Source organism: Gordionus sp. m RMFG-2023, chromosome 2 (assembly GCF_954871325.1).
Source record: "Gordionus sp. m RMFG-2023 chromosome 2, tfGorSpeb1-WG-v2, whole genome shotgun sequence".
Taxonomy (NCBI): Eukaryota; Metazoa; Nematomorpha; class Gordioida; order Chordodea; family Parachordodidae; genus Gordionus; species Gordionus sp. m RMFG-2023.
In genome coordinates this window covers 8,471,962-8,616,140 of record NC_088776.1, presented here as the reverse complement: position 1 = coordinate 8,616,140, position 144,179 = coordinate 8,471,962, and the positions used below count along the sequence as shown (strand labels likewise).

General features: G+C 26.4%; 3 protein-coding genes and 1 long non-coding RNA gene across 7 annotated transcripts; 2 read left to right on the top strand and 2 right to left on the bottom strand.

The window, feature by feature from the left end:
* Nucleotides 1-9,973: 9,973 nt before the first annotated feature.
* On the bottom strand, nucleotides 9,974-27,563 carry LOC135924051 (uncharacterized). The gene is made up of 17 exons (XM_065459099.1): nucleotides 27,450-27,563; nucleotides 23,508-23,570; nucleotides 23,044-23,141; nucleotides 21,285-21,470; nucleotides 20,941-21,025; nucleotides 19,410-19,489; nucleotides 19,104-19,175; nucleotides 18,355-18,420; nucleotides 18,013-18,070; nucleotides 17,497-17,660; nucleotides 16,674-16,824; nucleotides 16,271-16,427; nucleotides 15,498-15,592; nucleotides 14,337-14,804; nucleotides 12,844-14,177; nucleotides 10,653-11,303; nucleotides 9,974-10,253 (listed from the first exon to the last, which is right to left on the bottom strand). Exons 1-17 carry the CDS (start codon nucleotides 27,474-27,476, stop codon nucleotides 10,172-10,174), a joined length of 3,837 nt encoding a protein of 1,278 aa, XP_065315171.1. The 5' UTR covers nucleotides 27,477-27,563; the 3' UTR covers nucleotides 9,974-10,171.
* Nucleotides 27,564-74,851: 47,288 nt separating this feature from the next.
* On the top strand, nucleotides 74,852-83,298 carry LOC135924050 (carboxypeptidase B-like). Its single transcript, XM_065459098.1, has 11 exons — nucleotides 74,852-74,965; nucleotides 76,566-76,644; nucleotides 76,749-76,885; nucleotides 78,394-78,502; nucleotides 78,989-79,090; nucleotides 80,062-80,166; nucleotides 80,377-80,505; nucleotides 80,587-80,680; nucleotides 80,862-81,064; nucleotides 81,743-81,827; nucleotides 83,087-83,298. The coding sequence occupies exons 1-11, from the start codon at nucleotides 74,868-74,870 to the stop codon at nucleotides 83,296-83,298; spliced, it is 1,353 nt and encodes a 450-aa protein (XP_065315170.1). The 5' UTR covers nucleotides 74,852-74,867.
* Nucleotides 83,299-85,889: 2,591 nt separating this feature from the next.
* Nucleotides 85,890-131,713, bottom strand: LOC135925091 (uncharacterized). Of its 4 annotated transcripts, none has more exons than XM_065460266.1 (27): nucleotides 131,676-131,713; nucleotides 101,139-101,253; nucleotides 97,498-99,405; nucleotides 97,173-97,405; nucleotides 96,392-96,500; nucleotides 95,708-96,040; nucleotides 95,465-95,617; nucleotides 94,750-95,399; nucleotides 94,195-94,671; nucleotides 93,856-94,095; nucleotides 93,610-93,816; nucleotides 93,387-93,498; nucleotides 92,992-93,272; nucleotides 92,805-92,930; nucleotides 92,560-92,744; nucleotides 92,043-92,481; nucleotides 89,371-90,901; nucleotides 89,087-89,257; nucleotides 88,782-88,963; nucleotides 88,251-88,675; nucleotides 87,727-88,141; nucleotides 87,520-87,609; nucleotides 87,417-87,473; nucleotides 87,237-87,349; nucleotides 86,680-87,036; nucleotides 86,444-86,587; nucleotides 85,890-86,327 (listed from the first exon to the last, which is right to left on the bottom strand). In XM_065460266.1, exons 2-27 carry the CDS (start codon nucleotides 101,239-101,241, stop codon nucleotides 86,171-86,173), a joined length of 9,198 nt encoding a protein of 3,065 aa, XP_065316338.1. In that variant the 5' UTR covers nucleotides 101,242-101,253; nucleotides 131,676-131,713; the 3' UTR covers nucleotides 85,890-86,170. The 4 variants fall into 4 exon arrangements, with proteins under 4 accessions (XP_065316338.1, XP_065316337.1, XP_065316340.1 ...); XM_065460265.1 differs by lacking the exon at nucleotides 131,676-131,713 and adding an exon at nucleotides 106,866-107,049; XM_065460268.1 differs by lacking the exon at nucleotides 131,676-131,713 and adding an exon at nucleotides 106,866-107,049 and having other exon boundaries at nucleotides 93,868-94,095.
* A 10,300-nt stretch (nucleotides 131,714-142,013) lies between these two features.
* Nucleotides 142,014-142,605, top strand: LOC135925232 (uncharacterized). Its single transcript, XR_010571588.1, has 4 exons — nucleotides 142,014-142,132; nucleotides 142,171-142,266; nucleotides 142,314-142,425; nucleotides 142,469-142,605. It is a non-coding gene; the product is annotated as an uncharacterized LOC135925232 (long non-coding RNA).
* The last annotated feature ends 1,574 nt before the right edge of the window (nucleotides 142,606-144,179 follow it).

Sequence of the window (144,179 nt, the reverse complement as noted above, 5' to 3'; positions counted from 1 at the left end):
CATTTTTAGCCGAGCTTTCAAAACTCTTTATATAATTATCATTGTTGTTGCATAAAAGTTTCAGCAATTCCTTAAAATTCCCTTCATTATGAGAAGATGAAAGTGTTAAGGGGCCAGCTGATACTCTATGAGATCTTAATGCTAAGCCCTGCCTCCCTAGCCAAATGATTGCATCAATTATTATAATTATTCTGGCTCTGTTGGTTGTAACAATATCAAATTTTTTTTTATTCAATATATTAGATATTGATATTTTGATTCATAGAGATGGCTTTTAAAGCATCAGATATCTCACAAGAATTGAGATGATATTTATTTTGTTGATGATAATTAAAATTTTCAAGAGCATCTTTCCATCTTGTATATACTTGACTTCCCAATGTTTTGAGTTTTTGTAACCAAGGTCCAGCATATCTTGGTGAAAAAATGATGCACACTTTACAAAAAGCTCCCTTTTCATTAGCTGAATAAGCAAGCCACTTATATTTGTTAAGCCACGATGTTTGAAATGTTAAATTTCTTTTATCCAAAGACAATGGAAATTTATAGCATTTGTCAGGTGCCCAAATATTTTCCACAGCCAACAATTTTTCATTAACATTTTTAAACTGAAATTTTAAGTATAATGAAATATCTTTTTGAGGACATTGATTTTCTATATTTTTTTTTAAATTTTAAAATATATATTTCAATGTGAATTGTAGAGTTCAGACCTGAGCAGCACAACAAGAAAAGAATATAGTTTATTTAAAATATATCTTAAATAAAGATTCAAGTTATCTATTACAAATTTAAAAGACAGGGTAAGACATAGAAGGAAATTATTTGTTTTTATCTAAGATACAAATTTTCACAATACTGCCCAACTCTGCTTGTGAATGTTGTAATATCTAAAGATTATTTGGGAATTTACAATAATCAAAATGATGAGCTTTTCATATAAAAAAGGGTTATAATTTTAATAACTCAAATGAAAATATAATTTGCAAATAAAAAAATAGAACTCAATTATATTATAAAATACCATACCATCATTTGATGATTTTCCAGCTAAATCAACTGAGAGCTCAGATTCTTTAATAATACATAATTTTTCTAATTATAAAAAATTAAGAGAACTTATAAATAATAATTTAGAATTATACCATTATCATTTGATGATTTTATTTTAGCTAACTCATTTGTTTTCCCTGAGTATGTTGGTTGTATTTCTAATTGCAAGATTTAAATAAAAGATATTAGGGTGGGTCTATTTATCGCTCGGCTGAAAATATCGCTCAGCTAGAAAATATCGCTCGGCTAACCACATAATAAATCATTTATTACTAAATATCGCTCGATTGGGAAATGTGGCTCGGTTAACCACATAATAAATCATTTATTATTTAAATTACGCTCAGCTAATTACATAATTTTTTTTTTCTTTTTTATTATTATATTTATTTATTTCACATAACACCTAATTAAAAATATTATAATTTATAAATTATAATTATATAATTAAAAATAAAATTCTATAATTGAGTCCCCAAAAAGGAACCATAATTGTGTCTAAAAATTTCTATTTGAATTTTTTGTCGAATAAAAAGGAATTCTCTTGGTTCATTTGTGAAAAGTCGTATTTTATTAGCAAGATTTTTTAAAAACAAAAATGTTGAAGGCGAAAAATGCCCTTTAGTAGAAGTCACAACTGGAGTGAATAAAAAGTTTTTAAAATTTTTGTATTTGTTTATCTTTTTAATTTCAGCCTGTGTTATTAAATTGAAATTTATGTTTGAAGGGAATGATGAAACACACGTGTAGTCCCATATGAGTGATTTGCCGAGGGCCCAAGGTATGGTTGTCATACCATCAGGTCTTAAACCATCTACTTAAGATAAATTTGATGGTTCGAGATTGTTAGGAATGTGTGCAGCTATTAAGCTTCTATTTATTATATGGTTTACAGCTGAGTGGCGTTGATGTCGCCCTTGACTAAAAATGCAATTTAAGCCATGTCTACCCTTTGAATCAACGGGTGATTTGCATTTGACGCAGGCATGAGGCTGTATTATATCGCAACCTAGACGTAGACCAATGGTTACTCTCAGTTGTTCATCTGATATGAGATTACCAAAGTTGCGACTAGGGAGTGATTCTAACCATTCATGACCACCAAGTCTGTCAGATAATTGAAGGAGTTGAATGCAATCTAAAGGTGAATTGACTGATATATCTGTCTGGTATTTAGAGATTAAAGGTATGAAAAAATTTTTGTGTGTGATGATTGATGGTAATACGGTGTTAATGGGTGTGTTTGCCTTCCATTTGTCAATAGCGTCGTCTAATAAACGATCGGTAGGGCATATGAAGCCAGAAATAATAGAATTGTTAGATAATCTAGATGATACGAATGATGATAAGGATAAAAGATTGAGCGGAAAAAAATCTAAACCTCCTAGTTTAGAAGGTAGCTGAGCAAGTGACCAATTGAATGAGTTTAAATTTATGTTTAAAATTTTTTCCAGAAATATTTTAAATTTATCCTGAATTTTAGATATGAATTCATTGTTTTTGAAAAAAGATGATGATCGGAAAATATGCATAAATTTAGGTATGTACAGGCATTTGCGAATTAAAAATAAAGATTGATGAGCTGGTAGGAGACTAAGAATGTGCCCTGCGTTAGAGGATTTCAAGTACCCAATTCCACGCATCAATGACCTTATGGCAAAGTTATCGAAAGGCAAGAAATTTAAAAAGATCGACTTTAAAAATGCATTTCTTCAAGTTCCAATACACAAAGAATCAAGAGATTTTCTCACTATTTCAACTCATAAAGGCTATTTCAGGTTTACAAGACTTCCGTTTGGATTAAAAACTTCGTCAGCAATATTCCAACAAACCATGGATAATATTTTTGGGAACATGAAAGACGTCGTGTTTTATATTGATGACTTATTGATTACTGGGGAGGATGATGAAGCTCACGTGAACAACATAAAAATGGTATTTGACAAAATATCAAAGTATGGGCTTACACCAAACTTCACAAAGAGTATATTTTTTAAAAATAAACTACGGTTTCTAGGTCACGATATAGACGACAATGGAATCCATCCGAACGCAGATAAAATAAAGGCTATTTCTAATATGCCAGAACCTAAGACAAAAGAAGAGTTGGCAACTTTTTTGGGGATGGCGAGCTATTATCGAAAATTTTTGTGCAATTTTGCTGACATCGCCGATCCCTTATACAAAATAGTAAATAAAGACAAGTGGTCATGGGATAGTACACATCAAGAAAGCTTTGATTACCTAAAAATCATAAGCACTCCGACTACGTTAAATTTTTATAACCCGGATCTACCAGTGGGCATTGCAACTGATGCTTCAAAGAAAGGTTTAGGCGCAGTCTTATTTCATATTGAGGGTGATGGCAAAGAAAAACCCATCGCTTTCGCGTCAAGAGCACTATTGAAATCAGAGTTAAATTATACCAATATCGAAAGAGAAGCTTTGTCGGTAATTTACGCGGTTAAAAAATTCCAGGAGTATTTAATAGGCACAAGATTTGTAATAATTACCGACCACAAGCCACTCGTGTATATATTTACGAAGGGACTCAAGGACAATTCTTCCATATCAATGCGACTCCAAAAATGGAACTTGGCTATGGGAGCGCATGACTTTACGATAGTTCACAGACCCGGGAAACGAAATATTGTACCAGACTGTTTGTCCATATTACCACTAATGAATACAGAAGAGATGGTACAAAAGTTAGATGACGAAATAATTGATGACAATTTTTGGGACACACCAATAAATTTTAAAAGAATAGTTAAAGAAACTAATATTGATCAAGAACTAATGGAAGTAATCAACGATATAAGGAATCATGAGCAGATAAAGAACAAAACCTATAAAAATATGGTATTGGAATTGAGTTTAATCAAAGGTTGCCTTTTTAAAGAGAATAGGATCATAATACCGAAAGGTATGAGAAAAGAGATTTTGCAAGAGTTGCATAATGGGCATCTCGGTGCTGGAAAAACAAAATCATTAGCGAGAGAGTATCTGTGGTGGCCTGGTTTAAATGCAGAAATAGATCAGGAGGTAAAGAATTGCGATGCTTGCAATAAATACGCAGACAATCCTCATAATATTCAAAACCCATGGGAAACAGCAACGAAAGTATTCGAGCGCGTACACATAGACTTTGCAAAGTTCAAAGATAATAATTTTATGGTATGTGTTGACGCCTTCAGCAAATTTCCTATTATTAGGAGAATGAGAAACACAACTACGGAATCAACGATTAAAGAATTGATGAAAATAATAAGTTTATTTGGTATACCTAATAGAATAGTCAGTGATAATGGAACTAACTTTACCAGTAAATTATTTAAGAAATTTTGCGAAGATCACGAAATCGAACACTTGCTCACCGCACCTCACCACCAACAGTCCAATGGCCAATGTGAGCGTATGATTAGATCAATGAAAATGAATATGAAAAGGAATATGGAAAATAATAATAAAATAGACGTAGACATAGCTCTAGAAAAGTTTCTTTTTAATTATCGTAATACACCCAACGCAACGACCAACAAAATACCAAGCGAAGTAATGTTCTCCAGAATGATTAGGACAAAATGGGAGTTGATAAAACCGAGGGATGAAAGAGATCATATACTAAATCGCAAGATATCAATAGAGAGGGATATAGAAATTGGAGACAGCATATGGTATGAAACTTTTAAGGATAATAATTGGGAAAAAGGTACAATAATGCGCAAAAACGGAAATTTGTTGTATGAGATAGATACTGGGAACAAAATTATAAAAAGACACTTGGACCAAATAAAAAAAAGATCAACTAATGTTGAACCTTCTTCTAATGGTGCAACAGTTTTTAAAGCGAATGTTAATAATAATGCATCACCTTATACATTGAATTTTAGAAGGGGAGGTGATGAACCAAGAAACCAAAATGTACAAGTAAATGATCAGAATCGCAACGTTCAAAGACCAGTTAGAAATAGTGTGTTGCCTAGAAAATTTGAAAATTTTATAATGAATTAAATTTGATAATAAATTTTTTTTTTCCTCTTCCTTATATTACAAAATTAGTTTTTTGTGTGTGGAACTAAATTGATAAAACGTACAACAAAAAAAAAAGATCAACGAAGAGGTGAACGAGTAAGAATGACAAACGACAAAAATTAAAAAAAAAAAAAAGGGTGAAATGTTAAACAGTATTAACTTTAAAAAATTGTTTTTTTTTACATCCTTAAGCCATTTATGGCGTAACTTAAAATATTTCAAATGTAATAAGAATTGTTTCTTTCTTTTTGTTAAAAAACAACTTTTATATTTTAAATCAATTTGTTTATAAACTAATATTAAATTTTATATTTTATAAATCAGTTTCTTTCTTTTTGTTAAAAAACAACTTTTATATTTTAAATCAATTTGTTTATAAACTAATATTAAATTTTATATTTTATAAATCAGTTTCTTTCTTTTTGTTAAAAACAACTTTTATATTTTAAATCAATTTGTTTATAAACTAATGTTAAATTTTATATTTTATAAATCAATTTACTTAATAAACTAATGTTCAAATTTTTATTTTTAACTTTTAAAAAAAAGATCAATTTATTATAAATTACATTAAATTAAATTGTCAATATATATAGGAAACTTGAATAATCTCCTATGTCTATGCTCTCTCTCTCCCTTCTCTTTCCTAGTTTCCATTCTTTTATCCCTTACCCTTTCGCAAATTATATTTATATATTTTTTTTACCTTTATTAATTTTACCATATAAAAAAATTTATTATTTGCTATAAACTTTTGATAACATATTATATCAGCAACTATTGAAATAAAGAGAGAATTTACCCGTCAAAAAAAAAAAAAAAATTTTGAATATGTGATCATTATATTTTTTAAATTTAAATATCAATAAATTTACGTAATATACGTCTTTAACATTTATTTTCTGCCTTTATTACTAAATATCGCTCGGCTTATATTTATGTATTAAATTTCCAAACATTTTCCAGTGGGTTTTCACTTTCCTAATATTAATTAAGAATTAATTAGTTTATAAATAAGATAAAGGTTTGGATGGACAGGTGTAAAAAATTATCTATTAGATATTTTAGCTTCAATACTTTTATAAAATTAAAATTGCCCATAACATTTTTTATTTATTAAAGTAAAAGAAATAATATTCTATCCGCTAGATGGCGTCTTTATATTTTTATTATAAAATTTAAAAATAATATTTTTGAATGTGTTTTAATATATGAATGTGTTTAATAAATTTCGCCATATTCTATTATATATTTTTAATTTTTTTATTATAAAATATAAAAATAATATTTTTGAATGCGTTTAATAAATTTTGCCTTATTGTATTAAGAAATTATATAGGATAATCATAATTATCCAATATTTCTAGAATATCGAATATATTTCATCAATATATATCAGTGTTGTAAACCCCCCTTCTAAAAAATGGGTTCGGGTGAGAGTTCAGTGAAAAATCTCTGAATCCAGTTCAGGATAGTATAGTTAAATAGTGGAATTTTATTGACCCTGAACTCGAGCCGTAGTCGTAAAAAACGGCTCAGACTAGTGCGGCTCAATAAGCCGTTTGAGCCGATTCTATATTAAAATATTTTATATATCATCAAATTTATAAAGAATTATACAAACTATTATTTTATATATATGATCCCCAGAGTTGTTAAAATACACTTTTTAAATGGATCTAGATGCAAATACACCCATTTTTTAAGTTTTAAATTAAATATAGGGGAAAATAATCCTTGAAAAAAAACCGGAAAAAAATTCCCAAATAATTTTTGTTTAAATTTTCAAATATAACCCTGCCGCTAAAATAACGGAAATATTTCTAAAAAATTATATTCAGTATTTTCTGAAAGTTGTATTTTTATCTCGACGTTTGAGGATTTTTATTTCTGTTTTAATTCTAAGCGATATAGGGCAATCTCAAAATATGAGAATTGATAAATCGGTTGGTAGCTTTGATACTTTATAATTTAGTAGATAGCATAAAAATTATAGATTTGTGACATCTTGGAAAGAAAACATGATAGATTTTTATAGAAATAGATGAAAATTATGATTTCAACTTTTGAAAAAAAAGATGGAAACAAATAATATTTTTATTATTTAATTTCTTTTGGAGAAAAAAAGGAAAGGGAGGGAAATACAATTGAAAGTTATGCTATTATGAAAAAAAAAATATGTAAAAAACGGAAGTTATTAATATTAAAAAAAATATAACTCAAATTTTAAGATGCCAGCCAGGCGGCAAAAGGATTCAAAAAGTATTAATAGTTAAAAATTAAAATAACATAATATCAATCACAATTCACTTCAAAATAATCATTTATTACACATCATAAATTTTTTTTTCGAATTCATATTCACAATGGAGGATGCTATATTAAGGTTAATATTCATTTACTCTTCATATTTTCTTTACCTATGAAATGATTCACAAAATAGTCAATTATTTTATTATGGTTTTTACTTTTTATTCAAATAAAGATACATAGGTTGTTACATGCTGTGACCCTATTAAAAAAGGGTTCAAGTTTATTTAATAATTTACTTAAAAGCAAAGATAAATTACATTCATTAGATAAAACTTTATCTGTTTTAAAACCAAAAGGCTCAAAAAAACCACATCAGCGACGTAGAATTAAAGCAGAAAGGACTCGATAAAATATTTTTTATAAATTTTAATTCCTTATTTTTCCCCAATTTTCCCCTGCTCATAATCTATTTCATCAATATATATAATTTTATTATCCTAAATGTATATTTAAATCTTCTTTGCCGAACAAATTATATTTTATGAATGTAATAATTATATTATCCTAAATGTATATTTAAATCTTCTTTGCCGAACAAATTATATTTTATGAATGTAATAATTATATTATAATAACATTATATATCAATTTGGTAAAAATAATTATGATTTATATATGAATGAATAAAATGAATTACCATCGTTATTAATTTATCTGATTAATAAAAATTGCAAAATTTAAAAAAGACTACTAATTTTTTACCAAAATATAGATAATGCTATAAAAAAAATCATAAATATTTTAGTCATCATGATAGAATATGGCGAAATTTATTAAACACATTCAAAAATATTATTTTTAAATTTTATAATAAAAAATTTAAAGACGCCATCTAGCGGATAGAATATTATTTCTTTTACTTTAATAAATAAAAAATGTTATGAGCAATTTTAATTTTATAAAAGTATTGAAGCTAAAATATCTAATAGATAATTTTTTACACCTGTCCAAACCTTTATCTTATTTATAAACTAATTAATTCTCAATTAATATTAGGAAAGTGAAAACCCACTGGAAAATGTTTGGAAATTTAATACATAAATATAAGCCTAGCGATATTTAGAAATAAAAAATTTATTATGTAATTAGCCGAGCGTAATTTAAATAATAAATGATTTATTATGTGGTTATCCGAGCCACATTTCCCAATCGAGCGATATTTAGTAATAAATGATTTATTATGTGGTTAGCCGAGCGATAAATAGACCCACCGAAGATATTATAAAAGTGAATACCATTACCATCGTCATTTGAGGATTTTGTTATTTCTAAATCAATTTAAATATACCTTTATTTAGTAAAAAATTTTTTATATCCATGTGGGAATTAAATAAAAATTTTAAAAACTATCTAAATTCAGTTTAACAATTTAAATTTTATTATTAAATTTAAAATATCTAATTAAACAATAAAAATATATTTACAATATATATTTAATTGTTATTTAATATTTTATTAGTTCATAAAAATATATTTCATTTTTTTATCGTATATATTATTTATTTTATTTCTAATTGAAACAGTAAATAAAAAAAATTTTTTTTGAGGGGTGTTGGGGGGTTTCAACCCCAAACCCCCTCCCCCTTGTCTACGCCACTGTTCTAGTTGGCGCCTTTATAAATCCCTGAAATAAAGAAAAATACGAGCCTTGATCGTTCACTTAGAAAAACATTCCTTTTACTGATGACAATATGAAAAAATTAAAAATAATTAATCTAATGATAGAACAAAAATATAAATTATATTGATGAATTAAATATTTTTTAAAATATATATATTTTGTAGCAAGCGGGATTTGAATCTAAATTTATTTGAATCTTACTTAAATTGAGGCAATCGGCAAAAACTCGGTCTCAATTAGATTACCCGCAAGACCCGATAAGAAGCTAAAAAAACTGACTAGTGGACGGGTGAAAAAAATTCTGACTGAATAACTTAAGTCTTTTTCCGTCATAAAATTTTTTTTATAGATCGGACCACCGGACAGCTTGTACAAAAATATTCTACTAATTATTTTATGAGCCGGAAAATAAAAATTTCCAGGTCGGGCCCAAAAACTTACATCTTGATTTGATCCTATTAAAAAAAATACGATAACCAGCCTTGCTTATTTCTGTTTAGCCTAGGCTATTCAGCCTTTGAGCTATGAAACCCTATTCTTGTTTGTTTTAAATTTGTACATTAAATTATACAAAACCGAGGCCTTATCAATTAATTAGTTGAAAAATTATTTAATGAATTATTTAGCATTCATTTAGAGCTCCATTTTCAATTTCCCCTTCGAAAAGATCTATGAAATATAATCAAAATTATTTATATTTTAACGAAATTTTAAAAAATCTAAGTCAGGCCAAGCCCTAAAATAATTATTTAAAAATCTGACGCTATAATTATTATAATAAATTTGTTTAATTCTAAATTCCATCAAAAAAAAATATTTATATACAAAATATTGAATTAAAAATAACGACAGATAATTTTACAATATAAATTAAATATATATTTTTATACATTTTTAAAAAAAAAAAATTTTATAGCCTTACAACACATAATATAAATTAATTAGTTTTTTTTTAAAAAAAATTCCTATACAAATTGATTAGGCTTAAAATTATTATATAGCTATAGTATATTTTAATATAAAAAATATATAATCTGATTGATTTGTATTAAATTTTGATAAATAAATTGATCTAAGGATATAAAATGATTTTCTTGTATTTATCGTATAAATGCATAAGCTTGTAGTTTAATTTTAAATGTTTCTTTCTTAGCATCCTCGAGGTACATCCATTAAAGAACCCCCAATACCAGAATCTTTGGATATCGACTGCTTAAGAAGCAATAATTTCCTTGTATAAATAAATTACGAATAATGTTATCATTTTTTCTTTCAATGAATATTTATCAATCGGGAAAATATAATATTCTAAAATATAAGTCCAGTTTAAAGAACCAATCAACATTATAGAGTAAAAATTCATAGCATAAAACTAAAATCGTAAAAATTTCCAAATTTTCACATTATAATGCTAGATTAGATACCTCAGAACAAACTGCGCATTTATAGGAAATGTTAAATAATTTTAAAAACGCTAAATACTTTAATCATTTCCTGTCCTAATTAAATCCATTTCTGCTTTAAAAATGAAAATGTTTAAATAAAATATTATTCCGGGGGTATAATCTCAACTTCAATGATTCGGAAAGATAAATTTTGTTTTTGATATAGAAAACTAAAAAATTCATACTTTTTATGCATCGAGTCAACGGTATCAAATTTATTTTTAACTCCGTCCATCGTATTTTTCCGAAAAATAGTATTCGTTTCGATAGGAACACAAGATCCGAATAGTGTTGGAGCGAGATGTTGAGCGGTCGTTGATACGACGTTGCAGGTATTTTTACCGTCTTGAGCGTCAAAAAGGAGGCAAATATTATCGACAGGTTTGGTTTTGCATATGTAAGCGACGTTATTAGAATTCGTTTCGAAAGGGTATTCGGGGGAAAGGGGAGGAGTTGATGTATCACAGTTTTTGCGGAAGTTAGCGTAGGATTTATTGGGACTTTTCGAGTACCTGACAAAATCGGAAAATTCGTAAGGCTTTATAGTTTCCGTAAAAGTTTGGCATATGGCGCCCAGGGCTTGAAAATCTTGATTTCCATTTCGAGCATCCGATGAATGGGCCCCTGAAAAGAGAGGGGAAATTTTTTCTATTTCCTTATCCTGGGCTAAAGTTGGATAATTTTTGGACCGATAACTGCATTTGGTGTTGTAAACTTCGCTGGGGAAGTAACCGGATTTAGCGGAATTCGAAAAATGTGGATAATTCGCGGGATCTGAGTTACTATCGCATAGGAATTTGTCGCTAGCGCGGGAAGCGTCGATGTCATTTTGGGGGCTTTATTTTTTAAAAATAAAATTAAATTTCAAATCTCTAATAAATTCTAGTTTTGATTTACATGATGGATATCGTTTTATAAACCAAATGAATTGTTATTCCAAATATAAATTGGGAGGGGAAAATATATCCTCTACAAAATAACAAAAGCCGTGTCACAGAAAAATTGTCACGTTTTGTAAAAAGGTGCAACAAGCCATGAGGTGGAATCGAACTCGCAACTAAATACGATATGTGTCACAGCTGCTTACTGCTTGGTTATCACAAACTCTTATGGGATAAGTAATTTTAATCTATGTATTCCCAGATTATTAACCCCTTAATGGTCAAGATTTTTCTAATGGATAAAAATGCTCATCAAATTATATTGATTAATGCTCATATATGATATTCTAAAAAAAAATCAGCAGAAAAAAATAATCCTAAATAGAAAATCTAGCCTGGTGCATATCTGTACCGTTGACCATTAAGAGGATACCATTTTAAAAATTTTAGATTATACCATACCAGAATCTAACGGCCATATTTTCTATTTTCAAATTTAAGATGGATCTAAATATTGGAAATAATCAGGCACATTGTAGTAACAAAGTATATCTTATATTATTTTTAATTTTTATAATTATAAATTAACTTTATTTTCATGGTCAGTAAATTAATTTTAATCAAACTGGGTAGCCTCAACAGTAAATTTTATTCTTAATTTTTATCAATAGTATCGAATTTTTTAATCAAAATAGATCTAATTATAAGAGACCTGTATCGCGAAAGAAAAAACAACATGAAATAAAAGGCAACATCTTCATCATCCATAAGATTAAATATTCTATTTTATTATTTTTACACTTATTAAATTTCAGGAACATATTTTGGGTAAAGAGAAGGCAAAATCATCATCAAATAAAAGGCAACATCTTCATCATCCATATAACAGTAAATTCTATTTTATGTTTTCAAGTTTTACCCTTATTAAAATTTCAGATGATTTATGATATATCTTGGGCCAAGAAAATACAACATTTTCATCATCAAATAAAATGCAATATGTTAATATAATTTTGAAAATATTTGAACAGGTTAATTTTTCAATATTATAAATTTTTATTATAATATTTTTCTCTTTTTATATTGGCTACAAATGCATTTTTGTTGAAACCCTAAATTCTTAAGTCTTAAAGTATAAACAATTATTATAATTTCTTATATTTCATATCTTTGTCTCTTTCTATTTCTTCATTTTTCTTTTCTCTTATCCCCTAAAATCCGTCTCCCACCTTCACGCTGTGGGGAGCGATCAGCAATAACTAACGGGAGCTCTGGTGTTAATGATGGGGAATCATTTTTTCTTACTCCTTTATTTGATGATGGATAAATCAAAAATTTCCTTATGCTTTAGGCTGATTTATCCATCATCAAATAAAGGGGATATTTGGATTCAACCATCATCAAATTAAGGACAAAATTCTAATTCACCATAATTCTTGACGGACTTTCTACTCGTATATATATTAATATATCCAAAAATGGTAAAATAAGTTACCATTGAATTTCTCCATTCAAACATCCACCCAAAATTGGTTGTATACCATTTTCATGAACCGTATTCTGGAATGCTCCCCACTCGTCCAGGGTGCAACAGGAATCGTAATAGGTATCATTATCATAATGAACAAAGTTGTTGTTATTCGTCGATGAAAAATTGGCCTCTGTTAGAGGACATATGCCTGTATTTTTAACGTGGTCTAAAACATTCTCAACTCGATTCCATCTTAAAGCGGCGAGGTTTTCATCTTCAATAAGATTACCGATTTCATCAATATCATTGCAAAATTTCTGGTTTGCATCTTTACTGCGGCCGGAATTCTCCAAACTGGATGAAAAATCTACAGAACTCTCCGGTAGTTTTAAAGATGTGGTAAAACTGTGAGATCTAAGACTCGAATACGAATCGTAGTTTATTGAGCCGTCGTCGCTCATATCGTTGATATCAGAAAAAATTTTGATCTTATTAATATTTTTGGTCGCGAGGACCCGATTTCCGCCGGAAGTGGCGGCGTATAATTCCAAATCCTCGTACGATATTTGGTTGATTCGATCTCTTTCGTCATTTTTAGGTCCGTAAAAAGAAGAGCGGGAGGGTTTGTAAGGTGGTAGAGAAACGGTTGAAAGAAGCTTCTTAGCCTTGGAGGGACACTCGTTGGAAGATGATAGATTTAAGGATATGGTGTCAGTGCTATTTATGCTGTTATTATCGCTTTGGGATGCTAGGCGGCTATATGAGGAAATGGTAAGATAATTGTCCATTTCTGACTCGTTGGTCGCTACGTGGTCAATATTGTGGGTGTTATGTGGATTCCAGGAAGGGTCGTTGATAAACTTTGATGTTGTGATGGGGTGGAGAGACGTTCGGGAAATATCAAGATTGTAATCATAATTAATTTGATTTGCCCCATTGAAACAAGGCGCGTCGTTGTTATCGTTGACAGGTATATAAGGTGAATCGTATAATTGTTTATGACCGACTAAATCGTTCAAAGATTTAGTGACCAGCAGGCTAGGCCTACGTCTGGCTGCTATTTTATTATTTTCATAATTAAAAACTAGCCTAGAGTCCGGTTTCATTTTGTGGGAAGATGGGGAGGAAGGGGGAATGGATTTTTTACTTCCCACCCTTTTGAGGGTGGAAAATAAAGAGGTGGAATAGTTAAGCGCTGCATTAACTATACGATTATGGTTTGGGGATAGGTCGGATTTCCTTGTAAGTAGCTTGGGGTTGTGAGTGTTTGGAAGATTGTTGGAATCGGCATTTATCAAGGTTTTGTCTAGGGCCAGTATAGAGGAAAGCTTGTCGAGCCTTTCTTCGATTCCTTTCAGCTATTATATTTCACAATGTTAAAATTAAGCATAAATTTGTAAGTAATCACGTCAATATATTATTTTTTTAAATTATTTTATACTCTTAATTTAATAATATTATTTTGAAATTATAAATTTAAACAAAAAGGCAAATTTTAAATAAATTTATTTACAAACCTTAGTGAAGGATTTTTCATAAGCAACCTTCCTGGCCCTTTTAGCGTTCCTGTTGAGAGAAGGTTCTCGAGTGAGCCTTAAAGCTGCGCTACATATTTTGTTCTGGACCTCCCGATCCATCTTTAATTCTTGTATCCGTCGGCACAATTTGCCTATGACCGCGATTTCGGTATCACGCTCATTTCCGCTTAAGTTAGAGCCGTTAAAGTGATTTTTTGTGGCGTCGTCTAATTGACTAGACGTCAATGATAGAAAATCTAATGGGATCTTGAAAGTGGTCTCTTTAATGGTGCTTCTTTTCGTATCTGAATCGCGGAAATGCGTCGCTTTTGGAGTAGGATTGAGCAAATTGGAAAATTTATATTTAGAATTTTCGCGAGGAACTATTTCATTGCATAGAGATAACAAGAGTGAAGAGGAATATTCTTGGGTTTGATCTGGAGTCAGAGTAACGAGACTTAAAATTTCCTATAAATATTTTTGGTTTAAATAACTATAAGAATAAATTTTCTATTGTAAAATTAAATTCAAGTGTTTTAACATGTTAAGATATTTTTCGATGATTATTAATAAAATTGAGGGAAAAGTGTGTGTGTGTGGGAGGGGGGGGGGGGTTATATTTTAACTTTTGAGTTATTATCAAAAAATTATAATTTTCTTAAACTCCTATTTTAGCTACAAAATATTAATTAATATAAAGTATATTTTTTTATTGTTTCCTTATCAATGAATAAATAATTACAAAATATAAATTAATATAAACTATATTTTTTTATTGTTTCCTTATCAATGAATAAATAATTACAATAGGTAAATCTCACTTTATCTAAAATTATCTTACGATTTTGTATCATATACTTTTATAAATATCATAGACCTGCAGAGGTACCATTTGCTTAGCCCACCTCGGATTTCTTTAAAAAAAAAAATTTCGGCCCGGCCCGGATTTTTTAAAATATATTATATTCATTTTTAATTTTTATAGCTAATAATGAAGATTTAAAATATTCAAAATATAAAGACCGGTCTGGGTATTTTTTGTAATAAATTTTGGGCTTAGCCCGGGTATATTTAAAAAAATTAAATCTGGATCTGCAGGTCTCTAATAAATATTATTTGTAAGTAAATTAAATATTTATTATATATATGGAAAAAAATTACCGTTTCCTCGTCGTATAGTTGACATAAGAGAGCTTTCTTTTCTTCCAATTCTGCCAGTAAAACATCTCTTTTATTTAGTAATTTTTCTCTTTTCACTGTTATTTTTTTCATATAATATGATTAAATTTTAATGTAATGCTAAAATTAATCCAGATTTAAACCTAAGAAATTTGTCTTTATTATAACTTTATTTATTTTTAATTCCCTATTAGATTTTTATTCAAATTTAACCAAACCGTACCGAATATCGGTTCAGTTCGAGCCTTTAAAAACCGATTAAGACCTTTTTGCGGAAAAACACATTAAAATTATGTTTAAAAAAAGATATTTTTTCAAAAATTTATCACTAAATAATATCGGCCCGTTATACAATTATTCGTAAGATTCTCTTTTGTCAAATAATATGTATAAGGGGGAAGAATAAATTTTAAAGATGAGAACACTTTTTATATGCTAACTTGGGTAACGTCAAATAGCGATATAAAAAATATCTAAAAAAAATTATTGATACTTTTGAGTCTAAACTGATTATTAGTTATCTTTAAAAGATAGGGTCAAAGCGATTCACATGCATTTTTAAAGGCTCGGTTCAGGTTCGGCTTACAAATTTTTTTTAATAATAGCGGTTTAACAATTAGGCCTAGATTTGGTTTTGATCCCTAAACAATCCTAAAAATACATTCACAAAATTATAAATGTTTAAACAAATGTAGTCCCAAGTAGGAAAAATTCCTATATTAATAAGTAATTGTTTTTAAAAAAATGATTATAACCAAAATTCATCTCAGAGTTTTCTTCCTCAGATTTGGTAAATTTCTCGTTTTTAGGGAATGGCTGTTTTAAACCGTTAGGCACATTGATCTCGTAATTGTATACATTTTTATTCAATTCCGCAATAACATTATTCGCTGTTTCTGTATCAATTAATTGCTAAAAAAAGGTGGGAAGAGAAAAAAAAAATATTATTTTAAATTTGAAGATTTCGTTTTAATTTAATATTATATTAGGCTGAAGATTTTGCTCAAAGATGGTAGAATGATTTTGGACTTGTATTTGTCAAATCTAGGAGGCTTACATAATATTATTTTGGCTAAAATCTTAATCGGGTACCAATAGAGTAAATGTAATAGATGAGCTTGCACATCACTAAAAATAGTTTAAAAAAATATATATTACAGTTGAATGTTGATGCTCCAGATAAAATTGGTGCTGAAGAACAGATAGGGCCCATATACTCCTTGCAAGATTGTTTGTTTCGGCGTACCAATTGTAAACGGATATGTTGGAAGAAGATGAGGAAGAAAAAGGATTCCCACTGTTTTGACTTCTATCATTTTTATTCGTAAGAAGTATGAATTAGTAAATTTTTTAAATACGTTTCAAAATTTCCAAATTTTTCAAATCCATCTTCTTTGAGAAATTAAAAATATTTTTAAACGTGTCTTATATAAATCTTTTAAAAAGGAAGATATAATTGTTATCACGCCATTAATTCATTCAAATATCGTATTTTGCATGTGGAATAAAGTTTTCGAATAAAACTAGCATTCTGAAACTTTTAATATTTATGCTAACCCTACACTCGTAAAATTATTGCAATGTATGTCATAGGTTTTTATCTCATTATCAAAATATAACTCTCTTTTCGCTTTACCATAGGAATTCAGCAAGAATTCAGTCTTTTCAAAAGTTTCATATAATATGGCAATCTATAGGTAATTGCTTTAGTAGAACCGTCTAAATAAATTACAAAACAATCCCTCTTTTTTAAGCCAAGAGTTAATAAACCCGATAAATCACATTACGAGCTTTTTAAAATATTGAAGCTTTTTTTATTACTGAACAATAGAGCTAAGACCAAACAAAAACGTGTAAGCCACAAATAAAATCTATTGTAATAAAAAAAAACTGGTTTTTTTAGTATAAAATAATGGAAAAAGAAACAAGAGCCCGTTAGTAAATTATGGTCAAAGATTTTTGACAAAAAAATATAATATACCTTTTATTTTCGTGTATCTCGATAGAAAACTTTCGGTCCCTATAATACAAATTTTCGAGATCCTGCCAATGGAAAGTGGAGAGAATATTGAGTTTGCTATCCAAGTGGCTTTGCGTTATACCGTTGTTACTGATACCCAACCAATACGATAAATTATGTTTGTCCTTATTTTAGCGATATTTTTTGAATTGTAAGGTTATTTGGATTCGAATCAAAATATTACTATGTAAGGGTACAACTAAGCCCGAACCGGGCCCGAAGTTTTTAATATTCAAAAGAAGAAGAAAAATTTCCTTCCACTATGTATATGTAATATATTATATCAAAACAAATGAGAAGATAATAAAGTATTCTTTTTGCCAAGAAGTAAAAGAGAAGCTGAGAGAGATAGTCGAGGTGAAAAGGGTAAAAGTTATGAAAAATGAAGAGGTAATAATTTATAATTGGTTAATTCTCGTTATGCTTGCCATAATAATATTAAAATATAAATCAAATAATCAATAATCTTTCAAATACTTTGACTCGATAATAATGAACTCCGAATGTGGGACTTTGTTGAATGTCTTGCATGAATCTTAAATATAAATAAAATATAAAAAAAATTATTATGAAATATTAATTATAAATTTTGTAAAAATCGATTTGAAATGTTAATCAATGAGTTTATAAAATAAACGCCCTTTTTAATATATTTTTGTTTTGCCAAAATTGAAAAACCCTAAAATTGAGGATACTTTTTTAAAAATAACCTATCAAGGTTGATTCTCATTATCATCAAAAATGTGATTACTTCATATATGTTTTTTATTGTATATTTTGAAATAAAAGTACTATAATATAGCAGAAAAATAAGTTTACTTAATAATGGCTTCACCCCGGGACATACCAATTAATTTTTCATGATTTCGACATATTTCATCGAGACTTAAATGAAACAAAAAAATAATATAATAAATATTGAAAAGGAATTACAATGAAAGGGAAATTTCAAAAAAAAATATCATTAATTATTGTATAATCTAGTTCAGAGACCTTCATGGGCTGGAACAGCCGGCCCATGAACTTTATTATATTTTCTAACGGGTCTGGGCTTTTTAAATATATTTTAATTAAAATGTAGCTTATTAAAAAGTATAAAACAGTTGCTTACTCAAAAAAATATTGCAATTTATTTCCTCTAATAATAATAAATTCTGAGTATTGCAAACGAAATTATTTCCTAAATACATAGATATATTGTATTTTCATTGGATACAATAAATTAAATTTTTGGATATGGGCTTGAAAAATATTTTTTTAATATTAAATATAGGCCTGGCTTATAATTTTTTCTTTACTGCGAACCTGGGCCAGAACGATAAAAAAATAATCCAGGTCCATGAAGGTCTCTGATCTAGCTAGTCCAGTTTTCGCTTATTTAATATAAAGCTCGAGATCCTAAATTGGATAATGATATTTTATCCCAAAATTTGATAAAAACAGAGCATTTTGGCATATAAATTTTTTTAAATGACAAATTACATTTAAATTATAAAAGAAAAAAAAAATTTGTAGAATTTTAAATTTTATTTTATAAAATATTTTTAAAAAAAAATGCTTAGCTAAACCTAGTTTGTAAAATTTCGCGAATATCCGAAGCGCCATACATGAATTGAAGCATGGATTTAGAGGTTTCATAGCTAATAAAATAAAAATAATTTCTTCAAAATTTGAAACATTCTTTCCCCTTTGAATATTATCGCTAAATTAATTCTTTCCCTCTCTTCCTTTCATATTGGTTCAAAATTATTTATCTTTCCTTTACTTATGTTATCACTACCCTAGAAGAATATTTTTTATTTTGCTGGAGAAAAATAATGAAGCATTTAAAATAGCGCGCGAACTTAAGAGATAATAAATAATGTATAATTTACCTTTGAAAATCGCCGTATGGTTGCAGGGATAAAGCTAGGAGTTCGCAGTTTTGACCCGTATTGCAAAATAATATTTCGTTCTATATTATATAATAAATAATAATATAATGTTATAAATAAATGCAATTTATTAATAAGGAGCGTTATGATAAAGGCTATGATAAAATTTGATAAAACAATTGTGACGTATTTTTCAAAAATTATTAACGCTACGAAGAATCAGCCGTGATTTGGTTGGCGTTAAATAACGCAACGCTTGAACAACACGCTTTTACTATATAAATTATGCCTAATTTCGTGCCTTTTTGCACGTTAAAAATTTGTCTGTTTACTAAATTGTATGAATTCCTAATAATGTTAATATGTTAAATGACTACCAGCTGTATAAAACGCTAGAACGTCCTAGTTATGGTCATTCATAGTCCTTACAATAATTAATTCATTTTTTAAGAAAATTCATAAGAATAGGTAGTCTTTAACCAAAGTAGCTTTCTTTTGGCAATATCCTAAGAATACTTGTATACAAAGACCACGATTACGGTTCGATTATGGTCCGGTTGATAAAATTTATATCGGTAACCGTTCGGTTTACGCTCCGGATGCTAATTATAAAGGCGGCTGGGTTATATGTTACTATATAAGTTGAAAGCTGACTTGAATTTTAATAGGCAATAACAAATAAAAAATTTAATTTATAAGAATAATGTTGACGAGCGAGAATTATGGTTAATACATAAAACAATTCATTTATTTTTATTTTAAAAAGCATAAATGGCGGATTAATCTCCAGAAAATATGATTGGCTAAAGAATAAAGAAAACAATTATTTATTTTATTTTTTTTAAAAAAAGGGATAAATGGAGGATTAATCTAGCCATTAAAAATGGTTTGAACTGGTTCACGAATTTATAACGATATGGTGCATCACTTCCTTTTCCAATTTTGGAATAATGGTTCAGAAAGATATAACGGATCGTTTACTGGTTTAATTAAATCGGGTCATACTCCGGTTTAATGAGTCGATCGGTTCGTTCCAAATCATCTCTCGTATCTAACGTTAAAACTATTTATAAAGGTTAGGAAGAAATATATTCGATATGGGTGCAATATGTTTTCCCCATTTTTTTTAATTGTATTATATAAAAATTAACAATTCCCTTTAATTTTAAAGATATTAAAAATTTGGTGTTTTCTTCAATTATCATTGGCTTGTTTAAAGTTTTGACAAGCACTTTTTTCATATTCCTTCCTTTCCTTCTTACTTACCTTCCTATCTTCTCTGCATAAAAAAAGAAAGATTAATTTTAAATCCCCAATAATAATTCTCCGGAATTGATTTTCTCAAAATTTTTAAAATATATTATTTGAGGATTTTTATTCCATGGATATATATATAGGGAATTTCCTATTTTATTAATTTTGTAATTTTTAATATCTTAAAAAACGGGGATTTTATTTTTCCGGGGAATTATTTTCTTAAGATCAAATTTTAAAATAAATTGTATCATAATTTTAATATAATTTATCTTACGTTGCTTAAAGAGGATTTGCATTGAATGAAAAGCAATTGTAGTAGGCGTGGATCAGAGATAGATCCAACTGAATCGGGATAAAACCTTCAAAAATTATAGGAAAAAAATTGTCAATTTCCCGTCAAAAAAAATAATGTAATAATGTATAAATTTAATTTTAAAAAAACGAGAATGTTTTTTTTCCGCAAAGATAAAAAAAATATTTTTTTATACTTATATTTTCTCTATTGCAAACATATAAATAAACCAAACCCTATAAAAAAAAGGTATAATAGTAAAATTAGATAATTGTATTTATTTTACAACCTTTAAAAAAATCAATATTATAAAGATCGTTAATAACTTCATTTTAAAATGTAGACGCAAGAGTGGTTCTTGGTATTTGCGTTTCCCACAATTATTGAAACGCGTGCTATTACTATGTTTATCGTCATTCGTGTTTTCAATCGATGTATTGCGACAAGGGTTTTCAAAAAATTCGTGCTCCAAAACGTACTTGTCCATTTGTAGCCAGTGGGTCTTGTTGACACTTTAAAAATCAAATCGAATGATTATGGTATATTTCTAATAATAATGAAAATTTAATCTCGATAAATATAATCGATTATAAATAGGTGATTCTGTATCAAATAGAACAGTGTTTTAACAATACGATGTTTATATAATGTTCGCGTATTAGGGTCAAAAATTCAATAACGTTCCAGCTCAAATAGATTCGAGGAGATGGTCATGCAAGAAGAATAAGCTGCCGATCAGAAGGGAATGGGAATTAAAAATATTTATATCTAGTCACGCATCTTCCCCTGATGAGAAGATGAATATAACAGGAAATGCATGTCAATGCCATATTTCCGGTATAAATTGCATCTCTAGATCCATGATTCTGCGAAAACGTAACAACCATAAGATTTTTACCATTTAAGTTTCGGCCCATCCAAAAGAATGTCAAAATATGTTCGGTAAAACGGCATCAAAATAATTATCTAATTTTTATAAAGACAACAGGCGTGAAAGCCTGTGGTGCCCCGGTGGTAAAATGAGAGCAAATCAACAACCCAAATCTAAGTTCGAAGAAATATATTCCCAAGTTAATTATAAAGATGATCGACAACATTTCTTAAGTCAACCAATCAGGTGTTTGTAATCGTTTTATCTTCTTGCAAGATTGAAGAGTGTCAGGCAATATTTTCTGTGAGATAAATAAATTATCTTTGTCATGCATGCTGAGTATGTATGCATGTGTTGTATAGCGGCCAACAAAATAAATAATTTAATTCACTCCCTGAAAAAATTATTGGAGGCCGTTAACGTCCTGACACTGATTATGTTTTTTTAAATTTTTTAATCAATAAAGGAAAAATTTCTAGAATTACAAAACGATAATCTGTGACTTTGAAATAAATATTTACCAAGTAATTTAGTTGTTGTCCAAATTGGACTTTGAAGGTCACCATATCTTCGAATCTATTTCACAGCTAGAGCTTTAAAATATAAATTGCGACTAAAACATTTTTCATTCAATTTTAAAAAGAAACTCGTGTCAGAACCGCGTTTTTTTAGTAGATTTGTCGCAATTGATCCCATATAAGGAAAAAAAAAGTTTAATAATTTATATTATTTTCAATTTTATGTGCCATAATAAAATTCGCTATTTTATTTTTAAAGGATAATGCTAATTCATTTATAATTTTGGCTGATATTGTATATTCTAATCACGGTAAATGAGTATACTGAAGATGAAACAAAATTTAACCTTAAGACAATATAATATGAGATGGTCACTCACATTTAAAATAAAAATCTTTCATTATAAGTTTCTTTTTTTTTAAAAAAATGCCTTATTTTCCTTAACGAGAGAATGATTTAAATGCAGGTAAGAAAGATCTAGAATAATGAAATTAAACGACATTTCAATTTGTAAGATCGCAAAAAATATGATTTCTAATTAATTTAATAATTACAATAGTGTTAATTAACGTGTTGATAAATTACATATAACAAATTATGATACTAATTAGTAATTATATAATTTACCTATCAAAAAAAATATACATATATATATTATAATGATTAATAAAAATTTATAAAATTGATTCAATTACTCGTTATCTTGAACGTAACAGAGCCCAAAGTATTCTTTGGATTTTAAGTTGAAATGAGAACACACTATGTCCAGTAACTCCCCTGCGTATAATCTAGGCTAAAAATATAAAATATAATGAGTTGGATATAACTCCCACTTAAAAGAGTTTTCTTTCAGTTCATTAAACATGGACCATAATTTTAGGAACGTTCCGAGAATTCTTAATGTTGAAGCTTCCCATTCCGATCTCGTTAATGGCTATAAAGCGCGGATAAAACGGGAAAATTAAACGGGTACTTTAGTAATTACATTTGGATTATAAAATATTTTTAAATAAAATCCGAAAAAATCATTACTATATTTATTTGAAATTTTTTTTTAAGGAAGTGGATTGTTTTTAATCCTTAATTTTAGTGAATCTAGATGTTGGAGATGTAGCTAGAACTCATAAAATGATAATGGTAAATATTTTTTCTTTGATACCTGAACGATAATGTCCAATTTGGTGTCGTTGAAGTGAACGACTGTTTTACGGGCTTCGATCATCTATTTTTTAAAAAAAATAATATAATCATAATTGAAAGATAACTTTGTGGTCATGGGCCAACCAGCCCCATATAATAGCTAAAAAATCAAGACTCTGCCCTGAACTCTAAAATAAGTACTCTCCAGATTTAAAAAAAGCCTTTAGGCCGTGTCCTTAGCAAAAGAAAGATTTTTTTTTAAAAGAACAAACAAAAAAACGAGAATAAAATATGAAAAATAACAATGCTTACCAAATACTTAAAACAAGCTAAAATAGGGTTTCCTAGTTCCAAAGCTTTTTAGGTATACTAAAAAGCAAACATTAAGCATCAAATTTCATATCTAAAAACAAAAGAAAACCCTCGAATCACGAGAATTATATGGAAGTGGTATAATTTGAAAATTTATTTTTGAAGAAGATTTGAAACCCTTCAGGAAATCAATAAAGATATTTTTTTCCCCCCTTTTTCGAGCTTTAATATTTTAAGTAAGTAAAACGTATAATTAGCTTTCAAAGTGAAAGAGGAGTTTTAAACAAAAAAAAGGTAAGTTTCGCAAACTCCAGTTATTTTAATAATCTAAACTTCTATTGACTGCTCTAACAAGTACAGTTTCTAAGCTTATTAATCTTTACCGATTGCCAAACCCCAATTATAATAATAAAATAAATATTTATACAAAAGATAAAGTTTAGTATATTTTGTTTCATAATTTAAGAAAAAGAAAGGATAAAAAATTAATTTAAGGCGGTAATAAAACCATATTCAAACTATTTACATTTATTTTTGTAATATTATTCTCTTTTGAGATAAAAATAAAAATTAATAATTTTTCTAATCTTGATATATATATATAATTTTTTTTACAAAACCTTATTTATAAAGGAATTACCCCAATTCAAATATTTGATACTCTTATTTCTCTTTCAACAAAAACATTCTTTCTTTCTTTCTTTCATTTTTTAAATTCAATTCTTTTTTTATTTAAAAATTTTAAAAAAAAAAGTTTAAGTAAATAAAAATATTATATTTATAAAAATATTATATTTTTTTTTACCTGAGAAAAAAATAAAGAAATGGACATTTAAAAAGTAAGAATTTTTCGTTTAAATCACTTTTTTATGTAAAAATAAAAATGTGAAAAGAAAAAAGAATGTGGAATTGCACACTACCATTATGAAAAACTTTTCCTAATCCATAATTGACTTTGAGCGCTTAATAAAAATTTTCCCATGATACAAAGAAAAAGAATAATTTTTTTTCGACCCATACCCCTTCCTTTTGAAATCTTTTGAATGTTTTTTGAGGGAGCTAAGAACTCTCAGAAATGGTGAATCATCTAAGAACCGGAACTAGATCTCCGGAACCAACATTTTATTCGACAATTTTTTAAGTCCAGGTTCATCTGATTTTTTGGCATTCCATGGACCAATGAACGATCATATTTAGATATGATCTACAAGGTATGCTAATTTTTATAATTTTGGTAGCAGCCCTAATCCCACAGGAGGATCCAAACCAAATATTAACAGATAATAGGAAGAACTTTTGTTTTGAGGAGGAGGGGGAGGGGTAAAAATCTTCGTGATTAACATCTGTTTTGGCAGTCAAAGTATTTTGTGTCCTAAACAATTTTTAGTGTAACGAGATCGGTGACAAAATGTAGATTAATAAAATAACCTATTTATATATTTTAAAGGACCAATTCAGTTGTTTATATATTTCATTATTTTTTTTCATCGTAAATGTGGGGGGAAAAAAATAATTTTTCTCTTTTATCTTTTTTATTGCTTCCTGCTGCCCTGACTCTTCTATAAATGATTTCGAGGAACGAAATCAAAAATTATTATTTTTTAAAAAATATATATGTATAAACTAAAATCTTGTCAGTTGTCAGAAATTAATTATTGTAAGATCTTATCTTATCGCCATATATATTATATATTGTATATAAAATATTATACTAATTACACCCCTTTTAAAAGAAATCATGAGATATGAGAGTTTGTAAAAGTTTTATGGTAAATATTTTAAAAAAAGGAATAGAATAGATCATCCGGAAAATAAAATACCGATATTAGTTTAAGTCGTTTTTTTTAAACTTAACTAAATATTATTTATGGAGTAGCATCTTGAACAAAGCGGGGCTTTGAACCCGTAAAATATTTAAGCCGAGTACGGTAGGCCGGTTTGACGAAACCGGCGCCGGTTTAAACCAATTTATTTTTTAAAAAAAATCAAAATTAAAGCACTTAAATAATAAAAATTTGTGCAAGTCAAACAAATTTTAAACCACATGGAATATCAAATAAATTCGATGAATTTATTAAATTCTATATTCCACCCTCCCCCTCCCCTCATAAAATAAATTCATTTTTAAAAAAATTCATATAAGAATCAGAAAATTTAATCTTGCTGAACCGGGTTCAGAGCTCGGGTTTTGAATGCAATACATTTAAATATGTTAAACTATGATTTTTTTACCCATTATTCATTTATAATTGATTCATTCGTGTATAGATTTATCTAGATTTATTAGAAACCATCTTAGCTCATTTTTAATCGCAGCTTTTTCAAATGTCGTAATATAGATTACTGTTTTTTTAACGCTGCGAGAATAACGCTAAGGGAAAAGCTATATTGTTTTATATCAGCTGATTCAAAATGAAATTTGATCAAAATTTAGTAAACCTATATCTAGAGAAAAAAGTGGAGTGGGGGGGGGGGAAGTCTAGCTAGGATGATTTTCTTTGTGAAATTTAAACCAGCAAGGCGTATCTTAGGTAATTAAATTCAAAAATTAAGTTATTTTTCCGCATCCTTTAAAAAAAATTTTGTTTCCCTTTAAATTTAAATATAAAAATCTTGGGAGAAAATTTAATAGTAGAAGAGAGAAAAAATTACATTCTCGTATCTTTCAGATTGAAGTCCCCCAAAAATGAGTACAATCCTAAAAAAAGTAGAAATCACAATATAAATGAAAACAAGAGTTCTAAAACTTTGAAGATTTTTTTTAAAAATAAGGTGAAGATTTTTGATCAAATTTTGCCTAGAGTACGAAATTGTAATTTTCACTGTATAAAAAAAACTTCAAAAATCAAAAAAAAAATCTTTTTTTTTCAAATTCTATTTTTATTACGTGCATCCATCTAATAAGGTAACTTTGTAACCACCCCCCCTCCTTCCCCCAAAAAACCTAAATTAACATCAATAGAAGGGCTGCTATTTGGCGAAGTTATTAAATATCTCGATAAAATAATAATCATTATATATGCACTGGCTTTCAGCGATTATATTTTTTTTGCGATAACGACTTTGGCGATAGAACAGTCAGTTTACAGAGGACGGGGGGTTGGGGTGCCCTCATCTATATTTAATTAGAGCGAGACCTATTTTATCAAGAGTAAACATGGTTATATAAAGCTTGGGCACCGTAGTTAAATGATTTGAGTCGACTTATACAAACGGCCCAATTAATATTTTAGCCAAAATAATATTATGTAGATTTCGCTAATATTTCCAAGCCTTTCTGTTGTCTACGAGTAAAATCTCCAGACTTGCATAAAAAAATTTTGGCTAAAATCTTGAGCTGACCGTTTTTAAAAATCGACCAAAATATTGCCGAGTCGTTTAACATCACTAGGTTTTGGGCATTCGTGCTGCCATAATCCTAGATGGAAATATTTTTCAACTTTAAAAAAAAGCAATTTTTCGGGTGTAAACCTGATTAAAGGGTTTAGGTTAAAAAAGGGATCGATTTACCTTAAATAAATGGAATGATATTAAAATTATGCCATATTAAAAGCATAAAAATCTTAAATATATGGTTTTTTAAAAAAATCTATATTAATTTAAATTCTCTCAATGTTGTTTTAATTTTTTTTTTTCAACTCTTATTTACCCCGTAAATTCGCTTCAGAATGTGCATTCTTCTTCTTCTTCTTTAAGGAAAAGAAAATGAAGGGTATATGACTGATAAATAACCAAAATTTAGTAGGTGGTGAAAAAAAATTTGGAATATTTAGATTGATAAGTCAGCAAAATTCAGGAAAAGTATGGCATCACTATCATTAGGCGAAAAACTAAGACGATTTTTTTATAGCAAGGACATTGTGGTTTTAAATGAATCCAAGTCAAAATTTTTTTAAAAAAATTAAATTTTATTTTAATATTTATTATATTTAATTATTTTTAAACAAATAAATTTTTACATTTTATTAAAAAATATTATTTATTCTTATAAATAATGATCAAATTGTAACATAAAATTTTAATAATAAATAAATAATAAGAGATCTTCTTATACAAACATTAAATTTTTTTATTATAGAACTTTTAAAAAAAACCAATAAAATAAAGATATACAATTGTCAATTGTCTCTCTATTATATTATTTTGTGTATCATTAATAATGTTTGATTAAATCAAAATCTTATTTAAATGATTTTTTTTAAAACATTAGATATTCCGGGGCATATTCCCTGGAAAATTGCGTAAATTCCCGAGATAATTCCTGCACATCGCTTATATAAATATTTGAAGAAATTATAGCACATTATACTGGTATGACCACTCAAGGTCAAAGGGGAGCTGTCTATCAAAAAATATATTCGTCATTCGATACGAAATTTACGCATATGAAATTATTCGATTCAAAAATTTTGAGTCGAATTGTAGATAATAAATAAATTTAAGTTATTCGTTAATTTTGTGATTATTTGCAAATATTCGTAATTTAATTTTCTAAACGACTGTAAAATCAGAAACAGGAAAATTTTATGCCTGAAAAATAAGTTATTATTTTTATACATATTTAAATATTATTAAATTAAATATTTATTTTTTTAATCGTATCTTTTACCTCTTTATTAATTTGTGCGATAAAATGGTTTGAATTTTATCAATAATTTTTTAATTCACATACCAGTATTGGCCCATGAAGATGATGAAATTATTATATAAAATAAATTTCGACAAAGCGAAAGTTAAATAATTTGAAATATATAAAATTTCTTTTTCGCTAATATATTTGTTTTGGTCTGACAAAACTGCAAATGCCTAGGTAAGCTACAAAGTAATGTTATTAAGCGGCTCTTTTGAGCCGGTTTTTAAAAAACGACTAACTCAATATTTTATCCAGATTACGCAAGCCTTCAGATTTTGTTCAAAGATGGCACAAAGGTTTGTTGAACATCTATTAACGAAATCTCTAAACTTGGGCTCAAATCGAGCCTTTTAACAACACTACAAAGGCTAAGGAATGAATTATTTATATACCTTATTGTAAATGAAGAATTGTCTTAAATTATATTGATGGTCAATCATCAAAAAATAGTTTTCGAGATGAAGATAAAGAAAATAATCATAGTAAATTCTTCATTCTTGCTGTGTGACAATCAATTTTTCAATAATCATTAGTGGTGCCTTAAAATCAGTTCCATACTCTCCCAAACGATAGGGTCACAACAAAATTAAAGTTTCCCAATCAAGGGAGTTATAATAATATAGGCATAAGATAGGTCAAAAACCTGAATGTTGAAGGAGAAAAGTGAGATAAAGGATAATTAAGGATACACATGCTGTAGCAAATTTTAAGAACAACAAATTTTAGAAAACATTAGTAAAGTAAGAACAAGGTGATTTTGGATTAATTAATCATATTTAAATTTATTCATGAAAAATTGCTAATGAATTGAATCTACGAACAAAAGATCAAATGACCGAATTGATGGTCAATCTTAAGGTTTGGAGAATTATCTTGGCCGCAAGCCACCTACCAAAGCAGGTGAAATAGACGATTACCTATTAGTGCCATCATATCTTCGGGTTTTATCATGTGATATAATCATCATCGTGTCCTCTACTCTTTTAGGCCATCGATCTTTGGAAGCCCGATTCACTTCGTCAGACTCCTTTTGACTCAAAAGGTCCGCCATTTCTTGAATTGCAAACGATGTACATGCAGTAAGTTAAGATTTTTAAATTTCAAAAAACGGGCTCAAAAAATATTTTAAAGTTAAAATAACATATTGCTGAAAGAATCACATTTTGCCGTTAACATATATAATAAAATAATACAGTATATAGCTATTTTAGAGTTAAAAAATTTACATTTATAAATTTTTATTAAAAGCCTATCATGATTTTTCTAAATTTTGACAAATATTTCAAATTAATATCATTTCAATTATACATATATATAAGTGTTATTTAAAAAAACAACGTGCACAAAAAAATTTTAATGTTAAACTAATCATCTTGTGGGATGAGGCTGCCAATGAAGCTAATGTATAGTGGCAAGAGAGTCATGCGCAGAAACCAATCTGAGTGCACATTTAATGTTGAGATTGTCAATTTTCTTGCAGATCAAATTGGTCATCATCTAAATCAGTGAGGGTTTTCTTTTGTTTTTGACAAGCAATGGCATCATGTAATGCAAATGAGGGGCAACGATGGATGCGGCCTCTCTGATTTGCTGGTTAAAAGATTTATGTGAAGTTTTCTCGAGCACCCTGAAGGTATTATATCCATAGAAAAGGAATTTTAGCCATTCATTCTCATTGCTAAAGTTTAGCAGTAGGGAGGATAAACAATCAGCGAAAGATTTAGCAACTAGCAATCTTGCACCTTTAATGATCTTTGAAATGATATTTTTTGGAATGGTCAAGAAAAAAATCTTAGAAACCGGAATTTGAATTGAAGAGGTGGTACAAAATTTTCTGGAGGAATAATCGATTGACTGATATAAAACAGTGAAGCAAAGCCAGAATGTCGATAACTGACTGAAGGTTGTCCATGAACTTGTAAGCATCTCCATCTTTTCTAATATGTTCTAATTTCAGACATGAAGGACAGATTTGTGAAGAAGACATAAAGAGAAAAAAAAGGGTAAGAAAATTTCTTGAATAATAAAGAAAGAATAGTAGAGGAAAATAACTACAGGTTATGGAGCAGCGCGTGTAATGACAAACTTTTAAACTTCTGAAGAGGAGTTACTTAAAGTATATAAATATATTCTGAAATATCACAAGTATACATATTCATTCTCATTATTTCCACAACCTTAACAACCTTTGGGTGTCAAGGAACTTGGCTAACACATTCGTAAACTTACAGATGAACATCGCGAAGGCTTTTTCTTAAGACAAAGACTTGCCATAAATATTCCCAGGGCTAATTACATTAGCATGGGCAGCATCATCCCAACATTAATATTTTTAATATTTATTATCTTCCTTTTTTTTATAACATATATATATGTATAATTGAAATGATAATAATTTGAAAATATTTGTCAAAATTTAGAAAAATTATAATAGGCTTTTATATTTGTAATTAATTTATTTTACTTCATAAATTTAATAAGTTTTTTTTATATCAGTTTTTCTGTTTTTTTTTATTTATTATAATTAAATTTTATATGATAACTAACTAATAGCCCATCATATGACGTGGTTTAGCTGTAATTAGCAGTGTTGTTAAAATAGCGCGCTAGCGCGCTACTTTTTTCAGTAGCGGTAGCTATAGTGCGCTACTTTTTAAAAAAAATAGCGATAGCGGTAGCTCGCTACTAATTTAGAAAGTAGTCAATTTTACATAATAAATACATCTAAAAATTATTAAAATATATTTTTTATAAAATCTAAAATTATAATCCTTTTATTTAATTTAATTTTGAAATTTATATTTATATTTAAAAATATATATTATTGTTATATATTAGATATAAACAGTTGTTAAATAGCAATCTGTATTTAATTTATATTTAGCGCATTCATTAAATTATATATTTTTGAAATTCCGTTATTGGTATGTCCTTGCTTTTATCTTATTTTATATTTCATTTTACATTTTATATTAAGCATTATAAATCTTGTTATGTGTGAGATTGTTGAAGATATTGAAATTTCTTTGGAAAATGAGCAAAATATAGATGATCCTTTCCCAAAATTCAAGAAATACTTTAACCTTGAAGAAAAAATTATAACTGGATATCGGTTTCGGTGCAAGATGTGCCGCAAAATTATCTCTTCAAATCATACGAGCAGCTTTAGTTTGAAAAAACATTTAAAGGTAATATATTAAACAAATTTAATATCAATGTGTAGGCTAATCTTTAATTTTTAAAATAAATTAAAATCAAAAACCAATTATTTTTTTTATATATTCATAAATTTTATCTAAATTATTTAAAACATTTTAAAATAGTTATTTCAATCATTTTTATGTACTTATCTCCTACATAATTTTTATTCTAAGTATTTTATAATTTTAGACTGTGCACACTTCAAATTATTAAGAGATTGAAAAATATCTCAAAAGTTTTGGGGTAATGGAAGAAGATAAACCCACTCCAAATCAAATTTAATACAAACAAAATTAACCAATTTGGATTCATCAACACCTGGTGTATCCCAAAAATTGGCTGACAAATTCATTATAAACTTTATAATAGATACAGTTCAACCATTATCCTTGGTGGATAATGATTCTTTTATAAAGATGACAAACACTTTCCACGGACCAAGATATTTTGCCGGCAGACATTGATGGCAAGAATTTTGGAGAGCTTTAAGAAAATGAAAGAATTTTTGATATTAAATCTATCAGATGTCTCCTACGTCTGTACAATGGCAGATTGCTGGACTCACAATAAAAGGTAAAAATGTTTATTTTCTGATTTATAATATGTCATATTTTTAGAGCTCTGCACATTGAATTGATCCTAAAAATCTTAAACGAAAATCTGTAAGCTCTAAAGAGAATAATTGACTGTCAGACTTATGACATTCTAGCCAATATTATTGCAGAAATCCATAGGTCTTACAAAATTCAAAACAAGGTTTGTAAGATGATTACGGATAATGGGTCTAATTTCCTAAAGGCCTTTAGGTTTTAAATTTATTATAATTTTTTTATAATATGATATAAATAATATGGAATATTTGGGGAGGATAATAATAATAACAATACTAGTAATATTCCTGAAAAAAATATTGAAGATGGAGAACAAGAAGAGGATGATGAAATGGAGTTTGAGATAATTGATGTTCATGACATCCTTGGTTTTAAATTATTTTATATTTAATTTTTCACCAATATATTATAAAATTTATAATATTTAGGATCTTCAATAAAGTCTTCTACGTTACCTAGCCATCATCGTTCTTCCTGCCACAACGTACCTAAATTTAGTTGCGACAGTGGATGCTGAAGAAGCATTATTAAATGAGGATTTTAAAAGAGTATCAAGATCTACATTTTCTAAATGCCAAGCTCTTTGGAATAAACAAAATAAGTCATCAAAGACGTCTGATATTTTCAAAAAAAAAAATTAGGACGTTATTTATTGACACCAAACACTACAAGATGGAATAGTGTTTACAATGCTATGAAACTTTTAGCATTGTTTCTAGATGAGAAAAAAATGGAAATGAATTATATATTGGATCAAATGGGAATACAGTATTTTAATGTGGAGTAGCATACCTTTATTAAAAAATATACTGAAGTATTTTTAATTAACCTCTAAATGCTTTTTTTAAATCTAAAAATACTAATTTAAATATTTTTGATGATTTTTTTCATATAAAAAGTTTGTTTATTAAATTTAATACTGCGTTGCCCTCAAGTGCTAGTGCTGAACGATTATTTAGTATGGCAAAGCTTATACTTTCTAATCGTCGCTCTAGACTTGGGGATGACACTACCGAAATGTTATTATTATTAAAGTGCAATAATAAATAAATTATATATATATGTAACAAATTATAGTCATGTTTTTATATCAATATTTTATTTGTGGAAATAAAGTTACACAAAAAAAATATTTTAAAAAAAAATCAAAGTAGCGTAAAAAGTAGCTTTAGCTACTTTGCTACTCATTTGAAAACGATAGCGGTAGCGATAGCGGTAGCGATAGCGCGCTACTTTTTTTATAAAATAGCGGTCGCGATAGCGCGCTCGCTACTTTTAAAAGTAGCGTTTAACAACACTGGTAATTAGTTAGTGTACATGGTACACTAAATACACTTTATTAATATATTTTATAAAAATATTAAAATTTAGTAGAAAAAGAGGTAAATTTGTGAATCATACCTAATAAGATATTCTTAATTTCTGATTCAAATAAGAGAGAAAAATTAGTAAAATAAAAAATATAACTAATAGTACCATAGCTCCCGTTAGTCAGCATTGCTGTTCGCTCCCCACCGCGTGAAGGTAGGAGTATCTATCATTTTATTCTTTTTAATGTTGTTTTCATTATATAAAGGAGAAAATTTTTTCCTAAGCTAAGAGATAGGTAAATCTCTAAAAACCATATCTATTTTTTATTCTTTTTAAGGGCATTTTATTGATAATAATTTTAAAAAAATTTTTTTGCAGGCATAGCCAGACTTATGTCCCACGCAACTTTCATAATATTCCATTTATTTTTATTGTTGAGTATAAAAAAATTTTAAATTTAAATATAGCCTAATTTTTTGTGACATAAAAATTTTACAGTAGATAATTTTTCCCAAGTCAAGACATAAGTAAATCTCTAAAAGCTATATTCATTTTAAGGGCATTATTGGTAATTAAGTTATGATTTCTTTTCTTATGATAAACAAAAGTCATTCAAATTTAAAATTAAATTCTATTTATTCTAATTAAATCAGGTTTAAGTCATTCAAAATAGTTAATATTAAGAATAATTATAATAAAATAACAAATATTTCATAATATTTATTTCGCTAGATGGCATATTTTATTTTTTGTGATTTTTTAAAATATTTTTTTCGTTATGTATATTTTAAAAATACAATAATATTATTACCTTAATAAATTATATACTTTAAAAGTTCACTCTCTATAAAATAATTTGCATTGAAACAAGTTAATGCTTAAATTATTAGATTTCTAATATGATTTTTTGAATAAATTGCAAATCCTGCAGGTATAAATTATTCATAATTAATTAAGTTAGGTTTTATCTTCTTATAAACAGTTCATTAAAATTAAATTGCTGTATATGTCTTAAAATTATAAATATAGATTAAGAATTATATTCCATTTAATCTATAAATAAAAGGATATAATTTTTAAGATAATTATATTTAAGGTATTAGAATAAGATAATAGTAAATAAATACTATTTATATTTAAATAAAATTTACCAATTTTTTAATTATTTTAGGGCGATATTAAGGTTAGGTTATTGTGGTTTAGGTTAAAAGGGTAGCCAGATATGAGATAGGCTTAATATAATATTACTGATATAATAAAGTTTGACAAAAAGACCCAAACTTAAATAACCAAAGAAGGCATTGTTTCCGAAGCATTTATATATGATTAATTTTATAAATTTATTAAGAAATACTTGGTAAGAAATATATTAGTTAATTTAATAATTCAAATTGTTGAATGTTATGAAGATTAAGAGATTTAAAATAGTGCATTAATATTTTAATGAGTAATAATTTTGCATAAAACACAATAAACGTAATCTTGCTGGTTAAATATTATATTCTATTTCCAATTGCTAAAAATTTTGTTTACGATTTTTCATTAATCAATTTAGATTAAATGATAAATAATAATTATTAATTTATATTTACTCCTACTATTAAATATATTCGCAAATTCAATTTTACTGAGTTATTTAGAATATCAGAAATGAAATAAATCATATACATCTGCAACGTTTTCAGTTCACTTAACTATTTCCATGTCAATCATGCAGCCAGTAAAAATTTTGCCCACTTTAATCCTATCCTTCTTCAGTCACAAATAATCTATCAACTCACAAATATAGAATTTATGAAATATAGAAGAATGTCGAAATGATGAGTATTTGGTGTGATTATGATAATATTGTATTTTAAATAATTCAATTATTTTTTTATATATCGAATTTCTGCCTGTAATATAATTTCAGTTTAAAGGTCTTTAAAAATAATTGATTATAATTAAAAATATATGATTATAATTAAAAATCATGATGATTTCAAAATTAAACGACAGGTATTAGGTTAATAGGGTATTGCTTTCGTAATACTCAACCTATTATTTATTTATTTTTTTAAAATGATTTAACCTTATTAATGTTTCCTTCTTAATTTATTTTAAAGGTATATAATAATTGCATTAACATAGTAATAAATCCGTGTATATAACGTTATATAAGCCGAGAAATAGTTATTTAATAATGTGTGTTTAATAAAACGAGATTTTTTTGTTAGAAAATGAATGGGGTGGTAAAATTTTGATTGGTTGGTATTCGATTAATTAAAAAATTTTTACCATAATTGTTTTAACAAAAATTCTTATTAGAGGTGCCACTTTGGTATAAGTTTTTACAATTGCTTCGAATGTACGCGCCTTGCGAATTTAATGAGACCTCTTCTTCCTATCCCCGCCTTTGTGAGAGCCATTAGGTTAAAAAATTGCAAATTCAATTTTTCCGGCTAAAACCAGCTCCGAAATATTTAAAGCCCGGCTCGAAAATTTTAATTGAAAAATATAAATTATAAGGCATGTATCTAATTATAAAGTTAAATAAAAATCTAAATCCCAAATTGCTATGTCCAACTCCTTACAGAAAATAAAATTAATTATCATTTTTATTTGAATAAAAGAAACGAAAAAAATAATTTCCTACTTTCTTTTTTATAAATTTTACACCTGAGCCAGACTTCGACTCAAAATGCATGGTTTTGGGTACGTTAGTTAGATAATAAAAATTGAGCTAAAATGTCCACCAAATAATCCTAATCCAGTATCTCCCTACCCCTATTCAAAATGGAAGTAAGCGAACCCGGGTCACAAACCAAAAATAGATGTTTTGTCATAATCCAATTGAATAGAAGTTCACTTAAAATTTATGGAATCATGTTATTGTTTCGTATTGTTTACCAACATTTCCCCTAAGTTTAAAAATATAAATAACCTAAAATTTTGCTTAAAAAATAGACCATAAATTATAATGGATGCCTATTATTAGATATATGATTCGATTATTTTTAAAAATTTCTAGAATTGCCCCTGTTGGTGGTAACTCTGCTATTTCTTTCTTTCTTCAGTCCACTTTGGATACTTTATTAGAGCTGGCAGATTTATTTTCCCTTCTTCCTTCTCATAAAGCCTTTTTCCTGGTGAAAATTTTTTCAATATTCCCCGTATTCTTTACGCACTTCGCTCAACTGCCATATTTAAATTCCCCATTCCACTTGGAGTTTATGATAATGGGATCAAAATCCTTATCGAAAACATTCTAAATCTTAAATTCGATGAAATTGCTTGGACACAAGCTTCTTTACCCACAAAGATGGGAAGTCTGGGCCTCAGATCTCCATCCGATCTCGCCTTAACGGCCTTTATATCCAGTTGTCTACTAACTAAAAACATAATAAATCCCAATTCTTTAAAACCCGACTCTTCTTTTAATGATGCAATCATCGAATGGAGGACACGAATTTCTGCGGATCACCCCCTTCCTGAATCTAATAAGCAGAAGGACTGGGATAGGCCTATTATTGCACTCTGCGTTGAATCACTCTTTCCAGAATGCAATTATCTGACCGTCCCTTATTCTCTTCTTTGCTTAATGGTTCAGGCCATGAGTTTCTCGAGGCCATTCCGTCTATTAATCTGCAATTACAACTAAATAAAAACGAGCTCTCACATGCAATCGGTATCCGTTTAAATTGCCTTATTACCCAACCCCACATATGTTCAGGTTGCGGCTCCGCAGTTTTGGGCAATGGAAGACATAGTCTTCATTGTCGCTCATGTAAAGGTCGAATTGTAAGACATAATCTATGCAATTCGATCATTCTTAGAGCTCTTAGAACTGCTCAAATCCCCTCCACTCTTGAACCATCCGGTCTTTTCAGATCTGATGGGAAACGGCCTGATGGTATTTCGCAAATTCCTTGGAAGCGCGGTCAATTCCTGGTCTGGGACTACTATTGTATTGATCCACTCGCTCCATCAAATCAAACAGTCAATATACTCGAGAAAAGGGAGACACTCAAAATAGCGAAATATTCCGAAATCTCTCAAGAATATATTTTCATCCCCATTATTTCCACTACCCTTACTACTTTTGGGAAATATGCCTTATCCTTTTTCAAGGAACTCGGCTCCCACATTCGTCAACTAACCGGTGAACCCCGCGAGGGCTTCTTCTTAAGGCAAAGACTCGCCATCGCAATACACAAGGCTAATTATATTAGCTTCATGGGGCAGTCTCTCCCCACAAGATTATCCATCCTAACCTCAATATTTTTTTTAACACCGTCACAAACATATCCTCCAATACTATATTTATTTATTTTCTTAAAATGTTTTTTTTTATATGTATATAAATATATATACAAATATTAATTATTATATATTTTTTTAAATTAATACTATCAGTAAATTCTTATATTTATGTTATTTATAATTATAATTTTCATGCTTTTTATTGTAATATGTACCTTCATAATTTTTACTATCTACTATTCTATTTTCCTCGATTATATTTCCTTACCCTTTTACTCTGCATAGATAAAATTTATTTTATTTTACCATCAATATTAATATTTATCTTAAAGTTCTAACTAGATATTTTAGCCAGAAAAATTTTGCCTTGAGTTTTCGCGAATAAATTAATAGCTTATTTATTTATTTTTCATTAAAGTTTTGAAAACTTGTGAATTTAATTTTTCAATATATTTTGGACACAGCCTTATAAAATTTATTTTAAAATTCGTGCATTTTGATTATAATTGTATTTTAGGCAAGATTATGAATCTCTAAAATGTTTAAATTTTTTGTGTAATATACTAAAATATCCGGAAAAAAAGGAATTATTTCTTATTCGTACAAAAATGAATACTAATTTATTCAATTCTAAATTTAAGAATCATATACGAATTTTTAATATTAATATTCGATTCGATTTTCTGGGGTCCATATATAATTATATCGCATGTCACATTGAGACATGAAACCCATGTGGAAGACTCTTCATTATAAATCATTTACTGTAGGGCCATTTTAAAAATTTTTAAAAAATCTGAATTGACCGGAAATGCATATTTCAGCACTTTAAAAATTACCCAATAATCTTGCCTCGCATAATGAAAATACTCTTAATTTCTATTAATTTTTCATATAAATTCTATAAAATAACATTTTTAAAACCTATGTAAATAAAATATATAGGAAAAGAAAAGGAAAAAAAAAGAGAAGGATATTTCATTTATAACATTTTTAAAATGAAATTTATAATGACTTTTAAAAAATACCCCTTATTAAAGGTAAATAAAAGGTTTTTGTTTATTATTTTACGGTTAAAGTATTAAAGGTCCAACAATTGTTTGTTTATCTAGAATATTATATATAGCAATTTTTAATATAATATGTAGTATTGAATTGACTTATTATATAAAAATATGTGATGATGAACGAATTGAAAAATAATTAAACTTAACATTCATCATTACCTTTTTTTATACCTATTCTCCCTTCACATTTTTCGTTATATTTTTATAACTTTTAATATTCATTTATTGTGTTAAAAATAAATTTGATTTTTTTTTGAGTAACTCTCGGAAATAGAGATATAATATTTTTAACGTTGAAAAAGTTTTTATTTTTATGGTTTATATAAACAAATATCATTCATTATTTTCATTTTACAAAAAAAAGAGATGAGATATTATCTGATGATAAAAAAAATAAATTAGCCCTTTTTTGTTTAGAATAGAAAAATACAAAAGGAATAATCATATTTATGTATTATGGTTTATATTGTTATAAATTTTAATATTATAATTATAATGTATGTATATAATTTGTATATTGTTTCATAATTTTAATTTATTTTTTTTAAATGTCAAAATAAAGATATTTATTAATCAAGGGTAATGAACGAATCGAATGTTATGAGAAAGTGTTGTGTAAAACATTCGTGGTAAGTATCACTCATCATATATTAGTCATAATAATATAATTAATTGTATATTTAAAGTTAAAGACTACATACTTCCCTCATCCGACTTCAACACAAATAAATTTAAATTAATATCCTGAAACAAATAAAACATATTTTTTAAATACAAATTGTTATTTAAAAGAACAACTTAGCCTTAAAAAATGATAATTATTATGAAAATATTTAGCATTTTATACGTCTAATAAAATATTTTAAAAAATAAACAACTTAATTATATCTCACACCGTTTCTAATTTAATTTTCAAAAACGAAGTTCTTAAAAAAAAGGTATATTTTTGTTAACAAAATCGGTGTTTTTCAAATACTTTTTATCCCTCTATAGAAGTCAAAGATGTCAAAGTTAATTGATGGAACATCTCGATGTTTAAATTTTTATTTTTATAATATAGGTGTTAAAAAAATGAATACTTAAAAAAATTATTTAAATTTTATTTATAATGTAAGTGTTGTATTTATTAATCCTTAAAAATAATTATTTTAATTGATAGATGTAAAGATCATCATCATGGTACAGTAATACATTATTCAGTAACTATATATTATAATTACGAACTAAAAATGTCAGTTAAACATACTTGCTCCACTTTCGCTAATTCCAAAAAAAAGTCGAATCCGAAGCTTGGCCGAAAATAATCGTCTCTGTTCTCGGGATTGTTCTTAAAAAGATATATCCACTTAGAAGAAAAAAAATTAACTTGCAGGACTAATGTATATTAATTAAGCAAAACCGGATTTAGAATAATTATATAAATAAGTACTGTAAATTCAAATCGAAAGCTCAAAATCGCAATGATATAATCAGATAAACCGATGCTTTTAGGTCGTTTGAGACAATTTAATATTTTAAAAAAAATTATAACTTTTTTATGACAAAAAAAAAATACCTACAAAATTATCAAATTAATTTATTTTAGTAATTTATTTTATTAATTGTTCTTTATTTTTTTTTGTATATAAACTTTTTTCCATGATATGGCGTATTTCGCGAAGCAAAAAATTATCATAAGCAAGCATTCCAAATAGGCTTACTTGTTAGCATTAACTCGAAATTAAACAAACTAACATTTACGCAAATAAATCTTTTTAAAAAAATTGGTGATATGGATTAGGAATATTACAGTAAAAATTTGCTACTGACTTGAAATATACGTATATTTTAGATAATACGATGTTAAGAGCAAATGCTTTGTTCGGGTTATGCCTTAATTTCCATTTAAAAATCCAACAACCCCAGCCAGTTCAAAATAAATTTCAGAGACCCATAAAGTAGGCACAAATCACAAAATATGTTTGACCTGTCCATTTTTAATTTTAAACCTAGCGCCGATTTTAAGAATTTTGACCGCCTGACCTTTTTAAACTTTTATTAAACAATGTTGGATGTATTTTAGTAGATTGTTTGAAAGAGAAATTGAAAATATGAACAGCAAGCAATGAACGTAAAATGATCCATTTATATAATTTTCCGAAATGCAAATGTATTTTTATTATTTTTTTTTTAAATAAATTGCCATAGTCCAGATTTTGCAAAATATTTTTTTTAAAGCTAGACCAGAGTTCGTGAATCTATTTTTAAGCCCTGCCAAGCCCTGATTTTTTTACATCGTGCCAATTTAATACCCGTTTTGGCTTTGGATAAATCTTTATTAAACTCCAGCTGCCTGCACATTGCATACAAAAACCCTTATGAGGATAGGAAACATCTATGCTTGCATAAATTTTTGAAGCGTTTGGAATAGGGTTTGCCTCACGGAGTACAAATGTAATGATTTTCAAAAGAGCAATTCTATCAAAAATCACTAAATTTCCGAAACATGATATACTTTCGTTTTTATTTTCATTTATATTTAAAATGCCGTATTATACGGGTAAGACAAAATTTTAATTAAGCACTTCTACCAACAATCTCATTAAATTCCAGGAACATATTATTATTCAAAAATCTATATTCGCGGAAGGGGACTTCTACTAAGGGAGAAGGGGGGGGGGGGGGGTAAAAATCGTCATTTGAATAAAAATTTTGATAATTTGAATTTCCCAAAATTCTGATTGAGAATCAAAATAATTGAAGATTTTTGGGCAAAATGAAAAATGTTTTTTTTTAAATCTTCTTTTTATAAATAATTTTAAAAAAATATCTGGGAAAATTAAAACAGCTTGGAAATTTTTTTATTCTTTTTTTGGAAAATCAAAAAATTTTTATAAAAAATATTTTTTTCTTTTGCTCAAAAATCTTATTTGAGCATGCTCAATTTTTTTTGATCTTCCTGTGAAGATTTTTGAATTTTGAGCCAATGCTAAACCCTGGTTACAAATAAGTAAAACGTCGAATTATTTATTAAATTTACTAAATCTCCATATATATTTTGGTTAGTGTTGTTTTTTTGGTATAGAAAGAATAGTTATGTAAAAAAAATCCTTCTTTCTATTTAATTTTGTTAAGGCCTGGTCAAAATTTTCTGCGTTTGAAACGCCTTCAATGTTAAAAGATAGTAAAGTAACTTTTGACGTTGAAATTATTTTAAAAGTAGCATTAAAGAAATCCATAACGGATAAAAAAAAATTATAACATTATTTCTGTAGAAAAAAAGATTCGTAACGTTTTTCCGCTTTTCGAGTTTCGGTTCTAAAAATCTTAAAATTTAACAATTATATATCGGTTTTACTTTATAAGAGACGCGTTATTATATTGTCTTTACTGCAAATGGTCGATTTAATAACATTCCATTCTTCACTAGACCCTTTTGTCTTTGCTTTGATAGTGCGCACAAATTGAACGTTTCAAACACTGCGCTGCAAGCGCAAATAATACATTTCAAATGGCCTCGTGTAAATTGGTAAAATTAACGTTTGGCGTTAGCAACATTTAGAAAAACGCAAATAGGTTTGCTTTTTCATTACTTTTTTTACTCGCTTTGTAATATTTTATAAAATGCAATAGAAATAACTTACTTATATCCTAAAAAGAAAATTTAGAAGTTAAAGAAATAGAAGGCAGACGATAATATAATTTTACAAATCCTTTTTTTGGAACTTATTTAAAATTTTTAATAGACGATATTAATAAAAAGGCAACTTTAATTTAAACAAATGGATGCATTACGTTTTTTTATTAAAAAATTAGGCAAAACGTAAATGCTCAATTTGTGTGCATTATAAGTTACTATTTTTGGATTCGATATTTTTAAAAAAAAATTAAAGAATTAAAACTTATAATTTAATTTTTAAAAAAATAGATAAGAAAATAATATTTATTAGTTTTTTTTCAATTTTTTTTAAAAAATGGAGTCTTTTCTTTTATTTAACCCCAAAAAAATCGAGTTTTGAGCCTTAACCAAAACCTGGGCCCTCTAACAAAATCGCGTGTTAAAATTGGGCGAGACCTGCCTACTTATCCACTGATAGAATCATAGTGCCTTGGCGGTTTAAAGGCTCTGGGCTGAAACCGTAAGTAATAATAAAATGAGAGTTTGAATGTTCTTCAAAGATTTTTGACCACTGAAGATTTACTTAAATGGAGATTTTTTTGAGAATGCTCTAACAGAAATTTTGATCAAATTTTACCTAAAATTCTACATTGTAAAAAAAAATCCTTGATAAGCAACTTTTATAAATTATTATGCATAAATTAAAATTCAAAACTCTGAATAAAGCATTTATAATTAATTATTAAATAAGTCATAAAAAATCTGTAATTAACGAGCTAAGAGGGAAGTTACATTATTATAATTGAATCGGGAAATAAGGCAAAACAGGTGTGGTGGAAAATATAAAAAAATTCATATTAAAATTTGTTTCTCTTTTAAAAAATACCACTTATTATAATCAAAGGTAAAAAGAAGGCTGTTAAAAAAAAATTTATAAATTGAATTTTGTTTAGCAAAATTTTAATTTTTGTAAAATAGGACAGAAACAATCTCATTTAGTTGTCTATTAAGAGGGTGACAAGTTCAAGAGGGTCATTTTAAAAAAAAGAAAAGGATAATATCCTGTTAAACCCTCACATTTATTTTTTCAAAATTCTTTATTTCTTTCTCAAATTTTTTTTTCGTTTCTTTTCTAGTTCTTCTTTCTTTTTTAAAAAATCTATTCCTTCCTTTCTTTCTCTCTAACCTTTTTCTCTAATGCCATTATTCTTATTTTCAGTGTAAAACGGGGAAAAAAAAAGAGAGAATTAGTTATGACAAAATTGGATTGACCTAACTTTATCATAATTTTACTTGTAATTATAAAAAAAGTGTCCACAATCTCTTTTTTTTTATAAAATAAATTATATATGAATGAATCAAGATCACGTGATAGACTGTCACAATGAAAAGCGGAGGGAGGGGGCAAACATGAAGCCAAAAAAATAACAGAATAGCCATTTTCAATTGTTATAAGAATAAGCATGCTAACTAAAACTAATACAAAGAAAAGATAAGAATAAGAACAACGAAAATTTAACAATGAAACAAACGTATATTTTGTTATCATTTATATTATGTAACAAGATAATAATTTTAAAATTAAGTAAAAACCGACTAAAAACGCTTATTAAACGAAACGAAATAATGGTTTTTAAAAAAAATGCATATATAATTATATTATAGCATATGGAAGAAAAAAAATGGAAAAAAATATATAGCTAAATTATGTTAAATAAAATTCATTTAATTTATTTATATATAAAAATAAATTAAATATGGTTTTTTAACTGAACGGTGAAGGGGTAATGTGGTTTTATAAATTATTTATGTATATTAGATAATTTGTATCGAAAATTTGGATTTATTGTGTATATTAAGAACAGATGTATCACGAAATTTCAACTTGTATAAAAATGTGAAAAGGTTGTTAATTATATATTTGAATTGAATAAATATTGGATATATTTAAATAATGATTATATATATATTCAAAATCATGATAAATCGATTTGTTTTATTAAATAGTTATAAATAATATATATAAAATTCTTATTGATTAATTGCATTTGAATGTTAAAAAAAAGTGTGATATATTACTTATATATTTCGTTATTGAGTCTAACACTATATACTCTTTATTTTTACTTATATATATTTTTTAGATATGATTAAAAAAATATATTAATCAATAAAAACATATTTTAATTATCTTAGCTTAATAACTTTGGCATTAATGGTGAGCTTTTAATTAGATAATCAGGAATATCACTTTATTCAATTTTCTCTACTAATTCCAGTTCAACTGCCATCATCAAAAAAATTCTGCCCGAATAATTCTGACATATATTGGCTCACAGTCTATTTTTAATTAATTTAAGTTTATTGAAAGTACGTTCATAACTCACTTGTAGATATATGCATGTCATAGTAAGATATCATGCATTGCTTACACTTTGTTTTGCCCTTGGCTAACGATTAACACTACAACTTTCATTTAAATATCCCTGAATTTCTTTATCTTCACTCTCTACTTCTGATATTTAGTAGATACTATGAAAAATCAACTTTTCCGTAATTTTTCCTCATTCCAACCTTTAGATTGCCCTATATCTCGATAATAAAATTAGTTATTATATTAATTTCTCGCTATCAAATATTACCTTCAAAGCTTTTTTCATTTTTTACATCTTCTCTGATAAATTCAACAAAAAATTTAGGAGAGAAATATTTGGCATCCTTTATAACATGTATATTTTCAAATTAGGTAAAATTCGTATATCTGATCAATAGTATCACGAAATACCTCAATTCAGAAGATTTAAAAAGCGTCATCGTTAATATGTAAATTTCTCTACGACTAGCTCTGCTAAGCGATACTTCTGTTTCCATAAAAATTTACTTGCGCATCATAAATCAGCATAATAATTTTAATACCTGTGAATTTCATAAGGAAATTTTTAAAAAAAAGTCTATAGAACTTGCAAAGGGTTTACCATCTTCAATCATTTTCCAGGCTCTTAGTATGTATAAATTTCTTGTTTGTAGATATGATAGAAACTCAATTATCTCAATAATTTTTAGGGTTGTGCTGATATTAAATATCATATTGGTTCGTGCTGATACCTGTACTATCTTTTTACTTTTTTGTTATTTTATGTTAAATATATTTATATAATTTATTTTACATTATTATAATATTTCAAAAGATTTTTTATTTATTTTTAAAACAATGGAAATGAGCTATACGTACACCCACTAAATTCTAATAACAAATAAAATAATTGAAATAGATAGTAATGTAGATGACATACTTGAAAGAAATCAAGGAATATTAAAAAGAATCTTTATATCTAGACGGTATAATAACATATTTTTCATATTTTATCTAGTACTGCATGGTTGGGTAATGATTGACCCATTTGTTTGGGTAGTATCTGATTATTTTTTTAAACTAAATAAAAGGTTGGGTTTGTATGAATCCCACTATTTTATAAATGCTAATTATATGTCTGTGTTGATTTAGATAACTCTAATAACATTAATATTTCCTCTGGAAACTTGACTATTTATTAGAGAATTAATGCTGAAAAATATCCAAATTTGTCAAAACTTGTATGTAAATTTTTGGCGCCTCTTGAAACAAGTGTCTTATCGGATTCTATCTTCAGCAAGGCAGGGGATATAGATAATCCACATTGTAGACGCTTATTACAAGAAAATCTAGTGACTCTCATATTTATTTTAAAAAATATCTAATATATTATAATTTTATATATTATTTAAAATAAAATGGATTATTAAAAATTATAGTAATTAAATAAAAATATTAAAATTAAATTAAATGCATAATTCAGTTTTTTTGCCTAAATATGGATTTTTTAATTACATTTGGTTAAGAGGGGGTGGTAAAAATCATTATAAATATCGGCGGTTTTAAACCAATATCGGAAAATATCGGATCGATGAAAAATATGTGGATCGGCACAGCCCTAATAATTTCAAAAAGATTTAAATTATTAATAATGTATAAAGTAGGCATATTTTATTTATTAAGCTTAAAATTTTGGAAGTCGTTATCTATTCAAAATAAAATTTATCTATTTAATATGTAATATATGTAAGGCACTTATGGTTGTTGGCATTAGCCCTCCTCCTGTCAGCCAATGTCTTCTCATGTAATTGTTTTCCCAATTTTTTTGAAGCTTTTGAGTTTTGCTTATGAACTCATTACAAGGTTATTCCGACTAGAGGTCTGCAATGGGCGGACTAATAAATTGTAAATACTGGTCGGTGGATGATCGGGCGGTTTAAAAAAATTTTAAAACAATGGGCAGGTGAATTTGTAATATTTTTCGGTAAAAATTAACAGAACAGAGGTCTACTTAAAAAAATCAATTTTTTATTTCATAATTTTGCATATTTTAGGTTAAAATACATTAAAATAAAACATATGAAGGGCCAAACATTTAAAATAATTTTTAAGCATTGGGCGACAAAAGTTTAAACAAAATGATTCGATAAATGAAGAGTGAGTAAATTTTAAAAAAATGGGTGAATGGGCAAGTGGATTAAACAAAATTTAAAACAAACAGGCAGACGTTTGTAACCTGCCATCAAATCTTTAGTTCGTATTTGTCGTGTCCCATAAAAGAAAGAAAGAAAGAAAGAAAGAAAGAAAGAAAGAAAGAAAGAAAGAAAGAAAGAAAGAAAGAAAGAAAGAAAGAAAGAAAGAAAGAAAGAAAGAAAGAAAGAAAGAAAGAAAGAAAGAAAGAAAGAAAGAAAGAAAGAAAGAAAGAAAGAAAGAAAGAAAGAAAGAAAGAAAGAAAGAAAGAAAGAAAGAAAGAAAGAAAGAAGGAAGAAACATCCTTTTATAAGATCAATTTTTTAAAGCTAGCAAGTCTTCGATCAACGAGATTATTGACCTCAAGATTATTACATGTACCACAAATGTATAAATTGAGAACATGGCTATAACACCAAATATAAATACTATGGTTCTACTTGCTTTTGATTTTTTTTTCTAAAAGGCCCCAAGGCTTTTTCCCATTAAGAGCCAGTTTGATGGGAGTGGGGAGGGGGGTCAGCATCAATGTTTTAGAGGAGTCAGAGCTTGTTCTGAATGCAGTTGACAAATTTAGTACACATAGATACTTGATGGATAGATTAGAAAGTATTTAAATATATTATAGTGTAACTTGCTCAAGTTAACATTTATAAGAATTTGCAGATTTCAGAATTCTTATAATTTATATTGAATTTTTTTAACATTAATTTCTGGAAGTTTGGGATATTAGAATAAGAGCACTCTTACAGCAAGCAAGACTTTAATGCCCACTCTCTCATGACTAAAATATAAAATCATTCAATTATAAAATGGATAATAACTAAGATGTGCTGATCAAAAGGAATCCCCCACTGCCAAGAATTCAATCACACATAATTCATAGCCTTCCAACCTCATGATAGAGGGCCCTGATTAGAGTGTATATTTTTTTTATATATTTATTGTGTTGATAGAAAAATGTAATTGAATTTTATTTAATTATATTTATTTAATTATTTATTCTATAGTATGTTAGGTGTATTTATTAAATTAATAATCATATTAATTTAATTGGATTGTATAAATCCTACTCAATTCATTCATTGTTATGTTGTGATTGCATTTATTATTATATTTAAATATTATTTTGTATTGATATAAGTCAATCATTGAAACATATTAATATTTCATTCATGATTAAAATTGCAAAGAAATGAAAATATAATATAATTGATTCAATTAAATTCCACTATACATATATATATGAATATTTTATATTTAATTGTACAAAGGTATTTTTTCTGAAAAAATATTGGAAAAAAAAGACCTTTGTTTTAAAAAATTGATTTAGATAAAAATTAAAAATCTTTATTTTAAAAAATAATTAAGTTGTAATAAATCTTAATAATACTCATAGGCATGGGATATGCAAAATATATTTCAGAACTATTTTTTAGAAAAACACTTAAAAATGTTAAAAACTATGTCAAGTTTATAATCTTAACCACATTCACTTTTTTTTTATCTATAAAAATAATAAAACATGCTATTCAATATTAATCTGAATTGATTATCAAATTACATTATGCAAAACATTATGAACAATTATATCTATAAAAAATTTAAATTATTTTTATCATAATAGATTCTTACAATTCAATTTTGAAAATCAAAATATATTTACTAGTGTAATAAATTTTGTTTAAAATAAATTTAATATTCTAAAATATATAGGCATAATATAAACATAAATCGTATTCTTACCATAATTTTAATTAAGGTATGTCAAATTTCATTGTTTTTAATTGAATTACACCTTTTGAAATTTACCGTTACAAAAGTTTGACCAAACTTAAAAAGTGAATTTTGATACACCATTTTAATATATCAGATCAATATCATGACATGACGATCAATATAATATAAATTTATAATATCCTTAATAAAATTATATGATCTGTAATCAATAATTTATTAGTATTGCCATTTGTCTATACATTTTATTTGTAATCCCAAGGGGGTATTATAGGCAAACGTGAATATCAATTCTATGAAATAATCTCTAACTTCCATCTTCCCATCTTCAAAAAATGATTAATAAGTTGTTTAATAACTTTTTAAGATTTAACATAATTTAACATTTTTAAAAAGATACGAATCATCAGTGTTAAACAAATATCATGTAAGATATTCCTACCAAATCCCTATACCTGCATAAATGTTGGGTAAGGGGAGAGGGGGGGGGGAATATTAAGATTTTTTGCTTATACACCACTTCAAAAAAATCTAAATACAGTTATTTATTGCACTAAAAATAAGCAGAAATTTAGCCCGCAGCGTCTACAGGCAGAAAATTTGCTAAAAGCAAACCCCCTCCAAAATCTACCCATACCCGCCTAAAAAAAACGAGGCCTTCGGCCGCTAAATTTACAGACCTACGATGTTATAATGATTTTATTAAAAAAATCTTATAAAAAGCCACCATTTATAACTTTACAACATAATATTTAGGGAAAAAAATTTAAAAATTTGTAGGTGAAAATCAACTTTTATTTAAATAATGCAATCTTTTCATAATTTGGTTGATATTCACTTTATTTTCATAAAATATATATAAGGGAATTAAATGAGATAACATATTAATATTTCTATAAAAAAGATCTAAAATATTGTAAAAAATATAAGACGAGTAATTTTAAAGAGGTATATTTAGCTTGATTCCACATACCTATATTACCTTTTAATTAATTAAAAACATGTATTGTAAATAGAGTTATTATATAAAATATTAGAATAAAATGAATTATAGTATATTTTGCATTGAAATTATAAAATTTTAAATTAAATTTACATATTTTAAAAGCGTATATATTCGCTGTGAAAAAGATACATTACTTATTTTATTAATAATCTGGATAACCTTATAGATGTTAATGCAAATTGTGTTATAATATCATCAATTGTAAATTTTTCAAAAACATTAATTTCGGGATATTAACAGTAAATTTTCTAAAAATGGGTCTGAAATTTAATTCCGCATTCGAGTTTTGTTTATTTTTACTTTACTCATGGCTCTTTCGGCTGAACAGGAAGTTGTAGGAAGGGTTAATAAATATTTATATAATAAATTTAAACTAGAATAAGTATTTAATTGATAGTCGGTATGGTAATATAAAAGAATATTTTATCCATTTATTTATTTTGGTCATGATTTCGCTGTTGATATTTTCTTCGGTAGTTTGATCGTTTGCAATACCTTTAATTATATACAATTACAAATAAAATATCAATAAATTACTTTCATCAATATATAATGCGTCATTCTTTTTAACTTTCTAAAGATCTTCGTAAAAAATGATTGATTGAGACTCCAAATCAATGATATATATAACTATAGATTGACGATCATGCATAAAAAAACGTCCACCTATTGAAATCAGCTGTAGCGCCATTTTGTAGCTTGTACGTTGATCAAATGCCTCAATAATGATAATAATTTTTAAAAATTTAACAATTTTACTAATAATTTTTAATGTAATTATGTAAAATAATCAAATGAATCCTAACCTCAACTGATCTTCAATTAAATTACATGGGTATTCTCTAAAATACAAAAACTCAACATTTAATCCAATAGTAGTACATAATATCATTAAATTACTTTCACCCAGAAATTATTCACATAATATCATTAAATTACTTTCACCCAGAAATTATTCAGAAACATAGAAATCACCAAAATTATACCCATACAAAATATTCCATACTTATATCTAATACACCCTCAAATATTCAACCAAATAAGGTCCACTGCCTATATATAATTGCCAAAAAAACTTATCACACAGATTCCTTTGACTCAGTCAAGAAAATACATCTTTCAATCATAGTTTTAAGTTAATTTATCTATTTGATTAATATTATTATAAAAATAAATTTATTTTTAAACATTCCTCAATTATTTAACCCCCAATCATTTATTAGAATATCTAATTTATTTTATACATATTAATTGCAAATATCAAAATCATTTATATTTTTATATATATTTGTTAATTTTTTTAATAAAATTAGTTTTTATAATTTTATCAAATTCACTTGATGTTTCATTAAAAATCTTATTATCCACTTATTGTTCATTTATGGAATCCTTATTATTAAATATAATAATATTTTATGATTCATATCTTATTAATAAATAAAAATGATGTACTTATATTTATTGTAGTTGCTGGTACTTTTAATTTTAGGTAAGTAATTTATACCTTAAAATAATAATCAAAATTTATACAAAAAAAGAGATCTGTATAGATATAATTAAATAAAATCTACAATACTCTAAAAGTAGATGAGGATTAATTAATTATGTTAAGAAAATAAGATTTTATAAAAAAATATCCTGTCGATTAAAAATTATTTTGGATTATGTGTTCTAGATGAAATAAGTTAAACTATCTTAAAAGATGGGTTGAGAGCTCATCTTACTTAATTTTTATTGTAATAATCATTTATAATTTTTTTTGTTTTAATTATTTCATCTTAATTATAAATGACAAATGAAAACATCTTTTATTTTTTTTTCAATAAAAACATAGTGTAATAATAACATTTTTTGCATGAGTTTAAATTATTATATAAATCATTTAAATAAGGTTTATACAATAAATATATAAAAATATAGAGTACACTTTAAAAAACAAAATGTATTTTTAACAATGTGATGATTCACATTCATATTATCTTTGATTATAAACATTCATCCTTTTTGATTCTATCATCACCTATAAAAAATAAAATATATTTACATTAGCATAAGATTATATATAATATCATAATTTTTATAATATGTCTTATATAAGGCCTGTTCTTTATACAATATAATTTTTAAAAAATAAAAGAAGATATAAATATTAATTTACATGACTTTTTGATTATTAAATTGTATTGCTTTTGTAAGATTTTGCCTCATACCAGTTCTCAATTCCTGGTTTCTCAAGTCAGCAAAATGAAAAAATCTAATATTTAAATATCTTTAAAAAAATAGTATAAAACTAATAAATGATTACCTTTGAACAATTAATTTTACATTTGAAAATGGCTGTAACCAATCTCATGTTCATTAATATGTTCAGTAAGATCAATAAAAATATTTGTACCAATTATTGTGGAAAAAACCAACACTTCCATTTTTTTAATAATATTTTTACGTTTAATATCATTTTGATAAGTTCTAAATGAACTTTCACAAATTCGGCATAATATAGACATACTAGATGAAGGAATCACTAACCCCCCATTATTTTTAAAATTTATGAGCATATTATTTATATTATTATCAATATATGAATCACTGACCATTGCATTAATGCAAACATCACATCGTACCTTTTTTTCTTTAATAAGTTGTTGTACTATATATCCCGAAATATAAGTTGTTACATTATCTAAATATAATGATAATTTTGGGATATGAGGATTTGTTTGGCTAAAATAATAAGATAATGCCTGGGGTATTATTGGATTTGAAATAGTTTTGATAGAATTAAAATCATCGTCATGATTATTTTGAAAATTTGAACATATTAATTGAGTATTATCTAAGGAAATGCAATTTCCTGTAATTGTAGCATCCAATTTTGCCATTAAGGAAATGCGAACAGCAGATCGAACCTGATATGCTGATGGATTATCATTAAATCCACCTCTGCTACGAATACTACAAAAATATAATTCTAAGTGGTCTTGAGAGGTTTTATATGTTAAAAAGAACCTTAAAAAATTGTTATATTATAGCTTTATGAATAACTCTTGTTATAAATTAAATATAATACTTCATTTTTGGGGTTTCCCCAGTTAATAATTCCTTCCCCATTTCCAGGATGCTTTTCATAGAAAGAATTAACCCTTCTACACATGTTTTTTTATTAGACTTATAGACATAAGTTCCATTTGTTAACTTGAGTGATTTTAAAGTTTTAATGCACTTGTCAAAATGATTTTCATAATCTGCAATTGTATTATTATATAAAGGGGCTTTATATCCTTTACCAAGACAATTTCTTGTATTAAGATAATCAAACATTCTATAAGTTATTCATAAATTTATATCATAATTTTTATTTTACTGATCTATCATCAATATAAAATTAATTGTACCATCACAATTTTCAAATCCAGGAATCTCCTGATGCTGGGCAAAAAGAAGGCTATTTGCAACAGATGCACTAAAAACTTGAACAGCAAGTTTTACCTTAAAAAATATTTAATAATTATATATTTATTATCAAACTTTCATTTTTTGTTTTTGGAAAGCAATATGTGCATTGCGCAATTTATTTGCAGCACGTAAACCTTCGCACTCCTGCAATTTGTGTAAATTTTGTATATGCTTCCAATCTATTAACTATAAATACAAAATAAATATTTAACCAAATTTAGCTAGCTACCTCTCCATTTGATTCATTTATTAAAATTTCCTCCTCCGCTAATAGATTTCTAAGTAATTTGAGCATATGACAAACATCTAGTAACATGTATATTTTTTCTGATTCATAAAATTCCAGCTCAATATATGGAATGATATTATCAGGATCCATACTAACACCAAGCAGTTTGCTCATTTTTTTATTAACAGCACAACCATCACATACTATGGCCTTACAGATAACTCCTGTTTCATTTATATTGAACAATGCAACTCTCACTAAATTAGCTAGGATATCTGAATTCATTTGTGAAACTAGAAAATAGGCTATTGGCATTTTCCAGCTGCTATTAAGACATGTAGCCATAAGAAACAGTGCCTTTGTTGCTTCTGGACAAGATTTATCTTCCTTTGTTGATTTTGTCCCATCACCTAAATCAACATAACCATGATATTCTGCTTTGTGGGGGTCATAATCTATTTGTGTTTTAATATGCATTTCATCAAGGCTAAGTACACAATATAACTGCTTTTCTGATTTTTTTTGGTAGCTTTTAATTTGGGTAAATGAAATAGAAAGGAAACCTTTATTTAATTTAATTTATTTTTTTTAAAATTATTATAATAAACCTGGCATGATTTCAATCTTGCTACTCCATGCCCTTAATGTGGATTCCGAAGGCATACAAAAGTGTGATTTGAGATATCTGTAAGCCTTAGGTGAATAAAAATGCATAGTCAATGCAAATTGACGGAATTCACTTGTATATATTTTTTTTGTGGGTTTGAGATGCCTCCACTGTGTATATGTGTTTTAAGGAATATAGCAGATGTCCCTGTAAAGTGCCTGTCTATAATATTTTCGACATCATCTGATAACAAATTTTCATCTTTTAGTGAAGTGATTATTGTTTGTAAATTGATTATTTTATTTTTTCCTCTTTTTGAGCTCCTATAATAAGCATGTGCTCTTTTTTTTAAGCGTTTAATTATAGCCTCTTGGTAAATAATTTTTCTTTTTAATGTTTCATATGTCGCGGAATAATTATGATCATTTGTTATATGTATAATTGGATCTTTTTCATATAATATATCACTTTTTAATGGTGTTTGTATATTTGAATAAACATTCGTTATCTAAAAAGTATATATTTTAAAATATTGTTTTAACTATGTAATGATATTGTTAACATACATCATGAAGTGGCTTAGATATACTAAATATCGATGGAATAGAATCTTCCTTCAATAAAATCTTTCCAGATATAGTTTGAATGAAACAAGTATTTTTAAAATGCCTTCCACAAATAATACTATATTTATTAGGCATAAAATTTTTTCTATTTATAGCATGTAACCATTTTTCCAATAATTCTTTGGATTTTAATGGAAATCTATATTTAAAAATAGGTGAATAATAATGAGTAAAATATAAGATATATTTATGACATTGATACAAAGATAGATAGTATATAACAATCAATATTAATATCAGATCAGTTATTAGTAATATAGTATTGAATCAGTGAAAATTTGTTGATTAGCAGAGCCTCTATTAATATATATATGGTTTACATATTTTTACAAATATTTAAAAATGAAACTGTATCATAGTAAATATGTATTTTAAAAATGGCTAACTTAATATTTTATCCAGAAAAATATTTAGGCAAAGTTCTAAATAGAAATCTTATCAACTCAAGAGGAAGAAGCATTATTTGTCCTAGCAGTAAAAATGAGAAAACTTTATATTTTTACTAAATAAGGATTTTTTTTCAATGTTTGTAGCTTATTAATGCTTTATGTAATAAATATGTTGCATATAAAAAATAATATATATACTTATGATAAGAAATATGTGTATTAGATTCCATTTTATTTGTTTTATTACAATTATGAACACAGCACACTCCCATTATCTAAATAAAATAATAAATGATAGTGATATTAAAAGATCTGTTTTGCATGTATCCTAAGATGCATTAACATAAGATTTATAAATCCGTGCAGAATTAAGTTAAACTATATTTTAAAAAATTAAAAGGTGGGTTAGTCTTAGATTCATTTTTTAAATATAATCACCTAGTCCACATTCATAAAAAAAGTCTTATGAAAATTTAAGAATAAAAGATACTATAAAATATTATATCATAAATCGAAACCTTTAAAACTAAATTATCGTAGTAGACTTGTTTTCTATATATTAATATTTCTTGCTGACAAATAATGGATAACCAAACTACAAAATGGCGCTACAGCTGATTACAATGTGTGGACACTTTTATAATGCATTGAATGAATGAATCGTCAATCTATAGTTATATATATCATTGCTCCAAATATAAAGAGCGAAAATCATATATTCATCAACAATGTTTTGGATATCTAATTGATAAGTATGGCAAATTTCGGATATTTGCCATCCTTCTATTTTTTCATTATCCATAATTCTTGCGAGTAAAAATGGATATTTGTGATAAAAAATTTAAACAATCATAATTAAATCGATCATTTAGATGGTTAATTATTGCATTTAGCACAGGGAAAAATATTTCCGTTTTATATCTATAACAATAAATAATAATTAAAAAAAATTTTAATTTATTCAACTTGTTTTTTTTTTGTTCAACATAATTATTGAATTCTGTTTGATCCAATTTGAATATTGATTTCATATTATACAAATCAGTTATTGCATTATTCTTTCAAAAAACTATCAGATAAGGAATCTTATTTTAAAAAAATATTGTCTCCATTAGCTATATTTTAAAATTATTTATAGAAATAGTAACTAATATTAACCTTTTAGTCTTTGTAATTTATTCTTTGTATGTTAAATTAATTTAATTACCATAGCCAAATCATTACCAACTGCCTGCATTTCAATACAAGCCTTATGTGTACATTTCAATATTTCTTTAAATAGACTTAATATAAAATTTTCATCCTTAATTCTGGATAATAATCCATCGGCAATGGAAGAGGTGCTTGGGTCATTAGAATCTTTCAATTCTAATGATGCTAAAATATGTTCAAAAACATCTAAAAAGATTTCTACAGATTTGTAGGATGATGACCAATTTCTGAAAATATATAAGTTTCATTAAAAATATTTTATTTACCTTGTTGTGTTTTTATTCTTTTAAGAGATTTATTGGACTTTCTCATTTGATATTTAACAAACACACCTTGAACTCATTTAATATTCCCATTGCCTTTTTCATTTCAATTTTGCATCCACAAACATGAGCAACTATTAAATTTAGCCGGTGTGCATGACACCAAAAATAGATTGGAGCCTCATTCAATATTAAAGCCTGCATTCCTTTGTATACTCCTCTCATATTACCTGCACCATCCATACTTTGTCCAACCAAATAATCAAGAGGAAGACCAAGATCATTAAACTTAGAAAAAATATGTTTCTTTATATTTCCCCACTTGTTTCTGATGTTGTAAAAACATTTATGATCCTTTCTACAGGATAAGGATGCAGATCATCTTCTATATACCGTACAAACAAAGCTATGCATTCTTTTTTAGACACATCATATGTTCCATCTAATATGATGCTATAGGCACGATTCTCTTTAATTTTTTGAATAATGCTTTTTGTTATTTTTATCTTAATAATTTCAGTTATTTTTTTCACGTGGCCATATGACAGCAAATTTATATAAGAGGAAATTTTATCTGATTTTTTTCTCCGCCAATTTTTCGTTGTTATCCATGTATGCACGTAAAGTTGGAACCGTTTTTGCCATTAATTTTATGAGGCACATAAAATTACCTTCAAACCCCAAAAGACTATATTACATTTTATAAGGTACATAATGGCATCGATAATATTATCAACTATATTAAGATTTTCCATGATTATATCAAGCTTATTTGATAGCAAATGATCTTGAATGCGCTTACTTGCAAGCCAAGTCATGTTTGCATATTCACAATCTTTATGAAGAGAAGATGTTTCGTGTTTCTCTAAGTCACGCTTCATGTTTTTCCAATTATTTACTCCAAGTTGAGTCCAAAAAGTATTGGACTTAGGGCCACCAAACATAATACAATATAGACAAAAGACTTTATCTAAAGTAGTGCTATAAGATAGCCAATTTCTGGGTTGAGGGAACCATCTATATTACCCTTTCTATAATATGTTATATTCATGCTCCTGTTTAAAAAGTAAAAAAAATAAATACTTATAGAAATAATGGATGGGTAAAAATTAATGAAAATTATATAATATTTAAAACCTCTTGTGAGTAACAGGATATTGAAATTTATTTGTACATGGCTGACATGGGCCTACAGCAATTATGAAATTAATCAAATATTTGTCATCCTAAATAATATAAAGTGAAATGGGTCATTTGGTTCCTTCATTTTGTAAATAAGACTTGGACTTTGAATATCCTCATAATTTATTCTCTTCAAAAGTTATCATATAATTCGTATTTAAATTAAATACCTCATCATGCAAAGTAAGCACCTCACTGGAACTGGGGATTGGATTAGGAGATAATACAATTCGTGAATCTTCAATAACTAAGATTTTCTATAAATAAAGAGTAGTTATAATTTGCTTCCTTATGAAAAACTATATTTTTAATAAAATTTTAGCTAAATTGTAATTTTTTTCTTAACTACATTATAGTTTTTAATAAATCTTTTAATTCTACAAGATACATGATTGAGAAAACAGGCATTAAAAATATTATGAAGTCCAACATAAAGTTATCAGGTTACAATGGCAAGACGATACAAATGATAGGTACAGCACAAGTGAATGTAGAATACAAAGGGAATTCATAAATTTTGAACGCGTTACTCATAAACATTAATAAAATGTCTTTGTTAGATCATGTTAAAACATTTTGAAAATATACTTGAAAGATTCATAGGCTTAATAGATGCAGATTAATATAAAACTGCGTTCACATGAAGAAATCATAAAAGATATTATAATGACTGTAAAAACAATAGTAATCTTATAAATAAAAATTAGTATAAATAAAATTGTGAAATTCATTATGAAAGTATATTATCTAAAGAAATTCTAATAGCTAAATAAAACAATGATAATAATATAACCTAATATAACACATAATGTAAATAAAGGGGATGAAATTCACACAGATAACATTTTGAAAATAGTTGAATCCAATTCATATTTTAAGAAAAAAATTTATATTAAAAAAAGTAAAAGAACTTTGAAATCTTAATTCAATTAAAGATGAAAAGATTTAAATTTAAAAATTCCTAGAAATTAACATTACCTTAGTTTTATTATTTTACTACAATATATTAACTTAATAAGTTTTTTTAATACTTTGGTTTTAAATTATTATTATTAATTAACCTATTAAACATATTGTTAAATTGAACTTTATAAAGTATATATAGATATAAAAATAGTGTGATAAACAGTTAAAAAAAATATTTAATAATAAAATATATAATTTATTTTCTCTATACCCTGCCTACTTTAATTTTATTTTAATATATTGGTAAAATTTTAAATAAAAAATCAATTTCTATTAATTCACAAATTTAAGGTATATTTTCAATAATATTTATTGTCTTTAGTTACAATAATAAATTAAAAATACTACTTTTCGGAAGTAAGATGTTATTGTCTTTTTTTGCAACTGGGTTTCAACTCCATTTGTTATATTATATGGACTATCACAATTTAAGGATACCCAATTATTATTATCTCTTTTGATGGCTACCTTTGTAAATTTCATATGCTTTACATGAGGATGTTTATGTTTATAATGTTCATGTATCTTGTCACTTCTTATTTTGGAAGTTTTACAATTAATATAATCACATTTCACTTTAAATAAGGTTCTGTTAATTGGCATCTAGAATGAAATAATTAATTATTTTTTACATATTATGTTTTTTATTATTCTTTGCTTGTTGGTATATGTTTTTAAGCATGACTAAAAAAATTACCTCCAAAATTTATCCTGCTAAAAAAATCTATAAATTTATTAAAAAAACATAATATAAATATATTAACCTCTAAGAAAAGTACCAAATAGGAAATGTGTAAATATTAACTTGATAAAATGGTAAATGAAAATGGTTCACAAAGAAAGTTTATATTATTTATTAATTGAAAAATATCTTTACTTTAATTGACATTTGTCAGAAAATCAATGATAACCATCATAATCGTATCAATTAATGGATTTAAAAAGATTATAATTCAAATCTAAAATTACCCCCCAAAAATCAATACCTACCCCCAAAAATGCCAATATATTTTGGAGGCATTTGTCTCCTACCCTCCCTGGCCATGTAGACGCTGTTAGCTAGTATTGATACTGGGCAAATGTGGAAACTATCCACTCAAACTCTAACTTCTTTAATTAAATATTTAAAATAATAGAAATCTTCGGGATAAATAAAATACAAATTTTTGCATTTGTATGAATTTTTAAAATTATGAATTTGTAAAATTATGAATTTGTAAAATTATGAATTTGTAAAATTATGAATTTGAAAAATTATGAATTTGTAAAATTATGAATTTGTAAAATTATGAATTTGTAAAATTATGAATTTGTTAATAAATATTTAAATTTCTAAGCAGAAATTACAAATTTATCAATTTTATTTCCGTCATTTACATATGCAGCGTTCACATGACCGGATATTCATTGGAAGCAAACCCCCAATCAAAATCCTATACCTAACCTCCTAAAAAAAATCCTATACCTAACCCCCTTAAAAAAATCCCTTTCTACATTAAAACTTACATGTTTGTAATTATAATGATGCCCTGTGCCCTCTTCATATATTTAAAAATTATGAACACTTTAGTGCCAACTATAAAATAGATGTATGTAAAAGTTATTTTTTTAGAACAAGAATAATAAAAAAACCTTTCATTTAAATTACATTTATAAAGATAGCAGGAAATTACACAGATTTAAGTTTTAAAAAATATTGTCCATGATTGTATGCAATTTATAAATTTGGTATATGTCTAGCAATATTATTGTATACATCCATATGTTTTTAATTTTAATGGTGCCCTCTTCTTATATTTTAAAATTATTAATACTTTATTACCAACTATAAAATAGGTGTATGTAAAAGACAATGACATATAATAATACCTAGACTGACGATTCATTCATTAAAATGAATTTTTAAGCGTCGTTAAAAGCAAATCAGCTGGACCCGCCATTTTGGTAACACATATAGTAATTATCCTCATGTTAAAAACGAATCCCGGAAAAAAAACTCCTGGAAAAAAACCCCGGAAAATAAACCCCGGAAAACAAACCCCCGGAAAATAAACCCCCGGAAAAAAACCCCGGAAAATAAACCCCCGGAAAATAAACCCCAGGAAAAAAAACCCCCAGAATTTTTTTCCATTTTTATAGAATTTAATTAAGACCTAATAATATAGGCATATTTTTATTTGGCCTACTCTTCATAAAAAAATGCTTAAATAAGAAAAACTAATGTTTGAATTGGTACTGGGAAAAAATGCCTCAGTAAAATAACTATGTATTGTAAAAAAAAATTGCTATAGTAAAAATACAATCTTTAAATATGATATTAAATAGACTAAATTTGACAAAATAAGAAATTTTTATTTTATTGGTAAATCATGATTATGTATATACAAATTTTTATTTTATTGGTAAATCATGATTATGTATATACAAATTTTATAATTTATAATAATAATTATATGAGTTGACATCGAAAATTGAAGGAAATCGCTCTTATAAAATCTGGAAGGCTTCGCACCCCATCACGGTATTCTTCGCAAAGTTTCTTTAGACGAATCTGGTTGTTAGAACTCTGCGATTTTGTTTTCGATGTCCAACTACCTATGCGCCATCTTTCAAGTTTGGTTTCATCGGCAGCCACCTCGCATTTCATTTTTTTAATGAGTACCCAGATTGATGGGTGTTTATTCCCAACCAGATTAGAAAAACGATGATTCCAACCTTCGCATTGATTATTTGTTCGTTCTTCATCTGAGAGAGTGCTCTGATTCACGTTCCAGGTTTCTGGAGGAAATCGAGGCTCAATTCGACGTGTTTGGGATTGAGAATTGCTTCTTATGACCTCCATTGACATAATTTTTATCGAAATAATCAAGAATATCCTTACCATTGCTCGGAGTAACCGATCTCAGGAATGTCATTGCATTGCCCATATCACATAACGGAAATGCTAAGCCGTCCATCATGCCACAAAAAAAACTTAGTTTCATCGGTCCTGTATATACCACTCTGTCCTATTAAATATTAGATTCAAGGAATAATCTGTTGCGAACATTATTATGCGTTCTTTAGCTTGTGGGCCATTATCAAATAATAAAAATCGTTTTGAGTTCTGGGAGCCACAATTTGCCCAATCACTTATAATATTTAAATTTTTATGAAAATATAATTATATTTAAACTAATACCTTAACTAGGTCTTCCAAATTCTCAAGATTTGAAGGGTGTTGCATTGCTTTGTGATTCCTTAGAGTTCTTTTTATAGAATCTTCTGATAACATATGCGACTGAACTCTTTGGTCTAATTTTACAATTTCCTCTGCATAAATTTGAAGAGGTTTTGCCAAAGAGTCTGCACATCGCTTCTTCATGTTAGCAATGGATTTCATTGCTACTAGTCCATCAATATTTGATGGATGATTATGAGCTGTATCAAGAACCAGGTCTTGATTATCGAGTGTTGAAAAAAGTATTGCTCGGCATTTAAAAGAGAATATGAATAAAATATTTTTGTAAATTAAAAATTTTTTTTTGTCTTTATATACGGCATAAAGATCCTATTATTATTATTGTTTAATTTTATAAATAAATACCAAATATAGCGTTTTTAATTGATAAACAATTTTTATTCTTTTGATTAAAAATACATTTTAAAACTTTTTTCCGGGGGTTTTATTTCCTGGGGGTTTTTTCCGCTGGTTTTATTTCCTGGGGGTTTTTTCCGCTGGTTTTATTTCCTGGGGGTTTTTTTCCGGGGGTTTTATTTCCTGGGGGTTTATTTTCCGGGGGTTTTTTTTCCTGGGGGTTTATTTTCCGGAGATTTTTTTTCCGGGGGTTTTTTTTCCGGGGTTTTTTTTCCAGGGGTTTTTTTTCCTATTACCGTTAAAAACTTCTATTAAATTGATAACTTGCTTTCTTATTATCTCGATGATCCGGTAATTCTTTAATAAAGTTTGCATCAGATATAAGAATAAATTAGGCTCTCCTTTAAAATTTTAATGATTAGTGTAACCAAGATGGCGTCTCCAGCTGATTTGCATTGATGTACACTTTTAATGAATGAATCGTCAGTCTAGGTATTATATATGTCATTGGTAAAAGAGTTATTTTTAGAACATGAATGATTAAAAAACCTCTCATAGAATTAGAGTTATAAAGATAACAGAAAATTATAGCGATTTAAGTTTTGAAATATATTGTCTATGATTGTATGCATGCAATGTATAAATTTGGTATTGTATTATTATAATACATCCATAATAAAAGTATACCCCCCCCTCACCATCCACTCATGTAGACGCTGGACATATGAATATGAGTAATTACCTAAAACTCCGCGTTCACATGGGCGGATTGGTGGTTGAGTAGGCTAGGGTACGAATAAATTATATTTGGGTAAGAGTGGGAGAGGTGTCATAAATTTTATTTTTAGGTAGAATAGTCAAATATATTGCTGTTAAAATGTTTTTAATACTTTTATTTAGACCTATTATAATTAAATATATTGATAAACATCGACTAAATCTATACATTGCATAAAATGATCGTTATTATCATTATTTTTCAAATAAAACTCATTTCTGCATAATTTCTGATATATTTTACGTAATTGTTTTGGACATTCTATTAGCTACCTCATATTAACGCCTTACAATATACCATAATAATGTAATCATCATAAATTAGAGGAAGGTTTTTAATATAATGTATATTCTGAATAATACTCTCGCTATTTTTTATATTTTTTATATTTTGTATAATAGAATATTGAAAATGTAGCTATTTCAAAAAATATATGAAGAGACTACCATTATTAATGAAAATTTGTTATTGATAAGCAGGGCCCTAGCTCCGTAGATGGCATCGGGGGCAGCGTCTACATGAGCGGGAGGGGTAGGAACAGTTTGCATCCTATTTTTTTGAGGGGGTAGGAGGTAAGCTGCTTTATTGGAGGTAGTATAAATTTTTTGGGGGGTTATCTATTAAATTTTGAGATGAAATAGGACAAAATTTATTGCTGTAAAAATTATACTTTTATTGTAGTATTATTATAATACAATTCAACGACCAAATCTATATATTGCAAACAATCATACACATTGTTTTCCAAATAAACTATCCTTTTAAATTACATTTAAAAGGTTTAGATATTTTAGCAAGCTCATAATGCCATAATACCTAATTAATTGTAAATAATGGAGGTTTTAATTGAATTTATTATCTAAAAAATAAATTATTTATAATCACAAAATATAGATAGTTGGTAGTAGATATAGAATAATTTAAGTTATCCTTTATAAATTCTTTGAAAAGTGTATCAATAAATAAATAGGTAAAAATAATGATATTTTTTAGGGGGGTAGGCAAAGGTTTTTGAAGGGGGTTTGCATCCAGTCAAAATCCTGTCATGTAGACGCTGATCGGGGGAAGGGGGGGGGGCTTAAAAAAAATAAAAATTAATAAACAACTTGAGTATAATTATTAATTGCATTTTTTTTATAGAAAAATTCAAGAAAATTTAATAGGAATCATTAATTTTCAATGTCTTTCTGCTGAAGTCATTGATAATTTTATTTAAAACAACTTAATCAATTAAATATTAATTCATCGAATATAATATGCATATGATTTTATGTCATGCCTGGCCGAAATGGAGGAGTACACATCCTACTTCAAAAAAAAATTGATAAAAAAGTTAGTTTACTTATTTTAGGCGTTTTAACGTAACCTGTGAGTCATTTAAGCCAGAAGTGAAGTAATCATTGAATCATTTATGAGAATATTGAGTCTATAGGTAAAATATTATTTTACTTTCCTAATAGAACTCTTAATTTGAGATTTATACTCACGATTTAATCGAAGCCTCTTGTCTATCTAATTGCGTTTATATAAATTAAATTATATTGGCCATTTTCATTTATGAGGTATTAATAACAATAAATCCACTATATAAGTATCTACTGTCAGTAGGTACTAATATAATGGATGCTAAAAATTGTATTGATTATACAATTATATTAAAAAATAAAAGAAGTGATAATTCCAGTGGCGTAGCTACGGGGGTGGTTTTGGACCCCTCCCAGAGCAAAATTTTTTTTTAGATTATACGTTCAAAAGACTTAAAAGTGATTTTATATCAATATATTTTTCTGGTTTTGATGTTTGTGGAAGGATATTATATTACTATTGAAATTATTCTGGATAGTATTATTATAAAGTCATTGAGAATAATATACTAAATTATAATAACATATTATTGATTCATGGCCGGGCAAAAGGGCCGAAGGCCCATTAAAGGGGGTCTGGGGGGCGAAGCCCCCCTGATTTTATATGTATGGACCTCCTCTAAGGAAAATTCCTAGCTACGCCACTGGATAATTCTTTTGATTTGATTACAATTAAGTCTGAGAAACTTATATCAAAATTTAATCTCATCTCTCAAAAATCATCAAGGTTTAAAACACCTATAAACCTTCAAGATTTTTTAAATAGTAAAAAGGACTTCAATTGGATTTCCTTAAAAAAGAATTAAGATATTTATAATCTTCCACATGTTTTAATACATTGTCCCCTTGACCCTGATTGTTTTATATAAGATATAATGACCCCATTAGAATCTTTATAATACTTAAATATGGAAATGTTATATTATGAAATGAGAATAGAAAAAGTATTATTAGCTGCAGAAGTTAAAGAAACATAATTCTGAATATATCGTAAATATTAAATATTAAAAAAATAACATCTTGCATTTAAGGAATTTTAAATATTACATCACAGCCATCATCATGATGTATAAACGGCTTTTTGTGGGGACTCATTCTCTATACTAAAGAGAGTTCTATCAAGCACTAGAGAATCGATGAAAGATTGACGTAAACAAAATTCAGTATTAATGGCTTATGGGAAAAAATAATATAGAATTTCGATTTTAATTCTGTTAAATTTAAAAATAAAAATCGTCGCTTACAAATTTCTAATAAATAGCAAAAAATTTATATGATTTCCTAATTATTTGTTTTACTTCAAAAAATAATGCCCCTTCCCCCTAAGTAAACAGTTGCTCCCCCCCCCAGCTGGAAATTCTTGGCTACGACCCTATTGATATGGTGTATATCTGGATGCCGGTAAAAAAAATTTTAGGAGGATAGCATTTTGAGGCATCTAAATGCAAATCAACTAGTAACACACATTTTGGTTTCTTTTATATATAGGAATTTAAATAAATAAACTGAATTTTTTTAGGTTATAAATTTAAAAAATTATTTATCAGGGAAACCAAAATATAACGTTCTACAGCCCATAGCTACTAATATAGTGAATACTAAAAATATTTCCACAATCGATATGTTAAAAAAATAAAAGAAGTTATAATTCTTTTGATTTAGAATTAAGGCTGAAAAACTTGTATCATAATTTAGTCTCACCCCTCAAAAATCAACATGGGTATGTAAAGCGCTTATAATTTTTCATGATATTTTGGTCGATGACAAATTACAATTTAATTTTGAAAAGGATTCCGCGATCTTTAAAATTTTTTTTATGAAATTGTAGAAGGCTATATAGATAGATTTACACAATATGATTATAACATCGTTTCATGTTTAAAACATTCCCCCCCCCCCCTCTTGATAATTATTTTATGGCAGTTAAAGTGTAAAATACCCACAATAGTAATTAATTCTAAATATGAAAACATTACATCGTGAGTTGACAATAACAGAAGGATTATTAGCCACTGATGTTAAAGACACATATTATCTTGAAATAATTCTATTACTGCTAGCAGCGACAATCATTAGGAAACCAGCGGTTCTTGTGAAACCTGAAAAAATTCCTATCGTTTACCAGAGATCAATGAAAAAGTTATGTAAAAAAAAATGTTTTAATTCATTTATGTTAAAATTTAAATATCAAAATTGTCGTATTATATTGTAGTATTATTTTATATATTTATTTTTACAAATTTTCAGTAAATAAAGTAAAAATTTTAATTTATATATCTTCTTTAGATTTTTCAATATCTAATGTCATTAATTTCTATTTTTTAGAGATATCAATTCCATAACACTCCTTATGATTCCGCCGTATTGATGTATCTCTCATAAACAAAGTGAAAGACGGCATAGAAAACTAAAACGAGTTATAGATCATGATAAGCAAAATATACTCTCATCTCGATAAATAGTTATTCATTACTATTATTATATGCATAAACTAAAAAAAATATCTATACATGTTTCTATGGATAACAAAATTTTTATTTATAATTTTTATCTTCCATATATTTTAGATTACACCTTTTTTAGATGCTTTGCTAATATATAATGATAAGCCCTCATTTAATAAGGAGTTGCGCCTGATATTACCTCTTCTGCAAGATTAGTTTATTATTCTGTTTAATGTTCTATTTCTTTAATTTTCTAGGCTGATCCCGCCTTACTCCCTCTATTGTTCAAAATCATGATCTATTATTAAAGATATGCGAAGAAAAAAATAGCGATTTAACAAAAGCCTTTACCGTTCTAGACATATTGGTAGCCTACATATTGCCATGATTTAACAAAATAAGGTTAGTTACTATTATTATATAAAAACTATGTAGTTATATCAACTTTTTTCCCTTCGTCAGACATTAACTCATCTGCAAGTCTAGTTTTTTATTTAATTTAAGATTTTATTTCTTTATTTTTAGGCTAGCCCAGTCTTAATCCCTCACATTATGCGATCTGCAAGTTTAGTTCATTATTTTATTTAAGGTTTTATTTCTTTATTTTTATAGGTTAGCCCAATCTTAATCCCTCACATTATGCGAAGAATTACATTTGCATAGTAAAACAATATATATGAATATGATAATAACAAACTTGAAACACATTAAATAAGCTTGAGAAATTGGATTTGAACAGGGTTATTAAAGGATCGAATCAAAAGATCGCCGATCCTGGATTCGATCCTAAATTTGTCAATTTTCCAGGATTTATGATCCTGATTTAAATTGAGGATGGTGATCGAGATCAGATTTATTTAGTATTCGATCCCGATCCTTTTAAAAATTAATTTTTTACTTAAAAAGCAATAAATAAAATAAAAATTTTGAAAATTAAATAAAAATATTATTTTTTAAAAAATATCTATCTACATCATATTTTATCAACTTCCATTCTACCATATTTTATATTTCAACAACTTCCAAAATTTTATCTAAAACGAGATTTAGAGCCTAGTTATTCATTCAATTATATTATTATAATATATATAAATTAGGTTTTAATAATGTAATCCATTATATATTTATATATAATACATCTACTATTGATGTGACAGCAGATATAAGTGAGAATGAGAATCTTTTACCATTTCATAATTTACGTAAGTATTTTACTTTATATGATACGGATGGAAGTAACTATACAATGATCAGTGCATGCTTTTGTAAGAACATAATATCCTCTTTAAAGATTAGTAGTTCGAATCTCAAAAGGTATTTAGAAGTAATTAATCCTTTTAAAAATACAGTTTTTATTATTTATTTGTGATGAGCATAATTATGCATATAATAAGAATTATTTACAATTAATCAAATATTTAGTGATATGTTAATAAGGGCTAATTTTTACAGGTACCTGATTTATATGAGCGAATATAATTATAATTTCTTAATAGATTTCCTTCACTTTATGATGACAGTTACATGTTTGTAGCAATAATTCACCCAAAATTTAATCTAAATTGGCTTTATTTTAATCTGACACAAAATCCGTTGGTAAAAGAAAGGTTTATTGCCCATTTGGAAAATATGCAGGATCAAACACGCGCTTCAAATAAATGTATGGATGAAATAGATACCTTTTTGGAGAAAAATTCTTCACAAATGCTAGTTCCATTAATGAATTTTTTTTATTCAAAGGATAGTACAATGAATATTTTTAATACTTATGTTAATTTAAAAAAATATTTATTGAATATAACACACCTTTACCATCAAACGCTCCTGTGGAGCACTTGTTTAGTATAGCTAAACTTGTGCTTAATGAAAGACTTGCATGTTTAAATGATAATAGCTTAGAAAAAAAATTTATTATTAAAGGCTAATTATAAATAAATATATTCTAATTGTTTTACTTATATTATATTATTCAATTAAAATAAATTTATATCATATTTAATTTATTTTTATATTAGTTAATTTTGCATCGATCAAAAATTTCCTTCAGAAATTTTAATAGATTGCAATCCTTTTTTTAAAAAAAACCTCCTTTTTTGAAAAGATCGTGATTCGATCTTTTTAAAAGGATCGATTAACAAGCCTGGATTTGAATTAGAGACCTTCATGGGCCTAGATTTTAGGACCAGGCCCGGCCCAGGCCCATCGTAAAAAATTTTTTTAAGCCCAAGCCCGTCCCGTTTTTAATATTTAAAAAAATTCCCAAGCCCGCTATAATATTTAAAAAATTTACCCAAGCCCATAAAATTATTTTATGTATACTTAACTTATGCTGAAGTAATACTAATAGAAATATAATATTTTATTTAGTAATAATATATATATATAATATTAATGGCCGTTGTGTTAAGTTAAGTAAAATTATACCAATTTCCGATTTAAAAAATATATACTCTCCCAAGGTGTATAGGAAATTTGATAAATAACACTAATAAAATCAAAATGATTTGTTATATTTGTCCTATTAAGTATCCTTAAAATAAGCTAAATTTGAATTTAAAAATTTAGGCCCAAGCCCTATTGCAAAAATTTCCAACGAACCCAAGCCCGGCCCAGGCCCGCTAGAAAATTTATAATTAAACCTAAGGCCGGCCCGGCCCATGAAGGTCTCTAATTTTAATATATAAATTTTTAAGTTTAAGCTAAATTTAGCAAAAATTCATGACAAAACACCCTGCGGCATGATACTGAATGTTGTTTATAAAATGCGGAAGATTTTTTGCTTTCAAAAATTATTCCTTTTTAAAAAAGAACTTAATTAAATTTGAAAATATATATTTAAAATGCATTATTTTAAAAATTGAAATTCCCGTTATTCACGGAAAATTTATGTTCACGTCCGATCACACCGGGAAAAATTTTATGAAGGCCCGTCACGCCTTAGTAATTCAAAATTTATTCCGTGAGCCACCATGACACGATGGGTCTCGTAATTTCATTGCCCACTTCTAGTTTCGATATTTTAAAAGTATTGTTAACCAGTATATACGCCTATAATTCATATATGATATAATAATAACCATTGCGACTAAATTTTGGAGTTCTAAATTATATAAAAAATATTTTCCCTTTATAATATGTTTACAAAACTGTAAATGAAGTAATAGTTATTAAAAAAAATTTATGTGAGAGACAAGTACTAAATAAATTAAATTTAAATACTAGTGTATTGATATCATGTTGTGGATACTATATTATACTGTTATAATTTGATTATAATTTTACAAAAAATGAGGTAAATAATTGATATTTAATTGTAACTATATTTATAATCAGTTAATTGTATTGTTATTGTAACAAAAAAAAAATTTAATAAAATATAAAACTTTTATTTTATCAAGTTTATTACTAATAAACTAATAGAAACATTCTTAATCTTTGTAATAAAACAAATATTATTTATGTTTTTTTACCAACCTTCAACCGTATTTGAATATTATTTATTGTTCAAAAAGTTGAGTATAAATCTTTAGAAGCTTGATAAGCAGAAATCTGTGAGTGTGGATATTTATATGTTACCGTCATATCACGTTAAAATACGTATTGCCACAAATTTTTCAAGAAAATTGAGAAATTTACAGAAAATTTCATTAAACATTCACTTTCTTTCCTTCTTTGTATGTTATTGCCTTTAATTTTTCAAGACAATTAGGTGAATCTACTGAAATTGTCTCTACTCGATAAATCATGGGCTGAGGATCATAGTTTTCTACCATTTTTTGCAAAGTGCATTTTTTTTTTCTCTATGAATCGGTATTCTTCCATATCACCAATAAAATTGCTAAAATATAATTTAGAATAATCCTCTATTTTTTAATATTATGGTATGGTGTTATTCTCTATCTAATTATAATAAATATATTTTTATTTTTTTTAAAAAAATGCTATCCTTAAAAATTATTTTAAAAAATGAATATTTCCTTTAGTTCCTTTTTCTAAGAATATACCCAAAGCTATCGCTTAAAATTTTTCGAGATAATTCCTTTTGTTGATTGAAATTGTTTTTCAGAAGAAAATTCATAAACATTTCTTTCAATAAGCCACATCACCTGGCCTTTTTAAAAAATAATTAAGCGAGGTAAAATTATTTTAGAATAAAATTATAGATAAATTTTTATTTCTTTCTTTCCCTGTTGCATACTGCCTTCGATTTTTTAAAATAATCTAAATTTTACAAAATCAATCCAATATAATTCCAAATATTACAATGTATCCACATTTCCGTACATTAATTTAAAAAAATAATATAATTCACTAAATTGTTATATTTTATTACAACAAGAAAGGCAAGAAAACATTTACATTTTTGGGGAGAAGCTGGTTGTTAATAACGAAATTGCATTCAACAAAACCTTTGCATCCAAATTTTGAATCCAATGAAAGCAGACAGGTATCCACAAGGGGGTGACAGGCCCCCAAAATAAATTTGCCTTTTAAATTTGGTCCATTCGATAAAAATTTTTGACCTCACACCTAAAATTTTTCTGGCCCCCATATTCAAAAAAATATATTAGTTATTGAATTTTATCGCTCTTGATAATTAGAACGTTAGCCAAATCAATTGGATAAATGAGATTGGTAAATTTTTAGTTCGTGATGATTCTTCTCAACCTCTTCTTGAACAATAGTAAGTCAAACAATGTTAGCGAGATTTAATTAAATAATTAAGATAAATGTAGATATTATAAACTACTTCAGCTTATTGCGCTATGATACCTAAACGTTAATTAGACTACCAATACATATCAACTATCATTATAATATTTTTAAAAATTGGAAGAGGACGAATTTTCTTACATGAAAAGGAGGACAAATTGTTTTATCTACAATTTCCTATATTCTAATGACTGAATCCTTAGATGCCACCCATTCTATTTTTCTCTGGTTACATCTCATGGCTATCTGAATCTGCCAAGATGATTTTATTTTTAACACTCAACTTTCTTTTGACTCGGTTCCTCCTACCCTACAAGCTTAAATAATTGCGTGGTATAGTAAAAAAATTATATGGAATAATTTTACCAGAAGATATCATGTACCAATACTATGTTTTATACATGATGGTGAGAATAGTGACAATTACAAAGAGTTAGGATAAAATTTTTAACAGAAATTATAAATAAGATGGATGTTAAAAGAGTTTTGCTAATCATTTTAAAACTGAAAATCGAAACAAAACGACTGGGGCAGAGCGGGACATTTTTTTTCATCGGACAGACTTGGGATATAAAATAATTATTGTTTCTTAAAGATAGTGCAACCAAAAGATGATTCGACGTAGGATCACTTTACTCCATACTGTGCTTTTAAATTACTGTTTATATGGTTTCAAATATATTATAAACAGTATTGGTAATTGTGTGTTTGTATTAGAGTGGGCGCGGGCCGTGAAATTACGCGTGACCCATCGTGTCACGGTGGGTAATGCGTGAGTGTGAATAAATTTTAAATTCCAAGGCGTGACTGGGCGTGACGGGCCTTCCCAAAATTTTCCCCAGGCGTGATCGGGTGTGAACATAAATTTCCCGTGAATCACGGAAATTTTAATTTTTAAAATTGTTTTTTTATAAATATAAATTTGCAATTTTATTATATATTTTCTTATTTAATTTAGTTCTTTTTTAAAAAAGAATAATTAATGAAAACTAAAAATCTTCCGCATTTTATAAACAAATCAGGTATCATTTTGTTAGTCCTATTTTATTTTTTTGTTTAGGTGTTTTTTTATCGCGAGACCTTATGCTAAATTTTGCTTAAACTTTTTACAGAAAAGTCAGTTATATTTTATTTGTAAAGATCTTCAATCTTTAAATGCAACAGAAAGTGAAGGATTTTAAAGCTAGAAGAGATAAATGTTGGTGTTACATATGGATAACAAAATATAAAAGTTGTGAACCGGAATACTCTTATGAATACTATAGGTCCAAAAATATACCATGAAATAAAATTTAAGATTAAAAGCATGATCATTGTCCATAATCACTGATATTTGGACGGATGACTATAAAAATCTAAGTTTTTGAACCATTATAGGACATATTATCATTAAGGATTTTAATTAAAAACATTTGTTTTGGCCACTAGGGCAATGGATGAAAAAAGCGTCAAAATTAAAAGTGTAGTCAATTCAATTTTAGGAGAATATACAGAAGTAGAAAATTGCTTAAATAAATGTATAGTTGTGAGTGATAACGGAGCAAATCTTATAAGTGCATTCAAAGATGACGAAACGCTAGCATGTATATGCCATATATACTAAATAATATTATGCATTATATTTTTGACAATTAACTGAAATAGCCTTAAATATAAATGATATAAAAAAATAGTACAATATTTCAAACAATCTACAGCTAATATCAAACTAAGCCACACCCTTAAACAAGATGTAATAGCGAGAATAACGAGATGGAACTCTGTATATATCATGATACAGATCTGTATATATCATGATACAGAGTTTCTTCAAATCATATTCTGAAATACAAGTGTACTTGTTTAGCAAGCAAAAATTAAATAGATTAGCCACAATTGATATCAGTATCATACGTGAGTTAGATAAATTTTTATCAATATTTAAAGAATGCTCGTATAATCTGAGAGCAGATTCTCGTCTCACAATAAATAAAGTTTTTCTATGGAAACAAAAATTAATAAAATTTTGTTAACCTTCTAAACGTGATACAATTATAATCAAAACCTTAAAATACAGAACAAGATTTCTTTTAAAAGATTATTATGCAGCCACTACATAAGGTAGACTTAATTCTAGATACGAATTTCAAAAGACTTAAGTTTTTAATAAATGAAGAAAATGATATATATAAAACAATCATAAAAATGCTAAAAAATTAAATGATGTGTATAAGTCGATGCCAACTATCATTTATAACTTTCCTAACTTATCCTAAACTCATATAAAATCGTATATTCTAAATGGTCAATACCAACTATCACTTTCCTAATTCATCCTACACTCATAAAAGACCTTATATTCTAAAAAAATTTTTAGAGAATTTCTAGATGATTCTGATGAAGCATCACCGATGAAAGCTATGAGGATGAACTTAAAAGATTCATATAAGATAAAACGACAGTATTCTGAAGTTTTGGAAGCAGGAATATTCATTTCCTTTTTTGAGAAAATTATCAAGTAAAATTTTGTCAGCTGCAAGTTCGGCTTCTAGTGAAAGGTTATTTTCTGTAGCCAATCTCTTACTAGAGGAAAGGCGTACACAATTGAAATAAAAAAAGATGGACATTCTTCTTTTTTCAAATAAATTTTGATTTATAGATTGTATTTATTTTTTGTTATTAATATGGATTATGAAATTAGAGAAATAAATAGAATGAATTCAAAAAAGTGTAAAATTATAGCAATAGTTTTGAAAAATTTAAAAACACCGTGAATTTTCGAGCATGAATCAAAATATTGCTTGTCGTGAGCGGGCGGGTCGTTAATAAAAAATTAGGACCGCGTCCACCTCTAGTTTGTATATTTAATACCTTTTTTTATATAATTTTTATAAAAAAAATAACCACTTCAAGTTAAAACAATCATATTTTTATATGTAGAAACTCAAGCTAGACGTTATTGCTCAGTTTGTAATCATTAAAATAAAGCTAAGTGAAATATTATTAAATTGTTTATACATAAGAAAATTTAACACACAATATTTAATTTTGCTCCTTTATAAAATTTTCTCTTTTCAAATGAGGTCATTTAAAATGTATGTCGTTAAATATTTGTCCACCTAATTGCTTTATGATTTTTTTATTATTTATTTATGTTTAACTCAATCTCACCCTTATCATATTTCATCTCCTCGCAAATGTAAACGTTTAGTAAAAAATAAAAACTAAAAAATAAAAATTAATTTATTTGACAATATATATTAACTCATATAATATTTTGTTATTTAATTATAAACGCTTTATTTGAAATTTTTAAACAAATCTAAACTACAAATGTTAAGAAATTCTGTTTCAATATCAATTCTGATCTTTCTGGTAGCTCTTTATATATCCAGCTGTCTACCCGGACATGAGGTTAACGATTACAGAGGGTAAATAAATAATTATTTTTCAATTTATATAAAAAAAAATACAATTAACTTAAGAAGATGCATTGCATTAGTATATAATAATATTAACTTAAAAGATTTTATGATGATACTATCCCATTAAAATAAAATTGTTTTTGATCCGATCATAACAGCTGAAGTAAATCAAAGATTGTCACGATTTTTATTTCACCCCAATAGCTATATTTCTACCAATAGGTCCTTAGGTCCCCTAAGCTACAATTTTTATTAAAAAATATTTTTTTTTGGGAGGGGGGGGGGGAAATCACTCATATTAATGGGGTGACATCATGAATCTTCTTTTAAAATTTTAAAATATACGCAAAGAGCGGTGTGCCGAGACAACTATCTAAATTTCCTAGGAACTCAATTATATCTCCTCAGGGTTATTAAAGGGTATTTTTGAAAGTAGCGCGCTACCACTATAACTATTTTGAAAAAGTGGCCCAGCTACTGATTTATAAAAATTAACTTCGCTATTTTAAGCTATTTTTTATATAATCATCGGCTAAAAATTGTATTTCCGTATCTTCCTTCTTTCATTATAGGGCTTGGTCCGAGTTTATATATTTTCCTTTCCTATTTTACAGTTTAAAAAAAATAATTTAGGCCTGCTCTAGGTTTTTAATATTTAATCATTAATTAGGAATATTTTATAGAGGAAGAAAAATAGAAATATGAGAAGAATAAATGGTTAAATTATCCATTATATCTAAACTTGTTGAATTAATATAATTTAAATTTATTGTATTAGGCCCTCTAACTGTTCAAGAAAAAATAAAAAAGAAAGAAAGAAAAAGAAAGAAAGAAAGAAAGAAAGAAAGAAAGAAAGAAAGAAAGAAAGAAAGAAAGAAAGAAAGAAAGAAAGAAAGAAAGAAAGAAAGAAAGAAAGAAAGAAAGAAAGAAAGAAAGAAAGAAAGAAAGAAAGAAAGAAAGAAAGAAAGAAAGAAAGAAAGAAAGAAAGAAAGAAAGAAAGAAAGAAAGAAAGAAAAAGAAAGAAAGAAAAAGAAAGAAAGAAAGAAAAAGAGAGAAAGAAAGCAAAAAAAGAAAGAGAGAGAGTGAAAGCAATCATTTTCTAGCATTAGGTTGGATTCGCTCCTTGATTTTAAAATTTATTTCGCACCTAGTTGGGTCTAAACCCATTTCTAAATTAATAATTCTCGAATCAGACTTGGACCTTTGATAAAAAAAATCGAATCGGATTGGTTGGATAAATCGTTTTTGCGGAGAGGGTTGGATCTGAAGAAATAGGTCCGATATTTTTTTTTAGCTTTAAATCAGGACTGGAGGTTTTTTTAGATTAACTTAGGTTTTTGTGCGTGTCAGCTGATTATCCAAAAATAATTTTAAAAATGATCAAAAAAATATATAATCTCAAGTATAACCGCCGATAATGCTAATAAGAGAATTTTTATATTGGAAAAATAATATATCTACGATAAATAGATACCCGAGTAATTAATTTATATCAAATTTCTATAATAACCCTTTTCTTATTCATTTAAAAGGAAGTTATTATTGTAGTTAAAATAGGATTTAGATAAGTTAAAATTTAATTTATTTTATTACTTAATCTCTTAAGCTATAAGGTGTATAGGATCAAAACTGAAAACGAAACAGATATCAATGTGCTAAAAATTTTCGAAAAAAATCACCCAGAAGTAATTTTTTTCTTCTTTATATTATTATTATTAAAATTTGTATAATAAATTCTGAAAAAGTTTAAGAAACTATTTTCATAATTTTTTTTAAAATCCTTTTTAAGGTCGATTTTTGGACGTCAATACAATCACCCACGAAATACACGGATGTAATGATTCCTCAATCCTACTTCTTAGACCTTCAAAGCATGCTTAAGGAAGCGAATATATTATTCGCTGAGACCATTCCCGATGTTAAAAAGTATTCTCTTTAAAATAATAAAAACTTATTTAACCATTGCTTGACTTGTTCTTTCATTGTTTACGTGTAACGTAAAAGTTATATTTTATCCTATAATATTGGTTCAAAGATTCTAAATTTCCCCTTAAGTATATTCATGGGGTATAATTGCGGGACCTCCAGTGGGCCACGCCGGGCCTTCTTCCTTTATTATTTATACATACATACCAATTACAAATTTATAACTAGAGAAATAATGTAATGTATGGCCGACAAAATATATAATAAGTGTATAACTAGTATAGTTTAAAAACAAACATTTGCTACCCGGTTCGGAAATTTCGAGAGGTAGGGATAACGTTAATTTTTAATTTGAAAAAAAAAAATTAAAAAAGATAATTGTTTTAAACCATGGTGAATGCCTTTATACAGGCACGAGTAAAAAAAGAATCTTTTTTATCTAACTCACATTATCATCAATCTTATTTATTTAAACATATATAATCTATCTTTAAGGCCATTTCCAAACTCAACGTTTTTTGAGGCATGTTATCATTAATTTTTTTTTGATTTCCAAACAAAGAATAAATTGTTGAATTAATTTTTTTATAAACTATAATATTTTTAAAATAAATTAATCCGAGTAGAATTTTCAGTAGAGATCTGCAAAAGTAGGTCCGGCTCGTACTCGGCCCGAATTAAGGCCGGGTTCAGGCCTATTTTTTAAAGAGAAATCAGGTTCGGGCTGAGCCGGGCCGGGCCTAATTTTTTAAAAAATCCGGGTCGAGTTGGGCTTTGGAAATTTTTTTAATATTTCTAAATTTCTAAATTTTATGTTGAATTTTTAATGTAAAATAAAAATATTTGATTTTATTTATAGAAACTAGACGCCATATAATATATATCAATTATTTTTAGTAATTATAATAATTAATTTCTATATTTAAATAAATTCGAGCCAGGCCGGTAAATTTTTTTAAAAAAAATTTACGGTCAGGCCGGGCTTGAAAAATTAAGCCCAATGCAGATCACTAGTTTTCAGACGTTATTTAATCGTTATTAAAAATCACAAAAATACTGAAAACACCCAATAAAAACGGCTGTTTGGAAATGGCCTAAGATTATTTTATTTTTTAATTTTTATGAAACAATTTTTTAAAAAATTAATTATTAGAAACTTATGACAAAAACTAACTTTGGATATTTATGTAATTTAGACGCAATATCGATAAATTGCAAAAGTGTGTAACCTCAGAGGAAAATATATGCCTTTGATGCTTTTAACCCTTAAATTTAGTTAAAAAAAATTCATTAGGGAAGATAAAGAGGTTATTTGATAACAATATTCAAATCGTAATATAATGACTACAATATTTAAATTTTAAGAGGATAATTCAAATTCTTATTATATAAAAGATAAGAATTTCGAAATAAATCTAATCTTGGCCAAAGTCTGCCCCAAAAATATTTTTCCTAATTTTCTATTTCAAGTGAATTCTAAAATCCTTAAAAAAATCATAAAACAAAAGACTAGTTGATTCACAAAGAGAAAGCCAACAATTCGGTAAAATGCGTTTAAGACACGATGGCGTTATATATGAATCATTTAACTTTGATCGGTTTCCGAGATTCGATCAAGTAATTTTTTTATATTACATTACAAAGGTTTTCTTGTAAAAATCATTAAACAACTCAATAAATAACCCTATAAAAAGCCGGACATGGGATCTAATTTTATCCTCTGCTGTAGTTTACCATGCAAATATGAACCATTGATGAAATGAAAAGTAAATTTAAGTCACTATAACCGGGTTTCACTGCATATTAATTTAGTTATGTTTTAATGGATTGAGTATCCTATGAAAATAAGAGATAGTATAGCTATCCACATCTGACATCCATCTTTATTGTTTACAAAATCATATTGGGAAACATTACTATTTTTAGGAATTTTTATTTGATTATTTATAAACGTGGAGAAGGGGGAGGGGATTGTATGCATTTGAAGTTAGGCTAAATTTTGATGTTTTCGCCGCTTTTTTAGACACCTATACTGGGGAAAACGAAAAAGTCGAAAAAGAAATAGATATAACAATAATTCGTATAATATTATATTACATAAAGGTAGAAGCATGGATCGATTTTCTTCTCCAAGAATATCCCGAACTTTTAGAAATCATAGAAATAGGGAAATCGTACGAAGGTCGGATAATGAAAGTTTTAAAGGTATTTTGATTTTATATCACGATTCAACAAGCAGGTATTAATATCTGCCTCTGAATAGTAAATACAATATATATACTGTCGCACAACTGGCCGAAGTGTTATTTTAAAGGATTTAATATATTAATCCATTCAATTGGGTGAACCAATATGAATGGCTTGAAATAATTATCATAGAATCAATCAGATTAACCAATTTTTATTGTTGGTCAATTTACACAAATTTAATGCATCACTTATTTCCATAATGCAAAATAATCGTATTCATTTTTTATAAAATTAATCTCGATAATATAAAAATTAATAAAATGCATAAGCTAATTAATTGGCAAGAAGAATTTTAAAATTAATTAAGTAATTTGTTAGAGAAAAAAAATTGTAAGAGATTTATGCTCCAAAATCGCTAATATTTAAAAATCGACTGCCATTTAGATTCCCAACAAGCCTCAAATCATCAACAAAATATAGACATGTCCTGCTGACCGGAAAACATTAAAGTTGTATTTCCTTCCAAGAGCTTCCTTCCTTGCCTAATTGATTGTCACAATCATAAATTGAATTTTAAAAGAATGAGAGATTTTTAAAAAATAAAATTAAGTGGAGATAATATTTTTCATTTTCATATTTTGTAATAAATAGAACAAAATAAATAAACAGCATAAAATTATTGCCGATTCCTATTAGCTTTCTTTTTTTTTGAAAATTTGGGCAGCAATGAGCTCTGGGCCGACCCCAGCGGAAAAAAATGATTTTGCCGGTCTTAAAATAAATTAAATTTTAATATTGTTAAGACGTTTTTTCCCCATTATAGGTTAAACTTTTTCTATTTACTCTAGAATACATTTCATATTACTGTAATGTAAAAAGAGAATCCAAAAATTAAGCCATACAATGTCATGTATAAATAATTTTGTGGTGGTTGATGGCTAAAATATGGTAGAAAAATATTCACTTATAAATTGTCTTCTTTTAAGGTGGGCAAGAAAACCAAATCTTTCAAACCGGCCATATGGATAGATGCTGGTATACATGCTAGGGAATGGATAACTGTCACCACAATCCTGTATTTTTTGTCACAAGTTAAAATTTCATTCATCCATGAACACTGTTATATAATTAGTTTTATATAATACACGAATATAATAATGTAAATATTTTTATGATAAAATATATAGCTTATTAGGATGTATTTTTAATTTAGTAAATTTAATGATCATAAGAATTTTTTTAGCCATTTTAAACATTAAATATATTTCTAAAAATACAAAAACGAAAACAAACAATATTAGTTGGTAGAACCTAAGAGATGGTCTAACGATACTCTGTTACACGATTTAAGCAATGAATATCTAGATAAACTTGATTTTTATATCTTGCCAATCCATAATCCTGACGGATATGAATATACTCACACTGCGGTAAATATTTAAACCTAATAAAAACCTATATGCATTTTATACAAAAAATTGGAATCTATGTTTTATTTACTTATTTGTCAGGAAAGACTGTGGAGAAAAACCAGATCTACTAACAAACGTTCAACCTGTATAGGAGCCGATGCCAATAGGAATTGGGGTCATTCAAGTTGGGGAGGTAATTTTTTCTTTTATAAATATTTGCTAAAATAGATATTCAAGGTATTAATTAATATTCTTTAGATGTTCAATTAGTCCTAATTTTGATTGCCTTTGAATAAAAAAATAATTAGTAAGGAGATATTTTTTAAACCCAAATACATATAATTTTGAAATTTTATCTCATTTGTGATCATAAGCAACGGGTGCTAGCGATAATCCGTGTTCCCAAGTTTATCAAGGAGAAACAAAATTTTCGGAAATCGAGAATGAAAACGTCAAGAATTTTTTGATATCACATAGAGATTCCATATTTTCTTTCATGAGCATACATTCGTATTCTCAATTATGGCTTTTACCTTATGGCCATGGATCTCAACATCCGAAAGACTACGATGAATTGGTATGTATAAATATCGTTAGTCATTCTCACTATTAAATAAGCAATATAAACATTAAGCCACTAAATGGTGTCACTTAATTGTCACTTCACTTTTCAATGGTTTGATTTGATAAGTCAAATGTCTAATGATCTGTCAAATATACTCTAAAATTGTTATGAATGTTAGGAGAGAATGAGGTGGGGGGGGGGGCACTCCTGTTCAAACCCGAATTAATAAAATTTAAGAACTAAAATTTTATATATTTATTGTAAAAATATTAGAGATAATAAATACAAAATTTCTAGATTTACATTTATTTATAAATAAAGTTATGATATATTTACTAAAGCTGCTCAAAAAAAAATCTTTTTTTTGGAACTTTCCTTAATCATATGATATGACCAAAAATAAATGAATGGAAGCAAATTTGATTATATATTTTATTAATTCAATATTTTATAGTAATAATTAAATAAATTTTATAATAAAACATCAGATATTAAAAAAAATATTTGATATTAAAGTTCATGCATTTTTTTTAAAAAAACATTCACATTTTCAATTCTATATATATAAGTGATAAATAAGAATTCATTTTTAATTTTTTAGATTTTCAGTGTAAAATTTTCCAATTTTAGTTATAAACCAATTGCTTTATCATCAATATTACAGTGAATTAATATATATAAAAAAATTAGTATGCAGTAGGATTAAACGCCTCGTTGGCCCTTGAATCAGTTCACGGAACGAAATATCAAGTGGGATCCATAACAGATCTGCTATGTAAATAAATTATAAATGAAACTTTAATTAGTTATAATAGCGAAAACAAATTTTTACGGAAATAAATAAGGTTAAAACAATTTAATAATATTATTCATTTTTGGGGAAATATAATCGAAATTTAAAATTCGATTTCCAATATTTTAAATGTTAATTTAAATAGAATAAATAAATTATGAATTAAACCGGTCTTGTTTAAATTTTCTTTCATCCTTTTAAACTATTATCATGAATTAATTTTATAAGGGAGTTTATATAAAATGTAATCAAACATTATTATCTTGACCGGTACATTTCAATGAATATACTTTAATACGGTAGGCCAAAAAAATTATGGTCCATATAGGTTTATTCTTATAGATTTGAGTGCTTCTATTGGAATGGTATGTAATCTTGTATTACTTTACATTGATTCATCCTTTCACATGGACAATTTCTCGTTATTTTATTTATCATTGATCAATGCCTTTTTTAATTGTTTCAATTCGCTACATCATATTTCAAGCATATTTTTTCGTTTACGATCACATTCAGGGTCTAACTGTCCAGCATTTCTTATACCTGCTACCCAAATATTATCACTTATTTAATCTCTATTTTTTTTTAACTTTTCCCAAGCTTATTTTTATTTACTAAGCTTGTCCTAATCCTTTTTATCTTCCTCATTCCTTGTTTTACTTACAGATTATAATAATTTCCTTTCATCTTTTATTTTGTAGTAAACGAACTTCATTCAATCTATAAATTTTATTTCTCTCTCCGTTTGCCAGGCTTGCTTTTATCTAATACATCTTTAAACCATTCCCCCATCTCTAAATACCAATAACATTTGATTTCCTAACTCAAAGACGTTTATTTAATATAATAATTATTCTTACGGAAGTCGTAACTTCTCCTCAATGTGAATTTAAACTAGTGATCTGCAAAACCCGACCCAAAATTTTATGAAAAGTTAGCCCCAGTCCGTTAAAATTTTTAATATTTATATCTAATTTTTCCCCAATTATCTCCCATTTATGGCTATTTATTTCTTTCTACAACACCCTTTTATAAAGCAATTGTGTTGTTATCTGTATTGCGTACTTGTAATTGTTTCCCATTTTTTATTTGAAAAATCATTTTAAAAGAGGGATTAGCCCTTACTTAATTAATATAACAATGTAAAAACAATATTGATAATAGAGATAGGCACGCACATCCCAAATTAATTAGACCAATTTAGGTATGTCCAATAAATTACGCCTTTTAAATTTTAATAGATTTTGCATCGGGAAGTTCTCTAGATTGGGCATACGACAACCTGAAGGTGAAATACAGTTATGGACTCGAATTAAGAGATAGAGGTGAGTACGGATTTTTATTACCAGTGAATGAGATTTTGCCGGTTGGTCAAGAAACATGGGATGGATACAAAGTTGTTATAAACAAAATTATCGAAGAGTATGGTTTTTTAACGAAAGGAAAAGATTGAAGCAAACACATTTTAAATTCTTTTAATATTTTATTTTAATATACCACATTTTGTATTTTCAATATTTTTAATACAATTTTGTAGAAATTCAATTTTTTAAAATCTTTCAATAATAAAATTAATATTTTTAAAATTCTGTAGTGTATTATATTGAAAAGTAAAGAGACCAGTGTACACGGGACTAAATTTTGTAAATAAAAAAACCTTTATAAAAAATCTGTATATGTTAAAAATAAAAGTATCGATTAATATTTCAAAGGGTCACGTGGGGCACCAAGCACGACTATTTTCAAGAATAAAATAGCATATTTTATGAATAAAGAGACATGCACATAAATTTATTTATTTAAATAGAACTCTTTCAAATATTCAGATCTTAATTATAGTTAATGTTTATCTATTATTTTTTATTATAAATCTAGCTGATTTCTTAAAATATGATTGGCAGATTAAATTAATATTGATTTAATAATTTAAAGACCAAACTTTTTTTGGATAATATTCAAATTTTGGTTAAAATGTCAAATGCTTATTTAATTAATCATAAGTCAAGCTTATACCAAAGAAAAGACTTAAGTTGCACTTTTGTTAATTATTTATAAGTTTAAACTGAAATGGTTCCACGTGCCTCGGTCACCCATATTCATAAAAAGTTCAAAGGGCATGACCTATTTAGATATTAAAAAACCTTATTAATCTTCTTATCCCATTCCTTATCTAATAAGGGAAATATATTATAAAATTTATTAAAAAAAGGAAGTTAATATAAATTAAGATTTAAGGAGTATACAGCAAATACTTGAATCTAAGATAAAGGTACTTATTTCAAAACATACATCTTGTCCATTTTATAAATTGTTTAAGCCCGAGCCTATTCTGATTATTTTTTTAAAAGGCCCAAACGTTGGAACTTTTAGAGTTGTTCTGAATTCTCTATAGAAAATCCATGTTTGCTCTCACCAAAACATGGGCATACACTAAGATTAGGGGTATTGATAAAAAAAAGAGTATTTAATTAAATATTTAAAGTTTAAAAACTATATTTGCATTATAGATCTGCAATTGGAAAAATTCTAAGGCCCTTCCAAATTTTTATCCTAACGTTTCCTTTTTTTACTAGTTTGCCAGCCTGGAGTTTTATAAATACAAGGTCTAACCTGAAATAAATATATTTGAAACCGAAAATAAATAACTATTTATAATATTAGGGATAGTTAAATTAAATATTGCACTCTAGGCCTAAAACAAATTATTTGTTATTCGAAATTCGATTCGATTTGTATTTTACGAATACGAATAGCACAATTTTCGAATCGAATATGAATAATGAATCCTATTATTCGAAATTATTTATATATAAATATTCGTAATTTTTCGCAAATATTTTATTTGTATTTGTAAATTGTTGTAAGTATAATAAAAAAAGAAGTAATTAAATATTCCTAGTGGATATCATTTTATTTTCTATTATCTTTATCAAATCCATAACTTATATTAATTGCTGTCAAATTTTAATGGAAGAAAAGGAAAAGCCCCAAACCCAAAGTAAACAAAAATATAATTATTTTATTTTGATACTTTCTCTTTATTTAATCATTTTTGGTGTTAAGATTCCTGGCTAAGCCACTGCAATTAAAACTTCAAAATATTATTGTTAGTGATTATGGCAATGTAATTAATAGTGATGAAGATTTTATGATAGTGATTATGATACACTATCTGAATTAGATGATTTACTTTAAAATTTGATAAAAAATAAGGTTAATAAATGGGAAAAGAATTTTCCTAATCAAAGAATAAGAACTAGTCAAAATTTAGTTATTTAACTGCCAGGAACTTAAGAATATGATGTCTCTGAAAGAGGATACTATAAGAAAGACGTTATGTTTAAAAAATTGGTTATTAACAAATTCAGATATACTATAATTATATTTTTTGTGTATTATATTTTGATGTTTATAAAATGAAATTATTGTATATTTTCAGAATATTTTAATAAAATTTGTATATTAAATTGAAGAAATAATTTAAATATTTTTTAAGCAATTCTAATCTATAAATCGGACGTTTTTTGCCAATTTGTTTGGATAACGTTATATGAAATCATTTGGTTTTATTTCGTTTATTTTCTGTAAATTGTTGTTGAGAGAATCCTTAAAAATGTCATCTTAAAACATTATATCTGTTTATAATTTTTTTGCAAAAAATTATATATTTTTTATGCAAAAAATTATATATTTTTTATAAGCTTTATAAAAATTTTCGAATCGAATAATGATTTATTATTCGTACGAATACGAATAGCGCAATTATTCGATTCGATTCTTGTAGGCCTATTGCACTCATCGAGAACGAGTACATTGTATATCTTTTTCTTTTCATTAATCATCTTAAAGGATGGGTAAACCGGTATCAAAAAATAGTATGGTTTGATAAGCTTCTACAGTATTATATATAATAGCTTTTCGAATATCTGTTTATTAGATAAAATTTGAATAGAAAAAAATATTATATATTATATTAAAATTTAACTTTATTTATATATATATATAAGGTACTTTAAAAGTGTGTATACAATACTTTGATAATATTAACATCGTAATATCAAAAAAATGTTTTTAAATATTATTAGTAAATAATTATTTAATATTTTATACAAGGTTCAATCAATAATCATTAAAAAAAATGTTTTAATAAATAAATAAAAATTGAATAGAATTTATTAAGATGGTATTCTTCTTTAATCAAACAAATTGCACAAAAACAATACAAAAATTCAACTTTTGTATTGGAATCAAATTAGATTTAATATTTGTTTTTAAACAGCGTTTTCTCAAAAAATATTAAGGACTACATTTTGCATAATTAATTATTAATCCTTTTCTTTAAAAGTCTTTAGCATGAGCGAGGTAAAAAGTTGATTCATATTTTTGCAAGCTTTCCCTATGGTGGAATCTTCTTCGTTGAAGAGTCGACAATTTGAAAAAATTAGGTTAGCATCTGATTCGAATTCGGTTTTATTGTTGTATCTAGGAATTCAAAAGTTATATAAGTTGATATATATAATTTAAAATAAGAAATTTAAATTCCATCATTAAGAACTAAATTAAGTTACATATTTTTTTTAGAAAACAATAAAATTTACAAATTTTGTTTGATGTTTTCCTCGATAGTAGAAAAATCCATTGGATGCTTAACACATTTTTTGTATTGAGGAAATGATTTGGTATCAACGGGTTGTAAAAATGGCCAACTATTTTCATCACTTTTCATTGAATCGAGGATGTTTCTAATTTTAATGTAGTTTTTAAAAAATTATAATTAGAAGCTATATATTTATTACTATTTATAAAAAAAAATTATATAGCGATCTTAACTCACTTAAATATTTCAGAATAATTATCGTTGCTTTTTGAATCTCCTTCGTCGATTAATCTCTCGTTTTCATCAATTTTCTCCATCGAATCATTATCGATCGTCTGCTCTGCGTCTTCCTCCTCGCTTTTCTCGTCTTTTTTGGTTTCGCGTAATAATTCGTCATAATTTTTAGGTTTCCGCCCACGTTTTTTCTTAATGACGGTCACAATTTTCTCGGAATGAGCCGCCATCTTAGAAGGTCTTCCGCGTTCGCGTTTCCTGGCGGAAAAATTAGACTTAATTTTTATTTCCACAGCTCTAGAAGGATTGGTTCTCGTTTGTTTAACGCATACAGGACATTTCCATCGCAATTTCGATATTCTACATAAAATATGGATGATCGGTAAGTGCTTATAATATAAACCTTTATTATAGAGTGTGATAAAATACAGCTTTACTTTAATTAATTAACTAAAATTATTTCATAAGTAAATTCATAATTATTTAATTACAAATTAGAAAACCAAACGATATTTTATTTACAATGAGTGATAACATAATTATTAAAATAAATTTATAACTTGGTTATAGGGGGTTCAAAGCAGTATGGGTGGTAGTTTCTACTACATTTATCACATTTTAATAATTTTTTGTGTTTTTTGCCGCATATACAACAAAGTGTTTGGTTAATTGCCTAATTTTTTTATGTATAAAGAATAACGATTATTTTAAGAATTTTAGAAAAAAAATGTTAGTTATACCTTAGAAATGCATTGATAGCAAAACCAATCACCTTTGGGTATTATCTCCATTTTGGGCTAAAAATGGAAGATATTTTAAATCAGTAAATATATTTTTAAATACTTTGAAACAATATGTGTGATATCCTCTGTCACATCCATCACATAATAAAAGCTTATCTTCGTCATAACCCATCAAACAGAATTGACAAAACTATAATTTAAACATTATATAATTTCATTATTCATTGTTTTATCTATTTATGTTCATATATAAATAAAATAAAAGTATCAAAAAAAGATAGGAAAAAAAAATCTTTTTATTATTTACCACTTTCATAATAGATTTTTCCCAAGATATAGAATTTTTTAAAATCTTAAGGCACAAATGCAATTGAGAAGCGTTGGTAACATTGGCCAAAGCGTTTCGCCATTTGACAAGCGGAGGGTGTATAAATGGTTCTGAGATTGGATTGACTATTGGTTCATTACTTGACGCAGATATTTGAGCATTTTTCGTATGTATTGGAGCATCGTTCAGGCGGGTCTCCTCCATTAAAATTTGAGCGTTTACGGAGGTGTTAACATTATTCTTCAGGTTAGTTAACGCGCTATTAGAAAATTTTGATTGTATATCGGCGTCGGTTTGAATTTTAATCGCTTCCGTAGCCTCAATTTTGTTGCTCTTATTTCCGTGCTCGTTGTACCATTTGAGGGCCGCGCTGACATTTAATCGGTCCTTATTACTATTAGAGAGTTAAATTTTAAATTTGACAAAAAATGGCGTCTAAAATCCACATTCTATTTTGAATAATATAAGTAATAAATATAATAATTTATTTTTAAAAAAAATACTTTTTATTAAGTGGAGATTTTAGGTACCGTCTTTCAATCCCCTTTTCTAAGCTTTCTAATCTTTCAATAGCGCATTTTAAAGGGCATAAAACTCTTTTTCCAATTTGCTCATCTTCATGATATACAGTATCATTCTTGGATGTAAGAGGCAAAATGGCAAAATTTTCGTGATTTACAGTGTGATCGTTTGAAATATCGAGATTAACATTTTCTTTATCATTATTATTAACAGTAGAAACGTCACCATTATTGCTATCAGAAATAACGATGTCGTTATTTATTTTCTCAATATCTCGAGGATCTATAGTATTGCGAGCTATTTTAGTTGATTGTTCCGATAAAGCTATAGCTTTGGGGAGGTCCCGCAAAGATTTTACCCAAGTTACGGAAGGGTCGTAGCTTAAGGAAGTATTTGGTTTCCAAAACTTTTTTTATTTTTCAAAAAAGTATTAAAGTTATTAAATAAATATTTTAAAAAATCCCTACAATAATTTTTCAAGTCAAATTTTAGGATATTTAAATTGCTTTTACCTTGGATTGCATATTTGAAGCGCTCACCCTGCTCTCTAAGCTCTCCACGGCTTTCAAGGCTTCAACATCACATTTTACAGTAGTCTTCGTCTCATTTTCAACTTTAGAATCATTTCCTATATCTGTAATAGAATCTTCTTTTTCTTTCGCGGATTCTTGAAAACTTAGCAAATGTGTTTTGACTATAAAAAATATTTTTAGGTAGATATTTAAAAAAAAACTAAATAAAATTTTCATAACAGTTATATCTATTAAGGTTTAAAATGTAATGAATAAGGAATTTGTTAATGAAATTTGTTTTATACTTTGATTAGTGCTCTCTGGTGAGCAAACCAATTGAGTGAGTTCCATTAATTTGTGCAAGTTCTTGTACAATGTCTTTTCTCGAATACCTCTCACGTTTAAATTTCTGATAAGCGAATCAAGTTGGTCGGGATTATCAATGAACCACCATTTATTGGTATAACTTTTCCAATCTATTATTTATTTATATATTTCAAAAATGATTTGAATAGAGAATCATTTATTTGAATTAAAAAATAACAATTTTACAGCTTGTGTTTTAAAATAAAATATATGGATAACTAACTTTTAGGGTCTAGTGTTTGAATTGGTAAAGCGGGCTCATTAACATTCTTGACATCCGCACATTCCCCTGATATAATGTTATTCGAAGAATCGTCCTTAGATTTATGTACAATAACATCAGAATTTAAATTGCCTTGATCACTTATGCCTATTGCCAGATTTTGGTTGCAATTGTTAAGTAACATATTATAATTATCGCATTCAACGCAGCCATTAGAGGTTGTGATGTTATGGTTTTTGGAGTGATTAAACATCGTCAAGAATTTCTTAAAGCTAACTAAATTCGGGTTGTCAAATTGCGGCGAATTAAGTGGAAGTGGATTTTGAACAGAATTGATAGGTAAAGTGGGTAGAAGACCAATAGTATTTGATTCTTGGAGAGGTTTATTAATTAAATTTGATTTTTGAATAGCTTTCGAGAGTTCGCTATTGAGCCCTTGAAAATTAAGAGAAGTGTTGGCGTGATTCGTCATCTTCGATCTAGTATCTTCGTGACCGGAAATTATGCCAACGTTTGAATCCGGTGCCAAACTGTCTAAAACATTTTTAAATGTGTCAAAGCTTTGATTGTTGATCATAGTCGTTGTGTCATCTACAACTGTCTGTTGAGAAGGTGAAACGTGATCGTTAAAATTGATGGTATCTTTAGTGCTATCTAAAGGCGGGTTTATATTCGAATTCTGAAGAGCGTTGGTGTCTATGATATCCAAATCGTCTAGTTTTATGCCAACTTTATTGAGAATTTCCTGGTTTGATTTGATCAACTCGATCAAAGTGGAACGATTATTGAGAAGGGGAATGAGCATGGTGAGCATCATTATCGCGTTTTGATTATTGCTGTTATGGTTATTATTTAGAAAATTGTTATTGGATATGTTGGCGATCGCATTTGCATTACGATTAAATTTGTTTTCAGGACAAAATTTATAACTTCTATCGGATTCATTATTTCCAATAATTTTAGGGGCATCAATATTTTGTGTATTTTTTAAAATAATTTTCTCGGTACTGGGAGAGTCATCTTTGATTGGTTCGCCGCAATTTTTATTATTATTAGTATTGTTTATTGGATTGGTATCACATAATAATTTAACATTTGGCTCATCATTTAAGGTAGGATAAGCAGTCTTGGAGGTAATATTGATGTCTTTAATTTGATTATCAGAGAGAGAGTTTGGATTACTAATTATACTATCATTATCAATATTGATTGATTTTAAAACATTTTTCTCACTATCTTCGTTGCTCTTATCAATTTCAATCACCGAATGATTCATAAAATTCTCACAATTTTTGAAAAGGTTATCAGAAGGCATCTCGGAATTATCGCGAGATCCTTTATGTAAAATGTTAAAATTTAACATGTTATATTGATTGGTTTTATAAAAAGCGTTTCTGTCTTCCAGAGTTGATATTGCATCTCCACCAATATTCATTAAACATTCAAAACCAGTCTTATTTGGCACCTCAAGTTCACCTTCTGTTTTTGTATCTATGCCTTCAACCAAGAAGGCTCCCAAATACGGCAAAATCTAGAATTTTAATTTTAAACAGATACATTTTTGGTATATTTTAGTTATGCGGAGGCAACAAAACCGTTATACAGGAATGAACCTTAACTTTTAGAACAAATCATGTTATGCATACAATTAAAAATTTAAGACGATATAATTTGTCATTAAAACTTCACCTGGGGAGTTATTATATTAAACACTCTTCTTCTCTTCCATTTATTTAATTTTCTTTTAAGTGATTAGTTTTTTTTTAACATTTGAGAAGATATGTAAGATTTAAATCTTAAATTGATATTATTTTCCCTTTTTTATTTCCTTTTTTGGCATTTTAATTTTATATTTAACAAATATATATCAAATTGAAGAGAAATGATGTAGAGCGTTGAACGTTATTGATTTTTTTATGTGTTTTATTAAAATATGAGATAGCGTTATAATTTTATCCTTATATACAAAAAAAATTGTTGTTTTTAGGTAGCGTCTGTGGCATAGTAGGTTCATTGCATGTATCACAATCCGATAAATCTGAGAATCTAGCAAGGGTCATGTTTTTTCTAAAGCTACTAGTTCCGTCCTTGGGGAATGATATATAGTAGGTCGAACTTGACCACTTGATTCCGTAGATATAGCGTTATTATATTTTAATAAATTTTGGTCGTTGTGTAGCAAGTGGACTAACGTCATGTATCATTACTCCATGAATGAAAGCTTTTATTAATTATAAGGTCCTAAGGCTTTAGCCCGAATGGCCTTCTTCTAATTATCTATTTCTAATCTTCACACTCATATCAAATAATATATTCAAGTTTGGTGTCGATAAATTTTTTTTTATATCAAAAAAAATTGAAATAAAAATTACAAAAATCTTTAAAACCCTAAATAATCTTTTTTATCGAGATGAAACTTTGATAGATAACGGTTCAAGTCCCCGGTTATGTAAATGAAAATATTATAACATATTGATTTATAAAAAGTAATAAAACTTAAAGTTACTCTTTAAAATACACAAAATATTGTCACACAAGTATATTCCAAAGAATTTTAATATTTTCAACAAAAAAAATGGTATTTAAAAAATCACTGGGTTTTTAAAATAGACTAGAAAACCAGAAAGCTAATACTTTACAATAAAACTATAGAATTATAATTTGTGCTATACCCAATATCTCCTTTTGAATCTGTCTTGACCCACACACGAGCTCCTGATATGGGAATTTATTTTAAATAATTTGCAACGATATTCAGTTTGAAGCTGGTATAAGTTGTCCATGTTATTTATAGGTCCTTTTTCGGCGGCAGATTCCCCCTCAATCATTTTATCGTCAGTTTCCGGAGCAGTTTCATCCATAGTAACTAAAGGCGGTATAATGTCATCTTGTTTGGAATCATTTGTTACAGGGAGAGTTTCATCTTTGATCACGGAAATTGGTTCTTTAGTTATGATAGGTGCATCATCGAGTTTGCTCTCACTATATATAATATCTTCATTTTGAATTTCCGAAAAGTTTAATATTTCTTGGTCATTTTTCGAAGCATTTGTTTCATTTATCGCTTCATCGTCTATAGGATTTCCAAAATGGCCATCAATAAGCTTCATCCTATAAATAAATCAATATATTCAAAATATAGGTATCAATCATTTTTTTAAGATTTAATTAAAAAATAAGTTAATTTACCTTCTAATCTGTCCTTCGTTCAGCCACTTATCTTTTCTAATTACGGCCATTTTATCTAATTCTTGATCGATTTTATACATTATATCGGGACTATCCAATAACCGATCGCATAAAAATGTTAGTACCCATACTTTATGAGAAGTACTTAAGGATAAAAGTGTGATTGACGTGAGTTGTTCTGACACCTATCAAATATATTCAATAAAAAAAATTTAAGTTTCAAAATATTTTAATGTGATGCGTACCTCTTTTCCTTCTTCCGTTAAACCAAAGTATTTACAATATATGTCAATATAAAATCTGACAAACTCCGAAACAGTACTTCGATCAAATTCCGTTTCTTTGAAGGATCTTCCTAGTATGGTGAGATTCTATGATTTTAAAAAAAAATATAAAAATATTTAATATCACCACATCACGCTTTAATTTTACTTGATTAATGTAATTAATATCAATCTCATTGAAAAATTTATTGCCAGTGGGCTTGTTTTGTTTTGACTCTTCTTCGATACCACTCCTCGGGTAGCCATCGTTATCGTGAGAACCTGCTAAATCGGAAAAAGAAACCGATGGCAAGAGTTCGTTGTTCTGGTACAACTTTCTCGTCAGTATTAAAACTATGTCGATATAACTTTGATCGCATTCCTCGTCAACTTCCGAAGTGAACAATGAAGATTGCATGGAGTATAAACTGTATTTATCACTGGATATATCTAAAAAAAATTTAGTACACAGGATGAAATTTAAAAGCATTACTAAAAAAAATATATAAAATTAGTATAACTTTATTATTCAATCTAAAATAATTATTTCAAATTTTAAGATACCTATTTTCAAAACGTCGTGAAAATTGTGTATGAATTCAACCACCATGATTAACTGAGAAAAGGTGTTCGATCTTAATTTGATATCGGGTACTGGCGGGAAGTCTGGCAAGGGCTTTTATTTATTATAAGAAATTATATTATAATTTTTTATTACAACATTTCGAATATACTTATACGATGTAAAAGTTTTCTAAATGATAAGACATAAGAGTAGATTGTATACTTTTGAATTGTGAATTATCTCCAAATCATCTCTTGGTTTATTGAACTCCTTAGCTATAATCAACTCGACCCTCTTTTTAAACATCTTCATTTCTCTATAATCATTTTTCATTATAGTCGATTGATTAGAACAAATGTTGTGCCGCCCTAATTCTTCAGATTCTTCCTTGTATGGTTCGGAATTGATAGACTTTGTACTCAAGGAATTCTATATAAAAATATATTTTTAATTTTTAAATCGGTTTACTGTCAAAAATACCATATCCAGGTGGTATTTTTCATCCTTGAATGAGGAATTCCTCCAAGACTTGACGGGGCTAATATTCAAGCTGTTATTGTCTTCTGTTTCGTTCTTGATATTGCTCACATCATATACATCTTTCCCATTCTCGCTATATTTTCTCGTCTCATTTTTGATTAAATTATGATGCTCAGGTGATAGCAGTTTTGTTTTCTCAGATTGCGTTGAAGGTGTCGTGATAATTTTCTATATAGGTAAGCAAAATAAAATAAATAATATCAGATTTATAGCTTCATATTTATGTTAATAGATATATTCTGAAATGAATTTTTGATTATTGTTTACATGATGTATATCGCTGATTTTAGAATCGTTCACCCAAGAACTACCTTTTTTGTCGTCTACGCTTTCATCATTGAGCGCGGTAAAGTTAGCGGTATTGTTAACATCGAAGAGGCATTGTGGAGAATATTTAGTTCTACTACGTTTTCCGGTGAAAAATTCAGGAGATATAGAACATTCCATCTCACCCAGATTAAGGTTGCCAGACGATTTTAATGGGTCTGTATTGTTATCCCGCAATTTCCTTTTTTTGAAATCCTTAAAAAACTTATGGTCGGCACCTATTTCCAGAGCCTCCTTGTGGCGTTCTTCTAATTGGTTCGTATCTTGGAATCTAAATTTTCCGACAAATTCGGGATTATTTAAATCGATTTCGGTGGTCAGCATGCCCTTTTTGTCCTTGCCGTTATTATCATTATAACTCTGCAAAAGTTCTCCAAGCATTTCTTTAACCTGTTTTTCATTGTAACTCACCAGTTTCTATAAAAAGAAGAATAAAAATATAAATAATTAATTTTTTTTTAAAAAAAGAAAACGAAATAAATATAAAATAATTACGTGAGGATTCATATCGTCGTAACGGTAAAAGGTTCCAACCAATATTTTCGAACTAAAACTGAAATGAAGCCTGGAATTAAGGGCACGCACCCAGTTGCTATCCTTTGCTTCCCTATCTATGATCACCTTATTGTTTTCATTTTCGATGGCAACGTTATCGGGACATTCCTTGCCGGCTTTGGCTATCAGTCTATCCATGTACCTATCCACATCTTGGTAAGATCTGAGTCGTTTTCCGCAGGGGCTCACATATACAACTTCCCCTTTTATCATAGCTTTGAGGCTTCGGGTTTTATCCGTTAAACAAGCGTCGTTGGGGTGTATAGCAAAAATCGGGAGAGACCCTAAAAGTCTTCTAAATTTTACAGCTTTTATCAGTGTTTTGCGCTTGAAGCCGCCACCGAAATACGGGTCAAGAGGCACATAAAAGACAGATGAGTCGCCACGATTTTTATGTAATGGTATTTGGGACATTTCCGTTAAAGTGCCGGGTAATTGATGCGGTTGGGACAAGGAAGGAAACAATTTGGGACTGGAAGTCAAAGTGGATTCAGGCAGATGGTTATGTTCGGAGTTAAGTGATTTTATAAGATCTATATTATAAGGGACGTTTTTGCAAACTCGTCGTTTGCGCCTTTTTTTGGGAGGAACTGTTTTAAAATATCGTGTTAATTTTATAAATTAATATATTTTTATATTTTTAAAGTTTAATCACCATTGCTTTCGGTGGAAAGTGCGTGGGTATTTGCATTGGATGAATAGTCCATTTTTTTAGACTCAGGATTATTAAGGACTTCCTCCACGAAATTAAAAGATCTGTTTTGGTCGTTTTTATTACTCGATGATTCGGAAACGTGCAAATCTTCATCTAATAGGAGCATATAAAAATAATATATTAAAAATCAATTCGATTAACTATTCTTTAAAAAAAGAAGAAAAAGCATGATTCAAATCTTACTAATCTTCGAGCCTTCCGTCGGAGTTAAATTTTTACGTTTGACAGTTAAAGATAATGCCTCATTTTCTGTATCGCGTGCGATAGTATCGTGGATATCCATCGGTAATTTGTTAATTATATCAGCAAGGTTTTCATCGTTATTATTGAAATAACCATTCCTAGAAGTCATAAAATTGTTGATTTCATTGGAGGCCGCAATTTTGCCCTCGTTAATAAATTGTTTTTGAAAATCGTCCAAATTTCCACCCCTCTTCATTTGCTCTTGCATCAAAAAGGGTAATAAAAATGGAGGAGGAATGGGAGGAAATAATTGGGAATTCATGCCAATCATACCTTAAGTTTGAAGTTTCAAAAAAAAAGAAGTTCTCGCATTATTATTTTTTTTATTTGAGAATAAACAAATTATTAATTATATTATATATTCGTTATATTGTTGATAATATAGCCTATTTTGAAGATAAAAGTATAGATAAATTTAAAATACATAGAAATAAGAATAAATTAAGTCGAATAGAGTAATAAATATAAAGTAAAAAAAATTTTTTTGTAATTTTTTTTATTACGATATTATTATAGATATAAAATAATATATTATTAGAATATAAAAGTATATATATTTTTAAAAAAAAATATCGGAAAAACAAAAAAAAATGGTTTTTTAAAAATAATATATATATTAATAACTTTTTTGGTCTTCCTCGTTCAAATTTGGCATTAGAAAAGTAGGGGGAAATGGCGGAACCATAAAAGGCAAAAACTTTAGAAAATTCTGCTCATCACTTTCTTTTACATTCTTAATATATATTGATAAAAACAAAAATATTAAAATGATAAAATCGAGAAATTAAAATAATAATAATACCTTATCTTACATATAAAAAAATAATTTTAATTTAATATAATTTTTTTTATAAAATTTATGTCTCATTATTTTGTTTCTATTATATAATTCGTTTACATTTAAATAATGTCCAGATAAGAAGACATGTGGGGGAGGGGGATACATCAAAAAATTACTAAAATCAATAGGGAAAGTTAAATTATTCAAAAATAATAATTATAGTAATTATAATTGATCAATATAATTAAAGGGTTAATAGTCAGTAGTGACTACAACGACTAAAAAAATAATATATAAGTTTTAGGTAATCTTTTTCCAATCCCATTACTGACCCTTTTTGTTGAACAATTTTTCGTCCGATCTAGATATTACTAGTTTTAGATGAAATACTGCTAAATCCTGTCTAAGTTTATATTATTTCGATTTTATTCAAAAAAAAAAAATTGCGATTGAGATGATAGTTTTTCCCTAGTAATTACTCAGCTATACTAATCTGACTAAGTCCTATCCTAGCTGGAAATCTTTGATCGTCCAAGATTGAACTAAGCTCTAAGACACGTATTGTGTCCTAATAAAAGAGATTAATTGGTTTGTGCATGTAAACATTAACATGAGAAAAAAAACCTTAAAATCCGGATCAGCGATAGAATAGTCAATTTGGTTTTGAACATCGTTAATAAGTTGATTAACATTAAGGGGTCGGTTATCAAGGACATCATTTGCGCTTTTTGGTTTGATCGAGGCAAAGGGTAATTTACTAGGTTCGCTGATTGGGACATTACTATTTGCATTTTTGTACTTTGCCCTTTTGGGATTCTTGTTACATGCCCCGGGAGGTCTACCACGGGCCTTTTTAACTGATATAATTTTAAGTATTAGGTTAATAATATTGTTTTTATGAAAAAACAACGCATAAATAATGCATAAGAAGAAATCTATAATAATTTACCTGGAGTTGCGACTGGGTGGGTATTAAAGTTATCCCCGCTATCATTCAAGATTATTTTATCTTTGATAATAATATCTTCGGGATTAAGAGATTTTTCCAAATTGTTCTTTGACAGAGGGGTTGACGTAGAATCACTAACATTATTGTTGATTTCGTTGTTAACTCCACTAGCCATCGAGTTTTCGCTAATGATATCCTTGCTATTGAGCGATGGAGATTTATCAGGACCGGGGAAAGATGCCCTCGAGAGAGCGGACATGTTTGACATATCGCGAAATAATGACTCATTGGTGGAGAAGGCCAAAGTTTGGGATACGTATTTGGCCAGGAAATCTTTTGCCATATCGGGTGAAAATAAAGGGAATGGAAGTGTAGGCGCGTTGGACTCGAACTTAGTTAAATCCGATTCTTGGTTAAATTTTGATTTTGAAGCCGAAGATGAAGTTGTAAGGGCATCGTCGTTCATTGGATCCTTTTCTTTAATTTCTTGTTTCTCGGAATCAAAACTTTTATTGTTTATAGCTGTTTTGCCCAAAATGTTATCGATGCAATGAAAACGACCACGTTTAGCATCGCAAGAGATCTCCTCTTTAGGTTTATCTAAAGTGGGAATGGTAGCATTTTCACGTAATGCATCAGTAGGAGAATTATTCGTGTTAGATTTGTTCAAGTTCAAATTTTGAGTTTGTCTGCTCGTATATTTGCGCTTTTTTAAAACTGGTAGGCCATTATTCGCAACTGGAATTTTTTGTTCAGGGGAACAGTTTTCCGTAGGGGGTTTAAAATTTTTAGACGGCGTTTTGTAGGCTTCAGGACTCATCTCTCTGCCATCAAATCTTGGTACTTTCGAATGATTAACCGGCCCATCGAAATTGGGAAAGGGAAAATAAGGAAGATTGCTGTAGAACGGATTATAATAGTCCATAAAGGGGAGCATGGGAAAGGACATTGGAGAATCGTTATTAGTACCAAGGGGAGCCGATCGCACGAAGGGAAATAAATTGGAAGCCATTTGATCTTTCAGGTTCTGCATATTTGGAAAGTTATAATCATTTTGATCGGGCTGTGAATTGTTTTTGCGAATATTTTTACTAGCTTTTTGTTTGACTCTACTATTGTTGGGGATAGCTTTATCTGTTTTTAAATCCACCTCAAAGGGAAGCGGCATAAAAGGATAATTGGGAAATTGATGCGATGTGGGATCGATCGTAGGATCGAATAATGGCGGAGCGGAAAAAAATGGTGGACGAAACATGTAAGGATGAGCAGGATTTGAAAATTGAGGCGGATATTGTGAGCGCATACCACGTTGAAATTGTGACCACCAGGCATCGTTTAAGTTCTCCGGTTTATCCATGTTAACGGGGAGATATTCCGCCTTAGGTGGAATAGCCTCGTGTTGGATACAGTTATTAAGATTCAAATGGCTACTCTTATTATAAGCAGCCGCGTCGATTTTATCGTTGTTTGAGCGCTTCACTTTTTCGCGAATTTTCTGTTTTAACTTGACCAATGAAGTAGGAAGAGAAGGACCGCTGTCCTTATTATCTTTTGGGCGTCCCTCTGTGTCTTCCCGATAGTAATCGAGACCGTGGTCATTTGAATCTTTTAACGAATTGTCTCTCTTTACGTTAGCTTGAATATTTCTCTTAATGTCAAGGGCGCTATTTTGGTTATTTTTGGAATAATGCAATGGATCAGAATGAGTGGGCGTGGACCTGATTTCTTTATCGAAATAGGCTTGATTCGGGGGATAAAGGTGAGAGGGCATCATAGGCATCAGATTTTGGGGATCTCTGGCAAAATATGGTAACATCGAAATATCGTAGTTAAATGGCGATGGATACGGATTATCATGGTTGAATAAATTGGGAAGCGGAAAATTGAGTTTAGACATATCTATCAAACCTTTATATTTTATAAATGGCAGCAAATATTTTTAAAATGAGGTTTAAATTAACATATTTTGTTTTTTTTTAAAAAAAATAGTAACAAACTAAAAATAATGTTAAAGTCAATTTATGATTATTGCTTGGGTTTGGTAAAATTATAAACATTTATCAGGACCCAAAATTGTAATGTTAAAATGGGCTTAATACATTATATATAATTCTAAAAATTAACGATTATAAATTATTATATATTATGAGAGATCTGCAAGCCCATCCCGGAAGGTAGTGTTGATAAATCACTTAATTTTTAAATAAGCTCCAACTTTTAGCCTAAAAAAATAACTTAGAACCCTCCGAGTTGAACCTAAACTTAGAATATGACACAAGTTTTTTTTATGGAGTGTGGCTAAAGATAGATGAAATACCAACACTACCCTGAATGGCTAGAGGTCTATTTGAGAAATTTACATTCTATTTAACAGTTGGAAAAGCATATGATGGGAGTGTTTTAAATTTACGGCTCATATTTTCCCTTTTAAAAAATAATTCTCAAATATATGGCTTAACCGAAAAAGATTTTAAAAATCTCGGGCCGGGTTCGAAGATTTTTTATCAACGAACCGATTCGAGCCTTAAAATTTTGACCTCTGCGTCGCGTACTCGTATAAAAATATTTTGAGAAAGAAAGGCAAAAAATAAATGGTTAAAAAATAAATTAAAATTTATTAATGGTGATCGGTTAAAATGATTCTTTTTTTTATTAAAAAAAATTTTTATAACTGCTAAAAAATATATATATATAAAATAAAAATTTTTTTAAAAATGAAACAAGCCAAAAATAACATTAATTTTTTTTTGTTAAAAAAAATATATATAATAATTTATAATGAAAGCTTTAGACATTAAAGAAGATCAATAAAAAAATATATATATGTAATATATTATTTCTGTTTTGTAGCTCAAAATATTTTTTTTAAAAAACTTATATTTTATTATTTTATAATAATATAATTAATAAATAATAAAAGTAAAATATAATTAAATTAGTAATAGTAATCCTTTCTCGTTTTCATAAGTTTAAATTGTTAACCAACTAACTATAACACACCGTAAATATTCACACGTGTAACTTATAAACGCTCAAAGAAAATTCCGTTAAAGCAAAAGAAATTACTTTTTTTTAAAAAATTAATAAAGATGTTCCAATTAAAATTTAGTCGATAGTTATATTCAACAAGTTTATGTATTGTCAATAATTTATATGATTCTAGTTACCAATTATACTAAAACTTAGTGTTGTTAAAAGGCTCGTTTTGAGCCGATTTTTAAAAACGGCTAACTCAATATTTTATCCAGAAAAATATTATGTAAGTCTGAAGATTTTGCTCATAGAAGGAAGAAAGGTATAGACATATATGGAAATCTCTAGGCTCAGGCAATATTTTGGCTAAAATATTGAGTTAGCCATTTTTAAAAATCGGCTCAAAACGTTACGTTTAACAACACTACTAACACTTATATCTTTTAAAAACTGATTCACATAAAAAATAATGATCTATGAAAAATAAATATCGCTAAATTTCTTTCTAAAGGCAAACTACTTTTTATTTATGTTCGCTTATTATTCTTATAATATTTTTAAAACATAATTAAATTAATGCATAAAAATCGTCAAAAGAGAAAATATTTTTTAAAAATACGAAATAAAATTAATTTTTTTAAAAAAAAATAAAAAAATATGTATATTACCTTGATTTTTTGTTGACTTTTTAATATCATTTCCCATAACAAGTTTAGGGTCATATTGCATGCGCTCTTTTAGAAACTGGTGAAATTTTTTGAAATCATCCATAGGCAAGTTTCCCTATTATACAATTAATGAAATAATTTGAGATAATAATTTATAAAGGTTTAATTAATAACAATATTTTTTAAAAAAAACCTGTTTAAGTCGAAATTTATAAGCATTGATTTAAGGATTCTTTTTATTAAATTTAAAAAGAGTTCAAATGATTATTTTTATATAATGTATTGTCTCGTATTCACAAATAATTTTACAAATTTTTGAAATTTTATTTTTAAAAAAACAAACAGATAATATCAACAAAAATTAAATTTATTTTCGATTTATATAATAAAAAAAAGAAGATGTTCAAAAAAAATAGAAAAACAAATTTAAGCTATAAAATATAATTTTAGCAATTTTTTTGGTAATCAGATACTTATCATGTTTTAAAAATTAGTTTTTAATTTTTTTTTATTGATTCGTTAATTTTTTAATATTTATATTTTATAAAATTAAATGAATATTATTTCTTTCCTTCTACTTCAATATTATATTATAAATATAATTTATATTTATTAAGGTTATTAAATTATATATAATTAATTTAAAAAAAGTACAGCAACATTATTATAATATTTAAATTAATTTATAAAATGTGTATCAAATCACAACATATTAAATTTTTTAAATATTATTATTTTATTAATAATGTTTCACTTTTTATATAAAAAAAAATATATTCTAGAAAAACATAACAAGGATTCGTTATTACAATAACGTTCAAAAAAAATCATTAAAATTATAAATAAAAAAAAAGATTTAAATTTTGTGTAAAAAAATAATATTTTTTTGAAAAGAAACTTGCCTAATTTAAGCACTCGGTAATGGGAGTATTAGGTCAGAAGGGAACTAGTAATCTTTTTCCTAATTTTCCCGAATATCGATAATTCAGATATATTATTAAATACCAAAAAAAAATTTTCCTTTTATCAAGCTCAAATTAAACAGGTTTTATATTTTATTATCTATAATAATAAAATATTATATAACGAAATTTTTCTTTTCTTATAATAATAATATAATTATAATATAAAAAAAATACGCTAAGAAAATAGATCTAGGTGTTTTATATTTATAATTTTAATTATATTATTAATTATATTTGTTTAAAAGAAGAAAATAAAAATTAATTTCATCAGTATCATATTTTTGTTAATATATTTATATGTAATAAAAAAATAAAGAATTTAAATTTTATAAAAATATTTATCGGTGAATAATAATATTTATTATTTATCTCTTCCTTCTTACTACTAGAAGGAAGATATATTTATTTTATTAAAATATAAATATAAAATTTATTTTTTTACTAAGCGCAATATTTTTTTTTAACATCTTTATAATATAAATGATTAAATAAATAAATTTAACACCAATTTATTAACTTATAGTATCATTATTGGTTTACATTTTAATAAATTAACAAAATTTTTTTACTTTTAATATACATTATATTATATTAATAAATAAAATATTATTCCCAAGGACAATAATAATAATAAAAAAAATTTGATTTTAAAACTCTTATATAATATTTATATCTTCGAATATTAAAAAATAAATTAATTATTTTTTTAATTCTAAATATTTGAAAACACCTTTTTTAAAAAAATATATATTATAATTGTTTTGTGATTTTAATTTTTATATCCTTTCCTTTTGTATTATTTATTTTTTTTAATTTTTTTATAATGTAAATAATCCTTATTTAAAATGAAATACAACTGCCAATAAAATATGAATCTTTTTTGAGACTTGGGAATGGGAGCATAATAAATTACCGAAATTTTTTAAATATTAAATGAAATTAATAAAGCAAAGAAAGAAAAATTCTTTTATAATATTAAAATATAATATTATAGAATTAATTAAGACTTACTTACGGTTAGATTTTGAATGTATATAAATTGTAGTGTATATGTGTAGGTGGTAATTAATGAATTATATAATCTTAATTTTACCTTTAAAATAATAAGTAAAAAAGGGATTAACTAATAAAATATAATTTATTATTTAATTTCAATTTTGCAAGAAAAAATAATTCCATTGTATAAAGAAAAAAATTTGAATTTTTATTTATATAATATTATTTATTTTTTTAAATATGATATGAATTTTTTTTATTTATTCATAATGTTTTTTTTTATTTATTGTAAAAAAAGAAAATTTATTTTCGTTTCACAGTACTAAAATACAACATTCTCTTTTTAATTTTTATTAATTTCAAATTTTTTTAAAAAATATAAAATATGTGGTTTTAATATTTTAAGAAAGAAATGCTTTTGATAAAATATTATATTATTGACTATCATATTGCATTTCAAACCCGACCCGTAGTTAAACGACTCGATTTTTAAAAATGGCTCTCAATATTTTAGCCAGAAAAATATTGCACAAGTCTCGAGATTTTGCTGGCTTGCCTAATGTCTTTCTGGCTAAAATATTGAGTTAGCCGATTTTAAAAATTGGCACACGAGCTGTTTAACAAGATTATACGGGGCTTATCATAAAATAATATTATTTTTAAAAGTTCGGATCGAAAAATAAACTAAAAACCGGACTTGTATAAATATTTTCTTTCGTGTCGGAACGATTAAAAACAAATTTAAAATCATAACATTTATTTTCTGCTCATATATTAGATGTAGTTCCTATGAAAAATAATTTTACATAAATGATATAGTTATATAAGCAATTATTTTTGGGGTCGCGTATAAATAATTTTTTCTTAATTTATATGGGCTCTTTTAGAAAAATATAATATTAAAATATTCGATTCGTAATTCCCAATCAAATAAGAATATCACATCGTAATACGAATAATTTGATTATTTTATTTAGTACACAACAAATACAATTTAAGCATTTTATTTATATATAAAAAGTCATTTATTCAGGACTATCCCAATTGTTTCATAGTGTTGTTAAACGGCTCGATATGAGCCCATTTATAAAAACGGCTAACTCAATATTTTAGCCAGAAAGAATATTGCCTAAGCCACGAGGCTTCGTAAATAGATGTATAAACCTTTTGCTATCTATCCAAAATCTTCAGTCTTGCGTAATATTTTTCTGGCTAAAATATTGAGTTAGCCGTTTTTAAAAATAGGCTCAAATCGAAGCGATTAACAACACTAGTTTCTTATTTTATTCCATTTTTGTTAATCATATTTGTGTTGTGCCTATAAAAAAAGACGCTCACGAGTTGCAAAGGTTATTATTTGCTCTGCTTTTGATTGCATATACAGTGTTGTGAAGATTTAGTTTATCCATAAATATGTTTTTTAACAATTTTTTGCAAGTCAATAATTTTATTTTCTAATAAATATTAAAAAAAGATATGGAAATGATCTGACCATTTGTAAATATGGAAAAATTAAAATTGGAATTTTTTTTTCCTAATCTGGGATTGAATAAATTTTAAATTCAATTAATTAAATCGTCTGTTTGCGAATTTGCACTTTTATCAACATTCGAACATATCCTTAACAGCCATAAATATGAAAGTTTCAAGAAAAACAAATATGCCGGTCAACATCATCGAGCGCTGGGGAAGTTAATTTGGTTTTAATTTAATTTTTGTCCTGGATTTAAAATTTTAGTGGAAATTCATAGGATCTTAAATCCTAAAGGTTTAATCATTTAAATTTAGTCGTGTTAGTTTCTCAAGCCCTTCTGTTTTGCACGAAAATGTCAAACCCTACGATCTACTTTCTAATCTAAAATCGACAGCTCTTATTAGGGCGATAAGGCTTAAATTATAGGCAGGAAAAGAACATCAGCATAGCCAATCCTAACGAGGGGATCAAACATCTCCGCCCGAAGATTCCCTTTTTTAAAAACGTATATTTTCCAGAGTTGTTAAAGGATCTAGATATAAAAATGTGGTATCTGTATCTAGATAGATTTTTGATTAAAATATCGGTATCTAGATATTATTTTAGACGATGTATCTGTATCTAGATCCATTTAAAAAGTAACTTTTAACAACTCTGATATTTTCCTTTATATTCTCTTTTATAAATAAAATTTTATATTTTCATATCTTATCTATCTATTATATTTTATTATGCATAATAAATTCATATTTTCATTTTATTTTGAAAAATGTAAAAAGAATAATAATAAAAAAAATGATCATTTTATACAATATAAATGCTTGCTGCTTAAAACACAATGACATAAAAATATATATAATATATACAATACGCGAATAATAAAAATTAGTAATTACTTTAACGATTTTTTTTATAAAAAAAAAGAAAAAAAAATTTACTTTAACTTTTAAATTCTTAATTTTGAATTCGATATTTTCATTTCATTACTACAGTATAAATATGATTTAGTTGTAAAACATTTCCATCTATTTTGTAACAACTTACTTAAAAATTTGTTTAACTTGCGGTTATTATTTATAGGATTTTCCATCCTAGGCTTATCATTCTTTTCACTAGTATTAAGGCATATCTCCAACCCTTTAGGGTTAGGGGTACTCGAGAAAATACATATAGAAATTGACACTGTAATTCCACCAACCGAGAAGGGTTTAACTCTATTAGCGGCTTCTGATAATTATAGCAAGTCAAACAATTTTATAAGAAAGTTGTTACATACAAATATATGAAAAATGTTTTACGACAAATCGAAATCATACATACTGTATTATGTTTTGATAATAATAAATAAGCATTGTTTTATTTTACTAAATTCCCTTTTACAAGACTTTCAAAAAAAAAGTAAAAAATGTTTTTTTATATATTTATTGTATCCTCTTAGATCATGAGGTGGTCATTAAAGAGGGATTATAATCAGATTCGAGTGTTGAAGAGGGAGAGGGTCAATATAAATAGTCATTTTATTAAGATAGGCAGCACATGTTGAAATGGTCAATTTTGTAGGTTCTATTGTATTTACATTTTTATAATTGGTGTTTTTATAATAAATTACTTTTTTATTTAGGTTTTATTTTGAAAAAAAAAATTAAAAATGCAATTTAAAAAAAAAAATCTTAAACAATGATATATAAAAAAATATGTATAACTTAATTTATTCGTTAAGTAAGTTTTGTATAAAAAAAATAACTTCATTTTAAAAAATATTTACAATGTATTTTATTGTATACATCAATTTTGGACGCAAAAAAATATATAAAGAAACATAATTATCATAGATATAATTATTACAAAAAAAATTACATTAGAGAAAAAAATATATATATTTTATAACCTAGTAATAATATTTTTAATTTCAAAATATAAAAAAATTGTTTGATATTAAGCAGATTAAAGAAAACGTAAAATATATTTTTTTTTTCAAGTTAACACTTTTTATTATCTACCTATTATATTTTATAATATATTACAGTGAAACTTTAAAATATTGACCAATACTTAATAAGAATGACAAAAATAAAGTCGGTTTTTTACAATTTCTAAATTAAGTTTAAAAAGTTTTATATAAAGATATCATCTCTCACAATGCTTATAATATGATAATAACTAATTTGATCGGCACTTTTCAACGAGTTAATTTAACAAAAATATATAAAATCATAAATATTAAAATGTAGCAATATTAGTTAGAATAAATATATAATAAAATATCAAATTTTTGAATGAGTAATGGATTACTTATTATTGGTAGTATTCCCAGGTAAAGGTGAATCCCTCCTCTTAGTAATATTTGTATTTGTATAATGATGTTAGGAAATCAAATAATTATTTTTTAAAATAAATGAATTAAATGATTAAAAGATATAAAAAAGAAGAACAAATTGAATTTATTATTATTTCTTTTGAACTGATAATAATAATATAAAATATCATTTATTATTTGAAGGTAATTTTAATTTTTTTTTTTAAAAAAAAATAAGTAAATATTATAGGTTTTGAAGAATAAAATATATAAGTTTTTCGTTTATTTTAGTATTTTTTTTTTAAAATTATTTATTAAATAAATTTTGAAAAAAATAATAATATAATTTTTTGAAAAAAGGAGAGAAAAAAAGAAATTTTTATTATTTTTATGCTGTAAGTTTTTATTTATTATATCAAAAAATATAAATTAAAAATTAACAGAGAAAAAGAAATAATGATTATTATTATTTTTATTATATTTTTGCAATATATATAACGTATAGTAAAAAAAATTATATTATACAAAAAAAAATAGAATATAGACTTATGTGTTTTATATAAAATAAAACATTTATATATATAAATAGTAGTAAAAAGGGGAACTAGAAAAAAAAAATTTATCGAAACAATTTTTTTATAATAATATAATTCATTAAAAAATGCCTTTTTATTTTTTAAATTACATATAAATATACTATTTATATGAAATAATCATATAATATATTTATTATATTATATATAGAAATCAATAATAATTAATGTTCTTTTGCAAATTATTACTGAGTAAAAAATATAATAATAATTTATAAGTTTTTATAGAATTTTTTTTTTATTATATTGGAAAATTTAAAAAAATAAAAAAATTTAATTATCATAATTTTGAATAATAATAATATAAATTACACAAATTTAAAATAAAAATTCAAAAAAGTTGGCAATTACAAAATATAACAAAAATTTATTCTTAAATTTTTATAATTATTTTATTTATGTACATTGTCAAAAAATAAAATTATTGCCAGATTATTTTTCTGTGTAAATTTTTTTTTTGTAAGGAAAAATTTCGCGATTATGTATTATTTATATTATGATATGAGCGAAATATTTTTTTTAAAAAATTTAATAAATTATTCAAAATTTTTTAAAATGATCGAAAAAACGAAATCCTTATCTTATTTTTTTTATTATTATTTAACATTTTTTTTAAATAATATATAAATAATAATTATTATTTTTTAATGCCTTTTTAAAAAAAATTTTCATTCATTCAAACATAAAATTTTTTTCATTATAATTCAGTCCAACTGGTACAATATATAAATAGTATTTATATATTTTATTATTTTTTTTTTAATACTTAAATTTAAAATAATATGAAAAATATATTTAAATATCGTTTTATAAATTAGCATTTAAAAAAAATAAAAATAAGAGTGACTAACCATTTAGGCCTATTCAAAAATGAATATGGAGAAACAATTATTCGATAATTTGAAAATAGTGGAATATTACTTTTTGTTTATTTTCAAAATTTTCTTAAACCATTTTGAAACTTTAAAATTAAATTATTACCCCTTTTAAAAAAAAAATTTGTCAACTGCTGCAAAGTAGCGCGCTACAAATGTAACTGCACTTTTCTAATAAATCATGTAATTTCGTTACTTTTTATGTTACTCTTAATTCTAAACTTTCTATTATATTCTAATATTTCGTTGATACCTCATTTAACTATTTTTTTTAGTTTTTATTTTATTTGTCGATTAGATATCTTCCATTAGATTGGATAAGTGAGGAATAATATGTGAATTTTATCATTCACCTTAAAAGCCAAATAAATAAAGGAAACAGTATTTGGTTTTTTTTCTGAGTAAGGATATTGATGAAAATAAGACTGTTTTGGAAATAGTGTTCTCAAGATAAATGAAAAATTGTTTTATTTGTGCTGAAGTGAGGAACTATTAAAATTCTTCTAGATAAAATGCCCATCTTTTAAAAAAAAAGAAGAAAATCTTAACTTTCCAAACATTAGACCCAATTTTTTTAAATATATAAAAACCTTACCATCCTAAATTTGAAAAATAGTCATCATCAAATTCGTTTAAAAAATATCAGTTAATATAGTATTTAGCAACGTTTCGGTACTTAAAAAAAATAAAGTATAACGCGGCGTTACTTTATTTAAAGATCAACCTAAGGACATTATATTTTAAAAATGTAAAGAATGTAGCGAGTATCATCTAAAGCTTTACACATTTTTTTTTACCTATAATTATCTGGACGGATAAAAAATTTATACTAAATTGCAAGAGTCTGTTAATGCTAAGTATGAGTAATATCTCCCCTCAATCATTATATAAATCAGAGACTTGCAGATATACCATTTGCACGGCCCAGCCCCGATTTTTTTTAAAAATAATTTCGGCCAGGCCCGACCCGAGTCTTCTATTTTCAGGTCAGGCCTGGATTTTTTTTAAATATTATTATTTATTTTTATAGGTAATAGTAGCGATTTAAAATATTTGATTTTTAAAATATACGGCACGGCTCGGTATATTTAAAAAAACTAGAATCTGGCCCGTGTATCCGGACCGGGCTCAGGTTCAGGCCAGTTGGTCTCTGATATAGGTTCCCTTCAGACCTAACTTCTACCCCCCCCCCTCCCAATAGCGAATGAATTAGAAATACCCCCTCAAGTTTTAATAAATTGACGGTAGCGTTTTCTGTCAATATATTTTCGTATAAATCATTTATAATATTTTTTTTAAAAAAAAATCAAATATTTCGAATCGAATACAAACAAAGAGTAAATTTTATTATCCGTATGAATATGTATAGTAAGAAATTCACTATTCGATTCTTACTCATTGAATTGTCTACTAATCATTGGCATCAGAAGCAATGAACAACGGGATGTTCTATTATTGATTGATTATTTTTAAGCTCTCCCTGTGTTTATTTTATTTAAATGAATTCAAAGTTGCTAAGAAAAACTGCCAATTCAGCCTTTTTAAAAAAATATATTTTCTGACTAGTGTTTACTTCTAAATTCTTATTTAAATATATATTTTATTTTATTATAATTTACTTTGTAGATATATTATATTTATCCAGTATATACTCGATTAGACTTGGATAAGGCTTCCACAGAACTAATAGTTTGATTTTTAAAAAAAGAAGTGAGCTATCACTTTTAAAGAAATCCCCAGAAAAATCGAAAATTGGAATTTCAATTCAGAAATCTCGCTCTTCTGACGATTAAAATAGTGAACAATTTCCAAGAGGTTTGTTTCAACAAAAAAAATAATAAGGAACATGAAGCTTGAGAAAGGTTGCATACTGCATCGGACCGTGAAATGATCTCTGATTAATCATTAAATATTTTGAAATAATTTCTCCAAATAATATCCCCGATTCATTAAATGCAAACACAGTAATCCCAACATTCCTGAATTCCGTTTATGGCCCTTCGCATACAGAAAAAATTTTGTAAAATTTTTTTTTAATATAGAATATTATAACTATTTGTGCCACTAATCCCTTAAACTTAAAAAATAAACTTAGCTCTTAAGCTTCTCAATTTTTTTTTATAAAAAAGGTGAAACCTCTGACTTTGATATATTAACATTAATTAACAAGACAAAGACTAGTGTTTATAGCCCGATTTGGGCCGATTTTTAAAACGGCCCGATTAAGATTTTAATGAAAATGTTATGTAAGCCTCGAGATTTGGCAAATAGAGGTCCAAGCTTTTATGCCACTTATGAGCGAAATCTCCAGGCTTACATAATGGTATTTTGACTCTAATCCTAATCGGGCCGTTTAACATCACTAGCTGCTACGACTTTAATAATGGGTTTTCTTTAAAATTTTAATGTCTTTTTTTCCCAAAGTATAAACAGGTTTTCTTTTTGAGTAAATTGCTATAAAAATATCTGCGGACGACGGCCGTAGATTAAAACGAATTCGGCCATCCTAAATCGCGAAAAGCAGGGGCACAACAATCAAAATTTGGCGGCCCATAATATTGTTTGATTTTGGCGGCTTCGTGACAATATTTGATATATTTTTTTTATTAGGATATTTATTATACTATCATTAAAAAAAGTTGTACGACTAAATCAATTCTCGATTTTCAGCACAAAAAATTTATGAATTTGAATTTTGGCAGATTTATAGCTGAACCTTGCACAGATCATCCTGATTTTATAATTTTTTTCTTACTATGGCCCGACTCAGATCTTGACAAGATTTTGAATTATTTTGTTTCTTTTTAGGCTATTTCTAAAAAAAAATTTGAAAAAAAAATTTTAAACTTTTTAAATGAAAATTATAAAATAAATAAACATCATTTTATCAAAAAATAAAAAAACATATCTAAACATATTTTTTTAAAGGTTTCAAATTTCAACAATTTAGAATATGATTTCATTTTTAAATTTTATCAAAGTTTTGAAACTTTTCAAAAAAAAAAAATTATTTCTTTAAAACGTTAATAATTTTTCTGCTTTCCTAGAAGAATAGTATTTTTTTCTTAGTCTACTCATTTTTTTATAGACCTTTTTCTAAAATAAAAATATCTTTGTAATTTCTAAATTCAAAGCCAAAATTGCCAATGATTTATTTATTAATAATATTAAGGATTCAATTTATTTTAAGAATTGATCAAAAATAAATATTAATTTAATTTATAACAATGGTCGTCAATTTGTAGTGTAACTTTAATTTAAAAATATCTTTATCTATTTTGGGTGGGAAATTTTATATTATAACGATGACAAAGTGTTTTCTTTTTTTTATAAATATTGAAATTAATTATAAATACGGAATATTAAAAATATTATATTTATACCTATATTCTCCTCCTTTTTTTTATGTTAAATAAATATTAGCCTAACTTTTTCGATAATATGATCCCTCTAAAATGATGTTTAATCCCGTAAAAATAAATAAACCAATCGTAATTTTGGCTTCGCTAACTTCAAATCTGCTGTACAACATTTTAGTGCAATAGTGAAATAAAACCATATTTTCGTTGAAGAAAAGAGCCACTTTATAATACTTTGTACATGACAGGATGAAACTTTATAGAAGCTATATTTCAGGAAGTTTAAGTTTTAAAATATCATCGAAGTAGGTACAGAATTTTTTAATTCGCAATTAAGCTACTTAGAATGTCAGGCAATATTTGTTAGTAAGATTTAAATAATTTTTGAGATTCAAAACCTCTGTCCCACCCTCCTCCTTGCACGGGCCTGGCGTAGATATTAAATGGGGACTTCTTGGTCTCTTTTCCCTCTAATTGAATCGCTTTTGGTTTGCTTACTGCAAGTTTTTGAGTTTACATTCTTTTAAAATAATTTTTATTATACACCATTTTTTATAATAAAAGTCGTTGCCGAAAATTTTTAATTATTTTATTCTATTATTTTTAAAAATTATTAACTTATTGCTTTTTAAAATAATTATTGTTTATACATATTTTATTAAATATTTTGAGAGAAAGGGCAGGGTACTGGAAGTGTAAAGGGTATTAATAGCCTACACTTTAATAGATATTTGCGAAAATTTCTCACTAAAGAAAATATTCTGATGCTCCCCTCCCAACCCCCTCACATTGTCTTTCTCTAATTTATCAACTATTCAAATTTATTATATATGGTACCATTTGCACGGCCCGTCCAAGATTTGCTTTAAAAATTTGTTTTGCCGATCCAAGTTTTTTATTTTCAAGCCGGGCTCGACCCGAATTTGGCCGGGCCAGTAGGTCTCTGATATTTATATTGTATGATTTATAGAGCTGGGGGTGTATCTTTATTAAGTAGTAAAGTCCTAAGGAATCAAAGGGAGGGCTGAGGCAATTTGCTGAAAAAATATATTCGGATTTTATGACTCATCCATTTTGCCTGCTTTTTCACATTTTGCTCACTTTTTGTGTATGTTGCGAATAATTTGCATCTTTCGTGTCCTATGCATATTTTACCATTTTTGCATGCTGTGCACTTGCAAATTTTGCATTTGCCTACTTTATGCGTTGTTTTGCTGAATATTGCATCTTTTTCTCTATTGCTCTATCAAGCATGTTTTTGGATATTTTAAGAGCTTTGTCTTTTATGTTATCTTAGTGTAATTATTTGACTGGGTCTAGTAATTATTTGCATAGTTTAGAATTCTATGTATTTTTGGGGTCATTGTGCGAGGTTTTATAATGCAGATAATATTATAATAATCCAAACACAAATAAATCTTCCAATTTATAAATCATTCATCCTAAAAATAAACTATGATTATAGGCCAAAATTAAATTTACGTTTAAAACCCATTTGCAATCTCCTTGAATTTTTGTGTAAATTATTAAAATAATTTCTGAACAAAATTTTTTCTTTGTCTATGATTCAGTTTACGATGGATCGCTAACATGTATAAGTTAGCATACCATCACGTATTGCTGACTATATATTTTTGACACAAAAGAGGTGAAAACCTCTTTCTACGGCAATGTGTTATTTTTTCAACTTTAAATCATATTGGGAGCACGTTTTATAAATTTAAAAATCTGATTTTATCGGAAATGTATTCCAGCATGTTAAGGATACCTATCTTACGAATTGTAGACAATATTGCCTTTTGAGTCATTTATAATTTATATAAAAAATATATGGAAAAACTTAAGTTTAAAAGTTTATGGCAAAATTGTCTGAAATTCCGAGGGTAGGTACTCTAAACATGAGAGAATGCATTTCCTGTAAAATCAGATTTTTAAATTTAAAAAACGCACTCAAAAATGATTTAAAATTGCAAAAATAGCACAATGTCGGAAAAAAAACATTGCCACTAACATAAACATTAGGTAGTTATAAGGTAATCAATACTGCCAGTTATAAATAGAATATTTTATTTCATTTAAATTTAACAAAGATTAGTGCTAGCTATTTATTTTATCTTTCTCTTTTTCCAAATTTTCATATCAAACCTTTGTTTCTTCCAGGAAGCTGTTCGTATTAGAAAAATGAAATTGCAACCAATTTGAAAAATAGAACATCCCTTGAATCTTTATCAACTTATGTGTCTGTAATTTAAATAATAACAATCCATGGTTTAGTATATTTCTGCAAAGCCGTTTATTGATATGATTCAATTTAACTTTACTTTCAGATAACCAAAAATCTTATAAATAATATAGAAAAAAATATATAATCTTTAAATTTATTTCTTCAGAAGGGGGAGGCAGGCAGAACGAACTTTCAAATAACACAGACCCTTTCAAAAGAATACAAACTTATGTTTAAAATCACGTGATTTTCTTATTTCCAGGTTAGGAGGCCTGGGGTCACATTGGTCCTTCTAATATCAATTGGTTTTAGAGCGTTGTAAAAAAAAATAATATTTTGCTAAGAAACCTCGTGTCGCGTGCCAGAACTTAGAAAAAAATAAAATAATCTACGTCAAATTGAGTTGTTATGGAAAACATAATCTAAAATAAATCAAATATCATGTGCCCTAAAAATATATTTAATTTTAATTCAAGTCAAATCAAATCAACATTTTTAAATTTAATTATTATCATAATACTTTAATTATTTTATTTTGCGAATTCATTTTATTTTATTTTCTAAAATAAAATAAAAATAAAATATCGTTTTTCATTTTCATTATCCAAAAAAAGGGAATATTATTTATTGGCTTAATATTTATTATATAATCATTTTTTTTTAAAACGTTTCTAAATATTGATAATTATATCTGTAATCACTATAAAAATGTGATAATTATTATTTTTTTACTAAATCAAGTATTGTCTAATAATTTAATTTGGCTTACTTATATTATAGGAAAATAATTATTATTTTTTTCCTATCAATTTTAAGGAGATACAATTCAAATATCAATATTTATTACTCAATCTACAGAGCAGTTACAAATATTGAGTTCAGGTCTTAATAATTCTTGTTTTATCTTTGTTAACAATCTTAAAATTATGAGAACAAACTCGAGACATAGGACAGGTCGAGGTAATTAGATGGCGAATTTTGTTCAGTAATCATTTCCGAAATTTATTAGTTGTCCTGACATAGATCTAGAGGTAAATTGTTGTCGTTTATAAGATAAATCCTTTTGCCCAACCCGAAGCCCAAATATAGATCAAACCGTGATATCAAGAAGTTAAAAAAAATTTCTTCGTCAAGCCCATAAAATTTGTATTTTTCAGAATAAAGTTATATAAAATTTATAGAATTTTCAGAGGTCGTTTCATGTAAAATGATATAGGTTTTATTAAATTTGCTGATTTAAAATTTTACATGATTCTTCTTAGTCAAACTGGTTGGACCTACTTAGGGATCAAAAAATTATTTTCTCTTACCTAACCTATACGGTCATTCCCATTACCCGATATATAGTGTATAAACGCATTAAAATTTGAACTATTTATTTCCTATATAAATATCAGATTTGTCGTTTAGAAATAGTTAAATAATTTGTCTTTGGGTAAAAAATATTTATTATAGTGTTTTCCCAATTGCTCATTAATATAATTTACTTAATTACATAAAAGTTAAACAAAATTTATGTATATCGTTTTAATTATCAAAACGCTACTAAGCAATAAAATCAATATCTTGTTTTTTTTAAAGATAAAATCCCCTAAAACTATTTTATTATAGTTAAAAAAAAATTTAATATTTTTTTAATTTTAAATAAAACTCATTTGACATTTTTTAATTTAATAATATTATTATATATTTTTTTTTAGAAAAATTTTATATTTTTATAATAAAAAATAATCATTTTGAAACGAAAAAGAATAATGATAAAATAAAACTACAAAAATAAAATAGTGTTTTTGTTATTTAGATAATAAATTATATTAAAAAAAATATTAGTTTTAAAAAAACAGCAGAGCCTAAAGTTATAATAGTATAATATATAATATAAAATAAAAAAATATATAAAGTTGAAAAAAAAACATTAAAATTATAAATAATTTATATTTATTGATAATTATTGATTTAAACAATTTTTTTTTGCTCAAAAAAAAAAATATAAGATTTATAAAAATTAAGGGAATAAAAAAGAGGAATAAAAATTAAAATTTAATCTCATTTTTAATAATAATAAAAAAATAATAATATTAATTCTTTATTATTTTAAAGAAATTCTTAAATATACCAAGCAAAAAATAAGTAAAAAAGGCTATTAAATTAAAAACAAAGTTTATAAAAATAAATAATATTTATAAATTTTATGGGTAATAATAATTATTTAATAAAAATACTAATTCTTTATTTTTATATATTTATAAAAAAAATATGTTCGCTTTCGTAAATTGTAAGTGATGATCAATAATTTTTATTTTATTACATTTCAAATACAATTTTGTGGAGATGCTGTTAAAAAGCTACTTTTGAACGTAGCTCCGCTACATTCAAGTTACTCAGTCGAAAAAAAATAGGGCGCTATAGATACTAATTTTTAAATGCAGTATCGCTACTTGATAAAATATAGCAGCCCCAATTATATATTTATTTTAATAATCTTAAATGAAAAGTATTAAAATTTGAAATGTAAATATTAAATTCTACACAAAAAACTCTTCCTTCTTTATTTTTGATAAACTATTGGACATAATTTTAATTAAGAGAAGAGTTTCAAAAGTTTTCTCTAGCAATGAACATTTTTTTGCTCTCAAAACATCCTTTGATTAAAATAAATACTCAACAGGAGAACTGTATGTGATAGATATATAATATTTTATAAAAAATAGATAACTCTAAATATAGCGGGTATCTGATGTTGATATCAAAAAATTAGTTATTTAATGTAATTTATAATGCTATTCTTCAACGGGAATAGCATAAAATTAAAGCGCAAGATTTTCGCAATTTGTTATGTTATTTTTTTTAAATTAACATATCTTTTATTGTAATAAATATAAAAATTATAGGATAAAGTTTGCCGTACACTAATTTTTTATTTCCAGACTTTGCATGAATTACATTATAATTAGTAGAGTATTAGTATCTTCTTTTTCTTTACCTTTGTTTATTAAATGTTCCTGAAAGAATTGAGCTTCTTTTAAAATTTCTATATAAAGTTCCGCCCCTTTGAAAGAAAGAAAGAAAGAAAGAAAGAAAGAAAGAAAGAAAGAAAGAAAGAAAGAAAGCTAAACAAAATATATAAATTTTAAATCTTATTTATGATTATGCATATAAAATGTAATCATTTCGTTTACAAGTTTTTAAATAAATGAAGGCATGAACAGGGTTGCCATGCCTCCCCCCATCAGTGGGAGTCTCCCACAATTTTTTAGTTTACCCACATACATCTCACTCCCACCCACAAAACTCCCACAATTCGAAATCTCCCACAATCTCCCACAAAAATCTCCCACAATTTTTTAATTTCTCACACAAATTTTTTTTTAGCATTTTAATGTTTTTAATATATAAATAATAATTTTGAGAAACAGTATTTGATTATTTTTATATTTTTAAAATAAATTTTAAATATTTATTCGAAAAATATGTCTAGTTCTTTTATTTTATTTTTCCGCTAATTTTAAATTCTCCATCCAATCCAATCCATTCGACATTTTCAAAATTTGAAGTTAGAATAGTATGTATAATTATTATAAATATATTTTAAATTTCTAGATTCTATAATTGCAGTGCTCCACTCCATTTTCATAGAAGAATAGAACTTTTAGAAGTGGATTACTTTGGTATTTCTGCAGCATAATTTAGTGAGCCTTTATTAAATTATATTCTTCTGATTGCAACTGCATATTAACAGCATATAGTAGATTTCCTATATGTAAAATTCCTAAATATACTTCTGCCATTTATTTTTGAAATTTTTTTCATTCAAATAGGACAGCTTTTATAATCTATTTATTTTTTAAAGGTTTGTAAAATTTTAAAATTCTACGATGGCGCGTATTAGGAGGAACCTGTCAACCAATATTATGCTGACTCAATTCTGTAAATACACTATGGTTTTTGCCAAATTCACTGAGGAATTATCAGATCAGAAAGCTGCCATGCAATTCATTGGTAATGCCAAATCTGCCATATTTACCATTATATATGGTTAGCTATGTCTTTGGATATTTCATATCTGGAGAAAATTTTTTTAATAGTTTTATTAAAATGACATTAATTTTGTTGAAATAGGGGAGGATCAAGGGAAATGTTTTGATATCTCCTTATTAGATCTGTTAGAATTGCATATGTTTGCACATCTTTCAAATCGTCAAGAATTGACCTTCTGGATTTATATCCTAAAACATTGTTGATAGCCTTGCTCATTTTGTGTTCTACAAAGTATACTTTTCATTTATATTAGTCGTTAAATATTATGGGGAAAGATTCTACCAACATTGAGATGTTGGAGTAATTCTCTGAATGTTGTACTGCATGATAGGTATTTACCATTTCCGCAACTGTAGTTGCATCTATATTATTTCTAATTTTTGAAGAATATTTTTGTTTTGCAATAGATGTTGATAGAATGCCCTGTACTGATTTATGCTTTGAAGATTTTTGATATATCAAAATATCATATTCCTTTCCCCCATTGTATTAACTAAATACTGTAGAACAACTTCCCCGCACTGATTATAAATATTTTTTACATTGTAAATTTAAAATTGTTTGTTTTTTTATAAAATCTTATTTATACATTTATTTTTTACATTGTAAAATTACAATTTTTTTATAAAATTTTATCTTGTTAACATTCTTTTGTAATTAAAAAAGATCGTTGGTTATTATTTTTAAACAAAATTAATATATTATAATAAATCAATATGTTATTTTAATAATAAAGATAGTACTCTAAGAAATTTTGTGTCGTACAGTAATTACCTATTTTGAAAAATAGTTGCGTATTTTATTTTGGAAAATAGTTACCTATATTTTATTTTGAAAAAGAGTTGGATATTTTATTTTGAAAAATAGTTGGCTATTTTATTTTGAAAAATAGTTGGCTATTTTTAAACAGTTACCTATTTTATTTTGAAAAAGAGTTGGAAATTTTATTTTGAAAAATAGTTGGCTATTTTATTTTGAAAAATAGTTGGCTATTTTATTTTGGAAAAAGTTAGCTATTTTATTTTAAATAGTTGGCTATTTTATTTTGAAAAATAATTACCTATTTTATTTTAGATTAGATTTTATATTTATAAAAAATAATAAGCGGATAGCTAAGTCAATTCTAAATCCCGGCCGCAGGCCGGGCCTTTGCGGGCCGAAAAATTTTTTTTAGCAATTTCTCCCACAATTTTTATATTTCTCCCACAAAATACCTAATTTCTCCCACAATTTGAATATTTTGACCTGGCAACCCTGGGCATGAAAGATATAAAAATGCACAAATTTATTTTTTTAAAAAAATATATCCAATTTATTTATTCAAATTATAAAAAAATAAAATTTATATTCAGCATTTTAAAATACTAATTGATTTTTTTTTTTTAAATTAGCTAGATACATGCTAATTTTAGTCATATAGTAGAAATAAAGCTGATAAATGAACTAGTTGGTTCGAAGTCGAATCTTTTCGCATGTAAATTAATTAGATAAGCAGGAAATACATTTTTATCCTATTCCATAAAAAATAATATTGAGCTGTATATCACAATTAATTAAGATTCTCTTCTGTCAAAATTATATCTGATCTGTAAAGGAAAAAGAGCTAATTCTATGGTTGAGAAAACTTTTATAATTTGAAAGAGAATGTTATCTTGGTTTTTTTTCTCTGACGTTCTGTTTAACAACCCCATGAGCAAGTATATCGTAGTACTAATCTGGATTTGAACGCATGGAGGATGGATATGAGTACAAATAGCAATGTCTAAAAAATAGTTACTCATACTTACTTATCCATCAAAATATATTATTAATAATTTTTAAAAGAATTCAAACTGGTTAGTAGATCTTTTTATAAGTTAGAGTGACAATCTTTTCAACGGTTCGGTTTGAGTTTTTCAATATAACGGTTAATACCGATTTGGTTTGGATCCCTCTACTTGTGTTAACCCTTTTGGTATTGCTGTTAACATTTATTTTTAAAAAAAACATAAAATATATTTTAAAATATATGATAAAATATTTAGCCCGAGAATATCGAAGGTAATCAATTTTAATGATGTTTCATGATAACTTTTATAATTAATGTTAAAGAAAACGTTTTCTAACAAGATTATATTTTACTAAAATATATTGCAGAAATATTATCTAATTCCTATTCTAAGCTGCTTATTTTCGAAACTCGTTGTGATTTTTTTTTCCCAAAGCTTATAGATTATTTTTTTGGGCCGACGTGAGACCTCATATTTGTATGACTGACGGGATCCCTAATCAAAGCAAATTTACATTGGTCTTCATAATAAAATAACACTGACATCAGAGACATAGTACTAGGCGAAAACTTTTAGTTAAGAACCATCATGTGATTTTTTAACTGTATAATTGACATTAAACTTTTATCAAGCACGTGTTTGTTTTAGGGCTAAGTCTTGGTTCGTAAAATATATAATTTTTCGGCCCGGGATTTTGAAAAAACTAATATACCACCCATTCTAGGTAGCATGATTGTCATATCTCATAGGATAGAAAGTGTTAATTTTTTAAATTTGTACTATTTTATTATTTTAAAATATAAAAATTTGAATTTAAAAAAATCGATTATTAAATATATATTTTTTTAAATAAAAAAATGAGTTCGTTTTTTTAAGCTAAAACCATTATTTGTATTACATGTCATCGCTAAACCTTTTCCCTTTATATGATATTTCCGCGAATATACTCAGCCAAAAACATAATTTGTATTTTACTATTTATATTTTTTTCAATTTATAAATATTTTTATTCATTTATCTTTAAAACATGTAAACAAAATATATAAAAAAAAGAATATATATATATATATTAAAAGTGAATGTATATTTTAAAAATATCGATGGCTCTAAAAAGAGCTTATAGTAAAAATGTTCCTAAAAAACAGGTATAATTATGTTTAAAAATTTCTAATTGGATTATATTAGCATAAGCGTGGATGTTTGCTATTTGAAAATTCAGAACCAGATGAATTAACATTACCATGGCTCAAATATAATAAATACTTGACAGTAATATCCTATATTTAAGGAATTAATTCTATCTTTACCCAATGTATAATGTGTCTGAAAAGTATAAAATCAGTTTCAAATGTAATCAGTGGTGTAGTCAGAAATTTACCCTGAGGGGGGGGGGGGGTTGAATTGGTGGGGGGGGGGTGTCGCTTCTAGACTCCCTTTTACCCAGACCGGGTCCATCATATAAAAAATTATTATATTATATATAATTGATATTTCACTCCGTTAAAGTTGGCTTTACAAAAAGAAGCACTAATACTAAAATATGACAATGTTTTATGTGTTATTAGTGTCTGACTTTATCCAGCATAGTAGCTAGTATCAAGGGAAAAATCATTAGTAACAATATTTTGGTCAATCTTAAGATTAAAAAGCCACTGAAAGCATTTATTCTCCCAAATTTTATCAATGATTATGCTTAATTGTATTGTATATTAATTTAATCTGCGTTTGGTATAAAATATTTTATAAAAAGAAAATTGCCCAAATGGGTATCATGCTAAAATGGAAAAAATAAAAAACTATATTTATTTAATGCCTGACTAGTACTTTTAATTCCTCATTCAAATATAAGGACCACAAAAAAACTTAATTATAAACGAAATTAAAACTACGATATTACGTTAAAACCGTTAAGTGAGCCACGCGTTTGGAAACACTAATTCTGAAATTGATCCACTGATTGTAATATTTATCATTTTATATAATATAACTACTATAAGTAGCCTGTTAATAATTTATTTTAGATTGTTGTATTTTATAGGCTTATTAAATTATTATGATTATTATTTATTTTTTTTAATAAATACATATAAAGTAAAAATCATTAAATTAAATATATAATATATATATAGTTATTTATTTTTTAGTGTGTAGTAATTATTTTTAAGTTTTTACCAAAGGTTTTATATTTTAATTGTTGAATATAATTTAAAGTATTATAAATTTATATATTTTATAAATAATTAAGTTTTATATGATATATATAAAAGTATTTACATATTAAAAATTAATAACAAAATGTTTTTTTTATATAAATAAAGATATTTTTCTACTATATTATATTGTATTTATTAAAACTATTAATTTTAAATACAGCCATTCAAATTTATGTTTAACACCACCGTACAAATATAAATAATAATTACTTTTAAAATGTCTTAATTTATATTACATAGTAAAGCAAATTAGTATAATATATAAAGTGGAAATAAAATTAGATATTATCTTAAAATATCGAATTAAATTTTTATCTTAGAAAATGGAATTTTCCCAAGTTCTTATTGATATTAGGTCTTATAGATTTTAAAATTTTAGGTGTTAGGGAGCGGGATAAGATTAAGGATAGAAGAATTATCCAGGAATCTATATTTTTTTACTTTTTGACCTATTAGATATCAAAGAAGTCAGAGTTCCAATTAGACGGGAATGAAGTAACGCACAGCATATATCAGGTGAGTTTTTTATTGTTGTGCCAATACGTTAAAAAAATATGATCAAGATACTTATCATGTAAAGGCCTAAGGGCTCTATAATATTGAGAAAACTGGTGCAAATCAAAGATTTACCTAACAACTTTTTAAGATTTTCGTGGCGCGAAAAGCTACGCTGAAGATGAACAATGTCTACTAAAGGTGTCTACCAGCTTGCTACAGACAGCACAAGTGTTCAATAGAAAAACAAAATCCTGTATGGCTATTTAGAACTCGTCGTTCATGATTAACATCTCATTTCCCCTACATAATTAGTATTTTGAATTTCTAAATATTTGAAGATTATTTAGATCAAGGAGATAAACATAGTTTTTAAAATGCATATTGAAATGACTATGAAGCTCTTTAAATGGCTGGAAATGGGTTATAAAAGAAAATATTTTAAGAAAAAGGCAAAAAAGATAAATTGATAAATATTTCTTTAAATTAAATAAATATTTGAATTTTAAGTGAAATATTTAATTTAATCATAATTTTTTTTAAATAATAGTTATCATAATAATAATATATAATTAAATTTATTCTATTTGTATATTGTAGAATATTTATTTATAAATGAAACAATTTTATGATAATATATTATTTTATAAATTATACCATTAGACTACATCAAGAATTGATTGGTAACTTTCGCGATAATTATTTTATTTCTTAATCATAATTGAAAAAGCACATACGATGTATCATCAAACCAAGATTCATTCGCTCCGCATATTCATTACTTAAAAACCGGAAATAACTCGTAAAAACATTTATAAATCTAAGCCTAGCTTTCATAATAATATATGGAAATTGAATCCCGGTAGCAGTGGTTCAATATTACAAATAATATTTTATACCATACTATAAAAACCTAGTTGAAAACGATATTATTTGTATTTGATTCTTTTAAATGAAGCGAATAATTTACTATTTATTAAATTTGTTTAGTATTGTTAAACGACACGATTCTAGAACAATATTACGCAAGGATGAAAATTTTGGTCATAGATGACACAAAGGTTTGGACATCATAGGGGAAAGAGGCTTAGGCAATAATGCTAAAATATTGAGTTAGCCGTTTTTAAAAATTGGCTTAAATTGAGCCGTAACACCCTAAATTTGTTTTACACGATACTTTTTTTTTAAGACCTACTACAGAACAAGAAATAAATATAATCTCTGTAAAAGACAAAACTTAAATTTTGAAAACTATTTAAGGAGTTATATTTTTTAATAATAAGTTTTTTTTTAAAGCGCCGAGTTTTTTTGATCCTACTTAAAATAAAATTTGATTCAGGGCCCGTTAAAAAAAATTAAATAGGTTTAAAAAAGTTTTTACGATTTTTTTACTTATTTCTTTTTATAATGAATTGAAATTATATACACAGTAATAAATAGTGCGAAATAAATTATTTTGACGTTCTCCGTTGAATAATTTAAAATAAACCGATTTTTATAAAATAAATTTAAGCCTTTTTATAATATTATTATATTTTTGTTATTTATAACAAATTGTGACACAAATATTATCTATATTATTATTATTATTGTATAAATATAAAATTTATTATTTCATATATAAAGAATTCTATTAAATTATATAGAATTAATCAATACAATATTATTAAATTTTTTTTTACCGACTATTTATATTTAATGATTTTCTTTTGTTAAATGATAATGGTATAAATATTATAAATATAAATAGATCTTTTTATCATTTCATATATTTTTTTTTACTTATACAATTATCCAATTTAAAATATAGAAGAATATGTCTAATCAGGGCTAACAACCAATTCCCAGCTTAAATCAAATTTTTTAATTAAATTAAATGCGAGAACGCCCAATATTTCTTAGTGGTTTAAGGAAATAGGTAATAAATTTAACTTGAGCAAAAATAGCCTGTTTATTAAAAAAATAATCCTAATTATTCATATTCTTATTTCATTAATGGTATAGCATACCATTATATTAATCTAACACAGTTGCGAAGGCCCAGGAGGTAAAGTTTTTGGCATTATAGGACTACGTCTTGAGTCAGGAATTACGCACGAATAGTGGGTTTGAGCCGATTTTTAAAAAGGGCTAACTCAATATCTTAGCCAGAAAAGTATTATCCGAACCTCAAGATTTCTCTAATAGATGTCCAAACTTTTGTGCCATCTATGATCAAAATCTTATGCCTTGCGTAATATTTTATTTGAATAAATTATTGAGTTCACCGTTTGAAAAATCGGTTCAAATCTAGCCGTTAAACATCACTACCTACGAAAATATGGATTGAATTATCTACTATTCCTATTAGTAAGAATCAAATAACTTATTGTTGGTATTGGCACGAATCGAATAATATGCTATTTGTATTCCATTCGTACAAAAAATTATTATTCAATTCCAAATGTTGTTCTTTTTTTAAAAAAAAAATCATGATATTATAAAATCTGTAATAAATGATACGATTCCAATAAAATTATTGAATCCACTAGAGTTCAAATGCAAATATATTGAATTTTTGAAACAAATTTCTATCAACGATTATGCAACAATAGTGATAAATTGAAAAAAGTGAATTTATAAAAAAAATAAAATCTAAAACAATACACCTGAATTTAACTTCACTATCCAGTACTTTATGCATAAGATCTCAGTTAGAGATGAGAACCGGCCCTGAATTTCGTATTTTTCCTGAATTTAAACCCGGATTTTTTTTTAAAAGTTGAGGGTTCAAGAGTTCTGGACAATGTTGTTAATTGGATCGATTTTTAAAAACGGCCCGTTTAAGATTTTAGCCGAAATAATATTTTATAAGCCTGGAGATTTTGTTCATAGGTGACAGAAAGGTTTGGTTGGACCTCTATTTGCCAAATCTCGAGACTTTTATTATATTGGCTAAAATATTAATCAGGCTGTTTTAAAATAATTGACCGTTTAACAACACTAGTTCCTAGTGTCAGAAAAATTTTTAAAAATTATCATTGAAATTTTTTTTCTTTAAAATTCATGAAAAATAAATTTAAAAAAGTGGGATCTTTTTTTTATCTTATTTCTCTTATTTTTAAAAATTTTCTAGTTTTTCTATTTCCATTTTATAGTTAATATTAAATGATACTTTATTAGATACGATTATTGAGTTTGAAATATTTCTATATATATTCTATAGGCAAATGTGAAGTTTTGAAGATTATTGGAATCTAATAAAGGTCACTAGTGTATTGAAACCTCTAAAAATAACAACACTAAGATTGCAATCAACAATTCTGTTATCTTATTTCTATGGCATATGGGTTAAATGCCTATTTGATTTAGAAAAATAACTAGTTCTTTTTCATATAATATATTAGAAAGCATAAAAATTCGAAAGCAAAGCTATATGCCTCTATATATTTAGACTTAGACCCTCGATATCAAGTTCTATAAATTTTAAGATTAAAAGATGGCTAACGCCATCTCAAATAATTATAGCACTCCATTTTTTACAACATATTGGAAGCCACTACCACTTCTAACGGTTGTATAGATAATAATGATAACAGCGTTGATTACTTTGAAAATTTACTTTTGGATAGAGGAAAAAAAATGAAATTATCATCAGATAAAAAAGGAGGCAAAAATTCCTATAACACCTTTTATCGAAAAGTTCCCACAGGTTAAATAAATAAGGATTCAAATTTTTTTAAAATTCTGGAAAGAAAATTTTTCAATATACAGAGGACTATAAATTCTATCTATAATCGTCATGGGTTGTACCAGCGAAGTATACGATAATTTATAATGTATAATATTTATTTTGGGTCAGCGTAGAACGTACACTTTTTTCGTAATACATATTGCCAAATTTTTCTTTGAAACTTAAAGATGATATTATAGAAAATGTTATGATTGTGCGATTAAATAAAGCATTTAGAATATAAATTATAAATTTATAATTTTTTTCCCGAACCCTAAAAAATTTTTATTTATGAACCCGAACCCTTATTTTGTCAAAGGGCCTTTCCTAATTTCAACCTATTCAAAAACGAATACTAATTATTCGAAACGATATTCGATCTTTTTTCTTTGAATGTTTATGCATGTTATAATAATAAAATTTCCGCGATTTATTAGTCTTTTAAATTCAAAATAAAATAACCTAATATTTAGAAATAAGTTCCAACTATTCGACTAAATAACGAATATTCCATTTTATACAATGCTGGACAATAGCGAATACTTGTATTTAAAATTATAAATACAAATACTTTTTTTGTATTTGTATTTAGTATTCATTTGAATATTTTAGAAAGTATTTAGTATTTATAAATTAAATGTTAAAATAAATGAGGAATATTTTGTATTTAATTGCGATTTCATTATTTTCAGATGAATACAAAACACAAATACATTTATTTTTTTATTAATGAATATAATATAGAATTTAAATCCACTTCTATTAATAAATTTTTAGCCCCAATTAGCGAAAAAATTAACATCTTACTATTTTATTTTTAAAACGAGTATAACCGACAGTGAAACCAAAAATACAAGTTTTTGGAGACAGTAATTGAAGAAAGGGAGTTTATAAATGCTATTAAGTTTATAAGATATTTTTGTAAACGGTAACATCCTCTAAATATAGTTTGATAATTTTGTATGGGATTTTTTTTCTCAAAATATCAAAATCCTAAATGATCATCCAACAATTTCATTCTCCATTAAAAAGTAAAAGCTTTAGCTATCTGCGATCCCAGAATATTCATATCTGCGCCAGAATTTTGGCTCAGAAATTTGCAGATCAAATATAGGCGGCGCCCGCTCTGCTACATGCCAAAATAGTTGTTAAAGTTAGCCATCGCGTAAAAAGAGAAGATTAAAGGGAAATGTTTTGAATAATTTTATGAAACATAAATGATATAAGGGAATATGTATAATTGAGGAAGAATATGTGATATTCATTTCCATTTATCATGTCGCAAATTGTATATATTATAGTCAATATTTTTATTTATACTTTAATAAAGGATGGTTTAATGTTAAATATGAAATTTAAAATATATATATCTTTTTATTATTTTTATGTTAAATTTTAATTTATTATGCATTTACAATTCACATTACATAATAAATGAATAAAATAAAATAGATATCAGAGACCTGCAGAGATACCATTTGCACCACCCGATTTTTTTTAAAAATATTATATTTATTTTTAATTTTTATAAGCTGATAATGGCGATTTATAATATTTGGTTTTAAAATATACGGCCCGGCCCAGGTAAAAGTTTTTAACCCCAGACCTGCCCGGGAATTCAAAAAAAAATTTCTTTAGGCCCGTCCGGATACATTTAAAAAATTAAAATATAGCCCGGCTTGTATACCCATAGGTTTTCGATAGATTTAGAGTTAGGGGAGGTGTAAAATAATTGACACATAACTTATATAATAAATGGAAGTTATAAATATAATACGAATGATATGAATAAAAGAACATACAATACAAAAAAATTATAAATTTGTTATACTTTTCGAGGTAAAACATATAAATAAATAAATAAAATTAAACAGAAAATCTTCAATCATTTTTAGTTGTTCTTGGCTTAAAGATTTTCATAAAAAAATATTATCTTTATTGAATCGAATTTTCCTTTATATCATCATTTATATTATAATAATAAAATAATAACATATACATAATATATCTTCTTACATATAATCCATAATTTATAAGTTTATAATATAAAATGATCTCTTTCAAAATAAAATATAATAATTAAAAAATTTTCATTTTCAATTCATAATTTAAATCTTCAAAGATTGTTATTTTTATATTATAATTCCTAATAAGTTGTGATTTAAATAAAATTTACAGTCCACCACATTCCACTCATTTAATATAGTGATTAATTATTGAAATGAATATGATAGCCCTACAAATGGTCCTTATACCTTGTTAGTGGAAATAGATGTAATGATGCTTCTCAGGCGCGTATTCAGGAATTCGTTATGGGGTTGATAAATAAAACATTTTTTAAAAATTATTCTAGGAGTTATTTAAGAATATCTTAAGTAACTATAAAATATTGACAATATCTAATACACAAATCTAAATAATGGTAATATTAAATATATAAATTGTCATATGAATTACTATAAAATAAACGCCTCGAAAAAGAAATTTGTAAAAAAAATGTATAAACTTAAATTATATTTTTTAAATAATGTTGGAAATAGAGATTAATGCATAAAAATATTCTTAAGAATTATCGCATATATATAAACTTACAAAGTATTTATGAAAAAAAATATGGTGTATTAAAAAATAGGGAAAAAAAATATAATTTAAGAAGTATATTTATTTATAATATGAAATTTAATCTTCAGGTTCAGGATTGAGCTAATTTTTCAATGATTTGATCACTATTTGGTATTAACTCCCTATGTATATTAAGAAGGGTAGTAACTACTCAGTAGTATTGTTAAGACTCGATTTGAGTAATATTTAAAAACGGTTACTTCAATATTTTATCCAGAAAAATATTACCCAAAGCTGACCATTTTGTGGGCATCTATTAGTGAAATCTAGATGCTTAGGCAATATTTTCTGACTAAAGAGTTAGCCTTTTTTAAAAATCCTCAAATAGAGCCATTTAACTACATTACTCTTCAGGCATGTTTTTATTCTTGTTAAAGATGAAAATGTTCTTTCATTGGTAGAAATATTAATCGACAGAGATGCCAAAATATATATTAATTTTAATATATTTAAAAATTAGTCTAAAATGTTTTTGAAATTATGCGAAGTATCTATTGCATTTTATAGAGTATATTATCAATCATATTTAAACCCTTTTTTAAATACCATAGTCTGCATTTAGCTATTAATATATCATGGAATATTTTAACATCCTCACAATAAATAAATTGATTTGGAAAGATTCTGCGTAATATAGGCAGATTTATAAGTGCTGCGATTAATCAAGAACCTTTCATTCATTTGAGTTATAAAAGCATCCAAGAGAGGGGTAAAGATTCATAGTACCGACCCTAAATATTGGAATGATGGCTTGCCTTGCTGCGAGTCAAAGTTGACAAACATTAAATTAGATCACTGATTTTGACTCAACAATGAAATATAATTTAATAAAACCGTCATCTACAATTGCCCTTATTTCCTTAAGCTCCAATATAATGCTATCAAAGCAATGGATTTTTTTAAAAATATTTAACCTTCGTTTTGCACTAAAAAAGGGCATGTAGTTGGAAATTTTAGAATGGTACCTAAATATAATGCCAAGGAACTTGAAATCGATGTTAATTCATTGATTAAATTAATGGCCTATTTTTTTCAGCTATGAATGTGATAAATGTAAATTGGAATATAAATGCGATTAGAGATAGGAATGATTATTATTAAAATATAAATTAATAATCTTAAAACAGTTATATTTTTGAAAAATATTATAGCCGGCCTTCGATATTTTTAGGCTTGGGGTATGTGATACTATAAATATTTATGGAAGTAGAACTTAGGCTGCGTCAGCCGACTTCTGCATCACCATAAGCCAATGATGATTCTACCTGTTAAAATTAGCATCTACCCTCTATCCCCTCCTACCAAATCAAAATTGGCGAAAAGATAGTAAATCAAAATTACTCCTCTCCAATTTCATTCAAATGACGATAGCTATATCATAACTACCTACCCATTACGATCTTGCGTCATACCCCCCCCCCCCCAGAGTAAAAATTTCTTTCTTCATTAACAGTTATATCAGTGATTTATTGAGCGTTGCAATTTACAAAACGAGCGATTTTAAAGATTACCTTTATAGTACAAAATGTCTTACCAACTAAAATGTTTTCGGATGAATATATCAAAATATTTTTCGCAATACATTATCGTAAAACGGACGCTTTTAAAATTTAACATTGAAATCAATCGATAGAACGCTCCAGTTATGGGCAGTTTTATCTGGAATACTTCATGGCTAAATTGTCTGATTTTCATAGGGTACGTAGAGTAGTACTTTAGACATGTTGGGGTACATTTCTGAAAAATTTGAATTTTTCAAATTCAAAAATCATCCACATAGATTATTTAAAATTTAGTAAAGATTTCGAATAATCCACACTTTGGAAGCACAATTCTAAAATTTGTACCAATGTTTCGTATATATGAGTACTTAAATCGGTAAAAAGACCAAAGGCAATAAAATTTTCTTAAGATTATAAAGCGATTGATAGTATTTATTCTTAAAATTTTATCAATATTTTATGCTTGATTATATATTTTATATTTTTCAACCTCGATTTCGCCAATTTTTACAAAACAGGTAAATCAAGAATAGGAAAAATATATTACCTAGGAAGTGTGCCAAATTTTACTGCCATATTTTTTACTTATAAAAAGTATTCTTAATAACACGGATGAATGTTTTCCCTTCCTTTTTTTATATAATATACCTTTACTATTTCGTTCAAAGTTTTCAATTAAATATTGCAAGTGCGAAATACAATGAGATGATGGAAATATATTTATGGTTAAAAATTTAAATATTTTGATTAAAAAATTTTATATAAATATTTTTAGGTTTCTTTAGCATTATTTTTATTATAATTATTGTAGTATGCATTATATAATAGTATAATATAAATTAATCGATAAATATTCAAATCATGATTCATTCTTTGAGGTATAGTTTTAATTGAATATTGGCTTTAGACAGAATTGGATAATACTTATATCTAAGATACAAAATTCTTTCATTTATAATTTTTGCAATTTTTTTTAAAATATTATTTCCTGTATATTTTTTTTTGAGGTGATTTGATTATAATCTTTATTTAGATAAAACTATTTAAAAGCTATAAAATTTAAAAAATAATATATATTATAATATAATTAATTAACAATATCGACTATTTGCGTCCTTAAAAAGTAGGCGTAGATATGTCTTAATATTTTAAATTGAATTTTTTGTCTTAAAAAGGAATTCCTTCGCCTTGGTGAAATTTCTGATTTTGAGGCCTATGGTTTTTAAAAATGCTAAAGTTTTAGGTGAAAATGGCCTTTTGTAGAAATGACTATTGGGGTAAATATAAAATTGTCGAGATCTTTATATCTTATAATCTTTTTTGTTTCAGCTTAAGTTAAGAAATTTATATTGGTGTTAGAAGGAAAAGATGAGATACAAGTAAAATCGAAAATTAAAGATTTACCGAGGGCCCAAGAATTTGTAGTCATTCCGTCAGATTTTAATTCGTACGCTGGAGAGGGATGAGTTGGCTTAAGATGGTTAGGTATGTGAGCGGCTGTTAAACATTATTCAAGTGTGACGTATGTCACCATTGACTATACAAACAATTCAGTCCATATCGGCCATTCGAATCTACTGGATTATTACATTTGACAAAGGCTGGGCGATGTCACACTCTAGGCCTAAACCGATGGTGACTCTCAATTGTTCAACTGGTAAGAGATCCAAGGTTACACTAGGGAGTTTCTAGTCATTCGTGACCACCAAATTTGTATTCAGATTGGAAAAGTTATATATAGTAAAGGTGGATCGACTGATATGGTTGATAGGAAGTTGAGTATTAAGGGTGTGAAAAAGAGTTTGTGCATGATGATTGATAGGAAAGAAGGTTTGGGGGTATGCTGGCCTCCTACCTGTTTGTTCCATTAAATGGTCGATGGGATATGAAGTCGGAGATCAATGAGATTTATTAATCTGAATGATAACGCTAGAAGATTAAGTGATATGTAGAATGTGATAAAACAAAGTTTTAATAATACTAATGTCTGAGTTTGAGTTTAATTTTGTAATTTATTTTATGAAGATCAATTCTGAAAAATTTATTGTTAGTTCTTATCAACTAAAAAAATTAATATAAATGAATATCTTTATACCTAGAAATTACAAATTTGTAAATAAATGAAATTAATTTAATATGATATTAACTAGCCAGCTTATAATATTTTTGAAAATTCCTAATTTATTTCAAATTCTGATTTTTAATGACGATTTTATTTGTAAATCTTTTCTAGAAGAGTTCATGTGAACTCTCTTACGCATAAATATCTAATAAATCTCTTCTACAACCTTTAACTTAATCCATCAATGTCAGAAAGCAAAATTATAATGTATTTATTTTTGGCTCGAATCTTGCCCGGATTTTTATTTAGATATTAGAAATTTTGAATATATAAATTAAAAGATTTTGTAAAATAACCAATTGCTTTATCTTTATTAGTGTTGTTAATAAGCCCGATTCGGGTCGATTGTAAAAAACCGCCCGATTAAAATTATAACCAAAATAAACTTATGTAAGTCTAAAGATTTCGTAGCTAGCAGAAATGCTTGGACATCTGCCAATTATCGATGCTTACATAATATCATTTTAGCCAAAATTTTAATAGGCCCGTTTTAAAAAATAGACCCAAATCGGACCTTTTATAACATTAATCCTTATCTCATAAAAATTCTAATTATCATTTAAGAAGTGCACATCATTAGTAATTATTTTTTTTAGAATATTTTTTTTCAGCCATAGCTACATTTTAAGGCCTGACTTCGGCCCAACTTTTGGGTGCGCCAACTTACAGGATTTTAACAATCAAAATTGCAACAATATTTATGCAAATATTCAGAGGTAAATGCAGGATCGGATTCTTCAGGTTTAGAATTATTTTAAACGAGATGGGGAGATGGATAAATTATAGCTTGTCATACCAATTCTATAAATTTTACCGATTAATTACGATAAAATATAATTTATTTCAAACTAGAATATGCTTAAAATTTATTATATAATAACATTTCTAAAAAAAAAATTTTTTATCATAAGCGAAACAAAAAAATATACCATTAATGCTCTTATTATATTCTTATTATATGCACAATTTTTTTTTGTTAATTTATATAATATATTTTTGTAAAAAAAATGTATATTACTTATACAAAAAAAAATACTATTTTATTCCCTATACCTAATTTTTGTTGTTTTGTTGTTGTTAATATATAGTGTTTTTAATTTAACACATTTCATACATAATTTATAACAAAAATTATACATACTAGGAATGATTAAGTCAAGATGCTATCATTGTTTTTTTATGTTGGATATTTATAGATAGCGCAATTATATTCTAATCAGAAAAAAAATATTTGTAAAATTTACTTTTAACAATAAATTATATAAAGAAAGAAATAAATTTTATCTGAGTGTCCTTTTAAATGATATACATATAATTTATAAATAATATAAAAATAAGAGAGTGTATCTAGTATGATTGATAGAAGCAATGGATACCATTCATTATGTTCACAGAGAAATCAGCCCAGAACTTTAAAGGGCCTTTACAATTAATTCAAAGCAGTGTTATCAAACGGCTCGATTTTTTATTTTATGATAAATCTTGTAATAAGTGTCTCAATGTCTTTTTTTTATAGTGGTTTCAGAGTATAAAAATTATGAGTAGAGCACTATTTTTAAAATAAAATCTTACAAAAATAGTATTAAAATAAATTGAATATTGTGTATTTATTAATATAATTTAACATAGTAGTTAGCACATTGATTATTTGTCATTAATCAAAGAAATATGTATATTATTGGTAAAACAGGGTTTTCCGATGCGAATATTGAATCTTCAAATATAAAAATCTGATTTCTTTATATAAAACAAAATACATCTCAGCAATTACTCACATGAACTCAGTTGTAAACCTGTTAAGCTTTAATTCAGTTGAAAATAAAATTTAACTTTACCAGTCCTGTATACAAAATTAAAAAAAATTTTTTTTTAAGTGGATATGGGCTCTTTTCATTATCTTTCTACTACTGAATGCTTTTAAGCATGAAGCTAGCCTACCCAAAAATTAGGGAATGATTCTTGTCATTTTAAATTAACCTCCATACACTTTTTACCCATTCTCTATTGTTTTCAACATCCCAAAAAGGTGATGATAACAGTCCCTGCATCGGACCTATCTTTTTAGGTCCACCCCTATTCGAGAAAAAAAAGAAGCTTAAAAATTTCGATCAGTTAAAGAAAAAATATAAGAATATATTTTCGCCACCAGTCAGATTCGATCTAAAATTTTAATTTAATATTGGAGTGTTAGAAAAGCATTATGTGAGCGTTTAAACCGTGTCCAAAACTTGGAATAGTTTCTGTTTAACATAGGGCAATTCAGCTTTTGAGTTATGTCACCATTATTCTGTTTTTTTTAATTTATTCTATACAAATAAAAATTAACCTCTTCTCTTTTCAGGCTATTTAAGAGGAAGCTACGTATACGACGAAACAGACAGCTGTTTAATAACAATCCGACAGTTGACAATTTTCTTTTTTACAATTATAAAATCCGAAAAATCGGGGTCGATTCCCACTTACTCAGTAGATAATATTCTGTTAGAAGCGGATCGATTCCATGCAGGACTCTAAAATAAACCTTTCTAGAACGAATCAATAAATCTAGCACTTTCAATTCTTTGAAATTTTAAAATGTGTTCTGGCTAGAAACTTTTAAAATTTGTCCCGGTTCCGATGGCTTTTCAGTCCTGGATTCTGATTGAACCCCGCTTCACCCAACATCGAATAAATTCTAAATTTTAATAAAAATTCTGTATTCATCTAGAAAGTCCCCCTCCTCCTAAAAATATAGCCGTTAAATTTTTCAAAATGGATTCACAATTTTCCCGAATAAAAAATCCTTACAATCCTTAACTGATTTGCTTCTATTCTATAGGTGAATCAAATGATTATTTCAAGTTAAAAGGCGATGAAAAAAATTTTAAATTTAATTTTAAATTTAAAAAAAAATCTTATTAAATACCTATATTTTTTTTTAAATTTAATAATAACAATAAATAAAATTTTTTTTTAAATCTATTATCATATTTTAGAAAATATTGTATATTATGATGATAAAAAAAATTTTATCAAACATAAAATTAAATTTTTTTTTTAATATTTTTACCTTTACGGTTTTAAAATAATTAAATATTTCTTTTGTTTATTGTGCACTACAATAATTCTTGATATTTATTTTAAAATAAAATTAATAAGAAATATATTAAAATGTTCCAGTAAATTTATAATTTATTTTATTTAAGGCTTATTTTATTATAATATTTCATAAATATGGTATTATATTCCCCCTTTCACGTTATAAATTAATAAAATATAATAACTTTTTCAATATTTGAAAGATTAAAATTAATTTTTCAAGGATGATTTGCTTCCCTTCCATCCCATTGTGATTTGTGAAATATATTAATTTATTGAAAATAAAAATTTGAAAGAATATAATTTTTATTTTGGAAAGTTTAAATTTTTTTAAAAATATAAATGCAATTATTTCATTAATATAATATAAGGCTGCATTCATAGTGGTGACGGATCCATTTTTTACATCCGTTCCGTCAAAAGTCAATCTCATTAAAAATGATATATATGTTGATTTGATTTTTAAAAAATTTATGATCCTAAAGAACGAAATCTTTATTCGAAAATGTATTTTAAGAACGAATAATAAAACTATTCAAATCTAAAAAAATTAAAATATATTTGTCGAATAATTTTTTTTATTTCGTAAGTATTTAACATGCTCCTTGCTGAACTTTTTACTGATATTCTTATTTACTTGTCAATCCCTATAATTTGTACATTTAATCTTTTTTAAATTTTAATAATCCATTTTTAAAAATATTTTTTAGGAATTTAATTTTTGGATCGAATTATGCTTTTATTATTCGTATAAAGTAGGAAGAATATGGAATTATTCGATTATTGTGAATGTGAATACGAATAATAAAAAAATTTGATCTTAAAATACAAATTTAATATTCGTTTTTAGGTATACCCAAATGAGAGGGTCAGGATTTGAGCTGGGAATAAACTCCATAGTGTTTGTAATGGGTGGGTTTTAACCTAAGTTTCAGCCCGCCAATTGTTTATAAAAATTTTCAATTCGTTTGCCAACCCTTTCTTTTTATTTTTTTTTTTGAAATTTACCCTATCTAAAAATTAGATATCATCTCTCATCCGCCAAATGTTTAAAAATTATTTTATTAGTTGGTTTAGCTCTTTATTTATTTTCATTTTAATGTATTTTTTTATTAAACTTAAAAAATATGCAATATTATAAATAAAAAAATGATTAATAAAATTCTGTTCTGCTCATTTAGCCCGAAAATTATTTTCAATCCGCCCCATCGCTAGTTCATTGTTTTTAGAACATTTTTAACCATCCCACTACCCGCCCAATATTTAATTGCCATCTCACCTTCTTTTAGAATGAATAGGCCTGGGGAGGGAGCTAAAAATTGGCCCATTCCAGACTTAAAAGTCTCAGCCCTTTGGCCCAAAGAAGATAGTGTTCTCCTTACCTCTTCAATCTAGTTAATAGTATCTCCAACTTTGGAATCTAGTATAACTATAGTACCGCTCTCTAATCACAGATTTAAGTGTAAATTCATTTTATAATGAATATTGAAGAAGGAAAAAAGCTTCATCTTAAATTCCCAAAGAAAAACTAATGTGGTTAATTATTTTTAACACTAACGCTATTGCAAGTTTTCAACAGTAACACCGTTACCTGCTTTCAACAGTAACGCCGACGCCTGCTTTTAACAGTAACGCCGTCACCTGCTTTTAACAATAACGCCGCCACCTGTTTTAAACAGTAACGCTGTTACTTTAAACAGTAACGCTGTTACCTGTTTCTAACCGTAACGCTGTTACCTGTTTCTAACAGTAACGATGTAACCTGTTTCTAACAGTAACACTGTTACCTGTTTCTAACAGGCTAGTAGCTGTTTTAAACAATGATCAGTTTCCAATAACTCTATTCTATCTTTCGGGTTAATAATTCAGCTAAGTTGGATTTTAATTTATATTTATTACCATAGTCAATCAAATCAATAAAAAGAGAGGATAAAAATTACTAATAATATTAATAATTAAAATAAATTTAATTAAATACTATAAATATCAATAAAAATATGAAATATCATTAATACAGATAGATTAATAAAAGATTTACCGTGTAGAAATGAGTTGTCAATATAAATCATTAATACAGACAGATTAATAAAAGATTTACCGTGTAGAAATAAGTTGTCAATATAAATATATGTGCAATATCTACATGTTAGTATATTCACTGGAATCAAACCTTCCTCAAAAACCTATACCTACCCCTCTAAAAAATTTTATCACCCTTGGCCAATATTTCCCCATTATTTTACAATTTATAAAAGAAATCCCTTCATAATTATCAATACTCTACTACAAACTATCAAATATCTATAATATATATAAAAGCCTTGTCACAAAAATAGCGTTACGCTCTCATGTCACACTTTTCATGTCCTACTTTATAATATTTATTCAAAAAATCGTTAATTTTGAAAAATGCCTGTGTGGCTCAAACGGGTAAGAACTTCGCTTACAAATCTAGATGGATTATTGGACTTGGGTTCGAATCCCGGCAAATTTTTTTTTTCTTAATCTGATAAAATTAATCAAATAGATACGATTCAAAGAGTACGAGATTTATTTAAATGCTTTTTTAAATTTAAAATTTAAACCATTATATGGGGAATCAGAATTTTCTCTTTTATTTGATGAGGGATGAATCAGAAATTTCCTATCTTATGAGGTGTTATTTAAAAATTTATATTTATTTAGGGTTATTCTAATATTTTTATATAATATGTTAATAAAGTATATATTTAGTAATTTTAATTTATGTGTACAATTAAAAAGTCTTTTAAAATAATTCATTTGTATTTTATAATCTAAAAATTTATTCTTGCAGATGAGAGTTTTATGTTAAAACCCTTAAGAAGGATCCATTCCACATTGAATTTTATACGACTTTATATCTCTTAATTGGTAATTTTTATGCATAAGTAAATATTTGCATCTCTCTTATCTTTTCTGAAATTGGCCTTTCTACATGCATTCCATAGTTTTGTTTATTTTTTCATAACTTCATAATTTAATTGTAAAATATATATTTTTCATAACTTATTATAACATTTTTGATTAAATGTATAACTTTTTTGTTTAACTTATATATAATTTGACTATGATTAAAGTTAACATTCTATTATATGTTAACTTATAATATCTTTTTATTTTTTCTATTGTAATTTAATAACAATGTCTTAAATTTAAATTTATATTTTGTAACTAAGTAATAAATCATTTGGAAGGGTGGTGGTTTGTTTAAAATTTAAATTAGAATGAACATATTTTTAGCATGGTACTTTAATATGTATTCATGATTTTCATATAAATACCAGGCAGGAGTTAATCAGTAGAATGATCACCACCAACTCAGCTTGGATTTTAAGGCCATTGGCTTGTACACGCTATTTAGGTTATAATTTATTGTATTGTAAATAACATTATATATAGTTAAATTTATTCAAAATCAATTTCCCTGTTAATACTTGTGGTGTGGATAAAAAAAAAGGTTAATCATTATTTTACATTGTTCGTGTTTGTACAATATTTTTCCCACTTTAAATGAATTAATATATTTAAAAATTAATTATAAAATAAATATTTTAGGAGAAACCGATTTTTCTGGACTGGATTCAAGAGGTAGCTGATAAATTAGCCCTAGATTATTATGTTTAACTAGCTAGTGTAAATTTCAGCGTAGATAGAGCTATTTCCCTATCACCCCTGTAAATCCTTGTACCACAAGAGCTTAAAGCAGATCATTTATTTCTTTACGTCATTATTGGTAAAAAGAAAAAAGCCCCCTCTGACGAAGCTCATAATCTTATAATTCAAAGGAATATAGGTGTCATCTAACCAATAATGCATATTACAATAATATATTTTTTTAAATTTTAATATTAGATTAATATATTTTTAAATATCATGTAGACAGAAATTAATAACCAAATAAAAAAAAATTTGTTTCACATTTTATTTAGATATTCTATTTGTTTTCCAATTTTAAACAACATGAAATGAAATGAATTAAAATTAATATTTAAAATGTTGTAGTTTAGTTATTTTTCAAAATTAAAATTAATATCTTCTTAAGAATTTATATTTAAGAACCCTGTTAAACAAATACATATGAGGAAACTCTCCAGAAAAGGAACTTTGAGAAAAATAACGTATGGAAACGGTTAAAACTTTTTCGAAATAGCTTAGGAAGGTTATAAAACTTGGAACATTATAAAAATAGAGAGGTTATATACGTAGATTATACTCGTGCAATTATATTACATTAAAAAGTTGTTGTTTTTATGTATTCTCACTCGATGATGTCCGTGAAATATCACTGTATACAAAAAATTATTATTTTTCAAATTTCAGGTGTCTCAGTGGTTACAGATCTGTATATATGTAAATAAAGCTGTCTGATATTGTTCTAACCCAGTATTTAATTAGAAATATAGGACTAAGGACACCATAGTCAATCTTGGAACAAGGAATGGAACAATTTACCTCATATTTTTCTTAATAAGGATGACGTAAACTTTAAAGAGAGTATGGGCTTAAATATATTCATATTCGAGTGGTAGTGGGTTAATATCAAAACAGAGCAGCGATTGTATCCAAAAATCAAAGCGATAGTCATGCATAGGTATAAAAAATCTCTCTATTTTTTTTATACCTTTACTTAAATTATTTGGAAATATAAGAGTATTCGGCCTAGGTATTTTTTAGACCCGGCCCGGGTATATTTTAAAAGTTAGGGCCGGGACGGGCTTGCAGGTATCTGACATAAATATTTAACTAACTAACTTTGCTGAGTGGTAAATTAATCATATAGGTCATGACTCATTACTTTATAAATATCTTAGCGGACGCCAGCCTACCATAAATACTTTAAAATATATAACCACAGTAGCTCCCTTTAACGATAGTTTTAAAAAAGGGATTACATTCAATTGTTTAAAAGCCTTACTCTAGTCTGTGATTACACTTGTATTTTCTAAAGTCGAACAGTTAACACTTTGCCCTGGCCTATTACAAAACTAAAATGTCAAATACTTCGATTTTTAAAATTTTTATTATTCCCATATTTACTAACCCATTAATTCTTATAATTAATATATCGATATTAACAAACTCAGTAAAGTTTGTAATATGTTTCAAGATAGGTAATCTCTTCTCTTCTCTTCTCTTCTCTTCTCTTCTCTTCTCTTCTCTTCTCTTCTCTTCTCTTCTCTTCTCTTCTCTTCTCTTCTCTTCTCTTCTCTCTCTTCTCTTCTCTTCTCTTCTCTTCTCTTCTCTTCTCTTCTCTTCTCTTCTCTTCTCTTCTGTCAATTAACAATAGAGCAAATTTTAGCCGCAATGATCAACATAGCTATGATATAATTTTTGAATCTGAACTAACAAAGATTCTTCTGAATGTAATCTATTAACAGCATTTAGATTTTTTAAAAGTAAACCATGCTTCTTCCGCCAATTCATTTTGTAAATTTTTTTTAAATATTTGGACAGCTTTTATAATTTTCATTTAAAAAATATCTTTTTATAGGTTCATGATGTTTTAAAATTCTATCAATGGCGGGCACTAGTGATAATCATCTGATAGGGATATGGTGTACTAACTCGTACCATTTCATATCATGCCTTATACTTGAAATTTGCTTAAATAGGAATTAATTAATAATTGTTTCTTCATAATTCAAAAATATTGAGGAGTTATGCAATGCTATGTTTTAAATAACTGGTTATAATTATTATAAATTGCTCTTGCTCAAAGTGAACCAAATAAAATAATTATCTTATAAAAATAAATTAGGTATAATTTATAATTATGTTATGTAATGCTATGTTTATTATGATTATAAATTGCTCTTGCTCAAAGTGAACCAAATAAAATAATTATCTTATAAATAAATTAGATATAATTTATAATTATGTTTTGTTATAAAATGAATATAATGATAATTTAATTACTAGAAAAGAGATTCAAACTCAAGGAAATATAGTCCAGTCCAGATGAAATTTATAAAATTCTATTCTAAATTAAGCAATATATATTGATATTCATTTTTAGGTTTTATAAATCGATTAAAATTTTTTATAATATATAATATTTATATAAAAATTAATTGATTGATTTAAAAAGCTATATTATAGACTTGATCATGATATTATGCGCCTAGCACTATTCATTGCTTATAGAGGATACCAGAGCTAATCGCCACCAACAAAGGATTTTATTTTAAAACCAGTAATTAAAAATTTTCTAAAATAGAATTCTATAATATACATATTTATGAATAAAAATAATTTAATATATTTAGCTATTTAAATTTTTATCTTTTATTATATGTTTTTGATGTAAAAATTACAATATTTTCACCTAATATTATTAGGTTGTATCAAAAAATTAATAGTTAAAACATGACAAAATGAACAATATATGAAAGTTAAATATCTATTTTATATTTGGGAAAGTTTAAGATTGATAATTTAATTATATGCTAGGATTATATTAGTAATAAGACCACCATTGAGATTAGTAGAATCGTGACTAGACAGCGCCATCAATCAATCAATTTATTTTTATAATATGGTACGAAAAATTCAAAACAAGAAAGATATTTGTAAGCATTCTGAATCAAGTTTTATATTGAAACAATGTAAGGATGCAAATAATATACAAACCTCACCACAAGTAGTATAACATGAAATTGGAACTATATAATAATTTAGGATTCTGAAATGCCAACTACAGAGGATCTTTTAAATAAAATAATAAATCCTGTTAATTGCTTGAAAAAAGATATTGGTTATAATGATATTTTAAAAGTTAAATATTTATTATATAAATATATATACTATTAATTAAATAATAGTTAGACAATTCTCTAGACAAGGAAAATGTCAATCCTTGTAATTCAAAAAGGAAAAATTTTGAAACACCGAAATCTAAAAAATATGAAATTGAAAAGATTAAGATATTTAGAGGTAAATATTTATTATATAAAATAATAATTTATTTTTAAAATAGATTTATTGAAAAAAATTTTTCATGATGATGATAAGCATTATATTATGGGATTTTTTAAATCCTTCCAGTATCAATTTAATTCCATGACAAATAAGCAAGCATTTGATTTCAAGATAAAATTTACTGAAATTTTAGCCACATATATATAATTTTTTATACATATTTTATATGTTTTTATAATAAATTTATAATAAAAATTATTAGTTTAATAGTTTGTAATTTTATTTAAGATTTATTATAAAATATTTTAAGAATAATGTGAATTAAGTCATTTTACAGTCTTCTTTCTTAAATTAAATACAAATAACTCACTTATACAATATAATCAAAATAACATTTTTTATTGAATATTTATAAATAAATGCTTTAACTTTGACAAATTTATCTAAATAATAAAACATTCATAGGAAATAATAAATTAAGTAACACAATATACAATTAAGATGGGAATTAGTTAATAAGATAATGGTAATAAAAAATAGATATATAAAAATTATACATATATAGCCTAACATAATACTAGATTAATATTCATTGTTTACATTTGAGTTAAATGTATCTCTAATATTATTAGAGGTTTCGGTGCATTGCTGGAACTGAGATTGAGCAAAATTTGGAATAGGGTATTAATCATAATTAATTGGTGTAATTATTACATTTTATTAGATATGAACATTTTAGTATATAAATTTTAGCCTGATAATATGATCAATTATTTAAAATGAATTATATCTATCAAACAAATATTTATATATATATCTATTATAATTGACAATATAATATGATTCAAATTAATATATTTTATTGGATATGAACATTTCAGTTATCACGATATAATTTTGGCCTGATAATAAGATCAAATGATGTTATATATTTAAATATAGGATTAGGTAAATTTTTAGTAAATTTATTATTTATTTTATTAGATATACCTACAACAAATTTTTTAAGATATTATAAAAAATATAAAATGACTGACAATATGCCCAAGATGGGCCAAGATAATAAACAAAAAATTTTTGATTATGATGAAGAAAATAAAATTGTTGAATATCTTATTTCATATAGGAAAACGTTTTATGGTTTATCTGTTAAAAAGGTATTAAAAAATTATCATTATTTAAAGCTATTCAATTCAACAAAAGAATACCCAAATCATGCATAATTAATAAAATGGCCTGTGAAGAATGGTTTCTTCATTTATGAGAAGAAATCCAAGATGTAAGATCTCCTGATGCTACTAATTTATCTCAAGCTGCTGGTTTAATCAATAGGCTGTTCTATATTTTTTTAATTTATAGGCAATACTAGATCAATATGAATCAAGACCTATATCCATTTATAATATGGATAAAACAGGCCTGACAACTGTGTAAAACCTATCAAAAATTGTTGCGCAGAAGGATCAGAAACAAGTCGGAGTCATCACTTCTGCAGAGCGAGGCACTTTAGAAATAATGGTGCTCGCTGTTAACGCTTTAGGGAATTTATTCCCACAATGTTTATTTTTCCACGTAAAGTATTTTATAATTATTTTATTAGAGACGGTTTTCAAGGATGTATTGGTACATCAGATCTGGGTGTATGCAAGAGGATGAATTTATTACGTTTTTTTAAATCTGTTTCTAATACCAGATGCAGCCAGAAATATCAATTTTTGCTAATTTTGGATAATCACATATCCTATCAATCTTATTATTCAATATTATAT

Coding starts and splice junctions, on each gene's coding strand:
- LOC135924051 (XM_065459099.1), bottom strand. CDS start 27,476: ATGCACATTCTGAAGCGAATTTACGGG. Junction 19,176..19,409: donor CCATACGGCGATTTTCAAAG/GTAAATTATACA, acceptor TTATTTTATTAG/CTATGAAACCTCTAAATCCA. Junction 14,178..14,336: donor ATGAAAAATCCTTCACTAAG/GTTTGTAAATAA, acceptor GAAATATAATAG/CTGAAAGGAATCGAAGAAAG.
- LOC135924050 (XM_065459098.1), top strand. CDS start 74,868: ATGTTAAGAAATTCTGTTTCAATATCAATTCTGATCTTTCTGGTAGCT. Junction 78,503..78,988: donor GGTTTCCGAGATTCGATCAA/GTAATTTTTTTA, acceptor TATTACATAAAG/GTAGAAGCATGGATCGATTT. Junction 80,167..80,376: donor TCCTGTATTTTTTGTCACAA/GTTAAAATTTCA, acceptor AAACAATATTAG/TTGGTAGAACCTAAGAGATG.
- LOC135925091 (XM_065460266.1), bottom strand. CDS start 101,241: ATGGATGATTTCAAAAAATTTCACCAGTTTCTAAAAGAGCGCATGCAA. Junction 94,672..94,749: donor ACGACGATATGAATCCTCAC/GTAATTATTTTA, acceptor TTCTTTTTATAG/AAACTGGTGAGTTACAATGA. Junction 93,499..93,609: donor AGATAATTCACAATTCAAAA/GTATACAATCTA, acceptor AATAAATAAAAG/CCCTTGCCAGACTTCCCGCC.